Genomic DNA, 103,624 nt, shown 5'->3' on the forward strand with positions numbered 1-103,624 from the left:
TTTGGAATTCTGAGCATTTTCTGTAGTAACAAAATAAAGTAGAACTAGATATGATGCACATTTCTTCCTTACTGGACATCTAATCACATGAGAGTCAGTCTCCCTCTCCTCCCTCCCTGCTCTCCCTCTGCCTCTCCCTGCCACCTAGGGGTTTAAGCCAGGGGTTAACACTGAGATACGTCCCTGGCTCCTTTTATTTTTATTTTGAGACAGGGTCTTAAGTTTTCCAGGCTGAGCTTGAACTTCCAATTCTCCTGCCTCAGCCTCCTAGAGTGCTGGGATGACAGGTGTGCCCCACTCCCACTTCCTTTTCTCCATTGTGTGAGTCACTGAAACAGCAGCAACAGAGAAAGCAGGACCATGAGGAGACTGGCCTGGCACTGCCTAATGGCATTAGTTGGATTTGAGGGAGCAGTGGTTTTCTGAGAGAAGTATCACAAGAGCTGCTTGATTTGAATAAATCTGCATGGCTAGGGTGGTGCCAGAAGCAGTAGCCCCAGCCTGGCCACTATCACTCTGCTTGTGTCAGCTCTGTAAGTACACAGGGCATCTCACTGATGCAAGGTCTGTGGAGGTCCCCTAGCTCTGGGTGGGCATAGGCAAGGTGGGGTAAACTCTTTTGCTGTTTAGACCATTTATGTTTAATGTATCTGAGTATGTTGATTCAGTTGTATTGTTATGTCTGCGGTCTCTTTCTCACTTTCCTCTTTAACAGTTTTTTTAAATTAACATTTTCCCCCAGTACTCTTTTTTTCACTTACCTATTGTATTTTTGTTTTTAATTTGTTTTTTGGTACCAGGGATCGCACTCGGGACCTTGTGCTTGCGAGGCAGGCGCTGGAACCACTGAGCTAAATCCCGGCTATTTTGCCATTGAAATTGATGTAGAACCTAACATTACAAGTCACATTCCCGCGTACCTTTATGTTGTAATTCTTACTGTTCTACATAATTTGAAATCCCCATCTTATTGTTATTTTCAACAGTCATATGTATTATAAAGAAATCTCTTTAGACAGCTGCACCCTGCCCTGCCGCCACTGCCTGCCTCGCCTCTGCCTTGGGACCAGTGGTATGACTAGGCCACAATCTTCAATGAGTAGACATATTCCTCAGTTCTGTGGTGTTCTCGGTCACACATTTATGGAGCTTCTGAAGGGCAGTGGAGATTACTGACAGGCACAGCATGACCTCTATGCAGACAAATGATCTGTAGAGATCCATTAATGCTCCACCAAGAAGCCCCCGTGAGAGAGGCTCACCTGGACACAGAAGTGGTGAATTGAAATCGTAGAGCATTTTACAAGAGTTCTGACCTTGATGGGGTAAACCTTAGTGCACTTCCTTTCTCTTGCCTCAGTATTACTGGATCAAAGGATTGCTGCTTCTCGTTAGGAGGTTCATTTCATTTCCCAGTACTCCCAACGCCATACTCAAAGCACTGAGAAGTTCAAGTGGAGTATATTGAAGTAGATTCCAGTTCTTGCATCATTTCTATTCAAGCTTTAAAATCTTTCATAATCCTCTTAAGTGTTTTTTTAAACTAAATTAACATGGCTTGAATGAACTGTCCGGCTCCTATGGAAATCACATACAAGAGCATGAGATTCCTCATTACACACAATTCAACCAATGCAACCTTAAACAAGGTTATAGAGGAACTTAAGAAGTATGGAGTTACCACACTAGTAAGAGTATGTGACGCAATATACGACACTACTCTTGAGAAGTAAGGCATCCATGTTTTTGATTGGCCTTTTGATGATGGTGCACCACTGTCCAACCAGATTGTTGATGACTGGTTAAATCTTGTAAAAATTAAGTTTCATGAAGAATCTGGTTGTGGTATTGCTGTCCATTGTGTTGCAGGTCTTGGGAGAGCTCCAGTGCTTGTTGCCCTAGCATTAATTGAAGGTGGAATGAAACACGAAGATGCAGTATGGTTCATAGACAAAAGCGGCTCAGAGCTTTTAACAGCAAGCAACTCTTATATCTAGAGAAGTATCTTTCTAAAATGCGACTCCACTTCAAAGACTCCAATGGTCACAGGAACAACTGTTGCATGCAATAAAACTGGGGTGCCTGATGTGACTGCCTTGGATGTGCAGCTTGAGGTGGGACCTGACTGTCATACAGATTAGCCCATGTGTTGGCTTGGTGAATGAGTCTAATGAAGCTTCCATAGGAGTGTTGCAAAGCAGTTATACAGGCTACACACATGCTTAACAGAATCTCAACCTCTGTGTTTGGGTTATGATCAGCCTATTTGGACAATTACCTCAAGATTCTTACTATTCAGCATTTAAATTGTGCTTATCATTTGTACCAATTGACTTCCCTGAAATCATGCAGTATTGAGTTATGTCTTTAAGGCTATTCTCATGCCAGAATCTTAATGATACATAAGAAATCTAGAAAGATTAGGTGCCAAAATACCCAGGACAATATTCTTATATTTTTAGTATCACATAGAACCAAAATTCCAGGAACTAAGAACACTCTAGACCTGTAGTTTATTCCTTCAGTCATTTCAAACATGGTAGGGCCTATAAAGTCTGCTCACTTTATGTTTACATCTCATACTTATACCAGTATGCATCAGGTTTGCTTAAACACTGATTGTTCTTTTTGATTATTACCAAATCTTACGGGTGATTATTTAATGTCTTTCTAGAAGTCTTTTATTTTGTGCTGTTCTGGGAAATCTCCATTTTGAAAAGTTACATTGTTACAGAAGCACGTCTTTAGTGTCTCAGACAAAAAAGCCTTACAGTTAATTTAATGCTTGCACTCTGAGGTGCAACTTAACACGGAGTGCCTGAAAAAAGACTAGGAGTGGGCTTATCAATATTTTGTTTTTGGTACCGGGGATCGAACTTGGGACCTTGCACTTGTGAGGCAGGCGGCAGAACCACTGAGCTAAATCCCCAGCCCTATTCAATATTTTTAGTAAAATGTTGCCTTTGTTTTGTGCAGAACATGTAGAATATGCTCTTTAATTTAGTAAATATCTTTTAAAAGGTATAGATGCTTTGTTATTGTAGCTAGAACAATTCTTTTTTTTTTTTTTTTTTTTTTTTGGTACTGGGGATTGAACTCGGGTACTTGCGCTTGCAAGGCAAGCAGTGGAACAACTGAGCTAAATCCCCAGCCAGCCAGAACAATTCTTAATCATAAAATTTCTGAAATTCCTGTAATTTGTTCCCATACTTATCAGAAGTTGTTTACCAACTTATTTTTTATTTTTTCCTTCTCTTTCAAACCTTTTGCAAAAAACAGAAATTTCTGCTAATAAATTGAGCAGACATCTAATATTTTATGTGCCTTTTGAGCTGTGTAACTTAATATTTGGATATGTGATAATTTGTTTTATTATGTAATTGATAAAATGGTGATGTGTATTAATGTTAGTTCAACCATATATTTATACTGTCTGGGAATGTGTGGTTATAGTTCTGTGGCAGAAATAATTTGTCAGTGTTCACCACCTTGTAAAAACTTATTAGCGCGAGAGCTTAAACATTTATCATTGAAATCCATTTTTCATTGAAAAAAAATCTCTTTAGCTTTCACTAGTTTCACATTTGGCCATTTTCTTTAGCTTTACCATGTTTTAGGCTCACTGGACATCTTGAACCTTCATGTCTTCAACCAAATTGAAGAAAATTCTCATCATTTTATCAAATATTTTTACTGATTTTCTCCTCTTCTTCTAAGACCCCTTTGGTATTGTCACACAGTCCCTTAGGTTCCTATGGAAAATAATTTGGGTTTCTTGTTTTTGTTTGTGTTATTTATTTTGATTGTTTTATTTTGATTCATTTTGCTTTAGTACTGGAGATTGAACCTAGGGGCACTAGGAGATTCCCTCCCTGCCTCCCTCTCCTCGGGATTTAACCCAGGAGTTTCACACTGAGCTACATCCCTGGCTATTTTTCATTTTGAGACAAGGTCTTGCTTAGTTGCCCAGGGTGGCCTCAACTTGCACTCCTTCTGCCTCAGCCTCCTGAGTAGCTGGGATTACCTGTATGTGCTACCAGGCCTGGCATATTCTGCCCATTTTTATTATTACGACACTCTGAGTCTTAAAACCCTGTGGAGACTAGGTGTTTGATCAGGTAACTGACAAACGTGCATTCAGTGTGCAAATTTCAAGGCTGGGAACATAGCTCGATGGTAAAGTGCCTGCTTAGCATGGGTAAGAGCCTGGGTTACGTCTCCAACACCGAAACAAAAAAGTGTGCAAGATTCCGTGGGCATTCTGTGGGTTGTGGCTTCAATGTGCATTCTACCAAACCTCTCCAGTGCAGCTCGTGTATTAGAGCTGGAACACATGGAGGTTACCCTATCTCAGTCTTACTCTGAAGACCTAGAGAATGTCACAGGCACCACAAGATTGCCTCTGAGAGGCTGGGGACATGCAAATAGAGGGGGGAAAACCGCTCTCTCCACCCACACTCACACCTTTGCCAGAAATGAAGTCCTATGATAAACTAATATCCACAGATAAATGAAACTTGACATATGTCCATACCATCAGCAATGGTCTTGGTTAAGTGTTGAAATTTGAAACTAGGACTACAAGAAGTGTGGAAGACAAGGTAATAGAACATTTTTAAGGCCTTCAGGTAAATTTCTCCAATGTACAGTAAGTCTCTGACTTATGAATGAGCTCTGTTCCGGGAGAATGTTTGTAAGTCAGATTTGTTCCTAAGTTCAACAAAGTGAGTCTTACACAGTACACCAGTGAAAAGAATGTTGTAAGTCAGTGATTTATTAAAGGAATTGTTGGAGAAATTTGGGTACACCAAAATTAAGAAATTTATAAACACTATCACAAAAGTGAAAACATGTAAAATGTAAACTCCTACAATCTTGTAATTAAAAAATGATTTGGTAGGCAAGCACGGTGGTACAGGCCTGTAATTCCAGCACCTTGGGAGGCGGAGGCAGGAGGATCACAAGTTTGAGACCAGACAACTTAATGGCTCAATTTAACAGGCAACTTAACAACTTAGCAAGACTCTATCTGGGCCGAGGATTTAGCTCAGTGGTTCTGCCGCCTGCCTTGCAAGCGCAAGGACCTGAGTTCGATCCCCGGTACCCTCCCCCTAAAAAGAGAAGGCTATAGCAAGACTCTATCTCAAACAAACTAGATAAGCAAAAAGGGGTGTGTGTGTGTGCTGGGAATGTAGCTCAGTGCAAAGACTTTGGGTTCACTCCTTAGTACCAAAAGGGGGGGCGGGTGGCTAGGGATGTCGCTCAGTGGTAAAACATCTGCCTACTACATATGAGGCCCTGGGTTCAATCCCCAACCTGGCAAAAACAAAATCAGAAACAAAAGAAAGCAAAAAAATGTATACAAAATTACAAAATGACAAAAACAATGTATACCAAATTACCACACATGAGCCTTTAAGATTATTATTATCATTATTAGAGACAATGTATTTTTATGTAGCCCAGGCTGGCCTCAAACTCGCAGCAATTCCCTGCCTTAGCCTCCCAAGTGCTGGTTACAGGTGTGCGCCATCATGCCTGGCCTTTAAAAATTTTTTTTCCAGTACCAGGGATCAAACTCAGGACCTTGTGCTTGCCAGGCTGGTGCGGTGCCACTGAGCTATAAGCTCAGGCCCGAAAAGAAGTATTTTGATTTTTTTTTGGTACCAGGGATCAAACTTGGGTCCTTCTGCTTTTGAGGCAGGTGGCAGGACCACTGAGCTAAATCCCTGGCCCCAAGTATTCTGAGTAGGAAGGAGAAATATAACTGGAAGTATGAGCAGTCTGCACAAGCTTGGCCATATCAAGTTCTCCAGTACTGGCATTGTTCGAGAAAATCTATCTGAAAATTTCAGACTTGAAAACAGATTTGAAATTGTAGAGTTATCACATGTGCTAAAATGTATGAGTTTGACATAATCAAGGTAGAAGTGTGGAATTGTGTTTAGGGTATGAACTCACCGAAACATATATAAAAACATGGTTTTCTTTGAAACCAAGGCAAAGAAGTAAGGAAATCACGGACTGCTGTAGGGGGTAGTAGGAGGCATGGAGAAGACAAGTGGTACTTGGCTCAGGGTGTCAGTGGATGACTGATACACAGCCAGTGCCTCCTGAGGAAACCAAAAAAAACTTTCACCAACTTTCAGGATAGCATAGATACCAGTAATCTCTTCAGGCTTTCCTACAGTCATGGAGTGCACAGCTGTATGTTACGACTAAGCTGACACCAGGATTATGCGGTAGGCCAACAGCAAGCCCGGGCACACAACAGAATCCCAAACACCAAAGTAAGAAAAGCAACTCTTGTGCATAGTTTATGCCTTAGGAGCACTGGTTCATGGCTATCGCTCTGGAGGAGGTTCTGATGAACTTATGAACTCATCTCCAGCAAAGACAGAGAAGTCCCCCAACGGCAAGGTCTTGGAGTTGGGGGTGTCTTCACCAGCAGTAAGCCTTTCAGGCAGAATGTGGACTGTGATATTGGGCTGTCATTTGTTAATATCACATCCAAGCCCAAGTGATGAGACCACCCTGCAGTATCAACTTCACCCCATGACTTCACATGCTCATACTCAGGAAGCTCTGAACAAGTTCTCAGGGGGAACTTCATACTTATTTCAGACCATCAGGATGGCACATAAGGCCAGTCTATAAGCTGTGACAACTTGCACAAGGGACTTGTCTGCTAAGTTTTGGTGTCATTACCAACAGTGAAATGTGGTAACCCATGGGCAAAGAGCAACATCACACCCACAGAAGAAAACTCCATCACCCACTCCTTACCAGAAACACACAACACAAAGGTACAGAGGTTTCTTCCATTCAAGATTTATTCTTTGCTTTGTTTTGGGTTACACCACACGGGGTGGATTAACAGCCCCAGAAAGACCTGCCAAATGGCTACAGCCCTGATGGCTGTATACAACAACGCAAGGTTGCTCAAGCATCAGAAGTATAAAAATTTGGACCATTGAGGCTGAATCCTGGTTGTGCCGGGATGGTCTGTACCTAAAGGCCACACATCCCTCACACATTCAGGAAGTGCCAAGATGGTTTCCAGCACTGTAAGCCACGGTGACTAGCTGTGTTCACAGGCATTTTTCTGTTTTCACAGTACAAGGAAGGAAAAATCCAGATTTTACTACCAGTCCCAGCTGTTCCTTGACTCAGGCATATAAAATTGCTCTGCCAAGGGGCAGAATGTATATAGAACACTGAGGCCTGTCCCAACTCCTTGCACTGCCAGATGACACGAGATTTCCCTTTCTCAAATGCAAGTGCTCTCCTGTCATGACCATGAAACTGAGGCATCTCACACTACTAGCTATTCATTCATCCCATTTCTGCTCATCTCTTCTTGCACCCTCACCTTTTATCTGAAAGGATCAGATGCGAAGGAGGAATAAGGGTATTTAACCAACACTGAGTTTATACCCCAAACTTGGGTGCTGTGAGCCTCAGTAGGTGGACCATATTTAAGAACATGACAAACCAACCAAAGAACCTACAGTGCTTAACACAGTACTGTTTGTATCCCAAAGGCCCACTTTTTGCCAGGCTGCTACCCAGAAGTTGTAGTAACTTGAATGAAATGGTGTTGCTAAGGAGGGAAAGAAAGATGAAACCCTCCGGGATTGATCAGAACAAAATCGTAAATGTTTAAAATAAACCAGGACCATCTGGATGGCCATATTTTTGTCAGCATACCAGATTTCCGAATATGAGGACCAAATTCCTTTATGCCGTACATTCATTTTTCTCTTGGGTGTCAATCAGAACGTTTACTAAGTCCTGAGGATTAATGGCATGTACAAAATGACTTTCCAACATTCCTTACCTTCATAAAGTTTTCTCCACTGCGAGACTGTAAGTGCGGCACAAGTGAAGCTTAGCAGAACTACAACTTTCCCACATATTTTACATCAGTGTCTCCCTCCAGCATGAAGTCACATATATTTAATAACTTCCCAGTAAACAGTGAAGGCTTTCATATTTCCTTCTTTCAATTCATGGGGCATCTTGAGTATGGGTTCTTGAATGTCTTCAAATTAAATTGGAGTAACTGAGGGCTGCCCCTCATTCTTTACATGAATAAGGTTACTCATTGGTGTAAATTCCACTGTGATGATTAAGATGCGAGGAATTCCTAAAGGACTTTTGGCATTCCTCCCAGTCAAGGCGTTTCTGTTCTGTGTGAGTCACTAAATGGTCACTGAGTAGGCAAATGCTGCTATAGGCTTCCCCACATTCCTCACACTTATAGGGCTTCTCTCGGGTGTGAATTTTTACATGGTGAATTAGGTTTGAGGACGAAGTGAAGGTTTTCCCACATTCCCTACATTCATAGGGCCTCTCCCCAGTATGACTCCTGACATGTTCAGTTCGGCTTGAGGAGGTGGTAAAGGCTTTCCCACAGTACTTACATTTATAGGGCTTTATTCCAGTGTGAATACGAACATGCTTAGTAAGGTATGAGAAATACTGAAAGGATTTTCCACATACATGACAATCAAAGGGCTTTTCCACTGTGTGAGTTTTTAAGTGTTCATTGAGCAGATTACACCTATTATAGGCCTTCCCACATTCCTGACATTCATAAGGTTTCTCTCCAGTATGAATGGTTAGATGTTTACGCAGATAGGAGACATTGAGGAAGGCTTTCCCACATTCCTTACATATATAGGGTCTCTCTCCACTGTGAGTTCTTACATGTCTACGTAGGTATGAGGATGCATGGAAGACCTTCCCACATTCGCCACATATGTACGGTACTTCTCCACTGTGAGTTTTTCTCACGTGGTTATGGAGGTAGGAGGAAGTAAGGAAAGCTCTTCCACATTCCTTACATGTGAAGGGTCTCTCTCCACTGTGGGTTTTTACATGTCTCCGTAGGTATGAGGAAGAATGGAAGGCTTTTCCACATTCCCCACATATATAGGGTCTCTCTCCACTGTGAGTTCTTCTTACATGATTACGCAGGTAGGAGGAAGTAAGGAAAGCTCTCCCACATTCCTTACACGTGTAGGGTCTCTCTCCACTGTGGGTTCTCACATGTTGAGAAAGGCGTGGGGATGAAGCGAAGGCTTTCCCACACTGTTTACACTCATAGGGTTTCTCGGAAGCATGTGTTGGTACATGTGTAATAAGGCCTGAGCGCTTAGTGAAGGCTTTTCCACAATCCTTACATTTATAGGGTTTCTCTCCAGTATGAGTTCTGAAATGTTCCACTAGCCTCGAGTAAGTCGTGAAGGGCTTCCTACATTCCTTACATTCGTAGGGTTTCTCCCCAGTATGGGTTCGCATGTGCCTATTAAGGTTTGAAGAACGCCCAAAGGCTTTTCCACAAGTCTTACATGCATAGTGTTTTATGGTGTGCATTTGAACAGGCACAGCATGACCCTCGGAGTGGGTAAAATTTCCTGCATTCCATATATTTTGAGTTTTCATGTGTGTCTTGAAATATGAGTGTTCACTGAAGATTTCTCCACACTGCGTATAGTCACAGAGTTCCCCTGCACTTTGGCTTCCTGCCTGTGGATGAAGGGATGAATGATGGTTAAAAGATGTTTCAGACTTGTTAATGGATTCTACCTATCTGAAGACAGAAATATTATTGTTATTATGATTTCTGCCATTTTGATCACATGCATACATCCCATGCTCTGTGGATTCCCTTCAAATTGAATAGAGAAACCCAATGGTAAATACTCTGTGTCACCAGGCCTAATCTTGGACGGATTCCTCTCCGTTTTTATGAAATTCTTTTAAGACTCTCAGTACCCAGTTACATATGTGGGAAGGTATACTTGTGGGAACGCTGAAGCCCCAAGTTGAGAGATAGGATTTGGGTTTTACAATTCATCACATTCAGAATATCCCTCCAGAGACATTTCTCCCACTAGAATGAATGTCACTTGTCTCAAACATCTCTCCTTTGTGCTAATTGACTAGAAATGGATTCCCAATCTTTTCTAAGTGTAGTAAATAAGAAATCTCCCTTGTTAATCTCAGAGCTCACCACTATTATCACCTCTTTCCTGTTGACAAATAGATGAATGGTGATAAGTGCCTTATTTAGGATGTGCTTTACCATCGTTCTATGAAGATGATTATGATTTTTAACATTTTCATGACATTCTTACAGTTCTTGCCATGTTTTCAAATTGAATGACAGAACAACAGTACCAGAATCCCGATCCATTTGCCTAATCTTTTTTGTGTGTTTTTTTTTTCCCCTCGGTACCCAGAACCTTGCACTTGCCAGGAAGGTATGGTGCCACTGAGTTAAACCCCTGGCCCTATCTGCCTAATTTTAAAACTACTGTCAAAATATTCACAAACTTGATTTAAAAAGTTACACATGTGGGACTATGCATTTGTGGGGTCTCTATAGGATTTCATAATAGGTTTGGAACTCCCCCAAATTCATTATATTCAGAGTATTTCTTTAGATATATTGATCCTGCCTTGGTGAATATTAACTTATTTTATAAAACAGAATTCCAAATCTTCTCTGAGTGTGAGAAATAAGAAAGATCCCCTGTTAATCTTACTGTTGGTATCCCATTTGAAGTCTGTCCCCTCAAAAAATCCTGCTGAAATGCTGCCTCCTTGGTGCTAAGTTGCAATTCCCATTCTGAAGATAAACAGAGAACAAAATTAAAGTTTAGAGAAAGAAATGATCATTTGCAGGAGTTAAAAATGACAAGGCTCATTTATATTCTTTTCAAACAAAACCTGGTTAAGAAAGAAAGGAAAGAAAGAAGGAAGAGAGAGAAAGAGGAACAAAGAGAAAGAGGAAAAAAAAAGAGAAAGAAAGAAAAAAAGAAAGAAATTTGAGCATTTTCACTAGGTTAAAAATTTGGCAATGGCTAATAGTGTGAATCAGTTTTAGGCAGTTTATTACAAATTGACATTTTGAAAATTAAAACTGATGGTGAACAGGAATAATATTATCAGAAATGAAAAGCAGCCAAGACCTGGACAAAGAGTAACAAAAAAATGATAACAAAAAAAGAGAACAAGTCATTTTGTGAGATCATAAGAAAGCGTGGTTAGTCAGAAACAGTATGAGAAGTAGGGGATTTCCTACCTTCTCAGATAAATGGCCTGAAGCTTCTGTTATTAAGTGCATCTCAAAGGTTCCTCATTACACTTCCAAACATACTGAGCGTCTTTGACCACAGGTGTTCTTCATGAACACTCACCTCGGGGATCTCCTCTCTGCTCTGTCCTCCAATCCTCTCCATGTTCCAACCAGGAGATCAGACTGGGTTTGATGAGCTCACACCCTGCACACGGGAAAAGATGCATTCATGCAAGAGGTACAGGCAAGAGAGCACTAAATGTGGTTTAATTCAGGAGCCATGCTGCTAATGAAAGCAAGGAAATTATTATAAAAGGACTAAACATGAAATATCTCTTTCTGTGGCCCAAATCATTAGTTATATTTGAACTCTGAAACCCAAATGAGTTTTTATGCACTTGCTAATGCAGCACTAACCCCTTGATTCAACCAGAAAATAAACTGAAACAAACTGATACTTGGTCTTCTGGGGAAAAACAAAACTGTATCAGTGAATCTCACATATTACAGTACATCAGATTTATTTGGACGGCTTATTAAAATTCACACAACAGGGATCTACCTGTAGTTTCTGGTTCAGTATGTTAAGGAGACTACGCCAGGTGTGGCGGCACATGCCTGAAATCCCACCATGCAGGAGGCTGATGCAGGAAGATGAGCACAAGTTTGAGGCCACCCTGGGCTACACAGTGAGTTCAAGGCCAGCCTGGACTACATAGTGAGACCTCGTGTCAAAAAACAAACATAAAAAGGAGGAAGAGACTAATACTTTACATTTCTTTTCTTTTTCTTTCTCTTTGGTGTTATTAGGGATTGAATCCAGGGACTTGAGCATGCTAAACATGTGTTGTACTACTGAGCCACACTACCAGCACAGTAATCTACCTTCCTAATGGGGTGGCAGTGATCCCACTCACCTTGGACCACACTGGGAACCACTACAGTAGATAAAAATGGACAGTAGTCCCCTCTCATCCATGGTTTTGCTTTCCACAGTTTGTTACCCACCATCTGTGTCCTAGAAATATTAAGTATACATTTCCAGAAAAAAATTCGTAAGTTTTAAATTACACATGATTTTTGGTAGTGTGATGAAATCTCAGTGTCCCACTCTGTCCTGCCAGGGATGGGAATCTTTCCCTTGTCTATCACAGCCCCGCTGTAAACGCTACCGGCACAGTAGTCATTTACTAGCTACCTCCTCAGATTGCCTGCTACGGGACAGTAGTATTTATGTTTAACTAACCTTTATAACCTAAATAATGGCCCCACCCTTAGGAACATATCCCCCAAGAATAAAGCAGGACTACCATCCAGGGACAGAGGCTATGTCCCTCTCATTTCCCAGGGGACGCAGAGTCCACATCACCCAGGCTGTGACACAGGAAGTGCACAGCCTCCATCTCCTCCCTAGGAGGCCGAAAGACACGACGGCGTTCTTACCCATGGAGGTCAGGTTCTCATAGTTCTCCAACATCACCTCTCTGTAAAGGTCTCTGTGACTTTGATCCAGTAAAACCCACTCCTCCTGGGTGAAGTCCAAGGCCACATCCTCAAAGGTCACCGAGTCCTGAATCATCACACACAGGCCAGCCTGAGTAACAAGCCATGGCAGTGACCTCTCCACCAATGTTCACGGGAGATGAGGGGCCAGGCTGATGTCCACACAGGGCTGTGAGGGTCTCCGCGGCCCAGCCAGGGCCCAGCGGTCCTAGGGACCTTCCTCTACCCACATCTGCTCACTGTCCCTCTCCTGCCATCATGGGGCTGCAATGGCCCTTCTGAAACACAAACTGGTCTCCCCAGAACTAGACTGAGTGCTCTTCTCCTCTTGTTTCATTAACACTAAAGTACAGCTCCTGAGCACAAGCATCTACTTGCTAAGAGAATGATCCTTGAATACCCTGAGGAAAGGCCACTTTAATTCCCTATCATCTGTCAGAGTACTGGGAACACAATAAACTCTTCACGAGTGTGAAGATTCATGTCTAACTGCTAATATATGAGGATGATTTTCAGATTAAAACCTCACTAATATCAGCTGGGGACTCATTCCTTTACTAAAGCTTTCTTGGCTTTAAGGTGGGGACATGAATCTATCTTGGCCAGAAATGTGTCCATCTGGCAGGGGCAAGCACGTCATTTTGTGGGACAGCTTCTGCATACCTGATAGCAGTTTGTCAGGCAGTCAGCCACCATCCTCTCTTCCTTTATCTTTTCTTCAAAAAAGGAGACTGGGTCCCTAGAAAGAAGAGCTCCTGGAAAAGAGAGAAGGCATGAGAATCTATGGATGAATGAAATTCTCACTCATCTGTCCAGAAGTCAGCCGCTCATCCTACATGAGTCCCATAGAGCCCAACACTTTTTTTCTTTTTCCAGTACTCGGGATTGAATCTAGGCAAGTGCTATACCAGTGAACTACATCTCCAGCCCTTCGTATTTTGAGATAGGGTCTCATGAAGTGGCTCAGGCTGGCCTCTAACTTGAAATCCTCCTGCCTCAGCCTCTGAGGAGCTGAGATTACAAGGGTGTGCCACTGCCTCCACTCTAATGCAAGATATTCCAGAAAATTCACACACATACATATGCTGCCACCATACAAGGCCAGCACGGTCCTGTCTCACCTAGAGCCAGAGGAAAGGGCCTGTGAGCCAGCTGTCCGCTGGAAAACTGTAACAGTCTCATTTTGCAAGTTAGGAAACTTCCAGCCACGGAGGTGGAAACACTTCTCCCTGTGATGAGAAATCTCATGACAGGGATTATGCAGCATCTCTCTGCAAAATACACATAGCAGGGCACTGATTTACCAACAGCATTCTCTGGGCCACTTGGGCATCTCCAAAATGAACTAAGAAAGGTATAGCGACTGCTCAGGCCTGAGCCACACAAATTTATAATATTCAGGGAGGACCTGAGTCAGATTCTCTGAAAAGGAACATCAGCAGGACTTGGCATGGGCACCATCCCATGAGCCTAAGGGCAAAATGTGCCTGAATGACCCTTTCCTAGATGCCCTTCACTGCAGCTTATGAATGTGAGTGATTAGGGAAATTTCCATTCCTCCTTAAACAGGGTTATCTGGAGTCCTGGTAACACCAGTCACTAGTCAGCAAACTGTACTTCATCATCACTCATCATATATTGCCTCTCTCTCTGCAGATGATTTCAATGGAAGCCACTAAAAATAGTATACTCTTAGCTAGGCATGGTGGTGCATGCCTATAGTCCCAGCACTTGGCAGGCTGAGGCAGGAGGACTATGAAAGTTCAAGGATAGCCTAGACTACATAGTGAGTTCAAGGCCAGCCTGGAATACATAGTGATACCCTGTCTCAAAAAAAAAAAAAGATCCTTTATAAAATGAGTGTTACTAACAAACTGTCATTTATTGAGGACCAATATGTCTGAATTTCTATTAGGAGGATTATACATATGAGCTTTTTTTTTTTGGTACCAGGGATAGAACTTGGGACCTTACACTTGTGAGGCGGGCAGCAGAACCACTGAACTAAATCCCTGGCCCCTGAGCTCACTTATTTATCCTACCAACCCTTCACAGTAGACATCACTCCCCTATTTAATGATAAAAAAACAGATTCAGACAAAACAAGTAACTGTCCTGTATCATCTAGTTACAAAGCGGTGATCCTGGACTGAGTGCAGACCTCTGGTGCCTAAGCTCTGGTCTCCTGTCATTGTTGTGAGCATCACAGAATGGACAGAGGTCAGCTTAGACCTGCACTGGGCAACACAGTGGTCACTGGTCACATGTTACTGACCATCTCATATGAAGCGAGTATGATTCAGGATATTTTGGGGTTGAGACAAGGTCTCACACTTGCAGCACTCTTCCTGCCTCAGCCTCCCGAGTGCTGGGACTACAGGTATGTGCCACCATGTCTGGCTACTTGAAGATTTAAAAAATATTTCTGTCTTAATTAAAATTTAAACTAGGGGACCGGGGATTTAGCTCAGTGGTTCCGCTGCCTGCCTCGAAAGCGCAAGGTCCCAAGTTTGATCCCTGGTACCAAAAAACAAACAAACAAACAAACAAAAATAAATAAATAAATAAACTAGGGCCAGGGATTTAGCTGAGTGGGGCTGCTGCCTGCCTCGCAAGAGCAAGGGCCTGAGTTCGATCCCCAGTACCAAAAAACTTCATTCGGTTCATCGCAAACTTTAGAATATTTATAACCATTGGATGAGTAGTTTTTCTACTCTTAATTTTATGATACAATGAAAAATCAAGTATATCTCATAAAAATTTAGTGTTCAATGACTACTGAAGAATTAGGGTGAAGAATGTCATTATTCTCCACTATCACCACTCCTGTTCAATATAGTTCTCGAAACATGAGCCACAGCTAGGGCTGGGGATTTAGCTCAGTGGTTCCAGAGCCTGCCTTGAAAGCACAAGGTCCTGAGTTCGATCCTCAGTACCAAAACAAAACAAAGCAAAATATTAGCCACAGCTATTACACAAGAGAAAGAAAGAAAAGGAATAAAGATAGGAAAGGAAGAAGTTAAACTGTTACTATTTGTTGATGATGTGATACTCTACATAGAAGACCCCAAAAATTCTGCCAAAAGACTTCTAGACTTGACAGATTCAGCAGAGTAGCTGGATACAAGGTCAACACTCAAAACTCAATAGCCTTCTTATACACAAATAACAGACTCACTGCGAGAGAAATTAAGGAAACAATTCCCTTCACAATAGCATCCAAGAAATGAAATATCTAGGAATCAATCTAACAAAGGAGACAAAAGACCTCTACCCTGAAAACTACAGCACTCTGAAAAAAGAGATCGAAGAGGGTACAAGACAATGGAAAGACATCCCTTGCTCCTGCGTAGGAAGAGCCAACATAGTGAAAATGGCCATACTGCCAATCCCAACAGTATACTTCACAGAACTAGAGAAAACAATCCAAAAATTCATTTGGAACCAGAAGAGACCCAGAACAGCGAAAGCAATTCTAGGCAACAGAGACATGACGGGATATCACAATCTCCAACTTGAAACTATACTACAAAGCCACTGTGATAAAAATAGAATGGAGGGCCAGGGATTTAGCTCAGTGATTTTGCCGCCTGCTGTGCAAGCACAAGGACCCGAGTTCGATCCCCGGTACCAAAAAAAAAAAAAAAAAGGCTTCTGCACTGCAAGAGAAACCACCGACAGAGCTAAGAGACAACCTACAATGTGAGAAAAACTTTTTACCAGCTGTTCCTCAGACAAAGGTCTACTATCTAGAATATATAAAGAAATTAAAAAATCAGACCCCCCAAATCTAAATACCCGATTCAAAAATGGGCATCTGAAATGAACAGACATTTCTCAGACAAAGAAGTAAAAGCAGCAGACAAACATATGAAAAAATGTTCAACGTCACTGGTCATTCGAGAGATGCAGATGAAAACAACGCTGAGATTCCACCTCACTCCAGAAAGAATGGCTGCTATCAAGAAATCAACCAATAACAAATGCTGGCAGGGCTGTGGGGAGAAAGGAACCCTTCTCCATTGTTGGTGGGAGTGCAGATTGGTGCAGCCACTGTGGAAATCAATATGGAGATACCTCAGAAAACTAGGGTTAGAGGTCCCATTTGACCCAGTTATTCCTCTGCTGGGTATCTTTCCAAAAGAATTAGAAGAATCATACCGCAGTGATATATGTGCACCCATGTTTATAGTGGTACAGTTTGTAATAGCCAAAACTTGGAAAGAGCCCAACTGCCCATCAACTAGACACTGGATAAAGAAGATGTGCAGTTTTTTTTAATAAAATGGAGTACTACTCAGCCATAAAGAATGAGAAACTAGTGACATTTATAGCTAAAAGGATGCACATTGAGGCCATACTCTTAAGTGAAATAAATAGGACACATATGTGTAAATACCGAATAGTTTCTCTGGTGTGAAAAACTAAAAGTGGAAGTAAGGTTCAAATGGTATAATTGATAATGTGAAATAGAAGAAAAAGTCTAAAGGAGTTGGGGAAGTGGGAAGGGTAGGGGAAAGGAAAGAAGGGAAAAGAAAAAACATGAGAAAAGGAAAAAATGGAAACAAAGTCTCTGTAAATAGGGAAGGGTGGAGGGGGTGAAGGGAGGGCAGGGAAATGGGGAAAAAATAAGAACCAAGATACATCATGTAAAGGTACAAGATCCCAATGATGAATGTAACTGTATTTTATACCTAAACTGTACCAATAAACTTAATGGAAAAAACACCTAACCTGTAAAGAATGTAATTATCTGCGTTTTTATTATTCCCCTCCAGCCCCCCACCTCTGGTACTGGGGATGGAGCCCAGGAACTTCAAACTGAGCTACATCCCCAGCTCTTTTAAAATTTTGGGACAAGTTCTCACTAAGGCTCTGTTATGGCTTGTGTCTAGATGTCCCTCCAAAGCCTCATGCAGAACAGGTGGGGCTTTTCAGAGGTGACTGGATCTAGAATATGTGACACTGGAATTGATTTATGATGCAATGCTAGGCTCAAGGGCACTAGGATTAAGGGTGTGAGTGCTACCCGCCTTGAGTGGCCTGGATAAGATATAAGGAATAGACAGAGCTGTGGTCATCCCTTGCATGCTTTGCTACCTTCTGCCCACCATGAACTGTTTCTCCTGTGCAATCCCTGTCTGCTGTGCCACCCTGCCTTGGAGCCAGGTGATTATGGACTGAAACCTCTACAAACTGTGACCCAAATAAACCTTTCCCTCTTTAACGTTGGGTATCAGGTATTTTGTCTCAGCAATGAGAAAAGTAACTAAGACAGCCATTGACTAAGGCTGGATTTGACAACCCTCCTATGTCAGCCTCCGAGAATGCTGGGATTATAGGTTACCATGCCCAGGTGTAGTAATTTTGTTTTTTCAAGTACTAGAGATTGAATTTAGGAGAACACTACCACTGAGCTTTATCCACAGCCCTTTTTATTCTGAGACAGGGTCTCCCTACATTGCCCAAGCTGGTCTTGAACTTGCAATTCTCCTGCCTCAGCTTCCTGGGGAGCTCTGATTATAGGTATGCACCACCAAACCCAGATCTAGTAAGTCTTTTTGACAATGTCTGAGGTTAGAATTCCCTATGTTTTACCCCTCTCTCTCTCTCTCTCTCTCTCTCTCTCTCTCTCAGAGAAGGGAGAAGGAACCCAGATATAAAATATGTAACAGTTAATGTTTATAAGTAACAAAACTTGCTTTAATCTTTATATTTCTTATTATGAGATGAAAAAGAAGACAAAGGAGGAGAAAGGGGAGAAACAGGAAAAGGAAGAGGAGGAAGAGGGGCAGCAGAAGTAGAAGAGGAAGAAGAAGAGGAGGAGCAGGAAGAAGAAGAGCAGGAGTAGGAAGAGGAAGAGGAGGAGGCATTGGGGGTGACAAGAGGCCCTGGGTTGGACAAGCCTATAAATATCTCTTAAGCGTTTTCCATAGGGCTGGGGGGTGGGGGTGGAGGGCTGGATATAGCTCAGCTTTGCCCAGCATGTATGAGGCCCTGGTTTCATCCCTAGCACAAGAAAAAAGTTGCCTTACGTCTTTATTTTATAATCTTCCTGTTTAAAACAATCAGGGAGCATGACTCAGTGTTAGAGGGCTTTCACGCAAGAGGGCACCCAAGAGTCCATGGGTTCTATCCCCAGCACTGCTAAATAAATAAGGAGAAATTTTTGTATCCCTGTGGGATCTAGACTTACAGATAGTTGAGACAGAGAGTGATACTAGAAGATGAACCTGATGAGATTTACATCTTGGGACTGGATTGGTCGGGCCCTTGGGTTGAGCAAAGAGTTAAGGTTCCTGCCCATGGGAAAGACACTAAGAGATCACATCAATCAGCTATTACTTATGACTGATTCTGATGAGATGCTCATCAACACACTTGCCTTGAGACCTCAAGTGAGTAACACCCTGTATCATAGATAAATAGTGTTTTTCTTTTTGGGGGGGCGGTGCTGGGGATCAAACTCGGGACCTTGCACTTGTGAGACAGGTGGCGGAACCCCTGAGCTAAATTCCTGGCCCCTACGCTCTGTATCATTATAGCAGTAAAGGTGGCCGGAAGGGTCACAGTGAGGTAAAGGACAGAATCTTTTGAATTACATATCTGTAGAAAAAACAAGCTCACATCTCCCATCTTATGGGTCAAGTCAAGTCAAGATCTGAGAAACACACAGTTTCTTGAGACCTCCCTTAGAGAAAGGTGTTGCCTGTGGCCATGGGGCTAGAACTGCTGACAGCAAAACACAAAATTTAGTTGTACACGTTAAATCTCAACCAGACTAAAATTTTATGGAAAGTTAGGGTACTCATCCAGGAAATATAAGACCATTAAATGAGAAATGGGACATCTAGTTTGGACTCAGATGCAACGAACAATCTAGAACCCCAAAGACACCTGACCTTACCTTACCAGGAAAAGTGCAAAGGTCCTAGGTTCAATTTCCAGTACCACAAAACAAAAAAGAAAAACCTGTATGATAAGCTTGGTGCATACCTATAATCCCAGCTACTATGGAGCTGAAGGAAGATCACAAGTTTGAGGCCAGTCTAGGCTGCTTAGCAAGACCCTGTCTCAAAATTTAAAAAGGGCTAGAGACATGGCTCAGTGATAGAAAGCTTGATTAGGGTGGGCAAGGCCTCAGGTTCCAGCCCTGGCACTGCAGAAAATAAAAAGTGCCACCTGTATAGCTCAATCCCCCAACCTATACTGAGCCCAGAAGACACTTTCTTTTCTTCAGATTAGTGAGAGGAGTACCTCCAACTGTGAAAAGCTCTGCTGTATTCTCCTTTACATGACAGGTGTGACTATGAGGAAACCATCACACGAGTTCCTGGATTTCAATGGAGTTGACAGACTCCAGGCAGTGGGAATCAAGTGGGTATTTAACAAGCAAAGGTAAGCTGTGTCCACCTGTAGAAGACATCCCTGCCCAGTTCTAGCAGACTATAAGTGCCACATGCTTCTTCCTTTCTGTAATTTGGCTATACTGTTTTATATCAGGAGTCAATGTGAAGCCCAATGTGACTCAAATGGGCATGTCAGAAGGCGGAGGGTGCGAGTATAGCTCCTCCCCCAATGGCTGCCACAGAGGCCCTGGTCTGTGAAGTGGCAGGGCTCTGCTGAGTTACATGAGGCAAAGGTCGGTGTGACCCCAGTTAAGATCCTTTCCCCTAACCCGATGGGCTGCTGGCTAATGCACCCAGTTCCAGTACCTGTTTGTTCTATCCAAGCAAGATAAGCAGTGCTTCCTCCCTTACAGCCCTGCTTGGCACCATCATGCCAGATGTTTGGCTGTACATCACTAGATGTTTTAAAGCATACCCTGCTCTTTTTGTTTCCCACACTTGTAACTAATAAATAATGGATGTGCTTGAGGGCCTTTGTCTTTGCTGCCCAGAGCAGCATAGATCAGCCCAAGACCCACCTTTCTCATTAAGACTTGTGTCTTGTCCTAATTCTCATTAGCTCTGTGCTGTATTGCCTCGTGGATCAGGACCCACTGCAGGGGTCTCTGGTAATGTCATTCCCGTTCCCTATATCCATCAACTACTGTATCAAGAAGAGTGGCTGGGGTTGGTGGCAAGCATCCAGAGTCCCAGCTACTTAGGGCATCAAGTGAGCAGGATTACTTGACCCCAGGAGTTTAGTGTCAGCCTAGGCAACAGAGTAAGACATTGTCTCTTAAAAATAACAATAATAGGGGCCAGGGATTTAGCTTAGTGGCACCACACTTGCCTTACAAGTACAAGGTCATGAGCTCAATCCCCAGTACAAAAAAAAAATTTAGCTGAATATGGTGATGCACACCTATAACCAGCACTCTGGGAGGCTGAGGCAGGAGGGTCGCCAGTTCCAGCCCAGACTAAGCAACTTAGCAAGACCCTACCTCAAAATAGAAAAAGAAGTGGGGATATAGTTCAGTTCAACAGTCCTGGGTATAATCCCTACTGCCACAATATAACAATAATAATATTTTTTAAAAAAAATAGCCAGGCCGGGGATTTAGCTCAGTGGCACTGCATCTGCCTTGAAAGTACAAGGTTGTATAGCTAACTGACCATGGTGTCCCAAGGAATGAAATAGATAAGCAATTAAACCCTGCTCTAACAGACCACAAAAGGCATGTTTAGGCATTGTAGCCATATAGTCTGTGTCACAACTACGTGTAAGTTATAGAAAACTGGTAAACAAATATGATTGTATTCCAGTAAGACTTTATGTACAAGCTAGATATGGTGGCATATGCCTGTAATCCCAGAACTCTGGGAGACTGAGGCAGAAAGATCACAAATACAAGCCCAGTCTGGGCAAGTTGGTGATTTAGTGAGACTCTGTCTCAAAATAAATTAAAAAGGGATGGGGAAGTTCAGTGTGAAGCCCCTGGGTTCAATCTCCTGTACCACCTAACAAAAAACAACAAAAAACTCCCATAACTTTAAGCAGAAAAGGAGCTAGATTGAGTCAGATATGGTGGTGCATGCCTATAATTCCAGTATTCAGGAGGCTGAGGCAGGTGGGTCGCCATGAGTTTGAGGCCAGCCCGGGCTACACAGTGACTTCAAAGCCAGTCTGAACTACATAGCAAGACCTTGTCTCAAAAAAACCAAAAAACAAATAAAACAACAACAAAAACAGAACAGATGGATGGCTAGACAAGGCCCACAGGCCACTGTGAGCCCATGTCTATATTTGAATACTGTCTGATTTATGTAACAAAGAGGCCTCCAATATGGTAGCTAAAAACTTGACTTGTGAAAATGTAGGCAGATTCAGACCCTTTTATCCAATTACCACACCTAAGGCAATTCACAACCCTAGATCTCCTTTATCATAACCCTGCACCACCACCTCAATTCTATAAATCTTGTTCAACCCTTCACCAAAGAGATCTGCAATTATTTATTAGAGTGATTACACACAAGAGACATGAAGTACCCAGATGGCCTTGAGATGACAAGAAATCCCGGAGACTCAAAATACTACAGTGGCCTACCAGTCAAACCAGAGGTTTGCTAGAGTCAAATGAGAGACTGAGTTAAAGTAAATTAAACAGGCTGGGGATTTAGCTCAGTGGTGCTGCACCTGCTTCACAAGCACAAGGTCCTGAGTTCAATCCAGGTACTGCAAAAAAATAAAGTAAATTAAACAACTAAGTTCAAAGAATTCCTGAACAGTCAAAACTAGTCTTCATCATGAATTTAAAATAGCTGACTTGAAAAGTAAACTGAAGGTGTTTCTTATAAATGACTAAAATTAAAAAAGAGATGCAGGTGTGGTGCTACATACTTGTAATCCCAGCATCGAGAAGCTGAGGCAGGAGGACAGCCATGAAGTCAAGGTCAGTCTGAATACATACCAAGACCCTGTCTCAAAAAACAAACAAAAGGAGAGCCAGGGATTTGGCTCAGTGGTTCTGCCGCCTGCCTCAAAAGCACAAGGTCCTGGGTTTGATTCCCAGTACCAACCCCCCCCCCACAAAAACTCCCTCAAAATATAAGGCTATCCAGTCAGAAACCTCCAACTACAGTTATATATCTAGGGGCTTTCAAGCCAAACAGACCAAACTAAGCAACTGTGTAACTATAACCAAGCTCATTTATTCTCAGCTTTCTGTCTATTCTCACCCTATGAAAACATTCTTCCTGCCTTCCCTCACCACAGCCTCAAACTACTTACAATGTGGAAGTACTCAATTCATGAATTGTTGTTGGAAAAATAAACTCTATAATTTTATGATGCTTCAGGTTACCTTGTAACGATTCTTGATCCAATTCACAGTGAGCCTAATTGAATAACAGAACCATAGTATGGTTATTTTCCTACTTCCAAAATGTATACTTGAACATTCATGGAGGAATAAATACTTAGTCACTTTCCTGAACTGGGAAAAAATATTCCAACACCAGAATCTCCTGTGTTCAGTAATGAGAAAGTGACTAAGACAGATTTTAGTATCAAGAGTGGGGTTGTTGTTGTGACTATACTTGACCATATGGTTTAGAAACTTTTGGAAGTGTTTGGAAAGGTTTGGAGGTTTGTAGCAAAACCCTAGAATGGTGTAAGCCAAGCTTTATAGGAAATTCTTTTCAGAGCTCAGAAGATCAGAATGCAGTAAGGACCAGGCTCAGGTTTCAGTTGGGAACAAAGACTCCATTGGAAGTTCAACTAGACCTCACGTATGTACACCCTGTAGAAAATTTGTCTTTCTTTTGCCTATGTCCTGAGACTCTTTGAGAGTTTGAAATTAAGGGTGGTAGACTAATCTGGTGGAAGAAATTTCAAAGCAGCTCAATGTTCAGGATGTCTTGAGAATACTGCTCTGTGATTTTAGCCAGATTTATAGTGAGAATCAGGAGCAAATATGAGAGTCAAAAAATGTGAAAGGTTTTCAGTTTCAACAAAAAAGGGAGCACCTGCAAAGCTGGGGCCCTGGAGAGGGTGGCTGTTGAAACAATTAGTATTAAAATGAAGCCAAGTACTTTTCATAAGGACAATAGGAAAGATGAGTTGAGGGTATGTCAGGAATCAGCAAGAATCCACCATTCACAAGCTCAAGGGTACAAAACTGTAAAGCTTTCTTTTGAGAAGAGAATCTCAGGCCCCCTGCTCCCAAAGGGCCGGGTAGAGAATTGGACCCCTGGATTTGTTTCAGTGCTCTGCCATCCAGGCATTCACAGGCCTCTGGTGTCATGGTCTAAGGGGGCCTGGCTACTTCTTGAGTTGGTGGCAGACCTTGGCAGCATCCATGTGGTGCTGGTTTTTCAGGAAAGCAGAATATAACAGTTATGTGGTCATGGAAGCTTCCACCCAAATTTCAGAAGAAGACCTGGGAGGCAGTGGTTGAAGCTGTGAGAGTGAAGGTGAAAGTCCAGTGGAGACACTCTTGCCACAACTTGTTTCCAGGTGCTGGACACGGAACTACAAGATTTAATGTTTGCCCTGCTGGATTTCAGTCTTACTTTCATCTCATTCCTTCTTATCCTCTTATTTCTTCCTTTTGGAACAGGGATATTTACTCTGTACCATTTTATGTTGATAGTATTTAACTTTCTTTTTGATTTTTTTTATAGATAAAGTGTACATTTATTTATGAACACAGATGTGTGCGCTTTATTGGCTCTGTTTCTCTGGAGCACCCCAATACAGAAAGGCACAAGGCACATAGCAGCCTCTAATGCTGGGACCTTTCCTTCCCTCACAATATCCAAGACAGTTGACTTGTGCTGAATTGTCCCTCTGTCAATTTGACCTTATTGCCAACCTCTTCAAACATCTCCTGTGCATCACATAAGAGAAACCAGGAACTACATATCCAGAATCCACTTGCTTCCATAATTCCAGGTTGGAGTTTGTTAGTGAGAGGTATTTGTGTGAGATCTTCAGTGAAAATTTTTGGGGTGACCTGCTGTAGAGTATTACTTGAGCATAGGTAGTGATCCATTATGCACAGTTACTATAATTTATTCAACCAGCACCCTGTTGACAGCCATTTGGGTTAGTTCGAATCTGTCTCACTTCCTTGACATGTCATATTTCTATCAGTGTATTTTTAGGATGGATTCCTTGAAGTGGCACTGCCAACAGTTGCAGTCCATATGGTTTCTCTCTTGGTCTGGCTCTTTTTTTACTGCCTGCAGTTCTCATTGGTAGATGTTCCATGCTTCTTGTATTTCTGATTTCCTGTGGTCTCCATTGCACTTTTGGCTTCACTTGAAGCTTTATGCACTACTCTGTTGGGGGCACACAGACTGACTCCCAGGCCTTTTTCTAAAATCTAGGTGGATGCCTTCATGGCCCTATAATTCTTGCATTCTGAAAAACCAATGTCTTTTTGATTTTTACAGGGTCTTACAGCTAAGGGTTTGCCTTGAGCCTCAGAGACTTTGGATTTGGACTTTCCAGCAATCCTGAAATTGTTGACTATGGTGACACTAAGTGGCAGATTAAATACATTTTGTGTAAAGAGATGGATGTGAGTCTTTTGGGACAAAAAGTCTTTTGTGTAAAGAGATGGATATGAGTCTTTTGGACCAGGGACAGAATATTATAGGTGATCTATATCTCTCCCCAAAGGCTCATGAGTTCAGAGGTTGGGCTTTTGGAAGGTGATTAGATCACAGGGGCACTAGACTCATAAGTGGATGAATATTCCAATGAATATCTGAGTATGCTGTTATGAGGTGGAGACTGGTTGGAAGAGCAGGTCCATAGGGACATTACCAGAAAAGGTATATCTCCTTCCCTAGTCCCTCCCTGTGCTCTCTGCTTCCTGGACACCATGACATGAGCAGCTTACATTCACCAGATACTTTTATCATTTCCTTCCTGACTTAGACCAGCCAACTATGGACAGAGTCCTCTAAAAATCCTGAGCCAAAATAAATCTCTCCTGCTTTAAGTTGTGGGTATCTGGTATTATGTTCAGTAACAGAAAAATGACTAAGAAAAATACCAATAAAAACAAAAAACAACCTCAAACACTTCAAATAATCAGGAATCATAACACTGAACTCATTCCAATTTAATTCACCATGTTGGTCAGTATAGAAGTCACCTGGATCTTGAAGAATGACTGTATTAGTCAGCTTTCCGGTGCTGTGACAAAATACTTGAGACAGTCAATTTATAAATAAGATTTATTTGGGCTTCAGAGATTTCAGTCCATAATCAACTGGTCCAATTGTTTTTAGGCCTATGGCAAGGCAGTACATAAGGGTGGAAGCATATTGTGAAGGAAAGCTGCTCACCTCATGGTTGCTTGGAAGCAAAGAGAATGGAGAGGGACAGAGGTCTCAATATTTCTTTACAAGGCACCTTCCCCACCAATGACCTAACATCCTTCCACCAGGCCCTACCTCTTCAAGCTTATACCTTCTCTCAGTAGTGCCACAGTCTGGGAACCAATATGTTAAGACACGGATATTTAAGATTCAAATGGTAACAGTCAGTTATTGTGAATTTAGTCAGGTAGTAACTCCCAACTGTTGATTTTTCTGGTTTTAGGAATCTTTCCTTTTTTGACACAGAGTTTTGTTATGTTGCTCAGGTTGGCTCCCAACTCATAATCCTCCTGCCTCAGCCTTCCAAGAGGCAGAACGTATCACCATACCTACCTCCAACTGTTTTTAAAGATATAGCATATTTCCTGAAGAAAATCAACACAATCTCTATCACTTGTCATGCAAGTAGTGACAAAGCTAAGTCTCTTTTTTTAAACTGGTTTGAAAGAAACAGGAAGTAATTAGCTTTTACCTGGCAGGACCAACAGTATACCATTACATCATTGCCCCAGGGTATGTTATGTTTCCTAGTCTCTGGTGTAACATAGTCCTAGAGGATTGACATTCCAAATACCACATTTACAAACTATGTTGATGTGCTGACTGGATCTAACAGACTAAGGAGTAGAAAATAGTTTAGATACCTTTAAAAGAAAGATGTAAAACAGAGGGTTGTAATTCATGGGTGAAAGAAAGTTTCTAGGGGATCAGTAGTCTGGATCGTGTAAAGACATTCCCTCAGTGATTTCACTGTAAGATACTGCACCAATCCACCAGCCAAAAAATGGGCATTAACTCAACCGACATTTTGAATTTTTTTTTGTTTGTTCGTTTTTGTTTTTTGAGACAGGGTCTTGCTATGTAGTTTGGGCTGGCCTTGAACTTACTATGTAACCTAGGCTGGTCTTGAACTCACAGTGATCCTCCTGCCCAGCCTCTCAAGTGCTAGGATTATAGGCATGTGCCCCACATCCTTTGAAAATTGGATGCAACATTTTCAAGATTTGAATGTGCTTTAACATATCTTTAGTCACCTGCAAGGCTTTCAGTTTCAAGTGAAGGCCACAGCAAGAGTGAAGTACAAGTTTTTCAAGCAACTGGTCCAAATTACCCAGCAGACCCAATAATACTCCAAGTGTCCATGGTATATATAGTGCTGTTGGAAGCCTCTGGCAAATACCCATAGGAGAAGCATAGCATAACGTTTTGATACTTTAGGGCAAATCTAGGCCCTCTCTTCAAATTAAATTAAATTTTATATTTGCAGTGCTGGGGATTGAACCCAGGGTGTTGGATACAGTAGGCAACCACTATACCACTGGGGTACAAACCCATCCCATATGCCCACTTTTGAACGTAATTATTCTGCTTTTTATACTGGTTGTGGCTTACCACTAGTCTGTGTTAAAATAACCATGGACAGCTAGGTGTGGTGGAAGACACCTGTAATCCCAGCGCTCAGGAGACTGAGTCAGGGGGATTACCGTGAGTTCAAGACCACTGCATAACAAGACTCTGTCTCAAAAATCCAAAAAAAAAAAAGAATGACTATGGACATGAATTAAAGCAAAACTGAGTAATTTGAGGTCATGCGGCCAAAAAGTATAAAGTACTTACAATCAGTTATCAAAGTTTACACACCTCTCCTCTAAAGCCAATTACAAGTTTATAGAAAACAGCAAGAACTGAAGGAATATTTAAACATATCATGAGAATTCAGTAAGAAATATCAAAATGTGTGACTTTCTCAAGAATGTGTGACTCTTCAAAAGTCAATTAAAATGGGGGGTGCAGGTCTATCTCCATAGTAAATCACACATTCAGCATGCATGAGGCCTGGATTCCATCTCCAGCAACAAAAAGAGAGGGACAGAGAGAGAGAGAGAGAAAGAGAGAGAGAGAAAAACAGAGACTGCTCTAAACTAAAAGACATAAACAACTGCAATATATAAGCCTTGAATGATTCTTAGATACAAAAACATACAAAGCATATAGAGGAATAATGTGCAGAATTCCAGTGTTTTGCAAAGTAGATGTTAGATGACATTAATATTTTTAATTTTCTCAGGTGAAATAATACCATGGTTTAGTTGGATATCTTTAGGTGTATTACCCATAATCAAAGGGGAAGTTTCATGTACGAAACTTATGCTCAACTTACACACAAGTGATGGCTCATCATTAAATGTATTTTATTACCTGAGAAGTGACAAATCTGCACAATGCTGAAAATGAATAAATCTGTGCATGCCTATAATCTTAGCACTCTGGGAAGCTGAGGCAGGTGGACTGTAAGTTCCAGCCCAACCTGGGCAACTTAGCAACCTAGTGAGATCCTGTCTCAAAATTTAAACAAAACTAGGTGGTGGCAGTAGGTTATTGTGAAGCCCTGAGTTCAATCCCTAGTACAAACAAACAACAAATATATATAAAAATACACATAATAAATAAATATTTAAATAATATAAAAAATATTTTACTTATTAAAGATGTACTCGATTAAAATGTTCATTGTATTGAGTATTCTTTGTACCAGATGCTTCAATTTTAATTAAAAGAAAAAAGATAGGGGCCGGGGATTTAGCTCAGTGGTTCAGCCACCTGCCTCACAAGCGCAAGGTCCGGAGTTCAATCCCCAGTACCAAAAAAAACGAAAAAGGGAAAAAATACACTTGATTCAAATATGTTATTAATAACAAATATCAATTATGCTGGTACTACTGTAGTAAAACTTCCATCCTTTCTTTCAGGAGACCTGTTTTGAAGCTCTGTGGGGATGTACAGGCCTAGGAACCCCAGATGAAGAGAAGAGCTGAACATTCATATTTTCTCCAGAAAAAAGGCTTGAAGCTACATCTTTTCACCTATATTCTGAAATATTAACACCCTAGAAGCCTAAGAATAGACTTTATCTTTCTACTGAAATGCTGTGTATCAAAAGAAAAGGAAGTACTAGACGCAGTGTACACCTGTCATCCCAGTAATCTGGAAGGCTGAAGCAGGAGGATGGCAATTTTGAGCTCCGTCTGGGCAATTCTTTGAGACTCTGTCTCAAAAAAACGGCTGGGGCTGTAGCTCAGTGTGAAGACACTGGGTTCAATCGCCAGTGCCACAAAATAATAATAATTAGAAGGAAGGGAAGGGGAAAGGGAAAGGAAGAGGCGGCCTTCTTAGACCAACGCTCACCTGAACTCTCCAGAATCGGCAAATCCGTGAGGAGGAAAGGGGCTGGGGCTGGAGACAACGTTACTAAACGGCGGAAATTCCCTTCCTTCTGGGACAGAATCAGAGAGGTTGCTTAGAGCACAGCGCTGAAGCATGCTGAGGCATCGGAGGCCGCGCCCTGCAGGGTCTCCCGGGACCCGCACCAGCACCGGACCCGGCCGCTTCCGAAGGATGCGCTCGCCCGCGGCCCGAGCTCCCCGCTCTCCACCCGGCCGCTGACAACCTCCCCTCCTCGCCACCTCTGGGACCGCCCCCCACCCGCCACCGCGCTGCACAAGGAGAGGTGGGGATAAATGAACTAAGAGGAAGAGGGGCAGACCCACCATGAGGAAGGCACCTCGACACAGCACCGAGCCACCAGCGGCAAGAAGGACAACGGAGGGGACCCGTTGGCGTCATTTCCGCTTCCGGCCGTGCGTGGAGCCTGCGGGGTTTGAACATCAGACACGTCCAGTCCCGTTAGACACAGAAATTCTAGTTTCCTCCGCGTGGGCGGACTCAGAGCCGGAGCAGGAGGCAGACACCGGGGCCGATGCCCGGGTTGAGGAAACAGCCAGGCCTGTGGGCGGGGCCATACCCGGGTTGGGGCTGGAACTGGGACCACGCCCACGCCCAAGAGCTGTGCGATCAGAAGGGCGGGGCCGGGTGGGACTGACCAGCAGGATGCTCGAAAAAGTTTCTTTACCTACGTGCGTAGAACCCTTATATTGATTCTTTCATGATGGCAGCAGAAGAGATGGCATGGCCTATCTCTTCCAATCAGTCTTTCCATACATAGCCGTTATTGCTCCCACTTTTATTTTAGGATGTTCCTAAATTGCTCGGGCTGCCCTGAAACTCTTGATCCTCCTGCCTCATTCTCCCCAGTAGCTAGGATTACAGGTGTGCGCCACTGTCCCTGGCTGTTATTGCTCCGTATTTCGCTTATCAGAACACCATGCTGAACTCTTTAATAGTTGACTTCTTTGCGTTTTCTGTGTAAGAGATTTGCTATAAATCTTGATTTGTGGGCTGGGGATTTAGCTCAGTGGTTCCGGTACTTGCCTTGCAAGCGCAAGGACCCGAGTTCGATCCCTGGTACAAAAAAAAAAAAAAAAAGTCTTGATTTGTGTTTCTTCAAATATCTATCGTATTGCTATTTTTGTGATTTTGTTATATGGCTTGGAATCACCTATATGACGTTCAAAATAGCACTGAGATTACCGGGTATTTCCCCCAATCATTTATTTTAAAATGTCACATACTCCCAATAAGGATGCTAAAAGATGTTTGTGGACTTAAGCATCATTGATACTAAAATTCATATGGAAGAGCAAACATCTGATGATAGTAACCAAGAAAACAATGAAAGGGAAAACCAACAATGACATGAAAACATGCTGTAAATCCGCTGTAATTAACACTGTGTGCTATTGGCATATGGACAGGAATCTAACAAGTGGAATAGCTCCAAACAGACTTATCGTAAGGGAATTTGGTTCATAAATATCATAAATATCAGATCCACGGAGCACAAATGCAATTTGGAAAGGATACCGAAAAGGGGGAAAAAATGTGACCACTAGGAAGCAGTAGCACACAAGCTTTTTTGGGACAGCACTTTAGCAGACTAGAATTAGGGGGCCTTTGTTCATAGCACAAGAATATCATGCACACTGTGGATATTTTAGGGCAATGGTTATTGTGACTGGTAAAATTAGCTAAGCCTATAAAGTGATGATTACCCACCCACCCCCATTTTATAACTTTACCCCCCTCTTTTTGTGGTACTGGGAATTGAACTCAGGAGGTGCTTGGCTACCTCTCTAGCCCTTTTTATTTTATTTTGAGACAAGGTGTCATTACTTTTCTTTTTGCTGAGACAAAATACCCGATACCCACAAGCTAAAGAAGGAGAGGTTTATTTTGGCGTACAGTTTGTAGAGATGTCAGTCCATAGTCAGCTGGCTCCAAGGCAGGGTGGTATGGTAGAGGAGAAACAGTCCATGGCAGGGTAAACAGGAGGCAGCAAAGCAGCGACAGTGACCCTGCCTTTCCTTTTATCCCATCCAGGCTACAAGTCTTTTAGGTGGCGCCACCTACACCCAGGGAAGGGCTCCTGTCTTCAGTAAATCCATTCAGCCACTCCCAGAATTGTGCTAATTCCCATCAGTGGACTAATTAAGTACCACACACCCTTAATCCCAGTGTCACACATCCTAGATCCAGCCAGCCCTGAAAAGCCCCACCTATGAACAGATGAGGCTTTGAGGGGACATCAAGATACAAGCCATAACACAAGCTCTTGCTAAACTACCCAGGCCTGTGTCAAACTTGCTATCCTCCTGCCTCAGCTTCTGGAGTAGCTGGGATTATAGGCACCTGCCACCATGCCCTGCATATACTAGGCACTTCTAAAAAGATTATAAAGAGCACAATGTTCAAATTTAATAGAGGATATATGTATTTATATTTAAATATTAGCCATGTGTATATTTAATTACTTTGGGTTTAACTCTTGGTACCTAAGGGTTTGTTTTTAAATCAGTGGATAATCCTACCATTATGTGTGTTTGACCTGCCATTAGGTCAGTACTTAAAATTTAAAGTTTCTCTCCCTTGACCTCTTGGCCACTGAAAGTCCCAGTATTCTCTGCCCTCACCCTGTTTTATTTTCTTTTGTTTATTGGTTGCAGGCTTTCAAGAGCTAAAGTCTGGGTCTTAAGTTGCTAAGAGAACAGGAGAGGAGGGAACAAGGACCAGGTGCTTTTTGGCAACATCTTCCTGACATGCTTCTGTGAACAAGATAATCACCACCCATATTCTGTACTTACTCTAAGCAAAATCTTCTAAAATGGACTGTTACCTCTAGGAGGTGGATATTCTTTCCTTTCTCTTTGGATTTTTTTTTGTTTGTTTTTTGGTGGTACTGGGGATTGAATCCAGGGCCTCACAAATGCTAGGCAAGTGCTCTACCACTATGCTACCTCCCCAGTCCATTTTATTATTTTATTTTGAGACAGGGTCTTGCCATGTTAACCAGGCTGGCTTTGAACTGGAGATCCTCCTGCCTCAGCCTCCCACGTGCTAGGATGACAGGTATGTACCACTGTGCCAGACAAAAGGACTTATTGTACATACAAGTCCTAGAGAAGGAGGTACACTGTGCCATGTAGGAGGTCACGCTGTGCTATAAAAGGATGTAATAAGCAGGCCCTAACCACAAGGTAGGGAGCTGAGAGTGAGGACTTCGGGCCAGTGCCCTTATTGGGCATTTGTGTGGAGAACAAAAGCAAAAGGCATGAGATTTCATTGATGATTCAATCAAATGTCATGGAGGAAGGCAAGAAAGAGAATGTGGATGGGGATTAGCTTGATCATACTGATGCAGCTGACCACCTGAGTGGGGTCCTCACAGACTCTGGGGATGTTCTAACATCCAGAAAATTTGAAAATTTAAAACAATTTTAATAAAATCGGGAAAATTAGAGCATGAAACTTGGAATGAAGATTTGTAGTTGGACCCAGCTGAAACGCACACACTCTTTAACCTCTAAGACGCTCTAAGCCTCCCCTATCAGGTATGTAGTTTGCCCTTTGGTCTCTGCATTCCTCTGCTTGAAAACCCCAAGGTAATCTCTCCTGGGGCAGTTATATTGGAAGGAAATACTATACAAGACCCACCCACCATGATCACCCGCTGATGCCACTAGAGGCAAAATGAGTGCAAAATCCAGGGGCACAGGTGTATGGCATCAGGCAAGAAAAAGGCTCATACAACCTTCCTTCTGTAGTCACGTGCATCAGAGGAAAACCAGGGACCATGCATGGGAAATAATTCTAAGGGTGTGACACCAAGGGTGCTGGGATGAACACTAAGTAGGGCCAAGTTCATTGACTTGGGTCCCAACTGGACATTGCGGATTTCATTTCCTGGCTCGTGGACCTGGGAATGATTGACAGCTAACTTGTTTGGATGATTGGAACTTAGGCTCAGTGGTGACCTACAGTGAATGAAATGATCTGGCAGAGTTTCCCTGGCATAGTGTGAAGGAAGGAATCCTAGAGACGTAGGAACGTTGTTACATGTGGTCTGCACAACACCCCTTGTTCAACCCGTGTTAAGAATTCAAGTGAGCACTCTCTTCATGAAGGCACTTGGGAACAGATGAGAGAAGGAAGTCCCTACATCCTTGGAAAGCTCTGTGCTCACAGTCCTTCACATGCCAGCTATCACTGCAGGGGAGACCACCCCTGAGATGAGAACCCCCCGTTTCAGTGGCGATGACAAGAAGCTATAGTAGTAGAAATCAAGTGAGGAGCCCTTAACCATCAAGACAATAAAGCCATATTGGGCTGTCGGGGGCAGATGGAACATGCCAACCAGAAGAGCCATCTGTTGTACTACAGATCTCCTCAATGGTGGCAGAATGACCACAGTGTCCCTGGGAATTAAATCAACCAGAAGACAAATAGTCTTTAAAGGAAAGCACATGACTGTATTCCAATAAAACTTCATTTATAAGCAGTCTCAGCGCCAGATGTGTCTCACGGGTCATAGTTCACCAACCCAAATACTAAAATACTGTGTTTTGTTTGGGTTTTCTTTGGTACTGCAGATTGAACCCAAGGTCTCAGAGTTAAAACGCAGCCCTTTTAATTTTTAAATTTTGAGATAGTCTTCATAAATTGTCTAGACTGTCCTCCAACTTGCAATCCTCCTGCCTCAGCCTCCGGAGTAGCTAGGAGACATCTGCCATTACACCTTGAGAATATTGCTTGTTCTAGGTCACAAACATCTCAAGTCTAGAGGACAAACTTGATATGAATCACTGAAGTGGAGAATCACCACCTCTCACCAAATTTTCAGACCTATGTAACTTTGCCACTTGGGCTTGTGCAGAAAGAACGTGGAACATGGAAAATGACCACAGACTATCATAAACATATGTTAGTTCTCCCATTGTCTGTGAAAACATAGTCTTCAGAGGTCTAATGCTTTCAATACCTCTGTACATCCCTTACAAAGGAGATGCTGGAGGTAGAGGGCCAGCTAAATAAACGTTTCGAGCCACTCTTAGTTACTGCACTCATGCTGCCCACTCCCAAAATGAGGCACAGCACCCTGTAGACCTTGGAGATTTTGGAGGCAGCAGGTACCATACTGGCCTGGGCCTTTGACCCATGTAGAGTCCCCTAGATTTCTGGTTTCAGTTGGGACCAGAGCGAGAGAGCACTGTGCCCCACGCTCAGGCTGCAGCACAAGCTTCTCAGTTAGTATGAATGATCCACCAGACACAGTGACGATCAGTGTCCAGGTAGCCAGGCAGAGCCTGTAATCCTAACTACTTGGGAGGCTGAGGCAGGAGGACTGCTAGTTCTAGGCAACTTAATGAGACACTGTGTCAAAATTTTAAAAGAAAAGAAAAGAAAAAAGAGCCGATGATGTAGCTCAGTAGCAGAGCATCTCTGGGTTAGATCCTGAGTAACACACACATAAACACAAGTAGGATAACATTAGAAGCCTCTAGCAAGCACTGATAGGAGTCTCACAGCACAGATCTTTATTTTTACTTATTTGTTTTGTGTTTTGGTACCAGGAATTGAACTCAGGACCTTGTGCTTTTGAGGCAGGCACAGTGGCACTGAGCTAAATCTCCAGTCCCTGTTTTTGTTTTTTTGAGATAGGGTCTCACTGTGTAATGCAGTCTTCCCTTGAGTTCACAATGTAGCCCAGGCCAGCCTTGAACTTGTGGTGATCCTCCTGCCTCAGCCTCCTGAGTGCTGGGATTACAGGTATGTGCCACCACACCCAGCTACCACAGACCTTTAGTACTTTATATATTTATCATTTGTGTGATGATATTTCCCAGGTTGACTTTGAATTTGTGATCTTCCTGCCTCAGCCTCTTGAGTACCTGGATTTATAGTTAAGTGCCAGTGCTCCTAGCTTCTCTGGTACTTTAGAGCAAACCTGTCCCCTGTTGTGCTGGAAAGTATTCTACTTTTTCTTTTGGTACTGGGGATAGAACTGGGGACCTTGTGCTTGCCAGGCAGGCAGCAGATCCACTAAATCCCCGGCCCAACTATTCTACTTTTATTTTTATTTTTTTGGTACTGGGGATAGAACTCAGGTCCTTATGCTTTCAAGGCAGGTGGCGAAACCACTGAGCTAAATCCCCGGCCTCAAGTATTGTACTTTTAAAGAACAGGTTATGATTGGGACACAATAGAGGCTATACAACTAACTAGGGGACATCAAGTTACCAAGGAGCCTGAGTGGCCTCATTCTGAACGCATGTTGTCTGTTCTACTAAACCCTAAGTTTGGGCACAGGCAGCAGAATTTGTCATCAAAGGGAAATGACACAGAAGATGCTGATGGATCTCAGGGAGCTCCAGTGTGTATGGATGAATTACATGAGCCAGGACCAAGACTCCACACAAACACCTTGCACTGTTTCCCCTCCCTCGAAGCATACCTATGGCCTCCTGGTGTTTTCCTTATGACAAGCTGACACAAAAAGCCTGGCTTACAGCTGGGCATGGTGGCACACACCTGTAATCCCAACACTTGGGAGGCTGAGGCAAGAGGGTCGCTGGGAGTTCAAGGCCTGCCTGGGCTACAAAGTCAATTCAAGGCCACAGTGGATTGCAGAGCAAAATGCTGCTCTTAAAAAAGCCTGTTTTGGGCCTGGGATTTAGCTCAGTGGTTCCAGCGCCTGCCTCGAAAGCGCAAGATCCCAAGTTCGATCCCCAGTACCAAAAAAAAAAAAAAATCCTGTTTTATACCTGTTGACTATATGCTATGCTAGTAGAATCAGAAGCACCAAACTAAGCACTTTCCCAGTGGCAAGATGGCAAGCAGTTTGTCTTGTTGCCCACTTTATGTGGGGAGATGGAGGCATACTCATTGATTCATCAGTAGCTGCCAGTGGTTTGGCCAGAAGGTCAAAGATGTGGAAGGAACATGAATGGAGACAAGGAAGTCTGGGACATGGCATGAGAATGGACCTCAGGTAGGTGTGGTGCTGCACAAACCTGTCATCCCAGCACTCTGGGAGGCTGAGGCAGGAGGATCACAAGTTTGGGCCCAGCCTGGGCACCTTAGTGAGACTTTGTCTCAAAAAATTAAAAAAGGCTGCGGACTGTGAAGGTATTTTTATCCTGGGTGAATGCCCAGCAAAGGTGAACCACTAGAAATAAGACCACTGTTAAGATTGTTACCTAAAATCCACCCCCAAAAGGCTCATTGTCTTGAAGGCATCGTTGCTAGCTGATGGACTCTGGGAAACCACTGGATCATGCGGACTCTAATATCAAATGGATTAAAACACCTACGAGTAGGGCCTGGGATGTAGCTCAGTGGCACCGCGCTTGCCTGGCAAGCACAAGGCCCTGAGTTCGATTCCCGATACAAAAAAAACAAAAAACAAAATCCTACAAATTCATGGCTCGATGGGCTCATTAGAAAATGGGGCCGCACGAGATGAAGGAGGTGACTGGGGAGTGGCATTGGAGGGTAAATCTTGTTCCCGGCCCCTTCTGCCCTGCTTCTTTCCTCCTCTCACTACTTCCTAGCTGCCATGAGGTGAGCAGCTCTACTCTGCCATGCCATCGTGCCAGGGTGGAACCAACCAGCCAACTATAGACCAAAATCTGTGAAAGAGTGAGCCAAAATAAATCTCTCCTCCTTTCCGTTGTTTATCAGGGATTTTGTCACAGAGACAAAAAGCTGACTAACACAGCTATTTACATTCAGAAGGACAAAAGCAAATACCCTGTAGACACCCGCTACTTTCTCCAGCCACCCAAGTGCTTAAGCAATGGGCCCACGGGTAGAAGGCCATAATGACAGGGTGGAGGCTATGCATAGTGTTAGGGTTTACATCTAGATGTCCCTCAAGAGCTTCATGTGAACCTTCAGAAGGTGACTCGATTATGAGGGCAGTGGAGATGACTTATTGTAAGGAGGGAGGGCCTGGCTGGAAGAGACAGGTCACTGGGGTGTGGCCCGAAAGGGCATAGCTCCCTCCCTCCTTTGTCTCCTCTCTCTCTACTTCCTGTCTGGCATGGGGTGAGTGGCTTTCCTCCACCTAGACCCTTCCACCATGCCACTTTGCTTTGGAGCCAGCCAATAATGCACTGAAACCTCAAAAAAAGTGAGTCAAAACAAACCTTTCCTTCTTTAAGTTGTGTCAGGTCCCAGTGACAAGAAAGTGATTAAACTACATGGTGTGATAGTTAACTGTTGTGTCAACTTGAATAAGAAACGCCCAGCAGACTAGTTTAGCACACTTCTGGGTGTGATTTACTGAGATAGATGACCCACACTGGGTGTGGGTGACACCAAGCCATGGCTTGTAGCCTGGATGGAATAAAAAGTCAACGAAGAAGGAAGTCTTATTTCTGCTTCTGCAGAGGACCTCCAGTCTTCACTATTGCCTTTGGATGTTCATCTCCAGGCTTCCAGTGCATATTCTTCAGTCTTTCAACCCAGAGCCTTTGCTTTCCTGATACCAACTCCCATGGGACTTTGCAGTGAGCTCCAGGCCTTCCACTTTTGACTGAGTCCTCCAGCTCTCCGGCCAGCAAATGGCCCTTTTGTGTTCTTCTACCCCTGACACTTCAGATGGCTCTTGTAAGCCTACCTTGTAAATCCTTTATACATGGGATCAGCAGCGTGGACTTCGCCCTACCAAGGCTGGCCCGGCTGACCCCATGGCAATGTGCCTAATCTGGCCAGAATGAAAATCCCACTTGATGTCCAAATGGCAACCTTTCTTAGAAGGACAAGTACTTTGAACCTCTTCTGTCAAGGAGGTGACATAAACTCATGCTGAAAAAATTTTATAAAGACAGCCTCACAGGAATAGACTTTTGCTCTAGATGTGGATTTCCCTTCCTGCTAGCTATCCTGCAGGTAGAAATACCCATGGACTCACAAAAATGCTACATCTATCTGTAGGCATGGGATTCAAGCAGCACTGTTTCTTCTCAAGGATCATATTTCAGAGCAAAGAAGTGCAATAATGAAAATACGTCCTTTCAATAGACTGTCTTTGTGCTTTTCTTTTCAGTGCTGGGGTAGAACCTGGGGTCTGGCACGTATTAGGCAAGCTCGCTGCCACCAAGCTACATCTCTAGCTGTATTCATCACTTTCCCATCGCTGGGACAAAATACCTGACACCTGCAAATTAAAGGAGGACAGGTTTATTTGGGTCACAGTTTCCAGGGTTTCAGTCCAAAATCGCCAGTGCCAAGGCAGAAATGGCATGGCAGAAGGGCATAACGGGGGAAAGGTGCTTACTGCATGGCTGCCAGGAAACTGAGAGAAAGAAGGTAGGGGTCGAGGACAAGAATATACCTTCCAGGTCCCACCTTCAACCAGGTAATCCACCTCCAGCCAGGCCCCACCTCCAGCCAGGCCCCGCCTCCTAACAGCACATTCAGTGGCCCCATGATCCAACCCCCTTCTTAACACATGAGACTTTTGGGGAATGCTTTAGATCTAAACTATAACCCCAGGCCTACAATCAATTGTTCTTAACACACACCTCTGTCACTCAGGAATATCAGTTCTACATGGAATGCCTTCCTGGATACCCAGCTACAGTATCAGGTGGGAGACAGCTCATGAAAGGGCTTGACAGGACATGGTATATGCTTTGAATCAAAGAGCCTTCCACGGTACTCTATCCCCAAAGTAAACACAAAAGCCTGGGAATCGAAGGGTGAAGTGAATTTCAGGGGCTCCACTGAGAATTTTTTCTCCCAACCGCAAGAACTTAGAGCTACAGGTTTGGAGATCTTAGTACCTAGTGAGAAATGCTTCCCCTAGGAGGCATAATTACATTTCTGTAATTGCCATTTGTCCATCTGGGCCCTGTTATACAAATAAATTAAGAGGCAAAAAGGGTGCGATGTTAAATCTACTAGCTGGACCAATAGATCCCAATTTCCAAAAGGAAATTGGGTAATGCCATACAGTTAGAGTCTAGGCCCTACAAGTATTTACAAGCTGTACAGAAAACAGGTTAGCCTCTGAGGGCCCTCTGGGAATGAAGGTTTGGGGTACACCACTAGGTACAGAACACATAGCTGCTCAGAATCTGGCTGAGGACAATGGAATAACGGAATCAGTCACTGAAGTGGTAACCTATGTGTTTTACTTTGTTTTCTGTTGCTGTAACTGGTTACCACAGACTAGGTAATTCATAGAGATAAGGTTTGTTTGGTGCATGATTCTGGAGGCTGGAATGCCAGCTGTGAGCTTTATTCCTCTTTCTTAAAAGATACTCACGCAGCCAGATTCAGTGGTACACATCAGTAATCCCAGCACTTGGGATGCTAAGGCAGGAGGATCAAAAGTTCAAGCCTCAAGGGGCCGGGGGCTTAGCTCAGTGGTTTTGCCACCTGCTGCGCAAGCGCAAGGACTGAAGTTCAACCCCTGGTACCAAAAAAACCCAAAACAAAACAAAAAACTACATGTCAAAAAACAAAACAAAACCAAAGAAAAAAGAAACAAGAATTATATAACAGGAATTATAGTAGTCTTGCATACTTTCTGCTTGCTACATGTATGCATTTTCTCATATGTGTTCATTTACACAAAATCACATTCACATCATTCACTTGCATCTCTTTCCTATTCCTAGGTCACACGCAAGTTCTGGGAGGTGGACTACATAATTTAGCCTTCAGGTAACAGAATATTGAGAATGTGACTTAAATTTGAGGAGATATTAATATGACTCGTGATATTAATATGACTTCTGTCTCTGAGGAAGGAGAACTTCTTCCTTTGAATTGTATTAGGTAGAAACATACACTTTTAATTATTGTAAAGGAATTCAAATGTCTGCACAGGGCACATGTGGGTGCCAAGTAACCAGAGCGTGGACTGTGCCAGAAATCCATTTATTCATCTTGGCTTCCACATAACCTTCAACACCTGCTTTGGAATAGTGGGTAGGTTCTTTATTTCTCGTTCTCACTAAGTTTAAGCTCAGGCATTATAGGAGGCCCTGGAGGGTCCCTGCAAAAGGAGGGGAATTCTCTAGTTGGGTCCAGCTGATGCTGAGGGTATCGGCAGTGTGTGGGTACGACACCCTGCCTATGCCCTGTGCCCAGCATACCCAGTCCTAGGTGGCCTGGAAGCTCTGGCCCAGGTACCTCCATCCTGTGGGCTGCTCACATGGACATCCAAGACTGAAAGGGCTTGAACTAGGAGAAGGACCTTCAGTCCCTGTGCCAACCAGCTCTATGGCTTCTCTCCTTTCTCCCTCATGACACAGACACTGTGCGTTTCAGGATTCACACTGCATGCTGGCACAACTCCCGGGGTCCACCCACGGTGAGCCTGTGTCCCCAGAGCTTTGCTTCCTGCAGCCCTTAAGCTGTGACTGTCTCAGGCCCTGTGACCACAGCACCACACAAAACTGCTACTGGGAGCAGGGGCGTGGTAGTGCACGCTTAAAATCCTAGCACTCTAGGGGGCTGAGGCAGGAGGATTGTAAATTCTAGCCCAGCCTGGGCAACTTCATGACTTAGCAAAAAATTTTAAAAATTCAAAATTAAAAAAATTTATTTTAAAGGGCTGGGGACATAGCTCAGTGCAAAGGCCCTGGGTTTAAATCCCTAGGGGTTTAAAGGCCCTGGGTTTAAATCCCTAGGGGTTTAAAGGCCCTGGGTTTAAATCCCTAGGGGTTTAAAGGCCTGGGTTTAAATTCCTTCAGGGAAAATGGCGGACGGAAAGGCGGGAAAGGAGAAGCCTGAGAAGCCGAAGCGAGCTGGAGCCACCGGAGTAATGGAGGGGAAAATTCCAGTTGCAGCGCTGAGAAGCAATCAGCTGAAGAAGAAGCTGCAGACCTCCCCACAAAGCCTACAAAGATCTCCAAGTTTGGATTTGCCATAAGTAGTCAAACAACAAAGAAAGCATCAGCTATATCCATCAAACTTGGATCAAGTAAGCCTAAAGAAACTGTTCCAACTCTTGCTCCAAAAACCCTTTCAGTAGCAGCAGCTTTTTTTTTTTTTTTTTTTTGGTACCGGGTATCAAACTCAGGTCCTTGTGCTTGCGCAGCAGGTGACGAAACCACTGAGCTAAATGCCCGGCCCAATAGCAGCAGCTTTTAATGGAGATGAAGATAGTGACCCAGAGGAAATGCCTCCAGAAGCAAAGATAAGGATGAAGAATATTGGAAGAGATACACCAACATCAGCCGGACCAAGCTCTTTCAATAAAGGAAAGCATGGGTTTTCTGATAACCAGAAGCTATGGGAACGAAATATAAAATCTCATCTTGGCAATGTCCATGACCAAGACAATTAAATGACGTGTTTTGAATTGGGGTGTGGGGTGGGTGTAATGTTAAAAGGAACAGTTTCCTTTTTTAAAATGGTATAAAACTATCCTTGGAGCCACTTTTTCTTTGTAACAGGTAGGGCTGCAGATGTAGCTCAGTGGTGAGTGCTTGTCTAGCACATCTGCAACCCTCAGTTCCATCCCCAGCACTGCCCCCCTCCAAAAAAGGAAAAGATATCCTAATTTCTCAGATAAATGGCCTCGACCTACTGAGACCAAGAGCATCTTGAAAAGTTTCCTTCACACTCACCTTGGAAGCTTCTTTCTACATTGTCCTTAAATCCTCTTCTTTCTCCAACTAAGAGATCAGGCTGGGGTTGGGGAGCTGACGTCCTGTGCACAAGGAAAGGGGCGCTGACAGAAGAGGCTCAGGAGGAGAGCACCACCTGCACATGGATGATCCTGGGATGTAAAGTGGGGACATTATTCCAGAAGGGCTAAAAACGCACACAGCACTTTCTGGGCCCCCAAAAGAGAGGCTATTCTGACCCCTGAAGCCCACATTAATGATTCTGTACACAATTACTAAGCACTAAAAGTTTCAGTCACTTAGGAAGTAAAGCAAGTGAAACAAGAGATCTTTATTCTTCTTTTCTTTTCTGAGACAGAATCTCACTATGTAGCTAGGCTTGTCTTCAACTCACAATGTAGCTCAAGCTGGTCTTGAACTAACTGGGATCCTCCCGCCTCAGTCTCCCAAGTGCTGAAATGGAAGGCGTATGCCACCATGCTCAGCTTGAGATCTACACCGATACACCAATGATTCTGAAACATTGTAAGGCACCAGATTTTTCTAAATGGCTTCATAAAACACACATGACAAGATCCAATCTGATTCAGTATTTCAAAGTTGGAGACTGAAGATTTAAATATCTAGGAAACTGGTGGTGATGCTCTTGATTTTTTTTTTCTTTTGCAATATTGAAGGTTAAATCCAGGGCCCCTGCCCTGAGCAACATCCCCAGCCACTTTTTTTTTTTTTTTTTGAGACAAGGTCTTGGTAAGTCACTAAATTGCCGAGGATACTCCTGCCTCAGCCTCCCAGAGTGCTGGGATTACAGATGTGCACCATCACACTTGGGTGATATTGCCACTCTTGGTCCAAATTTTTATTTTGGGTTTTTTTTTTCTTTTTCCTTTTCTGGTACTAGGAATCAAGCTCAAGTCCTTGTGCTTGCTAGGCAGGTGCTGCGCCACTGAGCTATATCCCTGGGGCTTGGACTGCATTTTGAAAACCACTACAGTAGATTAAAATGCAATACAGCGGAGACTGTGTGCCTCTCATTTCCCAGGGGACGCAGAGTCCACATCACCCAGGCTGTGACACAGGAAGTGCACAGCCTCCATCTCCTCCCTAGGAGGCCGAAAGACACGACGGTGTTCTTACCCATGGAGGTCAGGTTCTCATAGTTCTCCAACATCACCTCTCTGTAAAGGTCTCTGTGACTTTGATCCAGTAAAACCCACTCCTCCTGGGTGAAGTCCAAGGCCACATCCTCAAAGGTCACCGAGTCCTGAATCATCACACACAGGCCAGCCTGAGTAACAAGCCATGGCAGTGACCTCTCCACCAATGTTCACGGGAGATGAGGGGCCAGGCTGATGTCCACACAGGGCTGTGAGGGTCTCCGCGGCCCAACCAGGGCCAGCGGTCCTAGGGACCTTCCTCTACCCACATCTGCTCACTGTCCCCAGAAGTAGGCTGGGTGGTCTTCTCATCTTCCTTCCTTCCTTCTCTTCCTTCCTTTTTGTTTTTTTTGAGACAGGGTCTATGTAGTCCAGGCTGGCCTCAAACTCATGGTGATCCTCCTGCCTCAGCCTTCTGAGTACTGGGATTACAGGCTTGTGCCACCTTGCCTGGCTTGCCTTCTTTCTTTTAAAGTACAGTGGTACCTCGGGTTATGAACATAATTTATTTTACAATTCTGGGGAAGATGGTTGTGTTTGTGATTGCATAGGGAAGACGGCCGGAGTCGTGTTTGTCACCTGATGCAGAGTTTGTGAATGGAAATAAAATTTTGGTGAACACTTTTGTTTGTGAACTGAATTGTTTGAAAACAGAATTGTTCATGAACCAAGGTATTGCTGTACATTCCTGAGAACACTGCATATAGTTCACACACAGTAATAAATTGACAAAGTCTTTAGAAGATGGTATTTCCTTCTTCCTTATGGTCTGTCTGAGCAAACACACATGCACTCGGGACTAGGAGGGTTGAGATAGATCAGTAGTTACTAAACAACCATGGTGGCCCAGGGATTTAGCTTAATGGCACTGTGCCTGCCTTGCAAGCGCAAGGTCCTGAGTTCGATCCCCGACACCAAAAAAAAAATCAAGTAAACAACTATGGTGATTTTCAAGAGAACACCTTGGTAACACAAGAGGCTCTGCTTTCTGGAGAAAACCCTCTGAGGACTCCATCCTCCAGTCTGGCTCTGTCCAGAGGAAGAAAGCGCAGAATCAAGTCTGCCTGGAAGGAAATACGTCTCCTCGGTGGAGGCAAGTCTGCCGTCATGGGGGCACAGTCTCTGCCTACCTGGTAACAATTTCTCATGCGGTTAGTCAGCATCCTTGATGTCTCTGCGTTTTCTTCATGAAGGCAGACTGGGTCCCTAGAAAGAGACCTAGAAAAGAAAGAAGACAGGAGACCCGGAGTGCCTGTAATTCCTACACTCGCATGACTAGAACCATCCCATTATGGTCTGAACTCTCCATACAACCCAACATACTCAGGAAAACACACACACACACACACACACACACACACACACCCCTCACCCACGCAATGCCAGAGCAGTCCTGTTGCACAGAGAGTGATGGCAAGTCCAGCTGCACACGAGGAAAACTGTTACAGTCTCACCGAATAGATAAGGAAACTTCAGGCCAGAGATGTGACCCTTTAGCTCCCCATGGTGACAAATCTCAGGAGGGGGATTCTGTAGCACCTTTTCTCAAAACACTTGCACCTGCGGGGGTGCTGAACAGCAGCATTTTCTGGCCACTTCTGCACTTCCCAAATGAACTAAGAAAGGTAAGGTGACTGCTTGGACCTGGGTCACTTCAGTTTATATTATGGAGGGAGGCTAAATCAGTCTCTGAAGGGCGTCACAAGAGTCCAGTCGATGGCCGCCACCCTGTGAGGCCCAGGGTGGAATGTCCCTGGATGTCCCTTTCTCAGATACTGAGACCACTGTTTGGTGAACAGCGGAAATCTCCACGCCTCCTCACCCTGGAGTTCTGTTAATATCAGTCATTAATCAACAAACCTTACTTCATTATCAGTCATCATATTTTGGCTGCCTCTCTGCACACCCTAAAAACAGTATACTTTGTACCATGCGTATTACTAGCACCAGTTGGCATTTACTGAAGAGCAATAGGTCTGAATGTGTGCTAGTTTTATACATATAGCTCACTTACTTTTCCTACCAGTAGATATCATGATCTCTATCTGAAAAATCACAGGATTGGGATTCAGTGAGCATGATTAATTGTTCCAGTGTCATCTAGCAAGGAAGTGGCAAACCAGGACCTCAATGTACCTACTTCCTTGCTAGATTGTCCCTAAATTCCTTGCTAGTTGTCCCCAAATTCTGATCTCCCTCAGTTGCTGCTACACTCCATGATGATGAGAAGCTGATTTCTACCCACAGTGTCTCACATGGTAGCCATCCCCACAGGTGTTTCTGATCATTCTGTATGAAGCTAGTACAACAGGAGAATTTTTATTTTTTTATTTAAATTTTTTTTTTTTTGGTACCAGGGATTGAACTCAGGACCTTGTGCTTGAGAGGCAGGTGGCGGAACTACTGAGCTAAATTCCTAAATTTTCTTTTTATTTTAATGCATTAAATTTTTAAAATTCAGCATTTTAGTTCATTGAAAACTGTTAATGTTTATAACAACTTGGTGATATGGCTAGATCCAGAACACCCCCAAAAACCTCATGTGTTCAGAGGTGGGGCTTTTGGAAGGTGACTGGCTCATGTGTTACACTCATCAGTGGAGCAAAACGTGTTGTTGAGAGGTCAGAAGAGGCGGTCACTGTGTGCATGGCCTGCCAGGGTCTATCTTCTTCCTTCCCCACCACCATGATGTGAGCAGCTTTCCTCTGCCCAGGCCTTTCTACCATGCTGTTTCTGCATTTGAGCCTACCAATCACGGACTGAAACTTCTAAACCTGTGAGCCAAAATAAACCTCACCTCCTCAAACTTGTGAGTGTTGGGTATTTTGTCCCTGTGACAGAAAAGTAACTTGGACACTTGGATACAAATATTTTCTGAGGTATTGTGTGTGTGTGTGTGTGTGTGTGTGTCTGTGTATGTTGCCAGGAATTGAACCCAGGGCCTTGTGCATGCTAAAAAAGTACTGTACTACTAAGCTACATCCTGGCCCTTTTTTAAAACTTTATTTTGAACTGGTCTCCCTAAGTTGCCCAGATGGCCTTCAACTTGTAATCCTCCTGCATCAGCCTCCTGAGTTGCTGGGACTATAGGGAAGTGCAACCTTGCCTATTAATGATATAAAGAAAAATTAAATACATCTCATAAAAATTTAATATTATCAGTGAATTTTGAAGATAGTATGAAGAAACTAATATACTTATCTCTATTTTTTCTTGGTTACATGTTTTTGCTACATAGGGTAAAATAACATATGCTTATTAACAAATGATTTCATTTCTGTCATTTTAGTTGACTGAGTACTTAAGAGTTTTTTCTTCATGTATATGACCTGCAAGCTACACTTGTATTGTACAACACTGATCTAGACTCCTGTTGGGCATTATGAGCAGAACAGCAATCTTTATCTTTTGGTGACAGCCTTGGGGTTCCCTACCTGGAGCCTGGAGCAACTTTCACTTTGGGTCTCCTTGAAGATTCCAGCTGTCACCAGTTGTTTCATTAAGCAAATAATTAAGAAGTTTTGTTGCTGGACCAGGCACTGTGCAGAGGAATTACACAGAAAATGTCGTAGGCTTTAAAGGTCCAACATCCTTAACATATTCACAAAGGGGCCATGATTCATCTATCTGGTTGTCAGGCAGCTCTGAACCACCAGTGGTCCATGCATGCCTGTCCCATCAGGCAGCATTGGACAGGCCCATCCGGTGGTAGAAGCTGGTGGGAACATGTTAAAGGACAAGCTAGCAGGAACAGCCTTATCACAGTGGTCCAACTGCTTCCCTGAACAGCCTGTTTATGAGGATATTTTGAGATCAAGAAATGATTAAGTTTCGTTGCAGATGATGGCACACACCTGTAATCCCAGCTACTTGGGAGGCTGAAGCAGGAGGATTGCAAATTCAATCCCCGCCTGGGTACATTAGTAACTTAGCAAGACTCAGGCCGGGGATTTAGCTCAGTGGTTCCAGGGCCTGCCTTGCAAGGGCAAGGTCCCAAGTTTGAGCCCTGGTACCAAAAAAAAAAAAAAAAAGCTTAGCAAGACTCTGCCTCAAAATAAATAAATAAAATTAAGAAGGCTGAGGGTAAAACATTTGCTTTGTATGTATGAGGCCCTGAGTTTAATCCCTGGCTTCACCAAAAAAAATTCAAACATTCCCGCTTTGTCCTGTTTTCTGTCTTGGTTTGCACCATCCCGACGCATACCACTTTGTTGCAGGAGTTGTGCACTGGGGCTGAGGTGCCTTGTCCAGCTTTTCTCCCAGGAAAGTAACTCCAGGGTCAAACCTGCCTGTAACCCTGATGTAACCGTGCCAGCAACTCCTCTCCCCTAGAAACCTAATCAGATTTCATCACCTGATCCTCCCTTCCCTTTCAGCCCAACTAACTCCCACAACTTGTGCTCTAGTTCCCAGCTTACACTCCATTCTTTTTTACCCTCATCAATGCCATACAAAGATCAGGCAAAATTGTGTTGTGCTGTATGTTACTTCCCAAATCCTTGAAGAATGTTTTTTGTTTTTCTTTCTTGGTGTTGGGGATCAAACCTAGGGCTTCCCACATGTGAGGCAAATGCTCTGCCACTGGACTGAGCCCCCAGGCTGCTAGTCATCAATTTGTAATAGTAAATCTGCTGAGTGTGGTGGCGCATGCCTGTAACCTCAGCACTCGGGAGGCTGAGGAACGAGGATCACTGAAAGTTTGAGGCCAGCCTGGACTACATGGTGAGTTCAAGCCCAGCCTGAACTATGTAGTGAGATCCTGTCTCAAAAAACCAAGAAACAAGAAAGAAAATTGTTAACAGTACATCTACGCACTTGGGTAAATGGTTTCTTCCTCCTTTAGGTTACAATTCCCTTAGAATAGCACTGTTTCTCTAATAGCCAGGTTGAATTCTTTGTCTCAATCAACTATTCAAACAGTGTGCTATATTCTCCAGGCAAGGAAGAGATGGAGGAATGACAAGATTCTTACTTTACCTTTTTCAAAACACTTGAAGAGCAAAATGGGACAGCATATACCTGTAGCTCCAGCTACTTGGGAGGCTGGGACAGAAGGTTCACTTGAACACAGTTCAAAATCAGCCTTGGCAACATAAGAAGACCCCATCTCAAATAAAAAACATAAAAATAACCTTGCAAATAATTTATTTTCTTTTCCATAGCAATTGTCTAAGTTTGGTTACTACTATTATGTTTTAAAACTGTTTTGCAGGATGTGGTGGTGCACGCCTGTCATCCTAGCACTCGGGAGACTGAGGCAAGAGGATTGGTGTGAGGTCAAGGCCAGCCTGGGCAACATAGTGAGACCCTGTCTCAAAAAACAAAACATAGGTCCAGGGATTTAGCTCAGTGGTTCCAGTGCCTGCCTCGCAAGCGCAAGGTCCCGAGTTCGATCCCCGGTACCAAAAAAAAAAAAAACAAAAACCCAAAAAACAAAACACAACAGTTTCCTCTTAAGCTGCTATCTCAAACTTATGCCTTCACTCTCATGTTCCCTGACGTCCATTCTGACTAGGAAATCTGTGGATTCCACTACAGTTAGAAATGGGTCCAAATGGCTTTCCTGCCTACATCACTTCAGGAGGTTCCCAGCCTTCAGTACGGTCTGGTCACTGTCCCCCCCCATCACACTTTCTCTCTGCTTTGGCCAACTTCCTTTCTCCCATTCAGGCTTTTGCTCATAAAGTTTCTTTCTCCTAAAATGTCCTCATTCACTCCGTATCGCTTCACCTCCACTCAACAATCTATTAAATTCTGCTCGTTTTCTTCACAATGCAAATACCAATTTCACTCAATATGTGGACCTCCACCCCCACCCCCACCCCTGACAAGATCTCACTATGTAGCCCAGGCTGGCCTTGAACTTGTGATCATCCAGCTTCAGCTTCCTGAGCACTGAGATTACAGGTGTGCGCCATGACACCATCGAAGCTTCTCTAATTTTTTATTTTTGGTGCTGAGGATGGAACCTGGGCACTCCAGTAGGCAAGTACTCTATTACTGAGCCATAGCCTCAGCCCCACACTATGCTTCTTAATAATTCTTATGCCTGAATAACAAATTTGCCAATTTCATTTCAAATCATCTTCCCCACCAGGTGCACTCAGGAGACTGAGGCAGGAGGATTGCCATGACTTTGAGGCCAGCCTGGGCTACAGTGAGTTCATGGCCAGCCTGGACTACATGATGAAATCCTGTTTCAAACAAAACCAAACCAAATAAAACTCCTGAAAAATAAAACAAAATCACCTTCCCTGATAGACTGTCAACCTCATGGTGGCAGTACTGTGTCTGGTTTGTTTTTGGTTTTGGTACCGGGATTGAACTCAGGACCTTGTGCTTGCAAGGCAGGCCCAGTGCCACTGAGCTAAATCCCCAGCCCAGTGTTGTGTCTGTTTTGATGGTTATTCTTTTCCTGTTTCTGGCAGAGAGCCCAGTTCGTCATCACATGGCTTGAGCCACTGGTGGTACACGCGTGACTGACCCTTCAGGAGACTTGCGCCACCTGATGGGACTGCCCCATGCTGCCCTAAAGGACAGTCACGCGTGTACCATCAGTGGTTCAGAACTGCCTGGCAGTTTGACATACAAATTATGGCCCTATCATGAAGGCGTTAAAGGAACTAAATGGTCATTTGGGTATTGTCCTATGATCTCAAAGTGATTGCATTACACAGATATGTGAGAGCTACACACAAACACAAGGCATGCAGGAATCACAATACAAAACTTAACGTTCGTACAAATGCTTGTCCACAATACAACATAAACTCAAACACTGTCTTTCTGAAAATATATTTGATTATTTTCATTTGGGATAAAAATGGATTGGATATTGATACTCTTTTTGGAAACATTTTGGGGGGGTCTAGCTAGGTAGTTCAGGCTGGCCTTGAACTCATACTATGTATCTCAAGCTGGCCTCAAATTCACAGTGAACCTCTTGCCTCAGCCTCCCAAGTGCTAGGATTATAGGCATGTGCCATGACATCTATTTGGAAACAAATATCTTGCATTTCAAACTAATATCTGTTTCTAGTCTTTCCCTGGAATCATTTGTAAGCATGTTTACAAAGTGTTGATTCAGAAACTGCCAAAACCACATTATCTAAAAATATATTTTAAAAATGATTTTCTGAAGTGGCTAGACTAGGAAGTAGAAAACTACAGCTCATAGGTTTATTTCCATAAATAAAAATAAAAGAAATGGAGAAAACAGTTTAAAAGCAAGATGAAAGACAGATGCAGTGGTGCATGCTGGAAGTCTCAGCTACTCGGAAGGCTGAGGCAGGAGGATTGTAAGTTCAGCCTGGGCAACTTAGGAGATGCTGTCTCAAAATGAAATAAATAAATAAAAAGGGCTGGGCATGTAGCTTAGCTTGCCCTAGGTTCAATCCTCAGTATCACAAAAAGGTAGTGGTGGGGATAAGTATACAACCAGAAATATTATTATAATGCGTGACTTCTTAAAAGAGCTTGTGACACTTCCAAAAAAGTCATTGTAGCTGGATGCAGTGGCGCACACCTGTGATACCAGCTCTCTGGGAGGCTAAAGCAAAGGTTCACAAGTTCCAGCCTGGCCTGGGTAACTTGGTGCATTTGCAAGACCCTGTCTCAAAACACCAAAATAAAAAATAAATACATAAAATTTTTAGTTTCAGTCCCCAATACCACACACACAAAAAAAAAAGATAGAAAGAAAGAAAGAAAGAAAAGAAAAGAAAAGAAAAGAAGAGAAGAGAAAAAAGAAAAAAAGAAACACACACCCAGGGGCTGGGGATTCAGCTTAGTGGTTCCAGCACCTGTCTGGCAAGCGAAAGATTCCGAGTTCGATCCCCAATACCAAAACCAAAAAACAAAAAAAGAAACATACACCCATCGTCAGTGATTTTTAGAATAAAAACACCCAAACCTCACTTTGAAACAACATGGAGAATTTTAGTTTTCTACGCAAAGTACATATTAGTTCACATTATTATTTCAAAAATTCTTGGATCAAATAATATTACAGTTTTAGCACGACAATGTCCTTTTTCTTTTTGGGGGAGGGGGTGGTGGTGGGGGGGAGGCGCTGAGGATTGAACCTATGGCCTCATACACGCTAAGCAGGTGCTCTACCATTGAGCTACAACCCCGAGGCTAGTCCTTAAGAAATGCAAGCTGGTTGCGGTGGTGCACATCTCTAGCCCTACCACTCGGGAGGCAGAAGCAGGAGGACTGCAGCAAGTTTGAGGTCAGCCTGGACTACATAGTGAGTTCAAGGCCAGCCTGAACCTCATAATGAGACCCTGCCTCAAAAAACCAAACAGGAAAAAAAAAGTGCAATATCAAGTACTTAACAGTGGAATACCACCTCCACAATTTATTTTCAGTGTTCTAACAGTTCACCATAAAATGTATTTGTTTGTGGGGGAAGCAAAAATACATAAAATGCCAAATATAAATGAATCCACTCTAATGGATATTCATTGTTATAAGTGTTCAAATTACCTATAGGTTTAAGAATTTTCAAAAGACAAATGTGTGACGAAAAACAATCCAACAACCCTGTTGTTAATGGCGAATTCAATTATTCATAGGGTAGTGGGCTAAGGAGTTAGGTCAGTAGCCGGGAATTTAGCTCAGTGGTTTTGCCGCCTGCTGCACAAGCGCAAGGACCTGAATTCAATCCCCGGTACCAAAAAAAAAAAAAAAGGAGTTAGGTCAGTAGTAGGGTGTCCGCCCAGCACAAGCGGGATAGGGGAGTCTAATAAAGCTTCCATTCGTTCGTTCTTTCTGGAGGCTCCATGTTTGTTCTGGCGACAGGGTCTGGCTATGTAGCCCAGGCTGGCCTCGATTTGCAGGGATCCTCCTGCCTCAGCCTCTTCAGTACTGGGATAACCGGTGTGCGCCACCACGGCTGGCATGAGGCTCCAGTTTTAAAGCACTGGGAGGATGTACAGGCCTAGGAACCTCAGATAAAGAAAACAACTGAATATCGTTTAGTTTTCTTTAGTAGAAACACCTGCGGTGTACGACTGTTTATTATAGTATGCACATAAAAAAACACACCCACCCTAGCACCTAGAAAGTGATCTTTATCTTCTAACTTAACACTATGTGGCAAAAATAAATACAGGACTCCCTGAAACAAAGTGAAATTGTTTGCGTAAAAAAAGCATCTCACCCAATGCTCATCAGAATGGGTTGGAATTGTCAGGTCCTTGAGGCTGGGGGACGCAGGTCGGATTCAACGTGATTAGACTCGTGAAAAAATTTTTCCTCTTTGAAAAAAAATCCAGAAAGGTTCTCTGGAATTTTGCGTTTGTTTTTTTTTTTTTTTTGCATTGCTGGGGTGGAACCCACGGTCCCACGTACGCCTAGGTAAGCGCTCTGCACCGAGCTGCATCCTCAGCTTTGCAGGAGGAAAGCCGGGGTGGGAGTGGGGACACTCAGAACGCAGCATAGCAACGTTGCCACCCCGGCTTCTCATGGGGACCCAGGATTCAAATGGACGCTCGGACCTGACCGCGCCGGGGGGACCCGCGGCCCCGACAGGCAAACCTGTCTTTTGTTGCCTCCCAGCCACACCCGAACCCTCTGCTTCACCCGAGCATCTCAAAGAAAGAACCCACCCGACCACCAAGATAAAGCGACCCTTTGACCCGCACAGCCCGCGGCGGAAGCGACCACTGTCATCATGATGTCACTTCCGGTCCCGGCCGGGGTGGGGGTGGGGGGCTGCGCTCCGGGGTTCAGTCCCGGTTGGACGGGCAAATTCTGGTTTCCTTTGGTGAACAGGACCTTGAGACTGGACAGAAACTGGCCAAGGGGACGAGCTTTAAGATAGAAGTAGCTGGCCCGGGGATTTAGCTCAGTGGTTCCGGCGCCTGCCTTGCAAGCTCAAGGTCCCGAGTTCGATCCCCGGTACCAAAAACAAACAAAACACACACACACACACACACACACACACACACACACACACACACACACACAAGATAGAAGTAGCTAAGGGCCGCACTACGGGCGGGGCCGGGGCTCACAAGGAGGGGAGACCCCACAGGGGCGGGGCCGCACGGGGGCGCTGTGTAGGTTGCGCGATGGACCAGACAGGTAGGGCTGGGAGAATAGCGGGGAACTCACCCGCTAATTCTCAGAAAAGCTTTTCTCACCAGCAGTGATGTGACCTTGCTATAAAATCATACCTGAATATGAAGAAAATGCCCAGAATGCCCAATATCCAAAAGATATGTCCCTAACTATGAATCATATGTGGCTCTGAAGCACTTGAAATGTGGCCAGTCCAAACTGAGGCATGTTATAAATGTAAAATGAACTCAGAATACCAGATTCGGAAGACTTGGTTAAAAAAATAAGAGAGAGAATGTAAAATATTTGACTAAAAGAATTGATCACATGTTAAACCAAATAAAAATAAAAGCTTTTCTATGTACCTGTCACCTAGTTCCTGATCAATATACCAGCCAGACTTACAAACTGGTTTAGAATCAAAATGTAAAACACAATGCTAAGTCCACAGCCCTGAGGACAGGCCATACCAGTGCACAACTGGACAGACACACTTGATGACCTCTAGAAACATACACTGAAATGCTACGACTTGAACTGGAGGTGCGGCTCAGTGGTAGAACACTTGCCTAGGAAGCCGAGGCCCTGAGTTCCAGCTGAAGCCCTGAAAAACTAAAACAAAAAACAAAGAAGCGCCAAGACACTGGTAGATCAAGGCTGGCCCCAACTGAATAAGTGGAACCTGGTGAATATGGATGTGAATTCTATCTGCAATCTGCTTTGTCACCAGTCATGTAATGTGATCACAACACTGACATCTCCTCTCTGCCTCTGTGTGTGTGTGTGTGTGTGTGTGTGTGTGTGTGTGTGTGGTACTGGGGATTGCACACAGAGCTTCATGTTGAACTACATTCGCAGATCTTTTTAATTTTTATTTTGAGACAGGACTTAGTCACTAAGTCAGTAAGTTGCCCAGGCTGTGCTCAAACTTGCAATCAATCGTCTTGCCTTAGTCTCCCAGAGTGCTGGGATTACAGGCATGCACCACCACGCCTGACTCCCTAAATTCTTTTCCAATGCAAGGTCTTTGTTCCCTTTCCCTTTGTTTCTTGCTGACCTTGCGGGTTTTTTTTTCCTTTCTTGCTTTGTGTGTGTGTGTGTGTGTGTGTGTGTGTGTGTGTGTGTGTGCTTATGTATGTGCAGGGGATTGAACCTAGGGCCTCACACATGCTAAGCATGTGCTTTACCACTGAGCTACACCCTTAACCTCTTGGAATATATTTTGAAAAACCTATTGACATTTTCCACTGAATGCAAACATATATACAGCCTTTACAACAAAATCCGTGTTCATTAAACAAATGTGAAAGATTATGCATAGGAGCTTGATTTGAAAATACCTTTCAGTGAAAACAAAATCCAAATTACCCTCAATAGAAGAAAGGAAAAATTAAACTATTCTTATTCAATGAAGTATTCTTCAGTAAAGAAAAGCAACAGTTTACAGATTGTAATAGTTTTCTATGGTTGCCACCAACTTGATGGCTTAAAATAACACGTTGGGCTGGGGATGTGGCTCAGTGGTAGAGGACTTGGCTAGCATGTGGGAGGCCTTGGATTTGATCCTCAGTGCTGCAAACAAAACAGCAATTTATTCACAGTGTGTAAAGGCTGGAAATGTGGGCATGGTTTAGCCAAATTCTCTGCTAAGGACATCATAAGGCTAAAATTACACACTGAATAGACTACTCTCTCATCTTATTTTCTCTCCCTTTTGCTTTGCTGTGCTGGATCAAATCCAGAGCTTTGTGCCTGCTAGCCAAGTGCCCTGACACTGAGCTACACCCCAGCCCTACATTCTAATCTTGAGGCTCAAACAATAAAGGATTTCTTTCTAATCTCCCTCAGACTGTTGGCAAAATTTATTTCTATGTGGCTGTGGAATTCTGGGCTGCTTATCTCATCAAAGCCAGTAACATAAGCTGGGCACGACAGGGCATGCCTTTAATCCCAGCTACTGCCTGAAGCCGGAGGATGGGGGCCAGTCTGGGCAGCAGACTGAGATCCTGTCTCTAAGGGGGAAAAAAGCTAGCAAAAGAGAGAGTGGACGTGCTGCTTTGAGTCTCTGATTTCTACACCCACTTTGAAGGGCTCACCCTATTAATTTAGGCCATCCCGAGGATGGTCTCTCATCTGATTAATTCAGAGTCCAATGATTAGGGACCTTAATGTCATCTGTAAAAGTCCTTTGTTGTTGCCACATAACGTAACCAAAGGAGTAACACCCCATCACTTTTGTCTTACTGTCTTGATTAAAGGAAGTTCTAAAACCCACTTACTTTCAGCAGGATGAGATTATATACAAATGTACCAGAGGGCAACAGTCATGGGAATCATTTCCCAGTTGTGCATTCTATTCAGCTCTATACGATCAGATGGACAAAGCTCAGAAATATAATGCTGCATAAGAAATCAGACATACAGCTGGGCATGGTGGCCCACACCTGTAATCCCAGGTTAATCTCAGTAGGCTGAGCCAGGAGGATCACCACCAGTTTAAAGCCAGCCTGGACTACATAGTGGGTTCAAAACCGGCCTGCCCAAATGCCCATCAACTGGTGACTGGATAAAGACATGGGTTGTTTTTTTTTTGTAGTAAAATGAAGTACTACTCAGCCAGAAAGAATGAGAAACTAGAGATATTTATAGCTAAATGGATGCACATTGAGGCCATACTCTTAAGTGAAATAAGTAGGACACACATGTATAAATACTGAATAGTTCTCTCTGGTATGAGAAACTGAAAATGTAAATGAGGATCAAAATGTATAATAGATACCACTGCCTGCCTTGCAAGCACAAGGTCCCAAGTTCGGTCCCCAGTATAAAAAAAAAGTATAATAGATAATGTGAAATAGGAAGGAAAGGTTCAAAGGAGAAGTGGAGGGGTAGGGGAAAGGAAAGAAGGGAAAGGAAAAAATATGAGAAAAGGAAAAAAATGGAAACAAAATCTTTGTAAATAGGGAGGGGTGGAGGGGTTGAAGGGAGGGCAGGGGATGGGGGAAAAAAATAAGAACCAAGATATATCATGAATTTCCCAAGATGAATGTCATGATATTGTATACCTAAAATGTACCAATAAACTTAGTGAATTAAAAAAAAAAAAAAAGACCAGCCTGGACTGCTAAGAAGACCTTGACTCAACAAAAACCTAAAAACCAAAATAAAACAGGGGCCGGGGATTTGGCTCAGTGGTTCCGTCACCTGCCTCGAAAGCACAAGGTCCCAAGTTCGATCCCCGGTACCACAAAAAAACACAACAAAATAAAACAAAAACAAAACCACACATGGAAAGGATATTTATTTATTTATTTATTTATTTATTTATTTATTGACAACGTTTCACTGTATTGCCCAGGCTGACTTCAAATGCCTAGGCTCAAGCAATACTCCTGCCTCGGCCTCCTGAGCAGCTTAGCTACACAGTGTACACCAAGTTCAGCTTATATGATGCTCTTATTAATTTCTGAAAACTAAGCAAAACTGCCTCCAGTTTGGGGAAAGATGAAGTAAGCAGTATTTCCTGTCAGTCTCACTGAACACAGGTGGAAAGTGTGGAGAGATCTGGGTGTGGTGGTACACACCTGTAATCTCAGCACAGGTGGATCGCCATGAGTTTGAGGCCAGCCTGGGCTGCATAGCCAGCCTGAACTTCATAGTGAGATCTTATCTCAAACTAAACAAAAAAGAATACACAGAGCTGCTACTTGAGGAATATACAAAGTACATAGTAGCAGGTGAACTGAAGGAAAAGATCATATTTTAAAGTAACAACTAGAAAACAAGAAAAAATTTTTAAAAGAGCAAAATAACATCATTAGAGCTGGGGGTGGAGCTCAGAGGTAGAGCCACTTTCCTAGTGTGCTTGAGGCCTTGGGTTGGATCCCCTGCACCACAACACACCACACAGAGTAGCACCAGCGAGGCAGTAAATATGACAAATTTGCCACTTTCGGTAAAACTTGGCCTGGATTTACAGTAGCAAAAAGCCCAGCCCTAAATGGGGCATGATGGTGCATGCCTGTGCTTCCAGCTTCCCTGGGAGGCTGAGCCAGGAGAATTGCAAGTTCCAGCCCAGCCTGGGCAACTTTGTGACTCAAGGAGACTGTGTCAAAATAAGAAGGGCTAGGCTGGGGATTTAGCTCAGTGGTTTCACCGCCTGTTGCGCAAGCACAAGGACCCAAGTTCGATCCCCGGTACCAAAAAAAAATAAATAAATAAGAAGGGCTGGAGATGTAACTCAGTGTGAAGGCCCTGGGTTTCTTTACAGTACCACAAAATCAATCAATTAAGCAATCAATCCCAGCCCTCGTTCAGCAAAGGACAACTAAACTCATGATCATCTCCAAAACAGGAACTACAGGTCAAAGTCAATTTGACTAAGTTAGACTATTTGAGGTCCCAATTTATGTCATAAAGTTCTGGGACAAGAAGGACAACTGTTCCCTGAGGATGATGCTATTGGGTGTAGACTCTTGGTGTTTGGCAAAATTGGCACAAGGAAGACTTCTTGTGTTGGGCCATTGTCCCTAGTAGGAAGGGCGCCCCCTCTAGAGGAAGCCATGAAGCTTCACAGACACAGTGCAACCAAGGTCTGTGACCCCCTACCTTGATTTTGTAGTTCCTCTTTTTTTTTTTGGCTGTACCTGGGATCAAATTCAGGACCTTGTACTTTCAAGGCAGGGGTGTGGTGCCACTGAGCTAAATCTCCAATGGTAGTTCCTCTTCCCCTGAACCTAATGAGGTAGACTGAGGCTCCCTTGATGGAGAGGTGCTTCCTACAAATGGAGGCCTCAGCTCCCAAAGGCAGCCACTTGGGAGCACTGGGAGCTGGTCAAGTGAACATCCAACTAGAGAAGGGAATTTTTAGCTGGTCAGAAATTGAAGCCTTTTTTTTTTTGGTGACGTAGATACACAACCCACTGAGTATCTTTTTTTTTTTTTTTTTTTGGTACCGGAGATCGAACTCAGGACCTCGAGCTTGCGAGGCAGGTGCCAGAACCACTGAGCTAAATCCCCGGCCACCCCCCCCCCCGCTGAGTATCTTTTATTTGATTTATTTACTTTTGTAGTGGGGGAATCAAACCCAGGGCCTCACTAAATAAATGCTAGGCAAGTGGTGTACCACAGAGCAGCCCTGTGCCACAGGGACTGAGTACCCTGGAGGTGCTGTCTTGAGACACCAAGTCCTTTCTCCACCAGCTTTCCCTCTTAGGAACCAGACAGAAATTAAGAATTGCGGCTTTAGGCAACTAAAAGCCAAAAGAAAGAAATAAAGAGGGAGAAGAACAGAGAGAGAGAGAGAGAGAGAGAGAGAGAGAGAGAGAGACTACTGGCTGCTCTAGGCAGTTACAAGTCCAAGAAAAAAAATTGATTTTAAATTTTAACTTCTGAGCAAGTGCCAAGTCTAGCAAAAAGAATGCTATCCTTACACTACTAGTTGACTTAAAACAAACTAGATACAGGTATGGGTGAGGAATGGAGTTAAGCAAATTAGGTAGTCATATTTACAATTGTTTTTTCCAGGGCTAGCGATTGAACTAAGGGCTTTCCAACTAACCTACATCCCCAGCCCTTTTTGTTCTTTCTTTCTTTCTTTTTTTTAGTCAGGGTTTTACTAAGTCACTAAATTGCCCAGGCTGGACATGAATTTGAGATCCTCCTGCCTCAGCCTCACAGGGTGCTGAGATTACAGATGTGTGTCGTCATGCCTGGTTCATATTTATAATACTTTAATATAGCCTGGTGTGATGGTGCACGCCTCTAATCCCAGCACTTGGGAGGCTGAAGCAGGAGGATTGCCATGAGTTCTAGGCCAGACTGGGCTACATAGTGAGTTCAAGCCCAGCCTGAACTGGGCCTGAGACTCTGTATCAAAAAAAATTAATATAATATCTGATACATATGTGTATATATAATATACAACTAAATTAAAATAAATTTCTAAAATCTAATCCCATTGGAACTCCAAATATATTTACTAAATTTATAAAACAAAGAATATAGTTCAGGTAAGGTAGCACACATCTATAATTCCAGCTACATGGAAGGGTGAGGCAGAAGAATTGCAAGTTTAAGGCTAGCCTAGGCAACTTAGGAAACCTTCTCAAAATTTAATTTAAAAGGGAAGGGGGAAAGATAGCCTTTTTTTTTTCTTTTGGTACCAGAGACCGAACTCCAGTCCTTGCGCTTGCGAGGCAGGCAGCAGAAGCACTGAGCTAAATCCCTGGCCCAAGATAGCCTCTTTAATAAATAGTGCTGGGAAAACTGGATTTCAACCTGCCAAAGATGAAAGCTAAACCTATATCTTTCAGTATGCACTAAACTAAAATCGAAGTGGATCAAAGATCTAAATATTAAAAAAGAAACACTAAACTTGCTGGAAAATAGGTTAGGTAGAACTCTTGAAGACATTAGCATAGGGAAAGACTTTATGAACAAAACCTCAGTCGTATATGAACTAGCACAAAGAATCAAGAACTGGGATCTCATCTTATTAAAAAACTTCCATGGCCAGGGATTTAGCTCAGTGATTCCGCGGCCTGCCTCGCAAGTGCAAGATCCCAAGTTCGAGCCGCCCCCCCCAAAAAAGCTTTGGCACCTCCAGAGAAACCAACAACAGAGCTAAGAAACAACCTACAATGTGGGAAAAATTTTTTACCATCTGTTCCTCAGACAAAGGTCTACTATCTAGAACATATAAAGCACTCAAAGAAATTAGACCCCCCAAATTTAAAGAGCCAATTCAAAAATGGACATCTGAAATGAACAGACATTTCTCAGACAAAGAAGTAAAAGCAGCAAATAAACATATGAAACGATGTTCAACATCACTGGTCATTCGAGAGATGCAGATGAAAACAATGCTGAGATTCCACTTTACTCCATAAAGAATGGCTGCTATCATGAAATCAACCAATAACAAATGCTGGCAGGGCATGGGGAGAAAGGAACCCTTCTCCATTGTTGGTGGGAGTGCAGACTGGTGCAACCGCTGTGGAAATCAATGTGGAGATACCTCAAAGAACTAGGGCTGGAGGTCCCATTTGACCCCGCTATTCCCCTGCTGGGGATCTTCCCCAATGTATTAAAAGAATCATACCACAGAGATATATGTGCACCCATGTTTATTGCAGCACAGTTTGTAACAGCTAAAGCTTGGAAACAGCCCAAGTGCCCATCAACTGGAGACTGGATAAAGAAGATGTGGCTTTTTTTAAAAAAAAATAAAATGGAGTACTACTCAGCCATAAAGAATGAGAAACTAGAGACATTTATAGCTAAATGGATGCATATTGAGGTCATACTCTTTTTTATTTTTAAGTTCTTTTATTGGTACATTTTAGGTATACAATACGTTTACATTTATCATTGGGTGCTTGTACCTGTACATGATGTATTTTAGTCCTTATTTTTTCCCCTATTAACTGTGCGCCCTTCACCCCCTCCACCCTTTCCTATTTACATAGATTTCATTTCCATTTTTTTTCTTTTCTCATAATTTTTCCTTTCCCTTCTTCCCGTTCCCCTTCCCCTCCCACCCCACCCCCCTACACCTTTGGACCTTTTCCTATTTCAAATTATGAATTATTCATTTTAATCATTTTAATTCTTATTTACACTTTCTTTTAAAAAACACATCTTGTTTTTTTTTATAAAATGGAGTACTACCCAGCCATAAAAAATGAGAAATTAGAGACATTTATAGCTAAATGGATGCACATTGAGGCGATACTCTTAAGTGAAATAAATAGGACACACGTGTATAAATACCGAATAGTTTCTCTGGTGTGAGAAACTGAAAGTGTAAATAAGGACTAAATGTATAATAGGTCATGTGAAATAGGAAGAAAAGGGGCAAAGGGGAAGGAAGTGGGAGGGCTAGGGGAAAGGATAGAGGGGAATGGGATTAATGAGAAAATGGAAAAATAGGAACAAAATCTTTGTAAATAGGGAGGGATGGAGGGGTTGAAGGGAGGGCTGGGCAAGGGTGAAAAATAAGAACCAAGAGAGACTATGTAAAGGTGCAAATTTCCAATGATGAATGTCATTATATTGTATACCTAAAATGTACCAATGATTAGAATGAATAATCGATAATGCAAAATAGGAAGAAAAGTTCCAAAGGGGTAGGGGTAGTGGGAGGCACAGGGGAAAGGAAAGAAGGGAAAGGAAAAATGATGAGTAATGGAAAAAATGGAAATAAAGTCTTTGTAAATAGGGAAGGGTGGAGGGGGTGAAGGGAGGGCTAGGAATGGGGAAAAAATAAGAACCAAGATGCATTATGTAAAGGTACAATTCCGAATGAGAAATGTAATTGTGTTGTATACCTACAATGTACCAATAAAAGAATTTAATAAAAAAAAACCAACACATCTTCTTTATCCAGTTTCCAGTTGATGGGCACTTGGGCTGTTTCCAAGCTTTAGCTATTACAAGCTGTGTCACTATAAACATGGGTGCACATATATCACTGTGGCATGATTCTTTTAATTCTTTGGGGAAGATACCCAGCAGGGGAATAGCTGGGTCAAAAGGGACCTGTAGTCCTAGTTTTCTGAGGTATCTCCATATTGACTTCCACAGTGGCTGCACCAGTCTGCACTCCCACCAACAATGGAGAAGGGTTCCTTTCTCCCCACACCCCCGCCAGCATTTGTTATTGATTGATTTCTTGGTAGCAGCCATTCTTTCTGGGGTGAGGTGGAATCTCAGTGTTGTTTTCATCTGCATCTCTCGAATGACCAGTGATGTTGAACATTTTTTCATATATTTATTTGCTGCTTTTACTTCTTTGTCTGAGAAATGTCTGTTCATTTCAGATGCCCATTTTTGAATTGGGTCTTTGAATTTGGGGGTCTGATTTTTTTGAGTTCTTTATTCCCGATGGTAGAGCTTTGTCTGAGGTACAGCTGCTAAAAAATTTTTCCCACATTGTAGGTTGTCTCTTAGCTCTGTTGGTGGTTTCCCTTGCAGTGCAGAAGCTTTTTAATAAGATGAGATCCCAGTTGTTGATTCTTTATGCTAGCTCCCGTGCTGCTGAGGATTTGTTCATAAAGTCTTTTCCTATGCCAATGTCTTCAAGAGTTCTACCTAACTTGTCTTCCAGCATGTTTAGTGTTTCTGTCTTAATATTTAGATCTTTAATCCACTTCAATCTTGGTTTAGGGCATGGTGATAGGTATGGGTCTAGTTTTAATCTTGGCAGGTTGAAATCCAGTTTTTCCAACACCATTTATTAAATAGGCTATCTTTCCTCCAATGAGGGTGGTTGGCTCCTTTGTCAAAGATAAGGTGGCTGAGTTGAGGCCATACTCTTAAGTGAAATAAAAAGCACACACATGTGTAAATACTGAATAGTTCTCTCTGGTATGAGAAACTTAAAGTGTAAATGAGGATCAAAAGGTGTAATAGATAATATGGAATAGGAAGAAAAGGTCCAAAGGGGAAGGGGAAGGAGAAGTGGAGGGGTAGGGGAAAGGAAAGAAGGGAAAGGAAAAAATGGAAACAAAGTCTTTGTAAACAGGGAAGGGTGGAGGGGTCGAAGGGAGGGCAGGGGAATGGGGAAAAAATAAGAACCAGGGTATGTCATGCAAAGGTACAAACTCCCAATGATGAATTTCATTGTTATTATATACCTAAAATATACCACTAAACTTAATGAATAAAAAATAAAATAAAATAAAAGGGAAGAGGTTGGGGTGTATCTTAGCAGTGCTCCCTGGGTTCAATCTCCCATAGAGCAGGAAAAAAATTAGTGGGAGAATTGAGAGAATAGCTCAATGGTAGAATCCTTGCTTAGAACATGTAAGGGCCCAGGTTTGTTCACCAGCATAAAAAAGACTTTATAAAACAGAAATGTTTTTAAGAAGGCACTTGTTGACTTTTGTGAACGTATAATATAGATTCTAACTTAATAATAATTGGATAATCCACAACTGACAAAAAAAATTTATGATCTTAATATTGGAGCTGAAATTATAGTTATACCTGTGGATCCCATTAATCAACTTCTTTTCTCTCTCTCCTCTTTCTTTCTTTCTTTCTTTCTTTCTTTCTTTCTTTCTTTCTTTCTTTCTTTCTTTCTTTCTTTCTTCTTTCTTCCTTTTTTTCCTGCTTGCTTTGGTACTGGGGTGAACCCAAGGCTTTTACACTGAGCTACAGCCCCAGTCCTTTTTAATTTTTTTAATTTTCAGATTAAATTGCCTGCACTGGGATTGAATTTGTCATTCTGTGGCCTCAGCCTCTAAGAATGCTGGGATTATAGACGTGTGCCACCTTGGCCCCAGTGTTTTATATTTCTTATTTTGATACAGGACCAGGCTAGCCTCAAACTTGCGATCCTCCTGCGTCAGCTGCTGGAGTAGCTGGGCTTACAGGTGTGCACCACTGTGTCCAGCTGGATTTTACCAATATTAAAAATGTATCTCAAAGGATATTCATCAACACTATATATTTTTACTCTAAAGGACGCCATCGAGAAAATGAAGAAGCAGGACATAGCGGCACAGGCCTGTAATATCAGCTACTCTGGAGGCTAGGGCAGGAAGATTGAAAATTTGAGTCCAACCTGGACAATTTAGCAATTTAGTGAGACCCTGTTTCTAAATAAAAACAGAAAAGTCTGGAGTTGTATGTCAGGACAAAGGCACTGGGTTCAATATCCAATGGCAAAACAAAACAAAACAAGGCCAGGTGTGATGGCATGTGCCTATAAACTCAGCTGCTTGGGAGGCTGCGACAGGAGAATTTTGAATTTGAGAACAGCCTGGGCAACATAACAAGACCCCAATCTCAAAAGAAAAGAAATAGCAGTGAAAGACAGAGCTGGGGGTGTAGCTCAGTGACAGGGCAAATGTCTAGCATGCATGAGACCCTGGGTTAGAACCCCAGTACAGCAAGAAAAAGAAAGAAAGAAAGAAAGAAAGACTCTTGGAATAGGAGAAACTATTTGTAAATCATATTAGTGATAAAGGACTTTTATATATAGTATGTAAAGAATTCTTACTATTCAGGGCTGGGGATTTAGCTCAGTGGTTTCACCGCGTGCTGCGCAAGCACAAAGACCCAAGTTCAATCCCTGGTACCAAAAAAAAAAAAAGAATTCTTACTATTCAACAATAAAAAGACAATGCAATTTTATTTTTTTATTATTATTTTTTGGTACTGGGGATCAAACTCGGGACCTTGCACTTGTGAGGCAGGCAGCAGAACCACTGAGCTAAATCCCCGGCCCCAGTACAATCTAATTTTTAAAAGGACAAAGAATTTGGACATCTATTTCTTCAAAGTAGATATACAAAGCAGCATTGAGTACATGAAAAGACGGTCAATTTCCAGGTATGCTGGCACACGTCTATAATCTCAGGGCTCTGGAAGGCTGAGGCAGGAGGATCACAAATCTGAGCCTAGCCTGGGCAACTTAGTGACTTAGCAAGTCACCAAATAAAAAAGGTTGAAGATGTAGCTCAGTGTGACAGCCCTGGGTTGAATCCCCAGTACCGAAAGGGGAAAGAAAAGCAAGAAAAGAGAAGATGATTAACTTTACGGGTCATTAAGGAAATCCAAATCCAAATCACAGTCACACATCACTTCACACACTAAGGATGGATAAAGTCAGAAAGAGAGACTATTACTACCTATTAGCAAGGATGCAGAGGAATTGGAACCCTCATAGATTGCTGGTGGGAATGTAAAATGATTGAGCCACTTTAGAAAGCAGTTTGGTAGTTCTTCAAATTCTTAAATGTTATTATATGACCCCACAATTCCACTCTTAGTTATTTTAACTCCATGGTTATTATATGACCCAGCAATTGTACTCCTACTCAAGAAAGCAAAACTTGTACTCAACAAAAACATATATGTGAATTTTCATAGAAGCATTACTCTTTTGGTTTTTGTTTTCTTGAGATGGAGTCTTGCTATGTAGCTCAGGATGGCCTCAACCTCATGATTCTCTTGCCTCTGCTTCCCAAGTAGCTGGGACTACAGATGTTCACCATCACACCTGGCACAGCATTACTCTGTATACACCAGTGTTTATACACCAATGTCCATCATCTAATGAATAAATAATGAAATATGGTATATATTGGAACAGAATATTATTCAGCAATAAATGGAATAACAGAGGCTACCACACCAATTAGCTTTGGAAAACATGCTAAGTGAAAAAAGGTATTCACAAAAGATTAAATAATTTCATTTATAGGAAATGTATAAAAGAAGGCAAATCTAAAGTGTAATCTCAAGACTCTGGGAGACTGAGGCAGGAGGATCTTAAATTTGAGCCCAGCCTGGACAACTTAGCGATTTAGTGAGACACTGTCTCAAAATTAAAAATATGAAAAAGGCTGGGGATGTAACTTATCAGGAAGGCCCTGAGTTCAATCCTCAGTAACACATGCACAAAAGTAATTTTAATTTTGCTTAGTCAAAGGGTTCTTTTGAGATCGAGAAATAGCCCTAAAATTGTCACAGTTACACAAGACTGTGAATGTCCCCATAACCATTGCATGTATGGTTTTTGTTGGGTGAATTCTATGGAATGCAACTTATATTTTAATATTTACAAACATATTGAGGCCATACTCTTAAGTGAAATAAAAGAACACACATGTGTAAATACTAATAGTTTCTCTAGTGCGAGAAACTGAAAGTGTAAATAAGGATTAAAATGATCAAAATGAATAATTGATAATTTGAAGTAGGAAAAGGTCCAAAGGTGTAGGGGTGGAGGGAGGGGAAGGGGAAAGGAAAGAAGGGAAAGGAAAAATTGTGAGAAAAGAAAAAAAATGGAAACGAAATCTATGTAAATAGGCAAGGGTGGAGGGGTGAAGGATGAATAGGTAATGGGGAAAAAAATAAGAACCAAGATACATCATGTACAGGTACAAGCACCCAATGATAAACGTAAACGTATTGTATACCTAAAATGTACCAATGAAAGAATTTTAAAAATATATTTACAAACAAAAGAGAATATCATGATACTACCTGTACTATTGGGAACATAAAAAATGTTGAGTGTCTATCTTGAGGCACCTAGAACGGTAATACGTAACAAATATGAGCTAGTACTGTGTTTTTATTGCTCAGTATTAAAATTTAACTTAAAACTAATTGACTCTAAAAGGTATGATACTGGGCTGGGGATTAGTTCTGGGCGGAATGTTTGCCTAGCAGATGAGAAGCCTTGGTTTAGGAGCCACAGCACCCCAAGAACAAAAAAAACAAGAAAAACAGGGCCTGGGATTTAGCTCAGTGGTGCCTCCGCCTGCCTTGCAAGTGAAAGGTCTTGAGTTCAATCCCCAGTACCAAAAAAAAAAAAAAGAAAAGAAAGAAAGAAAACAAAGTGAGGAGCAAAACAAGAAAAACAAAAAAGGTATGATACTGACAAGTAAATGTATTACTGGTATAGACGGTCTAGAAACAGATACAAGTACATATATAAATTCATTGTTTAATCAACGTGTAATTTGAAATCTGTAAGTATATACAAAAATTCATTGTTTAATCAACACAGAATTTCAAACCCTCAGGTCAAAGGTAGTTTACAAATAAGCAACAATCGGTCATCTTTCTGGAGGAAAATAAAAATTGGATCCACTAACCCATACCACCTGCCAACACACAGGTAATTTAAATGTTTTTAAGGGTAGTGTGGGCCTGGAAGTGTAGGTCAGTGGTAAAGCGCTCCCTCAGCATTCTCAAGGTAAAATAAAATGGAGTTGGGGGGGGCGATCTAGGAAATCTGTGTATAATCTAAAGTTTAAGGAGGCTTTTCTTTTTCTCTTTTTGGCGGTTCAAGAGGATGGAGACTCCACCCCCATCCAGCCCTAGGCGCTCTCTAGGCCAGCGCTCTACCGCTAAGCTATATCCTTAACCCCCACCCCTTTAAAAAAAAATCTTACTTTGAGACAGGTTCTGGACAAGTTGCCCAGGTTGACCTGGAACAGAATTCCAGGAGAAAAGAAACTGTAGGACCATTGCTGTACAATCGAAGAATGTTATCATGGCTGATTTGCAACGCAGGAGGGGAGGGTTTGGTCCGTACGGTTAAGTTCCAAGCAACGAAAACTAGGCATCCGATAAATGATCCCATATGCGTTTCTTTTTATTTTTTAGCAACACAAAGAAATTTATTCAAGTAATACATGGATGGGGTTCGAAATTCCCAGTGGTTTACCACTCCCCTTTCCTAGCTGTCTTTTTCCTCACCCCTTTCACCCTTCCCATTTCTTCCTCTTCTATTCATAATATTCACACACACACACTCACACACACACACACACACAAAGAACGACTGCAAGAGAGGAAGAGAAGGCGGGGAGAAGACTGCAGATCCTTTTGTGTAGTCTCACTCTTTCCCCTCTTTCTTTCACCCTCCCACTCTCCTGGCTCCTGCTCTCTCTCTTACCGTTCTCTTTCTTCATGACCCCATTTTCCTCTTCCTCACTGTATATATTTCAAGATCCTCTGAGTAAAACTGTGTCTTTATAAAATGAAAAATATTTATGTTTATCTATGGACAGAACATTTCTAGACTAGAACTCCTTGGGGAAAGGATTGGAGAGAAGGTGACTTTTCCATGTACATTCACTTCTACTGTGTGAAATTTTTTTGTTACTATCCTTCGAATAAAAAGAACACATATTGCTGACAAAAATAAAGAAAACTACACATTCCAAGAGGAAAGAAATCAGGGATTTACAAAAAACATCTTTTGTGTTGCAAACACAAAAGAACGACGATGAGAATCTCAGCATGGTATCTGTAGACATAAAGAAGAAAGGCTGAAAGAACAGAAATGGTGGCATGGGAGAGACAGAGCATTTCATGGATTGGCAGATTTATGAGCATGGCAAATCATTACAGGGCCCTCGGAACGCGGGGAGAGGCAGGCATAAAGGCTTTCGCGAGCCTTCTAGGCGCGCCTCCTCACCCTCATTCTTGCCTTTCTGGTTTCTCCAGCCACACCGCGTGGGGGCGTGGTTTCACTCCAACCCCGCCCCCGGCTCTGGGCTCCGCCCCCAGCTCTGGGTTCCGCCCCCCTGCCCGGCCCTTACCCTCGCTTGGAGAAGCGGTTCTAAGCTCAGCCTCCGCCGCAGGGCTTCTTTCTACCTCTGCTCCCCTGGAGGGGCCCATCATGCTGTCCACCGGCACCCACGAGGGACAGAACTGGAACTGCCCTTCACAGAGGGGTCCAACGTGGCTGATGCCCCAGCGGAAGCGGAAGTAACGTCAGCGGTCTCCCCACTTCTCTTCGGGCTCTGCTCGCCCCAGACCTCTCCGAAGTGGTCGGTTTCACCCCGGCTTCGGTGAGGCGGGGTGAAGGGGATGTACCGGGAGTAGAAGAGGGTGGGGAAAGGGCGAGTTGGGCCCCAGCCCCCACAGACCTCTGCCGAGAGGCCTGGCGCGCCCCTCTCGGGGCCGCGGGATCCCCCGCGTGTCCGTGTCCAAGAGTCCACTCGGGCCAGGCGTCCTCTGCAGGTGCCAGGTCGAGAAGGGTCGCCTACGCTCGGCCCCGAGGTTTGCACGCACGGTGCACACCCCTCTTCAAAAGCCTCCGCAGTAACCTTGCTGCATTTTTATCCCAGCCTCTGGGATCACGCTGATTTAGACACTGCGTCCTCCAGCTTCAGGGACCCGACGGTTTCCGCGCGTCCAGGTGACCACTGGGTGAAAGGTGGGTCGGAGTGCCTCCTTTTTTTTTTTAATGCCAATGAATTTTCATCCTAGAATTGCGCTTTCTTTGTTCGTCGCGTATTTATTGGTGACACATGGTATTCTGGCAGAAAGATAAAGATGCAAAGATCCTTCCCCAGATGCTGGGGCTGCATTTCATCCAGAGTGCTTGCAAGATTCCTAGGTGTCTTCCGGGTGCTTGTATCTGTATATAATCCAAAATGGGTCGAGAGAGGGAGAGAGACGGGGGGAGACTCTGCAAAGTATGCAAAGCAAGCAAGCGCCCCATCACTAAACTACACCCCGAGCCCCAACACTGAGTTTTTTAAATTAAGAATTAAAACGTATTAAGAATTAAAACCATGGCCTCCTCACCGAGCTACATCCCCACCCCCACCCCCCTCTTTTTTTTGAGACAAAGTCTGGCTAAATCCCTAAGTTGCCCGGGCTGGCCTCCAACTTCCATCTTCCTGCCTCAGCCTTTCAGAGTGCTGGGATTACTGGCGTTTGCCACGCCCAGCTAAAGCGGAGGTATTATTTGAAGCGGGTCGGTCTGTAACCACTACCCCCACCATGGGCTTTTAAAACAGCCCTCCGGGAGTTAAGCTTGGAGGCTTTGTTAGGCTACTACTACGCTTAGCCGAATTAACCATCCCCCCCCCCCCCCGCAAAAAAGAGTTTTGTTATGTTCGCCATGTAGTAACTCCCCACGATGAATGTAATCATTATGCACTGCAAACAAGTACTCGTAAAATTTTTAAAATTTAAATAAAATGCATTTTATGGTGAACTATTTGAGAGTAAGTTGAACATTGGAGGCATACTTAACTTTTTTTTGGTACCGGGGATCAAACTCGGGTCCTTGGGCTTGCGCGGCAAGCGGCGAAACCACTGAGCTAAACCCCCGGCCCCTACTTAGCTTTTACGTAATTGATAACACATCACTGGAAGATGGGGATATTGGCCCACTAAAAGCACAATACTGTTTCAACCAAGAAAATAATATTTGGGCTGGGAATGTAGCTCGGTGGTAGAGTGCTTGCTTAACATACTTCAGGTCCTGAGTTCAATCCCCTGTACCACCAAAACACAGCAAAACTATGTAATACGTACTTTGTATAAAATAAAAAATTTCCACATTGTTCCAAAGTAGGCTTTTGAGTGTTTTTGGATCTAAGATCCCTTCAAGTTTCTTTACTTTCTTTTCTTTTTTCTTTGAGACTTTTTTTTTTTTTTTTTTTGAGACTACCTTTAGAGGTTTCAATTTTAACAAACTGCCAGCTGTGGCACTAATGCCATAGGTTCGCTACCGTGATGTAAACCTTGCCGGGCTTTAACTCTTGATCCTCCTGCCTCAGCTTCCTGCGTGCTGCGATCACTTCAAGCCTGGCTTATTGCAAGGTTCTCAAATTGAAAATTTTTAATGTCCCTTAGCATCTTTGAACCCAGAGCAGCCACCATTGTTTCTCTGTTGTACTGACTTTTTGAAAAGTCATACTTCTTTTATGAAGTCACACATTTTGATATTTCCGTTTGTATTTTCATGATGTGTTTATCCATCATTTCTTTTTTTCTTTTTTTGGTACGGGGAATGAACTCTCCATCATTTGTATTTCTTATGCAGTGATGAATAACCATGGCTGATTAAGCACAGTGAAAAAATTCAATTTAGGGCTATTCTTGGAGAACTTGTAAATTGTTGAAGAAGGTAAGCATGTGGTTAATAGCAAATAATAACTATTATAACAAATTGATCAGGCTTTTAGAAGTAAAATATTACATACCCTGTTGGTATATGGGAGTCAGTGAATGTAAGAAAAGTGAATTTTATTTAAGCTGAAACCAGAAGACAGAACATAGGAATTAGCCATGTTGAAAGAAAAGAGAATGGGAGGTAAGGAAAGCTTCCATGTATATTGGCTACCTATATTACATTTCTACAATGAGAGGGGAAGGCGTCAATATTAACCTTAGGTTTGACAGCACAGTGTTTTTCTTTGGGAGAATAAATCTGATCTTTAGTATATAACTGACAGGAGAATGAGTGACAGCTGGTCAAGTGATGCAAACCAAGGGAAAGTAAGGGAAAGTAAGCCAGGCACCGGGGCTTGTATCTGTAATCCAAGCACTCTGGGAGGCTGAGGCAGGAGGGGTGTAAATTCGAGCCTAGCTGAGGCACCAGTGATTTAGGGAGACTCTGTCTCAAAAGAAAAAAAGCGCTGGGGATGTAGCTTAGTGTGAAGGACCTAGACTTAATCTCTAGTAACTGTTCTTTTCCCTTGCCAAAAAAAGATAGTATGAATATATTTTTTAATTTTCATGAATAGGAAGTTAATTTAAGGAATTAATGAGAATCAATAGTTGAACATTGAAAAAGAAATTCTTTGTGAAAATTCATTTATATTATCTATCTTAGGTAATGTTTATGTTCATAAACAGACTTACAGTCTCTTTGAGTGGTTTTCAGGCCACCTCGGGGTTCTTTCTGTCCAAACTAGGACTCCATTTCCCTGAGGGAATGTTCCAGTTCTAGTTCCAGGAGTAACCAGTCCTGTGTGGCTCCTTATAGACATTATCATTTCTAGGGGTTTGTTTGTTTGGTACTGGGGATCGAACTCGGGTCCTTCCGCTTACCAGGCAGGTGCTAGAACCACTGAGCTAAATCCCTGGCCCATTTCTAGGGGTTTGGAATTACTCCATAGGTAAATGACCAGGACACTCCACTCCCAGTGTACTCTGGCAAAGAGCTTTGAAGGGACCCTTTGGCTTGACAATACCCCTACCACCTTCTGTATTCACCTCTTAGGGGTCCCAATAAGCTACCTGGACTTACAGAAAAAAATGATGAGAGGTTTCTGAAGGTAAAGTTCGTGAGGATCCTGAAGATACAGCTGGTAAGGATTCACACATACTGCTGGCAGCAGAGTTTACTGGAGCAAGAATTTGAGCTGTTGGCCATAGCTATTAAATTTGTGCACATGCATGCTCTATAATATTACACCACTGGGTGCAGTGTGCGTTAATATAAAGATAAAGGTGTTGAGCCAGGTGTGATGGCACATTCCTGTAATCCCAGCACTTGGGAGGCCAGCCTGGGCTACACACTGAGTTCAAGGTCAGCCTGAACTGCATAGCAAGACCCTGTCTCAAAAAAACCAAAACCAAACAAAAAAGTAAAGGTGATAAAACACCTTTACTTTTTTGTTATGTGAATCAACAATATTTATGTTATTGGAATACTCTATAGCAGTGGTGGCAAACCCATGGCATGCATGCCTCAGCAGGCTGTTTGTATCATTGCAAGCTCTAAAAAGGTTTGCTAAAAAAATAAAATAAATAAATAAATAAAAAGGTTTGCTATCACTGCTCTATAGCAAATAGAAGGAACACATTCATAGTAGATGTATGGACGAACTTTGCTAATATGTTTTGGTTGCCTTGCTGGGGATGGAATGCAGGGCCTTGTACTTTCTGGGCCAGCATTCTATCCCCTGGGATGTAGCTGACATAATTTTGAATGAAAAGTGCTAGATACAAAAGAATACTTACCCCAACCAAGGGAGGGATTCAGACTTGATTAGAAAACAGATGTATGTATCTAGTGGTGCCTAACACATTTTACCAAATTTCGCAGTTTAAAATAACACAGGTTTATCTCATATTTACTTTGGGGTCATGAGACCAGTCATGGATCATGTAGTTTTTCTGCTCAGGATCACCTGAGTGCAGCCAGGGTTTTGGTAGGGTTCATTCCCATCTGGCTTACCTAGGGAAGAGTCTTGTCTCCACACTCAGTCAGGTCATTGGCAGAATTCATTTCTTTGCCTTTATTGGACTTTTCACTCATCAGCAGAGGCTGCCTCAGCTCTTAGAGGCTCCCTGTAATTTTTGCCACTTGGTCCCTTCCTTCAGTAAGTCAGCTACCAGAATATCTGTACTACAGAGAAGGTGTAAACCCCTCTTTAAAAACTTTGAGTATGCTGTGGAGGTGCATACCTATAATCCCAGCTACTTGGCAGGAAGATCACAAGTTCAGGCCCAGCCTCAGCAAATTAGTGACATATAAATTAAGATGGGATATGTGTGTGTGTGTGTGTGTGTGTGTAAATTAAGTGAGATATAAATTAGTGAGAAATAAAAAGGCCAGGGATGCAGTTCAAAGGCCCTGTGTTCAATCCCAAGTACTGAAAAAACAAAACAAACAAACCCCAAACCAAGAAAAACAAAACTTACTGGCTGGGACATAGCTCAGTGGTAGAGTGCCTACCATGTATAAGCCCCTGGGTTCAATCCCCAGTACGGCCAAACAAACAAACAAACAAGTAAACAAACTAAACTTTCCACCTGATTAAGTTGATAAACTCAAAACCAACTTACTTGGAGTCTTGAATATATCTGCAGAATCCTTCATATTTGCCATATTCTCTTGGCTGGAAAAAAAAATCATAAGCCTTGGATACCCTCAGAGAGAGGGAATTACCCAAGATCATGTGAATACCAGAAAGCAGAGATCCTGGAGGTCCGCTTAGGATGTATTGGCCATAGTACAGGTGTAGTTGATGAGAGGTAGAGAAACTTCCTGGTTTCCTCTGAGCCTGAATGAGGCTACAGTGACCAGATGAGCATGAACAAAACTCCATGGCATGGGTTACCTAGAATGAGGCCAGTGTGCATAGGAATTGGACAGCACTCCAGGCCCGAGGTGTGGGGAGCAGGGGTACAGGACCTAGCCTTACTGTGGGGAGATGGTAGAGCATGAGTTGGGTCTAACACAACTTTTGTCCTAGAATGCACCATGATTGGGTAATGAGGGACATAGGAAGGAGGAGAGGGAAACGGAAGTAAAAAGAACTAAGAGGTGTTATTCCCATGTACCAACTCCCTTCGATGAAGGTAATCATTATGTATTGGAAACATGCACTTATAAAAATAAAAATTAAAAAATATGGCCAGGGATTTAGCTCAGTAGTGCCTCTGCCTGCCTTGCAAGCACAAGGTCCTGAGTTCAATACCTGGTACCAAAAAAAAAAAAAAAAAAAAAATGAAGGACACAGGAAACTACATGAAACGTCCATGTGCCAGATGTGGTGGTGCACACTTGTAATCCCAGCACTCTGGGAGGCTGAGGCAAGAGGGTTTTAAGTTAGAGCCCAGCCTGTGCAACTTAGTGACTTAGCAAGACTTTGTCTCAAAATAGAAAATAGTCTGGAAATGTAGCTCAGTGCAAAGACTCTGGGTTCAATCCCTAGTACTGGAAGAAGGAGGAGTAGGAAGAAGCAGCAGTAGTAGGAGGCATGGGCTTCTGCTACTTGGATTCCTTTGAGCGTCTGCTCCTCACGTTGGAAGGGCCAGGGGATGGTGGTGACAGACAGGGACCGAGGTTGCCTAGGGATGGGATGTCCTGACCACGTGGTACACCAGAGCACAGTGAGATGTTCTCACCCCATCCTGATGTGACCCATCATGCATCAGTGGGATCCAGTGCAAGTTTCTGTCTTTCTTTAGGGTCCCTCTAGTCCCCTTTCTTACTGTCAAAACTTAAGAGGTTCAGGGTAAAAGAAATGACTAAAGAAACCAGTGTATTCCATAGCACGTGTTGGAGGGGAATTTGGAGCTGAGATGAATAAACAGCCCACTGGCGCAGCCAACTATTCACCTGTACCCTTCTATACACATTTTATAGTAATTAAACAAGTCTGTATTTGTAGCGAATAAAAGAGAAGTGGGGTTTTTTTTGTTTGTTTTTTGTTTTTGTTTTGGCTTAAATTCTTTTATTGGTACATTTTAAGCATACAATACGTTTTCATTTATCACTGGGTACTTGTACCTGTACATGATGTATCTTGGTTCTTATTTTTTCCCCATTCCCTGCCCTCCCTTCACCCTCCACCCTTCCCTATTTACAAAGACTTTGTTTCCATTTTTTCCTTTTCTCGTAATTTTTCTTTTCCCCCTTCCCCTCCCACTTCCCCTACCCTTTTGAACCTTTTCTTCCTATTTTAACTTATCAATTATTCATTTTAATCATTTTAATCCTAATTTACACTTTCAGTTTCTCACACCAGAGAAACTATTTGGTATTTACACATGTGGGTCCTATTTATTTCACTTAAGAGGATGGGTTCAATATGCATCCATTTAGCTATAAATGTCTCTAGTAGGACCGGGGATTTAGCTCAGTGGTTTCGCCTACTGTGCAAGCGCAAGGACCCAAGTTTGATCCCCGGTACCAAAAAAAAAAATGTCTCTAGTTTCTGATTCTTTATGGCTGAGTAGTACTCCATTCTTTTGGTACTGGGAATCGAACTCAGGTCCTTTTGCTTGTGAGGCAGGCAGTGAAACCACTGAGCTAAATCCCCGGCCCTAGTACTCCATTTTATTAAAAAAAAAAAACCCTACATCTTCCTTATCCAGTTTCCAGTTGATGGGCAATTGGGCTGTTTCTAAGCTTTCGCTATTACAGACTGTGCTGCTATAAACATGGGTGCACATATATCGCTGTGGCATGATTCTTTCAATTTTGGGGGGAAGATACCCAGCAGGGGAATAGCTGGGTCAAATGGGACCTCTAGTCCTAGTTCTCTGAGGTATCTCCATACTGATTTCCATAGTGGTTGCACCAGTCTGCACTCCCACCAACAACGGAGAAGGGTTCCTTTCTCCCCACGCCCTGCCAGCATTTGTTATTGGTTGATTTCTTGATAGCAGCCATTCTTTCTGTGGTGAGGTGGAATCTCAGTGTTATTTTCATCTGCATCTCTCCAATGACCAGTGATGTTGAACAGTTTTTCATGTTTATTTTCTGCTTTTACTTCTTTGTCTGAGAAATGTCTGTTCATTTCAGATGCCCATTTTTTAATTGGGTCTTTAAATTTGGGGGGGTCTGATTTCTTTCAGTTCTTTATATATTCTAGATAGTAGTTCTTTGTCTGAAGTACAGCTGCTAAAAATTTTTTCTCACATTGTAGGTTGTCTGTTATCTCTGTTGTTGGTTTCTCTTGCAGTGCAGAAGCTTTTTAATAAAATGAGATCCCAGTTGTTGATTCTTTGTGCTAGATCCCATGCTACTGAGGCTTTATTTTTTTATTTTTGGTACTGGGGATTGAACTCAGGTCCTTGGACTTGCAAGGCAGGCAGCCTAACCACTGAGCTAAATCCCCAGCCCCCCATGCTACTGAGGTTTTGTTCATAAAGTCTTTTCCTATGCCAATGTCTTCAAGAGTTCTACCTAACTTATCTTCCAGCACGTTTAGTGTTTCTGTTTTAATATTTAGATCTTTTTTTGGTACCGGGGATCGAACTCGGGTCCTTGAGCTTGCGCAGCAGGCGGCGAAACCACTGAGCTAAATCCCTGGCCTTAATATTTAGATCTTTAATCCACTTCGATCTTAGTTTAGTGCATGGTGATAGATACTGATCTAGTTTTAGTCTTTGGCAGGTTGAAATCCAGTTTTTCCAACACTATTTATTAAATAGGCTATCTTTCCTCCAATGAGGGTCGTTGACACCTTTGTCCAAGATGAGGTAGCTGAGTATGTCTGGAGTTGTTTCTGCATCTTCTAATCTATTCCAGTGATCCTTGGGTCTGTTTCTTTGCCAGTACCATGCTGTTTTTTTTTTATCACAGTGGCTTTGTAGTATAGTTTCAAGTTGGGGATTGTGATACCCCTTGCTATGTCTCTGTTACCTAGAATTACTTTTGCTATTCTAAGTCTCTAACTCTACCCTGTAGTGAGAGGATGCATAGTCTCAATAGATGTTGTGTCACCATCACAAGCCATATTAATTACTCCTCCAACTTGAGCACATTCTCAGTGACTGTTCTTACCTCAAGACTAAATGATAGCTGGGATCGGTGGTATATGCCTGTAATTCCAGCACTCTGGAAACTAAGGGAGGAGGATCTCAAGATTGAAGCCAGTCTGGGCTATATAGAGTCTCCATGTTCAGCCTGAGTGACATGGTAAGACTTTGTCTCAAACAAAAACAATAGCTAGCCATTGTGTTTGTCTATAATCCTAACACTCTGGAAGACTGAGGCTGGAGGATCACAGGTTCGAGCCCAGCCTGGGTAACTTTGCTACTTAGGGAGACTCTTTCTCAAAACATAGGATGTAGGTCAGTGTGAAAGCCTTGGGTTCAATCCTGAACACTGCATGTGTGCATGCACACACCCACACACGTGTGAATTCAATCTTCAGTATTTATATGTCATACAAATATAGAGAAACTTGAAGTGATTGGCTAGTTTATTCAAAGACGTGCATAAGAGTAAACACATACATAATGGAAGTAAAGAGAAAACATGCAAAACTACTACCACTCTTGTTTCTGTGCTTAGTCATAAATTTGTGCTCGATACCCATGGGTACTTCAACTGCTGTTTCCGTATTTCCTTTCTCTTTTAGCCAGAACATTATCTGTTCTGGGTTCTGTACCTGGTAGAATCACCCAAACCTTCATTCTCAGAGGGTTTAACTCTTCCATTCCTCTGCTTTTTCAGTAATATAAGTTCCCATTAAACTTTTCTTTGTTTTGTTTTTTGTTTTTGGTACCAGGGATCGAACTCGGGTCCTTCCGCTTGTGAGGCAGGCAGCGGAACCACTGAGCTAAATCCCCAGCCCCTAAACTTTTCTTTGTAACATGGAAGTATTTAAGGCTCTAGACCTGCCTCAGTTGTATAGATATACCCCAGTTTCTCTTTGGTACTTGAGATCAGTCACTATAGCCAGGAGATTAACCTGCCTTTATTTTGTCTCTGGGTGTAGAGATTTGGTGATGTACGAAGCCCGTGATGACCAGGTGGTAGTCTCATTTCCAGTGTCTCCTGAGCAAAGCAGTCCCTATGGGGAATTAAGTTCCTTGAACTGAGGGCAGTGATTCTGTCTGTGAGGCTGGGGGTGTTGCTAAGTGGTAGAGCACCTGTCTAATGCATGTGAGGCCTGGGTTCAGTTCTCAACACTGCAAAAGAAATTGGGGATGTAGCTTGGTGGTAGAGCACTTGCCTAGCATGTGTGAGGCCCTGGGTTCAATCCCCAATACTGAAAAAACAAAAAAGTCAACACTGCAAAAAAGTAAAATAAAACTTCTGTTTGTGGAGTCAATTCCACATTAACTCATGTGTTGCTCTACTTATGCTCTGGCTGTGGGGAGACAGTACTATGGGAGGCTTCCTGATGCACAACAATACACTTGGCCTTCTGCAGGTTCTGCATCTAAGGACTGAGCCAACCACCAATTGAAAGAAAATGTTGCATTTCTGCTGACATGCACTACGTAGTGAGGGCTGTGGTGATCGCATCTGCACTGGGCATGGGCAGACATTTTTTTCTTGTCATTATTTCCTGAGCAATGCAGTCCAACAAGCATTTACAAGGCATTTATGTTGTGTTAGGTATTAAGTCATCTAGAGATGCAGTAATTAAAAGCTGGGTGTGGTGATGGTGCACGCCTATAATCCCAGCACTTGGGAGGCTGAAGCACGAGGATTACCATGAGTTTGAGGCCAGCCTGGGCTACATAGTGAGTTCAAAGCAAGCTTGGACTACACAGTGAGAACCTGTGTCAAAAAAAACCCAACAACAACAGGGAGAAAGAAAAAATAGAGAAAGAGATAATTAAAGTATCAGCAGATTGCACAAGTGATGAGCAAATATTGTGTGATTTTATATAAAGGACTTAAGCCTCTGTGGATTTTGCAGCGGGTCCTGGAATCAATCACCCATGGATACTGAGGGAAAACTGCTATGTCCTATGAGACAGAGTCCCATCCATTCTGAAATCTATCTCCCACTGACCCTGTAAGTGAAGTGCCCCCCTCCCCACCATGCTGGAGAAGGAACCCAGGGCCTTGTACATGCTAGCAAGTCACATTACAATGCTCTTCAATGAAGCTACACCCTCCGCCCTTTTTGCTTTTTATTTTAAGACAGAACCTCCTAAGTTGCCCAGGCTGGCCTCAACCTTGTAATCTTCCTGCCTCAGCCTCCCAAATAGCTGGGCTTACGGTCATGTGCCATCACACCTGGCTGAAGTGGGTTTCTTGAGTAGAAATAATGCTTTGTGGGGCTGAGGATGTAGCTCAGCGGTAAAATGATTGCTATCATGGTGGGTTCAATCCCTAGTACCAGCTGAAGAAAGGAAGGAAGGAAGGAAAAAGAAAAGAAAGAAAAGTGCTGTGTAAATGCCATGATGATACATAAAGCATTTTGTGACTGCACAGATGGTGGCACTGGCAGAGTCATTATTAAGAGAAAGGGAAATCCATATTCAGAACCTGAGGGCTGGGGATTTAGCTCAGTGGTTTTGCCACCTGCTGCGAAAGAGCAAGGACCCGAGTTCGATCCCCTGTACCAAAAAAAACAAAACAAAAACAAAAGACATAGTCAGAACCTGAGTATATGCCAGTGAGGGTAAACTTTTGCCACTTACGTGCTGTAAAACCTGCCATGTAGCAGCTGAGTGTAACCAACTTGTAATGAGAGCACTAGTGAAGCTCCTGGCTGGTTTGCTGGAGGAAGCGGTCCCGGAATGGACACTTACCATTGATTTCTGTTTTTCAAAGGTCAGGCTGGCAGCCAGAGTGCTAGCTAGGTTGGGTTCAGTAAGGAGAAGTCCACACTGGTGAACTGTGGATAGCCTTTATGTTTGCCATGTGGCAGCTTTGTTCATGGGCCCACTGGCCAAGCACCCATTGGAGTGACTGGGAAAAGTAACAGACATTACAAAGGGCATAATTTTTTCCATTGATCATTAATTGATCATTGATCATTAATGGTCCCCTTTCTTCCTTTCCCTTCCTCCTTCCTGCCTCCCTCCCTCCCTTCCTTCCTTCCTTTTGCATTGCATGCTGGGAATGAACTTGTGCCTGCTAGGCAAGTCTTTATTGCTGAGTTACACCCTCAGCCCAGAGATCTTATTTCTAGTGAATTCCCTTTGGTGGGCATTCACATAGGTCACAGATACCTTACAGCCTGCATGCTTTCAGAGGTATTCATAATGCCATATGAAGATTTCTTTATTACCAGCCTTGTTTTTCCACATGTTGACCATGCAGCTAAGCCATTGGAACCATTCGGGAATCAGTGCATGTGTACTTGAGGCCAGAGAACAGCTGTATATGAATACTGCTTGAAGTTCCACCCCTGGGAGATTTTCCCTCAGTAGAGTCCTTCAGCATCAGGGCTCAGCAGGACTATAGCGCTTCAGCTCTTTACTTTCAGGTGGTACTTGCATATCATGAAGTCCCATCTGTAAAGGAGGTTTTGTGTTACTTTTCAGGGTGGAAGGAAGCCAAAGGCAGGGGTTGAATAAGATAAGATGTGCAGCTGAAGTCAGTGTTCAAAAAATCTTTGCCAGCTGGGTGTGGTGGCAACTTCATGTAAACCCTGCACTTGGGAGGCTGAGGGAGCAAGTTGAAGGCCAGCCTGGCAAATTAGTGAGACTCTTTCAAATAGTTAAAAAGGGATGGAGATGTAGCTCACTCCTTCTTGGGTTCCCCAGTATTGGAAACAAAAAGAAAGAGAGAAAGAGAGCAAATGGGAGGAAAAAGAGTCGTATTTGTCCTCACTGGAAGTGCCAGAGCTCACTGTTTTATGTGCTGTTTCCATTCGATGGTAGATGCTGTTGCTCAAACATGGCTTGGAGGTTCACAGAACTTTCAGTTTATTTTAGGAAGCTCAGGCCTTTTGATCACGTCCCACAGTTCAGTCTGTACCATGCACTGGGGCTAAGCTGTTTCTCAAAAGGAGAGTAGTAGCTGGGCATGGTGTTGCATGCCTATAATCCCAGCACTCTGAGATGCTGAGGCAGGAGGACTGGAGCCCAGCCTGAGCAACTTGATGACTCAGTGAGATTCCATCTGAAAATAAAAAAATTTAAAATGGGCTCAGTGTGAGGGCTCTGGGTTCAATCCTCAGTACTGCAAACCAACCAACCAATAAATAAATGGAGAATAGTTTCCTGCAAACGATTTCCATATTCCATCCTGCTAGAGGTCTGTCCTCCGAGTTTCTCATTGTGCTTGCCAGGAGATGCTAAGAGCTTTTTCCTGCTGTCCTTGGAGCCCTCGGGTATGACTGGGCCTGTTAGATTGTTTCCACCAAGTGCTTGAGAAGCTCATGGTACATCTTGAACTTTTTGTGCAGCGTTTCCTTGCCTTGGTTCCACTTGAAAATGGAAGACATCTGGGTGGCTCTGTAGTTTGGTTAAAGCAGTGTATGCTAAAAGAGAAGGAATTCTGTCATTTGTGACAATGTGGATGAACCTGGAAGGAATAAGCCAGGCACAGAAAGACAGATACTTCATGATCTCCCAAAAGTAGGTAATTTAAAAAAGAACTCATAGAAATAACAAACAGTCACCAGGAATTAGGGGAGGGAGATATTAGAGGATCACAAAATTTCAGTTAGATTAGAAGAATAAGTTAAAATTATCTATTGTACACCACGATGATTATGATTTATAACTATATTTTGTCTTTGAAAATTGCGAAGAGATTTTAAGTGTTCTTACCACAAAGAAGTGATAATATGTGAGATAGTGCATATTAGCTCATATTAGGTATTTCACAGTGAATATATATTTCAAACCTGTGTGTTATACACTGTTGTACAATTTTTTTTCCCATTGAGTTTCTTGGTACATTTTAGGTATAAAATAACAGTTACAGTCATCATTGGGATCTTGTATCATTGCAAGAGTATCTTGGTTCTTATTTTTTTTTCCCTTCCCCTCCTCTCCCTTCACCCCCTCCACCCTTCCCTATTTGCAAAGAATTTGTTTCCATTTTTTCCCTTTTCTCATATTTTTTCTTTTCCCTTTTTTCCTTTCCCCTACCCCTCCCACGTCCCCTGCTCCTTTAGACCTTTACTTCCTGTTACACAATATCAATTATACATTTTTAAAATTACAATATCAAGATCTAGGAGACATTACCACAGATTTTACAGAATTTAAAAGGATATAGAAAGCATATTACAAAAATCTGTTTTGAAATAAATTTGACAACTTCTAAGAAGTACCTTGGAAGACAAATTAATGAAACTAACTCTGGAGGAAATATAAAATTTGAATAGCACCTATTAAAGAAAGTATATTCCTAGCTTGAAAACCTACCTATATGAAAACAGCAGGCTCATATACATTTTAACTGATAAATTATATCAAACGATTAAAGCAGAAAAAAGAAGGAACACTTCTCCCCTCATTTTAGGAACTCAACATTGTGCTAATCCTAAAACTGGATAAAGATAATAAAAAAGAAAGTATGAACATAAATAGAAATTTGTTTAACAAAACAAACTATTAGAAGTCAGATCTGGCAGTATGTAGAAAGTGGTTTTGTTATAGGGATGGCAGTGTTGGTTCAGCATTGGAAGATCCACCCCCAGAAGTCATCATTTTAACAGAGGAAAGGAAAAAGCCATATGATCCTGTCACTAGTTGGAGAAAAAGTATTGGACTAAACTCTACAGCTGTTCATGGTAAAAGCTATCAGGAGACTAGAAGTAGAACAGAATCTTCTCAACAGATTGAAGACATGTACTCCATACTTCCAGTGAGAACGCCTTATACGAATGGAGAAGATACAATGCTTTTTCCTTAAGGTGGGGAACCAGGGCAGATATGCTTACTATCTATCTGTCCATTAAACTTTGAAACCGAGGCCCCACCAAAATAGTCTGGCAATAAAATGACACAATTAGGATAGGATTGGCAAGGTAGAAGCAAAATCTTTATATGTAGATGAAATGATCATCTACAGAGAAAATACTAAGAAATCTCTAGGAGCCCCTAGAACTTGTATTTGAATTTAGCAGGATTAGAAAACACAAGGTATATATAAAAATTCAGGTCTGTGTACACTTGCTATAAATGAAGAATTGGATATTGAAATTTCAAAGTTATGTAGGAGTACAAAGGACCTGGAAAAGTTAAAAACAACAACAACAACAAAAAAGCAAAAACAATGTTGGAAGACGTTTAGTACCTAATTTTAAGACTTCTTCTAAAGCTACAGTAATGAAGGCAGTGTTGCTGTAAGGAAAGACATATAGATCATTTGAATAAAACAGAGAATCTAGAAATAGAACCACACATATATGGTCCACTGAGTTTTGAAAGATTATTTAACATGAGCATTTTATAGAATATAAACTCAATTCAAGAGCTGAGGAAGAGAGTGTTTTCAGCAAACAACTAGAACACCTGGTATCCGTATATAAAAAATTAACCTCAACCCTTTATTTCCATACATGAAAATAACTTGAAGGGATCTATGAACCTAAATATGAAAGCCTAAAAGTATAAAACTTTAAGAAGAAATTATAAGGGAAAATGATTATGAATTCAGGGTAGGCAAGAACTACCTAGGATACAAGAGACATGATGTATAAAAGAAAAAAAATTGATAAATGAGATTCCATCAAAATTTAGAACTTTAAATGACATAATTGAAATGAAAAGTAGTCCTTAAACAGACCGTATTTCCAATGCATATAACCTATGAGCAGAATATATAAAGAATTCTTAGAGCTCATTAATAGACAACCCAATTAAAAGGTAGACATAAGAAGATGATAAATACCCAGTATAGTACAAGGAAAGGTGTGCAACTCTAGAATCAGAAAAATGTTGTACAAATTTTTATCAATTAAAATAAGCAAAATATAGAACATAAAAATAAAGTACAAATGAGGAGAAGAGGGATTGAAGTGGCGGGGGCATGGGAAAAAAAGAAGCAAGATATATCATGCACAGGTACAAATTCCCTATGACAAATGTTATTATGTATATCTAAAATGTAACAAAAAATGTTTTACTTAAAAAAATAAGGCACATTGGGCTGGGGATTTAGCTCAGTGGTTTCATCGCCTGCTGCGCAAGCACAAGGACCCAAGTTCGATCCCCGGTACCAAAAAAAAAAAAAAAAAGAATCAGGTCAGGTATGGTGATGCACACCTGTAATCCCAGCACATTGGGAGTCTGAGGCAAGAGGATCGAAAGTTCAAGTCCCATATGGGGAATGAAACCCTTTTTAAATTTATTATTATTATCATTATTATTTGGTTTTTTGAGACAGGGTCTGACTATGTAATTCAGGCTGTCCTTGAACTCACTATGTAGTCCAGGCTGGCCTCGAACTTGAAGTGATCCTCCTGCCTCAGCCTCCTGAGCGCTGGGATTACAGGCATGCACCACCACACATAGCATGAGGCCCTTTTTTAAAAAAAATGTTGCTCAGCGATAGAGTGGTCCTGGGTTTAATCCCAAGTACCCCCCCCCCACGCACTCAGAAATTACTTTTCTGTCATATATTTGAAAAAAATCCAACAAAACTTGTAAATCTGAGGGAGACATAAAATAAATAAAAAATTTCTCTTTGGCCTGTTTTTTTTCTATCACTTATTAACTGGATTGATTTAACTAAATCATTCAGCTAAAATGTAAACATTTCTCAACACCTAGAAGATAAGGCTCTGTTTAAGTTTGTTTTTTTTTCTGGGGAGTAGTATTTGGGATTGAACCCAGGGCTCTCTCATCCCCAGCCCTTTTTTTATTTTTTCATTTTGAGACAGGGTCTCACTAAGTTGCTAAGTTGCCCAGGCTGGGTTCAAACCTACAGTCCTCCTGCTTCAGTGAGATATATATGCATGTAGAACTCAGGTGGGGTTTTTTTGGCTTTGTTTGGTTTTTTGCTTTTACTGTACTAAGGATTGAACCCAGGACCTTGGGCATGCTAGGCAAGCACTATACCACTGAACTACATCCCCAGTCCAATTCGGTTTTTAAATGTAACTTCGATTCTGTGCATAACTCATGGGAAACAGTTGAATGTTTTAATGATTGATAGTACCAGATATATTTATTGTGAGCTCTGCAGTGTGTGTGTGGTGCTGGGTATCAAAACCTAGGGCCTCATGGGTGGTAGGCATGAGCTCTACTGCCGAGCTACACTCATGTCTATTGTAACGTAGCCTGATATTATCTCCTGTAACTCCCTCACCATTTCTTAGCCCTCTTACTGATGTTTCATTGTGAAAAGCCCTCAGATGACTGATGTTATTCATAGGTTATTTTGTATGTTATTCACTGTAACTCACATGAATTCTTTCATAGATTTCATTCAAGTAATGAGATCTTTTGTTCCTTGGGAATAATCCTAGAGAAAAATTTACACTTCTAAAAAATAATCGTGGCTCTTCATAGTACACCTTTGAGGTTTTGGACAGTTTTGTTTTGTTTTGTTTTTTTGCAACAGGGTCTTACATAGTCCAGGCTATCCTTGAACTTGCTGTGCAGCCTAGGCTGGCTCCCCACTTGCAACCCTCCTGCCTCAGCCTCCCAGGTGCTGGGATTACAGACATGTGCCACCATACTTGGCTTTGTTCTCAGCTTTTTTTTTTTGGTACCAGGGATCAAACTCAGGACCTGCTGCTTTCAAGGCAGGCTGCGGAACCACTGAGCTAAATCCCCAGTCTTGTTCTCAGCTTTTAATTGTCTGTTATTTAACAACTGTATGTTAAGTCACTCATGAATGACATGCAAGGAAACGTGACTTTTTTTTGAGACAGGGTCTCACTGAGTCACTAAGTTGCCCAGGCTAGACTCAAACTTGTGAACCTCCTGCCTCAGCCTCCCAGAGTGGTGGGATTATAGGCATACACCACACCTATCTAGGAACATGCCTCTCAATTCAAGTCCATAAAATAAAAATGTGTAATTTATTTCTTAAAATTTCTATAGGCCGAGGATTTAGCTCAGTGGTGCCACCGCCTGCCTCGAAAGTGCAAGGTCCCAAGTTCTATCCCTGGTACCAAAAAAAAAAATTTCCATAAATTTTTTCTTATTTCCTTTTTGTTTTGTTTTCTTTTTTGTGGTTCTGGGAGTTGAACCCAGGGAACACTGAGGTACATCTTAGCCAGCCCTTTTTATTTTATGTTGAGACAGGGCATTGAACTTGTGATCCTCCTGCCTCAGCTTCCCTCGTGGCTGGGATTGCATGCATGTACCACCATGTGTGGCCATAAAGTTGTGTGTGTGTGTGCTAGGTGTCAAAGACCTATACACTGGGCCGGGGATTTAGCTCAGTAGTTTCGCTGCCTGCTGCGCAAGCGCCAGGACCTGAGTTCGATCCCCAGTACCAAAAAAACAAAACAAAGCAAAACAAAAAAGACCTATATACTTGGCAAGTGTTCTCCCATTGAGCCTTGCTTCAGCTCTATAAAGTATTTATGAAGAAAAATACTACAAATTAAAGTGAAATTGTGGAAACCCAAGTATGATATAGGAAACAAAAGTTTCATAAGGTTAATAAATTCTTTAACTTCCAAAGAGTTCATGGGTAAAGAAAAGGCAGTCTGTTCATGGAATAAATTATGATATAAGATGGAAAAAAACAGTATGTATTTTCTCCAAAATCTAAGGAAGCTACTAAGTATTGTGCCTCATTTTGGGGACAATTGGTTTAAGGAGCAGGAACTTAAAATGAACCCTTGTAGGGGTTGTGTAGACCCTGAACTCCTAGAAACTTGTTTGGGTTGGCTGGTCTCTGAAACAGCTACCTTGTATTTGTATGTGTCTCTATACTATTGGTTATTTATTGGTCAATGAAGCAATCCAGTCTGCACAATACTATCCAGTGTGATGTTTTGGGATTGTCAAGACTTCCAACCTAATTTTGGCATTGGACAGGAGAATTTATATAATCTGAAGGCAGTGGCTTGGAAGATTCTGGGGTCCTTTGCAGAATGGTGTGGAGATTAGGTAGTAATCTTCATCTGCATCAGTAGCTGCATTCCAAGGGCCAACTGTTGTGCTTGTTTCAATGAAGACATCACAGCAGCTACAATTCTAGTGATCACGTGGGATTAAGTTTACAATAGTCCAGTCTTTCTCCAAGATCCACATGATTTCTGCACAAGCCTGGGGATGTATTAAGCCTCACGATCCGTGGTCTTTTTAGTTCTTTTCATAGTGGCATTACTTTTTGCAATTCCCCCAGGAATGTTGTACTTATATTCGATTATCTCAGGGGTTGGGGAATTCCCAGCACTTCCATTAGCTTCTACTACCATAATGGCCCTCACCTTGTTGGTCAGAGAGCCAATTTTAGGTATGCTGCCAGTTCCCGAGAGCTCTATATCCCATTTATACGTTTGGCAACTGGGGAAATAACTGGCTTGGGTCTGTGGTTCAAATGGGCCCTCTATACACTCAATTGTGTTAAGAAACAGTCTACACCTGATGACCGTAAGCTTTTATTTTCACTGGTGGTGGTCCATAATGGGGTTTTCTTGTAGTACAAGGCATTGAATTTAAGGCCTTCACAGTGAGCTACATCCTCAGCCCTTTAAAAAAATGTTTTGGCTTGAGACAGGGTTTCGTTGAGTCAGTACATTGCCCAGGGTGGGCTTGGACTTTTGATCTTCCTGCCTGAGCTTCCCAGAGGTCTGAGATGACAGGTGTGTGCCACCATACCTGGCTCATAATTCTGTTTGGAGTCCCCAGGATGTAATGTCACCTCAGCACCCTATTGGTTGTATTTCCTTTTGCTGATACGTAGTCATTCAAATAATTGACTGAGGTTCCTTTGGAGAAAGCACAAAGACAAATATATAATACAGATTATGTTGATGGTACAGGGTTTTCCTTTGATAAAGGCCTCTAGGTTTGTGAATTATCTAGGTATAGAAAATTCTGTGACTCTAGGTATAGAAAATGTATGAATCAAGGAAGGTTTTGGCTACCAGACTTGAGACGTTTTGTTGCACAGACCAAGAAATATTCTAGTACACTGGTTAATACATCAGCCCATGGGCTGAGTTTGGCTCTCCATTTGTTTTCCTAAAGTTTTATTGATACCCAGCCACTCATTTGCTTATATATATATAGTTTGTTTGTTTGTTTTTGGTACTGGGGATTGAACTCGGGTCCTTGTGCTTGCGCAGCAGGCGGCGAAACCACTGAGCTGAATCCCTGGCCCTGCTTATATATATAGTTTATGGCTTATTTCAAACTACAAGGGAAGAGTTGAATAGTTATAACAGAGATTATGTGGGCCACACACTCAAAATTGAATATAAGACCCTTATTGCAGGGTTTGTAGATCTTTGCTGTATTATGCAGCTTATTTATTTCATTCCTGGGGATTCCATACTAATGTGGCCACCACTGATAATCTGTGCAGGACAAACCATTTTGGGGGGTTGGTTGAAACAAGTTCTTGCTCCATAGCCAAGGCTGGCCTTGACCTTGTGACCCTCCTGCCTCAGTCTCCTGAGTTCAGGTGTTACAGGTATGCACCACCACACCCAGCTCCAGACAGACCATCCTGATTAAAGGTATATTCTGCCTGCCCTTGACAGTTGAGAGGTCCCACTGCCTTATCAAAGGGTAAATGTTTCCCACTCTGATACTCTGGGCTTTCTTCATCCCCATCCATCAGGGACTTCTTTTTTTTTTTTTGGGGGGGTACTGGGGATTGAACTTGGGACCTTGCGCTTGCGAGGCAGGTGCCAGAACCACTGAGCTAAATCCCAGCACTTGGGAGGCTGAGGCAGGGGGGATCACTTTGAGTTCAAGGCCAGCCTGAACTATACAGCGAAATCCTGTCTTAAAATAGAAAGCTCCCCTCACTTACCTAACCCTAAATATCGTCATCAACAGAGTGTCTTCTAGGTCTTTAACATATGTTGATGAAGGGGGTGTGGAGAGATCATATATGGTAAGTCCATATTCGTAGTCTCTAAGATTCCCTCTGCAGTGTGCTGGGGAAGCTCTGCCACATCAGCCCCATTAACTGTAGGTCACCACCAAGTCCAAGTTTCACTGCAGCTTGGTGAGCTGTTGCTAGATCTAGAACATCTAGTAAGCGCTTTGATGTCAGTTTGGCCCAGTGTAAGATTATCTTCCATCGTGCTTAGACTAATACCTTTACAAGGCAGTCCATACAGTTGGGCAGGTTTTTCTGCTTTGTGTTACTAGAGTTGGATTGTTTTATTGTGTGAAGTATTGGCTCTTGCATTATGCGGTACAGTCTACTTGTTCCCCTGGGCTTTGCTCTAGTTACAACTCTGGTGACAACAGCAAATGGTTTTGGCAGGTCTTCAGAAAAATAAGCTTGGCCTTCCTAGGTATCTGCCCCAAGTGAGATGATCAAAGGGCCTTCAGGGCCGGGGATTTAGCTCAGTGGTTCTGCCACCTGCCTCGAAAGCGCAAGGACCCGAGTTCGATCCCTGATACCACAAGAAAAAAGAAAAAAAAAAGGGCCTTCAAGCAGACCAAGGCTACTCTTCTGAAAAATCAAAGGGCAAAATATTTCCCTGTTAAGGAAGGCTCAGAGTGACCTGGGGGTTTAAGATTGTGACTCTCTTATTTGGGTCCACCTAGCTGCCCTCATTGCATGTGTCACATTCTCATTCTTTCCTGATTATATTGTCAGTTGTATTTACTATTATTATTTTGCCATGCTAGGGATTGAATATACAACCTTATGTATGCTAGGAAGTGCTCTACCATTGAGCTCCATCTCTATCTATCTATCTATACTAGAGCAGGGATGGAGAACCTTTTAGAGCTTTCATTGATAACAAGCAGCCCGCCATAGCACACATGCCATAGGTTTGGTACCACTGTACTAGAGAACTGAACCCAAGGCCTTCATACTGAGCTACATCCTCAGCCCTTGTTTTTATGTTTCATTTTGAGACAGAGTCTTGCACAGTTATCTGGACTGGGTTTAGACTTGTGGTCCTCCTGTCTGAGCCTCCAGAGTGCTGGGATTATAGGTGTGCACTACCATGCTTGGCTCCTATTTATTTATTTTTGAGTCAAGATCCTGGTGTGTTACCCAGTCTGGCCTTGAACGAGCTATCCTCCTGCCTCAGTCTCCTGAGTAGCTCAGATTATAGGTGCATGTATTCCAGTATATTAGTGATTTTAAAACTTCTGGTTTTCCTGGTGCCTGTGTCACTCAGTTGAAGTGACTGGCTGAACCTGTGTGATAAGCCTGGTCTCTGCCCTAAATTGCCATCCCCTAACTGTGGCCAGTTGACATTCAAGGGCACAGAAAGAGACCCTTCCTGACTTCTGCTGTGTACCCTGCCCAAGACCCAGATGGAACTTCACTCTCCTGGCTGCTTACCTTCTTGGCATAGCCTGCTTCACCCTGTAGTCCCTTGCACAACATGCTTTGCCTTCCTCTCTAGGACCCGTGAGTACCATAAACCTTTCATTTCATATGCCCCCATGAGGTCCTTGACCATATCAGAGCAATCCTGAAGGATCTCATAAAGGAGCCTTCCTTCCTCTCCCACACTACCATGGCTGGTGGGGTTTTTTTTTAATTTGAGACGTGGTCTTACTCTGTAGCCAGGGATGGCCTCAGACTTGTATGATATTCCTGCATTGGCCCCAGACCATGGTTGTAATTAAAGCTGTTCACTGGCCGGGGATTTTAGCTCAGTGGTGCTGCCACCTGCCTCACAAGCACAAGGTCCCGAGTTCGATCCACATACACACAAAAAAGCTGTTCACTTAGACTTCATGTTTGATTTTCACCAATAACAACTTGTGGTGTTAAAAAATGTTTCCTTCAGGGGTATCATAGAAGCTCTTTGATTCTTAGATTTTTTTATTATTGTTGTGGTTGTGGTGCTAGGGATCAAAGCCAAGGCCTCACGAATGCACTCTATCACTAATCTGTGTCCCCAGTTCTAAGTTCTTTTGTTTTGTTTTGCTTTGTGTGTGGTACTGGGGGTCAAACCCAGAGGCACTTTACCACTGAGCTATATCCCAACCCCTTTAAAAATGCATTTCGAGACAGGAACTCATTAAATTACCAAGGCTGGTGTTATAGGTACATGCCACTGTACTTGGTCCTGGATTGTGTGTGTGTGTGTGTGTGTGTGTGTGTGTTGCTGGAGATTGAACCCAGGGCCTGGAGCATATGAGACAAGCGCCCTAAACTGAGCTACAGCCCCAGCCCTAGGTTCTTAGATCTTGAATTGAGTTACTAGTTAGCAGATCTGAAGTTTTCACTTTCTGCGTATGCACATTCAAAAGCATCCATCACTTGGTAGATGTGGTGGCGCATGCCTGTCATCCTACCACTTGGGAGGCTGAGAGAGGAGGATCGCAAGTTTGAGGCCAACCTGGGCAACTTGGTAAGATCCTGTCTCAAAAGAAGACATTTTTTTAAAAAGGGCTGGGGTTGCAGCTCAGTGGTAGTGCATGCTTAGCATGGGTGAAGCCTTGGGCTTCATCTCCAGTATGTGCACACACACATATCCATGTTATTCCAAATGTATTTAAAAGTTTTCAGATAATGGAATCATGTTCATTTTTATATTTCAATTTTTATTAAAATTAAGCAAAAAATTCTTCAGCCATACTATGTCCATATGAAATGATCGGTAACACATGGCACTAAAGACTACTGAATTGCACTGTGTAGTTCCAGAATATCTATTCTTCTGGTAGAGTGATGCAATCATAGGAGGTCAGGCTTTCAGGGCAAAATTAACTTCACCAGGGTCCTGGTTCGCCACTTCCAAACTGCATGACCCTAGACTGGTCAGTAGTGGTGTCTGAGTATAGGTTTCCTTTGTATTAAGTATGGGTCACGGTACCTATTGCATAGGATGGTGGTGGAGATTATATGAGCTGATATTGAAAAGGCATCAGAGCAACTTCTGATCCTCAGTAAATGTCGCTTGGTTCCCAGAACACTATTGATGGTAAATGGACCATTTTTAGAAGTTGTCACATATATTATCTGCAGAGAGACAGCACTAACGCATGATGTTTGATGACTGACAATTGATACCAACAGGACCCCGTATAACTCTGGATGAAGAGGAATGGAGATTGCCTCTCTCTGCTTGGAGTCATAAGCTGCCCAGAAGTGGCCAGAGGGACTGTTTCAGGGACATTCCAGCCCCACAGGATGGCAGCCACTGATTTGTCGGAAGGTGGGTCCTCGCTGTGCTCTTTTTCAGAGACTGGTTTAGGTCTCCTCTGAACAGTAGAGATTCTCCGGGCTTATTTCGAACACAGAATGTTGTTTTATAGCTGAGCCCCCTGGTATGTGTGTTTTGAGAGGAGGGGCCGCATAATCTTCCTGAGTTCTTATCACCATGGGCAAATAGACTCCCATTTTCAGGACTTAGCTTCCCTTACCTGTAGAATGTGACTATTTCCCTGTCCCCAAGGGGCAGCATGGCTTATAGTCTGCTCCTCTGGCTCTAGATAAAACATGCCCTACTGTGTGCTGGGCTTGGTGGGAAACACTTGTAATCAGAGCTACTCAGGAGGCTGAGGCAGGATCAAGTTTGAGGCCAGCCTGGGGAACTTAGCAAGATCCTGACTCAAAATAAAATTCATTAAAAAAAAATAATAAAGTTACATATTGGTTTGATTGATTAACTGCCATACTGGGGGTCAAACCAGGGGCTCACACATGCTAGGCAAACACTCTCCCATTGAACCACATCCCTAGCTCAAAATAAAGCTTAAAAAAAAAAAAAGGCTGGGAAAAAGAAAAAAAATTGGCTGAGGATATAGCTCAGTGGTAGAGCAGTTGCCAAGCAGGCATGAGGCCCTTGGTTCAATCCCTAGTATCACCAAAACAAACAAACAAAACATGACTACCATCACTTTTTTTTTTTTAAATTTTCTGGTACCGGGGATCAAACTCAGGACCTTGTGTTTGCCAGGCAGGCACGGTGCCACTGAGCTAATTCCCTGGCCCATACCATCACATTTTATTGTAGTAGTGTATATTTTTAAAAAAATTTTCTTGAGTGTAAAATATTACAGAGGAATCACAAACTTAGGTGGAATGACTTCTTTTTTTTTTCCTTTTTCTTGGTACCAGGGATTGAACTCGGGACCTTGCACTCATGAGGCAAGCAGCAGAACCACTGAGCTAAATCCCCAGCCCCAAAATTCTTTCTTTTTTTGGTACTGGGGGTCGATCTCGGGTCCTTGTGCTTGCGGGGCAGGTGGCGGAAGCACTGAGCTAAATCCCTGGCCTTGGAATGACTTCTTGATCCATGAATGCAGGAATTACGGGCAACTCTGGGTTCTGATGCCCTCTTCTTTCTTTTCCACTAGGCCTTCTCTACACAGAACCAATCTGCTTTTATGAAGACGAAACAAAGGTAGAAAGTGTGGTGGCTGACTACCAGGCAGATTGTTACCAGGTAATAAGAAAGGATAGCCTTCTACAAAATGGAAATCTTCCACCAACTAGACACATTTTGTTCTAGACATACTTGTCTCCAGAGCTTCTTAAAGGAAGTAAACCTCATGCAAGGACTGAGTCCCCAGTTGAATTTCCCCATAGAATGGAGCCTTATGCTGGTGAGGTGTTACCTTGAAAATCATTAAATTAATCCTTTCTTTGGGTGGGAGTGGGGGGTGAAGCCTCACCCACTCTAGGAAAGCACTCTACCACTGAGCTGCATCCCCAGCCTTAATAATTAATCTCCAACTACATGTTGAGTGCCACGTGCCAAGTGCTCTGACAGATGGTAAGGCAGGTGAACGTGTCCTCTCCTTGCAGAATATACCCATTGGCATTTATCAGTTGTCTGCAGCATGCTCAGGAGTATGCTGCAGTAGTGAAAAATAGGACAAGAAGCTCCTAATCTGGTTGTGCTGCGATGAATTCATGTTTATGAACTGATGCTAAAGGATATGGCAATAGGAGGTGCAACAGTGAGTGAGCATGGAGAGAGAGAGGAGTCTTAGGATCATTAAATCCTGGTGATGGACTGTGGGAGAACTCAGAACCATGTGTAGGCATTAGCTCCCCTTCCTACCGCTGCAGTAAACATTGGCAGAACCACTAATCGGCTCAAACCAGCATGTGTGTAATGGTTTAGGATTCCGTGACCTTTGATGATGTGGCTCTGGAGTTCACCCAAGAGGAGTGGACTTTACTGGACCCAACTCAGAGAAATCTGTACAGAGAGGTGATGCTAGAAAACTACGAGAACCTGTCTTCAGTAGGTAAGACACCAACGTTACTTGTGGCCTGTCATGGAACACATACATGTGTATTACTGTGTTGCACAATTGTTCGTATCAGTTCTGAGTACAATGGGAAGTAACAGAGCCATAGTCTATGCTGTACTACATTTAATCTGCTGTGGTGATTCTTTTTTTTAATTAATTAATTCTATTATTATTATTTTCCTAACTGGGGATGGAACCCAAGACCTTCACACTGAGCGATGTACCCCACTCATTTTTTATTTTGAGTCAGAGTCTCACTAAATTGCCCGGGCTTGCTAGTCTTCTAGCTAGTCTGGGACTTTCCATCCTCTTAACTCAGCCTCCCAGAGTGCTGGGATTATAGGTGTGTGCCACCATGCTCAGCTGCTGTGAAGACTTTTCAAATGTTATCAACAGCATGAGCCTCTGCCTGTTAGGAATGTACATTTTCCTTTTCCACCTTTGATAGACTCAGTTGGAAACTGTAGGGTTGAGGCTCAGTCATCTGTTCAGAAGCTCTCCAGATTAATCAAACACACTTCTAAGGTTTGAGAATCAACGGCAAGAGTTATTTCCCCAAGACAGCAAGAATTTTTGTTACACTTTATTTTTTACTTAAGTCTTAGTGTTTTATAATGTGTATAGAAGCCTGCATTTGATTTTTAGGGGTTAGAGATAAGCAATCTTTTGGGGGCCCAGGAATGTGGATATGTATTTGCTTTTTTCTTTTTGGTGTTGACAATTGAACCCAGGGCTCACACATGCTAAGTATGCTTTCTACTGCTGAGCTACACCTCAGCCTCTGCCATTTACATATTTACCCACTTTGAAATAGTTACATTGCTTTCATTAGTTCCATATTAGTTCCATAGTTTCATTAATTCCATAGACATAGGAAGGGTCGCCATCTCTTGGATGAGCCTCTTCCATTCATGCATCTTTTCACCTGTGCAGGATACCAGTTCTTCATCCCTAGTCTGATCTCCTGGTTAAAACAAGAAGAATTAAACACAGCAGAAAATGGAGTTCTTCAACGTGAGTATTTGTGAAGACAAACCCTGTTTTATGAGTTCAGTATGGTTTTGCAGGTATAATGAAAGTTTTTAAAGATACATTTTGCTTCAGAAGATTGAAGCCATTTTTCTTAGATTTTAGAGCATCATTGACTTCCCATAATATATTACTTTCTCTCCATTGAAACATTCTTAGGGTCTTACAAAACTACCTATTCTGCTCTTTATTATTTCAATGTATCATCTTTTTCCAGATCTTTCTTACTTTCTTTTTCTGATAACTTTCACTATAATTCTCTTAGAATCAATTTGTAGTAAGTGATCTACAGTGTTGATCCAAATCTTTATTATTGCCTTTATTTTTTCCCAGTGCTAGGATGAAACTTTTGGCCTCACTTAACACTAAGCAAGGGTTTTACCACTGAGCTACCCCCACTAGCCTATTGCCAAGTTTTTAACATACCAAAATCTTCAAAGGTCTCTGTGCTTTTTATTTTCTTACCATGTTTAACTTGAAAAGGACAAAAGGACAAATGACCCTTAGCACTTTTAACTCCTTGTACATACCATTTATTTCTCTAAACCCTTACATTTTTCTTTCTGTTTAACTTCAGAGTTGGAGCTACAACCAGTAACCAAAGGATCAGAATTTGAGGATTATTTTAGGGAGGAAACTTCCAAAGAGATGGAAATGGTAAGATTAGCAAGGACTCTTTTTTTCTTTTCTTTTCTTTCTTTTTTTTGCAGTACTGGGATGGAACCCAGGGTGTCGAACATGTTGGACAAGTGCTCTACAACTGAGCTGCATGTCCAGCCCAACAAAGGGTACTTCTTAAGTCCCACTCTCAGAAAAGATTGGGAATTCTTTTGTAGAAAATCAGCACACATTAGTGATATGTGAGAGAAGCATGTACCAAAGAGGAAGCAGTGCCTCAGGGGAGATACTCTGAATCTCAAGAATAGGAGATGCTCCAAAACTATTGTGAAATTATTATTATTGATTCAGGATTCCCACAAAAACATATTTCCACATGTGAAATAGACAACTAGACATAGGGTTTTAAGAAAATATAGTTGTTTTAAAATTAGAGCCTACAACACAAGATTCTGGCAAAAGAATCCATCATTTAATTTGGAAGAAATAAAGAGGTCGGGAAATCAGTGCTTATAAAAGAAATTGTAGGGCCGGTGATTTAGCGCCATGGTTCTGCCACCTGCCTTGCAAGCGCAAGGACCCGAGTTCGATCCCCGGTACCAAAAAAAAAAAAAAAAAAATCATTATAATCATTGAGATGTTTCTATCTTTAAAATCTCATATTTCATATATTTGAAAAATTCCTTAGTCCTCTTTTATCCCTTGATCCACAGGTGAGAAGCCACAATGGAGAGGAGCTCTACGACTATAAGCCATATGGAGAAGTCTTCAGTGAACAGTTTTTCCTTAATACACACATGAGAACACAAAACCAAGAATATTCTTCGGGATATATTTGGTGTGGAGAAGACATCCTTACTCTGCACCAGAAAACCTCTACTGGACAGAACTTTTCCGAGATTGATCAGTATGGAAACATTTTCAATCTAACTCCAAATATTGCATACCAGACAACGTGCATGAGAAACAAACCCTTTGAGTGCAGGGATTGTGGGAATGCCTTTTTTAATCCATCATACCTTCAGATGGATATGAGAACTCAAAATGAAGGAGACCCCTATGAATGGAAGAAATATGAGAGTGGATATATTCACCCCATGAGCCTTGCTATGCATCTTCAAATTTTCAATGGAAGAAATCCCTACAAAATGGAGGAATTTGGAAAGAGCTTTCAGTATTTTCCATGCCTTACTAATCCCATGGAAACCCACACTGAAGAAACACTCTGTGAATGCAAGGAATGTTGGAAAGCATTCACAGTTTCCTCCCACCTAAATCAATATGTAACAGTTCATTCTAGAGAGAAAAACAAAAAATGTAAGGAATGTGGGAAGTGCTTTGCTACTTTTTCTCAACTGTCTGCACATATAAAAACTCACAGTGATGAAAAGCCCTTTCAATGTAAGGAGTGTGGAAAGTGCTTTAAAAATAACACATACCTTAACGATCACATGAGAATTCACACTGGAATAAAATCATACAAATGTGTGGAATGTGGGAAAGCCTTCCTGAGGTGGTCAGGCCTGACTGAACACTTACGAGTTCACACTGGAGAGAAGCCTTATGAATGTAAGGAATGTGGAAAAGCCTTCTCGAGGTCCACTCAGCTTACTGAACATATAAGAACACACACTGGAGTCAAACCCTACGAATGTAAGGACTGTGGGAAAGCCTTCACTCAGTACTCAGGCCTTGCTACCCACGTGCGCATTCACAGTGGAGAGAAGCCCTTTCAGTGTAACCAGTGTGGGAAAGCCTTCACTAGGACCTCAGGCCTCATTCACCATGTAAGAACACACACAGGCGAGAAGCCTTTTGAATGTGTCCATTGTGGGAAAACCTTTATTACTTCTTCCCACCGTACTAAACATTTAAAAATTCACAGTGGAGAAAAGCCTTTTGTGTGTAATATCTGTGGGAAGGCGTTTGTATATTCCACATCCCTTAACATTCACATGCGAACGCATACTGGAGAGAAACCTTACATCTGTAAGGAATGTGGGAAAGCGTTTGCTGTTTCCTCACGCTTAAGCAAACATGCAAGAGTTCACCATGGGGAGAAGGCCTATAAATGTGGGGGTATCAGTGTTACTATTTAGCCCCTCTGTTGCCACCCTTAAATACTGACAGTGACACCAAAGATCATCAGTTAGTTATTCTTAACTGCTTTGTATGAGTTGTAATGGCTTCCACTGGCACAGATGCCATCCTAATAGTATGAAATACGATATGTAGGTCCCCTGTGGAACTTTTGTAGTGCTGGAGATTGACCCCAGTGCCTCACACATACTTGGCAAGTGATCTACCACTGAGCTACATTGCTGACCCCCTTGAACTGGTTCACATGTAGCTGAGTCTGAGCTCTTGGGGGTCATAGGTGAGGTCACTATTGCACATCTGCCTCACTTGGTGCTTAGACCCCTAGTGAAGATACCATTAATAAAAGCTATGCACGGGTGTCCAGCCTTTTGGCTTGCTTGGGCCACATAGAGTATAGTTAATGTATATAAGTAACAAGAGTTCCTTTATTTTTTTATATTTTGTATGATAATATTAAAACAACACAAGCAGCCTTCAGGCTGCAGGTTGGACATGCCTGCATGAGATAATTGAATAGATTTGGCCCTACCCCTTGTTGGTTAGTGGCTGCCAGTGTGGCTACTCATGCAAAAATTCTCCAGTGGTCAAGTTCATGCAGGACCAGGTGAACTGTTGAAAGACATTCTTCCAGGTGTGCCCCCGACCTCCACTGATTGTGCTGAGTGTGCCAAGAAGGAAATGGTCCCTACCTTTTCCCAAGAAGGAAATGGTTCTTAATGGCTGGTCCATATTTGCAGCCAGTTATCCCTGTTTTCTTATAAAATCTAATAAGTCCGCCCTTTCTTGCCTTCTGGGTCTGTTTTAGATTTAAGAGGCAATTTCTCTGCTTGTATAATCCTATTTCTCACTTCTGTTGAGATGGGCACTATCCCACCCGTGAGTCCCAACCATGATCTTTTTACCAAATCATTGTTCAGCTCACAGTTTTAGCCTTTTCTTTCATCCAAGTTTTCTCAAGTTTTGCAATATGGATAGGCTGAGAATTTTCCAAATTTCCAGTTCTGTTTCCTTTTTGATTAACAGTTCCTTGTTGGATTCAGCTCACCCCTTATGTATTTTACTAAAAGTCAGGTGGAACCAAGCTCTTCCTTTAACAGTTGAGTTGCAAACTTCACATTTCTAATTTTAATCACTTCCAAGTTCTACCTGTCACAAATTGCTAGAATATAACTGTATTCTGCCAAGGTCTTTAAAATTACATATTAAGGACTGCCTCTTCCCCATCCAACTTGCTTCTTCAGTGATGCTGGGCATTTAACTAACTCATGCTAGGCCAGCATTCTGCCACTGAACTTAATCCATAACCTTGTTTTTTTTATTTGTTTATGTTTCTTGAGACAGGGTCTCACTATTAGTTCAGACTGGCCTCAAACTCACTGCAATCTGCCTGCCTCAGCCTCCCAAGTGCTGTGATTACAGGCATATGCCACCGTACTTGGCAGTCAGCCTTGTTTTTTGTGGTACTGAGGATTGAACCCAGCTCATTCACACTAAGCTACACCTCCTTTCTTTATTTTGAGACAGACTCACTAAGATCCCCTGGCTGGCCTTGATCTTCCAGCCTCAGCTGCATAGAATGCTGGGATTACAGGCATGCACTACCAGGCCTTGGCTTTAAGTTTTGAGACAGGGTCTTACTAAACTTTGCAGCCTCCAGCCACAATCTCCTAAGTAGCTGGGATTATAGGTATGTACTACCACACTTGGCTCTTCTCTCTGTTTTCTAATAACATGTTCCTCATTCCCAAATGAAAAATCACAGAACAACCCTTAATGTCCTTATTTCTAGTGTGCACTTAAAAACATTTCCAAGCCTGGTGAGGTATTTCACACCTGTCATCCCAGCACTCAGGAGCCTGAGGCAGCAGGATCACTATGAGTTCGAGGCCAGCCTAGGGTCCTTAGTGAATTTAAGGCTGGCTTGCATTGCATAGCGAGATCCTGTCTCAAAAAAACAAATAAGCAGGCCAGGGATATAGTGGTACTGCGCCTGCCTTGCAATGCAAGGGCCTGAGTTCAATTCCCAGCACCAAAAAAGAAAAACAAGAAGGGCCGGCAATTTAGCTCAGTGGTTTTGCCATCTGCTGTGCAAGCACAAGGACCCAAGTTCAATCCCCGGTACCAAAAAAAAGAAGAAACAGAACCCAGAAAAATATTTCCATCCTATACCTGTCATTCAGTCTCAAAGCTGCTTAAGATTTCTTTTTTACTGAAACACTACTCCGTACCAATATCTTTTATGATACTTGAGGACAGGTCCCTTTCTCTTCCTCTTATGATAAGGTCACAGGCCTGTAGCACTAGCTCTGCACCCTTTGGACCTCACCTAACCCTAAAGGTCCCATCTTCACAGTCACGTTGGTGCTTAGATTACAAATATGAATTTAGGGAATGATAGGTCAGGGTGTTTACATACACGTTCTCTTGATCTTCCACACCGGCAAGCATATTATCCATAGATAATGACTATTATTTTTCTACTTCAATTGTTAGGTCATTTTTTTTCTCTTTATAGGAGTAATTATGGCCGGGGATTTAGCTTAGTGGCACTGTGCCTGCCTTGTAAATCCAAGGTCCTGAGTTTGATCCCCGGTACTGCAAAAAAAAAAAACAAAAGAAAACAAACGTGATTATGACCTCCAGCATAATACTGATTAAAAATAGTAAAAACAGCATTTTTATCTTCAAAATTCTAATATACTCTCCAATCTATTGACTCAGTAGGTATAGTTTTTAAAAAAATACCCAGTCTTGCATAAAGATTGCCCAATATTTCAGAATTTATGAGGCTGAATTCTTGGATTTTTTGGTTCCTTTACTTTCATCTTCTATCACAGTCATATTCACTGGTAAGCCTCACATATGTAGAACTATGACTGGCTCATAATACAAAATAAATACTTGAAAGTGTGAATGAATGAAAGGACTTGCAAGTAAATATGGTCATTACTGATTATTATGATTTTCTGATGTTAACCTTTCATTTCTAGGTAAACTCGGACACTATTTCCTTTTTGTGTGTGTGTGCTGGGGATTGAACCTAGAACCTTTGCACTGAGCTAGATCCCAAGCCCTGTTTTAATTTTGAGACAGAGTCTTGCTAAGTTGCCCAACCTGGGCTTGGATTAATGATCCTTCTGCCTCAGCTTCCCAGAGTGCTGGGGTTACAGATGTGACCCACTATGCTGGGCTTGGACTATCTTCAATACTTAACTTGATGTGTTTACTAATGTGTTATAAAAAAGAGCCCTTTGTAGATATGTTTTAGTAACCTTAGCATGTAATTTTTTTGTACATAAAAAAAAGTAGAGGCTAAGGGTGGAGCTCAGTGGTAGCATACTTGCCTAGCATGGGTGAGGCCCTGGGTTCAAACTCCAGCACCACAAAAAAGAAAAAAATAAGAAGAAAACAAAATGTGGTATGGGTGCATCTCAGAGGTAGGGTATGCATGTACAAAGCCCTGGGGTCAATCCCCAGCATCACCAAAATAATGATGGTATTGAGATGTAGATAATAGTGATGGTATCATATACTGTCTTGGGATGTGTTCTCAAGTTTTATAAGTTTAACTTTTTCATGGTTAAATTATCTGGATTTAGAGCAACTGTTAATTATTGTCTTAGGTATCCGTTTTTCTACAGTTTTAAGCTATTTGCTCAGTTTCTCTTATGGTTATAGGATAACTAAGTTTTCCAATATCTTAAGCATTATGAATATATTTTTCAGGCTGGGGATTTAGCTCAGTGGTTCTGGTGCCTGCCTGGCAAGCTCAAGGTTCCGAGTTCGATCCCTGGTACCAAAAGAAAAGAATATATTTTTCTAGGCATGTTTTAATTTTCACATGCGCAGAGAAAACTTGTACATTTTTAATGTTTCCTTGTTGTATAATTAAGTTTACTTTGGGTCTCTTTTGCATTTGAGAATGGTTTCTTTGTGCATTCTTTCTCTTGCATTAGTCTTGGCACACAATATTTGGTTTTGTGCTTTTTTTCTTTCTTGTGCTTTTGTTTGTTTTTTTGTGGTGCTGGGGATCAAAACCAGAGCTGTGCATAGTAGGTGGATGCTCTGCCACTGAGGTGTGTTCTGAGCCAGGTTTGTGAAAATCTAAGCTTTCTACTGGGGAGGTTGCTACTGGTAGAGTGCTTGGTAAGTGTGCACCAGGGCCTAGATTCAATCCCCAGTACTGCAAGAAAATAAGAAAAATCTAAACTTTCCGATATGTTTTCTATTCTGATGATTCTGTTAGGTATTAGTATAGCCATGTGAGCTTGCTTTTATTTTCTTTCTTAGTCTTTTTGTTTGTTTGTTTTTGGTGCTGGGGTTCATACATAGGGCTTGCTCAGCTAAGCATGTGCTCTACTACTAAGCTACACCCCTAAGCCCAGATGCTTTTTTCTTTGGCATTGGGGATTGAACTCAGGACCTTGCGCTTGCGAGGCAGGCAGCGGAACCACTGAGCTAAATCCCCGGCCCCAGATGTGTCTTTTTATACATACTTTAACTGGCGATGAAAAAACTCTTAATACTTGAAAACTTCTAACAATCCTTTCTTTTATCTTGAACATTTATTCCATTATGTATAACCTAAGTAGTAATAAATTTGGATTTATTTCTAACATCTTGTTTTTCTTTCTGCTCTTTTGTGCTTCATTCTTGCAATTGATTATATTTTTTATTGAAATGATTTTACTCTTGATGTTTGAAATTTATATACTCCCTTTCTTTTAGTTCCTACCCTAAAACATTAAATTCATTTTTGAAATTGAAGTCTTTGATAATACTGTTTCTTTCTCCCCAGTCAATGAGACTATTTGCATACAGTGTCTCCTACCATGCTCCTCCTGAGCCTCACACTTGAGAGAGACCCTGAAGTAAGAGCAGGCTGTCACAAGTTACTGGACAGATCTAGGTGGGGAATCAAGATCAAGCCCTTTGACAAAGCCCCAGCACATCTTGTCTTTTTTTTTCCTGGTACTGGGAATCGAACTCAGGACCTTGTGCTTGCCTGGCAGGCGTGGTGGCACTGAGCTACGTCCCCAGCCCTTCAGCACATCTTGTAATGGATTACAAACAGCCACAACTTCTTTGAAGTTATTCCCAAGATGATGGGATCTATTTCATTTCCCCTTTTGTCTGAGTTGGTCTTAGGATTCACTTTGACCAAGAGAGGTCAGCAGAACCAAGCTATGCCAAGTTCATCCACAGCAGGGTTTTGATAATAATCATTGTTTTTAGCTACTAGGTTTTGGGGTTGTTTTTCAGACAGTAGAGGCCAACTGAGAACACAAATTCCTCAAACACAAGCTGATAAACTGGTTCTTCAAGCCATACCCAGCAGAGCATCTAGAACTGACTCTTGGGAGCAGTGAAGAATTCTGTCGGTGGTCATACAGGAACTAAGCATTCCTCTGACCTGACATGAGAGAAGAAAATCAAGATTTGAGCTCACCTTCCACTGCTTAGGGTCCAGGGCACTCAGCAGAACTGGAGACTACAGGAACAGAGAGCCAGAAATGTGATGTGAGACAGCGTTTGGAAAGTTGATGATGAAGGTGGTAAAAAGAATTTACCCAGGCAAGGATAAGAGTAAGATGAAAATTGACTCAGGCCAGAGAACACTGTCAAAGGGGACACTGGTTGAGTTTCCAAGAGAGGAATCACCCTGTCAGGATGAGAGATTGGTGGTTTTATAAAGGGTTGAGGATATGGAAAAAGGGTCTAGGCAGGAAATGTGACTATTTAAACAATGTCTTTTTTGGGATCATCTAGCATGCTATGTAGATCTTTTGGGAGCACCTGAATTGCCTTTAAAATTATATGCTTAAAGTTGCAATTTGATGGGCTGAGCATGGTGTTGCATGCCTCTACTCCAAGCGCTCAGGAGGCTGAGATAGGAAGATGGTCCGGAGTTGGAGACCAGCCTGGACTACATAGTTCAAGGCCAGCCGGAACTACATAGCAAGACCTTGTGCCAGAAAAACCAAACAAAAACAAAACAAAAAAGTTGCAATTTGATAATATTTCCTCCAGCCTTCTAGCTTTAGATAAGGAGGTCTATACATACTTTTAGACAAGATTGGTCCAGACTCACTGGAAGGAATGAATGGGCCTTTATCTTGTACTGTTCTGGTCACTGTTGGGATGGCTAGTGGGATGGCTTTAATGCAGCAGTGCTGTTAAGGGTTTCAGCCCTTTTGTTGCCAATGAGCACCCTCCACTATCAGCAAAGAAAAATCATTGATA

The 103,624-nt window shown here is 42.5% G+C and overlaps 2 protein-coding genes and 2 pseudogenes across 5 annotated transcripts; 3 read left to right on the top strand and 1 right to left on the bottom strand.

The window, feature by feature from the left end:
* Positions 1-1,553: 1,553 nt before the first annotated feature.
* LOC101703571 (protein tyrosine phosphatase type IVA 1 pseudogene) lies at positions 1,554-2,071 on the top strand (annotated as a pseudogene).
* Positions 2,072-6,811: 4,740 nt separating this feature from the next.
* On the bottom strand, positions 6,812-52,518 carry LOC101704318 (zinc finger protein 426). 3 transcript variants are annotated; one of them, XM_087201790.1, is made up of 7 exons: positions 52,020-52,518; positions 41,697-44,071; positions 29,424-30,174; positions 13,256-13,347; positions 12,533-12,659; positions 11,211-11,294; positions 6,812-9,534 (listed from the first exon to the last, which is right to left on the bottom strand). In XM_087201790.1, exons 3-7 carry the CDS (start codon positions 29,539-29,541, stop codon positions 9,503-9,505), a joined length of 453 nt encoding a protein of 150 aa, XP_087057916.1. In that variant the 5' UTR covers positions 29,542-30,174; positions 41,697-44,071; positions 52,020-52,518; the 3' UTR covers positions 6,812-9,502. The 3 variants fall into 3 exon arrangements, with proteins under 3 accessions (XP_087057916.1, XP_087057915.1, XP_021100883.2); XM_087201789.1 differs by lacking the exons at positions 41,697-44,071; positions 52,020-52,518 and adding exons at positions 10,557-10,639; positions 29,062-29,146 and having other exon boundaries at positions 29,424-29,651; XM_021245224.2 differs by lacking the exons at positions 41,697-44,071; positions 52,020-52,518 and adding an exon at positions 10,557-10,639 and having other exon boundaries at positions 29,424-29,651.
* Positions 37,154-41,702, top strand: LOC110345948 (PEST proteolytic signal-containing nuclear protein-like; annotated as a pseudogene). The gene is made up of 4 exons (XR_015447583.1): positions 37,154-37,240; positions 39,738-39,783; positions 40,818-41,146; positions 41,223-41,702. The product of XR_015447583.1 is annotated as a PEST proteolytic signal-containing nuclear protein-like (transcript).
* A 15,450-nt stretch (positions 52,519-67,968) lies between the features above and the next one.
* LOC101705877 (uncharacterized) lies at positions 67,969-101,999 on the top strand. Its single transcript, XM_004865463.3, has 8 exons — positions 67,969-68,244; positions 68,524-68,612; positions 91,446-91,584; positions 92,729-92,817; positions 93,502-93,628; positions 94,568-94,648; positions 95,241-95,320; positions 95,995-101,999. The coding sequence occupies exons 3-8, from the start codon at positions 91,464-91,466 to the stop codon at positions 97,378-97,380; spliced, it is 1,884 nt and encodes a 627-aa protein (XP_004865520.1). The 5' UTR covers positions 67,969-68,244; positions 68,524-68,612; positions 91,446-91,463; the 3' UTR covers positions 97,381-101,999.
* The last annotated feature ends 1,625 nt before the right edge of the window (positions 102,000-103,624 follow it).

Source organism: Heterocephalus glaber, unplaced genomic scaffold (assembly GCF_053883595.1).
Source record: "Heterocephalus glaber isolate CG9 unplaced genomic scaffold, H.glaber_assembly_v1.0 deba00001761, whole genome shotgun sequence".
NCBI classification, from domain to species: Eukaryota; Metazoa; Chordata; class Mammalia; order Rodentia; family Bathyergidae; genus Heterocephalus; species Heterocephalus glaber.

Excerpts from the sequence above, each read along its gene's own strand:
- LOC101704318 (XM_021245224.2), bottom strand. The coding sequence starts at position 29,541 with ATGTTCAAACCCCGCAGGCTCCACGCACGGCCGGAAGCGGAAATGACG. Across the intron at positions 12,660-13,255 it reads GCCTGACAAACTGCTATCAG|GACTCGGTGACCTTTGAGGA; the intron begins GTATGCAGAAGC and ends GTGATGATTCAG. Across the intron at positions 9,535-10,556 it reads CTTCAAATGGGATACCAACA|GCAGGAAGCCAAAGTGCAGG; the intron begins GTAAGATTAACA and ends CTTCATCCACAG.
- LOC101705877 (XM_004865463.3), top strand. The coding sequence starts at position 91,464 with ATGAAGAGGAATGGAGATTGCCTCTCTCTGCTTGGAGTCATAAGCTGC. Across the intron at positions 94,649-95,240 it reads AGAAAATGGAGTTCTTCAAC|AGTTGGAGCTACAACCAGTA; the intron begins GTGAGTATTTGT and ends GTTTAACTTCAG. Across the intron at positions 95,321-95,994 it reads CTTCCAAAGAGATGGAAATG|GTGAGAAGCCACAATGGAGA; the intron begins GTAAGATTAGCA and ends CTTGATCCACAG.